The following is a 140,742-nucleotide window of genomic DNA, read 5'->3' on the forward strand; positions in this document are numbered from 1 at the left end:
ACTGAAATCAATGATTCATCCTATTGCTAAATGTTAAATGTTTAATACACTGTCCTAGAACTTGGCCTGCTAAGGAAATTATAGTAAGTGCTTCCCCACTTTGAACCTCGGAGTACTTCACCATCTTCAGTAGAAAGCCCAGCGTCCCCACTCCCCGCATCCTTGAAATCACGTGGGAGACATGTTTGAAGGCCGCAGTCTGGCCAGGCCTGGTGGCCTCCGCCCAGCTCTGGGGGGACCAAAGGCCTCTTCGGGAGCCACCGTCCTGCTGCTGTCGCTGGCAGGACAAGCCGGGAACTCCAGGACTAAGGTGACAAATTTCAACACAGCACCTTCCCTCGTGCCAACGGGCAGTGACAAAGGCTGACCATCCACGAGCTGCCCAGAAGACCCACACAGAGTTCCACACTGTGAAATAACACATTTTCGGGTCCTAATGCAGTCGTGCTAGAAAGTGAATGACAGAAGGCCCTTCTACCTGGAATCTACAGACTTTCGCTTAAACAGCTGTTGGGTCAAAGGGCAGATATGAAGCCAAGCGCACGATTCCTGCCTGCCAGAGAGGAAGAGGATGCTGCAGCTCACACTTCGACGAAAACACAGGGCCTTCAACTCAACACGGCAACTTTTTAAAAAGGAAAAATGAAAGTAAGTGAATTCGACACTGACTTAAAAGGTTAGAAAATAAAAAACAAGAATAAGTGATAGGAAAGTAGAGGGAAGGAGTTAATATAGACAAAAACAGAAATCAGCGGTGAGAACATAGCAGAAATAATCTGGCAACTCTGGAAAAAAGTAAATGACTAGCTAATTGAGTCAAGGAAATAAAGGGGAAAGCATAAATACACAAAACACAAGGTGACTGGTGAAAAATAGCCACAGAACAAGAAAAAATATTTTTAATTCAAGTAACTATTTGTTAAAATAAAATTTAGGCCGGGCATGGTGGCTCACCCCTGTAATCCCAGCACTGTGAGAAGCCGAGGCGGGAGAATTGTTTGAGGCCAGGAGGTCAAGACCAGCCTGAGCACAAGTGAGACCCTGTCTCTACTAAATGCAGAAAAATTAGCCGGGCGTGGTGGCACATGCCTGTAGTCCCAGCTACTCAGGAGGCTGAGGCAGGAGGATCACTTAAGCCCAAGAGTCTGAGGTTGCTGTGAGCTAGGCTGACACCATTGCACTCTACCCATGGTAACAGACTCTGTCTTAAAAAAAAAAAAATCTATTTATATAACCCATCATATTAATAGATTTAAGAAGAAAACGTTTATGATTCTCTCTCCAGAAAAGGCATTTACCAAATTCAACACTCATTCTTGATTTTTTAAAATGCTCAGTAACGGGGGGAGGGGGGAATGGGCAATATAAGTAACCTTAACACTTGTACCCCCATAATACGCTAAAATAAAAAAATAAAAACAGAGCAAGTATTAAAACAGAAGAAAAATGCTCAGTAAAATAGGGATTAATGGATTCTTTCTTAACAAACTGAAAAATAAAATTGTGTAACATATTAACATGTCACCAAGGTTTAATTTTCCTAATATATAGAGTTTCTAAAAATCAAGAAACACAATACCATAAAAGTATGGAAAGAAATGAACAGAGAATTCATGTGAAAAGCAAAACGTGCAAAGATGCTCCACCCTTCTTCTTGGAGTGTCTGCAACGGGTGTATTTGCACACATCAAAACAGTGTTGTTGGCCAGGCGAAGTTGCTCACACCTGTAATCCTAGCACTCTGGGAGGCCGAGGCGGGCGGATTGCTCGAGGTCAGGAGTTCAAAACCAGCCTGAGCAAGAGCAAGACCCTGTCTCTACTATAAATAGAAAGAAATTAATTGGCCAACTAAAATATATAGAAAAATTAGCCGGGCATGGTGGCGCATGCCTGTAGTCCCAGCTACTCGGGAGGCTGAGGCAGGAGGATCGCTTGAGCCCAGGAGTTTGAGGTTGCTGTGAGCTAGGCTGACGCCACGGCACTCACTCTAGCCTGGGCAACAAAGCGAGACTCTGTCTCAAAAAAAAAAAAAAAAAAAAAAAAGGAGGAAAGAAAACTCAATTTAAAAATGGACAAAGGATCTGATAGACATTTCACAAAAGAAAATACACGCCTGTCCAACAGGTATGTGAAAAAGTGCCCAACATCACTAATCACCACGAACCCTTTGCGTTACAGGGAAATTCAAATTAAAGCCACAGCGAGATACCGCCTCACACGTGTTAGGGTGGCTTTTATCACAAGGCGAGCGGTCGCGAGCGTGGGCAGGTACGTGGAGGACAGGGGCCTGCTCACCGTGGGCGCCACACTGCTCTGGCTCGCAGGATGGCGTCGCTCAGGAAACTAAAAATAGAACTGCCGCGCGGTCCGCAATCCCGCCCCTGGGCGTCTGCGTAAGGAGTTGAAATCAGCGCGCAGAAGACTCGGCAGTGCTTCCTGGGCATCGCGGCGCGATTCACAGTCGCCGGGAGAGGGAGCGACCTGCGTCCGTGGGCAGACGAGGGAATAAAGAAAATGCATGTACACGCGATGCAATGCTGTTCAGCCTCTTTTCTTTTCTTTTCTTTTCTTTTCTTTTCTTTTCTTTTCTTTTCTTTTCTTTTCTTTTCTTTTCTTTTCTTTTCTTTTCTTTTCTTTTCTTTTCTTTTCCTTTTCTTTTCCCTTCCCTTCCCTTCCCTTCCCTTCCCTTCCCTTCCCTTCCCTTCCCTTCCCTTCCCTTCCCTTCCCTTCCCTTCCCTTCCCTTCCCTTCCCTTCCCTTCCCTTCTCTTCTCTTCTCTTTTCTTCTCTGACAGAGTCTCACTTTGTTGCCCAGGCTAGAGTGAGTGCCGTGGCGTCAGCCCAGCTCACAGCAACCTCAAACTCCTGGGCTCAAGCGATCCTCCTGCCTCAGCCTCCCGAGTAGCTGGGACTACAGGCATGCGCCACCATGCCCGGCTAATTTTTTCTATATATTTTAGTTGGCCAATTAATTTCTTTCTATTTATAGTAGAGATGGGGGTCTCGCTCTTGCTCAGGCTGGTTTTGAACTCCTGACCTCGAGCAATCCGCCCGCCTCGGCCTCCCAGAGTGCTGGGATGACAGGCGTGAGCCACCTCGCCCGGCCTATTCAGGCTTTAAAAAGAAGTCCGTCCTGGCTGGGCACGGTGGCTCACGACACTGTCCGGGTTCTCCCACCGGGTCCCCTCACGGCTTGGCCCACGTGTGCCTCGGGAGAGACGGACGGGCCGACTGGGGCAGGTGTGCGCAGGCCCCACTGAAGAAAAGCCCTCGCACCGGGAAACGGAGAGGGATCCGTCCTCACGAGGGCAAAGCCGTCCCGGCCCAGCACCCTTGGTGCCAGTCCCTGGCGCTGTCCTCCAGAAAGGCGGCGGTGCCGGGAGGGGGCCGCGTAAAGCTCTGCCTCAGGCAGGGCTGGCAGGACCCCAGGGGCTGTTGGCCAACTTCCCGCTGCCCACGCCCCAGAGCCCCAGAGCCCAGCTTCTTGGAAGAGACACTGAGGCCTGACCCTGGGGCTGTGGCTGTTTTCTATTTATTTATTTATTTTGTTATCATTATTTTTTTTGAGACAGAGTTTCACTCTGTTGCCCAGGCTAGAGTGAGTGCCATGGCGTCAGCCTAGCTCACAGCAACCTCAAACTCCTGGGCTCAAGTGATCTTCCTGCCTCAGCCTCCCGAGTAGCTGGGACTACAGGCATGGGTCACCACGCCCGGGTAATTTTTTCTATATATTTTTAGTTATCCAACTAATTTCTTTGCATTTTTTTTTAGTAGAGACGGGGTCTCGCTCTTGCTCAGGCTGGTTTCGAACTCCTGACCTTAGGCGATCCCCCCCCCCCCCCCCCCGCCTCAGCCTCCCAGAGTGCTAGGGTTACAGGCGTGAGCCACAGCACCGGCTGGTGGCTGTTTTCTGAAGGAGGGGTGGCCTGTGACCTTCAGGTAGGCCCCATGCTGGGGGTGGGGGCTGGGCAGGAAGAATGACCCAGGTGACCCACGGTGGTTGCCCTGTTTTCCACAAGTGAGATGTGCCTCTCAGAAATCTCCCAGGAAGACGCCACACGGTGGTCTGTTATACACGGTGTTGGCCAGAGCACAGAGTCCCCCAAGCCAAGGACCAGGGAAAAGTCATTTTGGGGCAGGTGGCCCCAAACTCTAAGCAGGAATAGAGCTCAGGGCTGGGCGTGGTGGCTCAGGCCTGTAATCCTAGCACTCTGGGAGGCTGAGGTGGGCGGATTGCTGGAGGTCAGGAGTTCAAAACCAGCCTGAGCAAGAGCAAGACCCTGTCTCTACTAAAAATAGAAAGAAATTAATTGGCCAACTAAAAATGTATAGAGAAAAAATTAGCTGGGCACAGTGGCATGTGCCTGTAGTCCCAGCTACTCCGGAGGCTGAGGCAGGAGGATCGCTTGAGCCCAGGAGTTAGAGGTTGCTGTGAGCTAGGCTGACGCCACGGCACTCACTCTAGCCTGGGCAACAAAGTGAGACTCTGTCTCAAAAAAAAAAAAGGAATGGAGCTCAGGATAATAAAAGTGAGTTTCTGTTGTGGGGACAGAGAACAGGAATAACAGAAGGCTCGTTTCCCTCCTGCTGTGGCCCGAGGTGAGGTTCACATCCTGGTCAGCTCACAGGCTGCAGAGCTTAGGTGCAGGTCGCTGGGCACCCAACCGAGGGGCAGGAAACACCGCTTCTCCTCCGCGCAGGGTTAGCTGGGGCTGTCGGGGACCGGGCTGTGGCCCCAGCATCATTGCAGCCACGTCTACACCTGGAGCCTCTCTCCCCGCACAGAGGAACCCCGAGATGCTCGGGCTGCCTTGGAGAACTGGGCCCGCCGGGGCGGAGGAGGTGCGGACCTCACTCACCAGGAGGCAGGCTTGCCGGGCGCCTCCTACCACAGCTGGGCCCCCCAGCACCCCACATGCCTCCCCAGACCTTGCACTGGCCAGGGGCAGCGCTGCAGGTGGCCTCACCCCTGTTTTCTAGTTAGAAGCAGCAGATAAAGGGTTTGAGCTGGGGGCATGGCCGGACAATTCATACCTGCTCTGCTGTCTTCAGCCACCAGGGTCTGTGTCCTGTAGTCATGTAGCTCCTGCTGCCGTCTCTGGGTGGCAGGGCCCCTGGAGGTGGCAGCCGCCTTCCTGCGTTTTTGTTTTTGTTTCCCCAGGGTCCTGTTCTGTCACCCAGGCTGGAGTGCAGTGGCCTGGTCCTAGCTCACTGCAGCCTCCACCTCCTGGGCTCAAGCAATCCTCCCACCTCAGCCTCCTGAGTGGCTGAGACTACAGGCATGCACCACCATGCCCAGCTAATTTTTTATGTTTTGTAGAGATGGAGGTTTCTCTACTGCCTGGGCTGGTCTTGAAATCTTGGGCACAAGCGATCCTCCTGCCTCAGTCTCCCAAAGTGCTGAGATTACAGGTGTGAGCCACCTTGCCCGGCCCTTCATATTTTGTTGTTGTTGTTGTTTTCATTTATTTATCCGTTTATTTTTTTGAGACAGAGTCTCATTCTGTCACCCCGGCTAGAGTGCCATGGCGTCAGCCTAGCTCACAGCAACCTCAAACTCCTGGGCTCAAGCGATCCTCCTGCCTCAGCCTCCCTAGTGGCTGGGACTACATATATGTGCCACCATGCCTGGCTAATTTTTTTCTATATATTTTTAGGTGTCCAGCTAATTTCTTTCTATTTTTAGTAGAGACGGGGTGTCGCTCTTGCTCAGGGATTACAGGATTACAGGATTATAGGTGTGAGCCACTGCGCCCGGCCTGTTTTTTTTTTTTTTTTTTTTTTTTTTAAATAGGTTAGGGAGTATATCTGGTAGACTTGGGCTGGCCCAGCGGGTCAGGTTTCTTACAAAGTCCCTGGCCGCTGGGACCAACCATTTAATTATGGCGGACATAGTCAGAATTTTTAAAGAGAAAGTGATCCATTTTAAAACAGTTTGAGGGGACAGTATGTTCTGGAAGCCTCAGATCCTCCGAGGAGCCGAAGCCAGAGCCCAGAGCCCCGGCTCCAGGAGTGCTGCTTCAGCAGCGGCGGGCAGAGTCCCGCTGTGGCGGGCGGGGCCGGGGGCAGTGGGTGACCAGCTCGCCAGGCCCCGGGCGCTCGGCCCTGTCCAAAAGCAGCCCCGGCAGACAGCACGGACGGGCGCACGGTGGCAGGCGCCAAAGACAGCTCTGGAGGACAAATTTACTGGACCGGCAGAACACGCCGAATTCAACAAAGGGGTTTAAAAGTGACAGAGGAAGACGAGGGGCCGGGGAGAGGAGCAGCTGCTGGCGGCCTGTGAAACGGTGCCAGGCGAGGGAAAGCACATGCGCCGTCACGCTCCAGGCTGGCCCAGGCAGAGTCGAGGACAGGACGCTGGGCCTCCAGACGCCTGCAGGTGTGCAGGGGACAGTGGCCACCTGTCAGCACCTGAGCCGACAGGTGCTCAGGACAGCATGTCCTGAGCTCTTGACATGCTCTGGTCCTCCTAATAACCCATTTTACAGATGAGGAAACCGAGGGGCCCAGGACTCAGTTCCTCACCTGGGCCGTACAGATACTAAGGGGTAGGTTTGGGGTTTTAACCTAGACGCCCCCAGACCCCAGACTCCAAACCCTCTTGCTATCCCGCACCGTCCCACGGAAACACGCCTCCGCCCCCTCGCCACCTGTCCCTAGGAGGGGGAACCGTTTGGGGCACTGGCAAGTTCCCAGGACTCGGTGGGTTCCAGCGGATGCCACGCGGCTGCTCTGGAGGGAACTGAAGTGTGTGACGGGCGTTTGGACGGAATGATCTTCAAGGTATTTTCCGTCCCTGAGACGCTAAGACCACAGAGCGACTCCACCCTGGCAAGTGTCGTGAGGCCAAGACCACCTGCAGGGGAGCAGCAGAGGCCACTCTGAGCCCCCACAGCCCTGTCCTCCCGGGACTGGTGCCCGCCCCGTCCCCAGCTGCAGGGAGAGCGCCTGCACACGCGTGTCTCTGTGTGCACCGGCCCCTCTGGCCACAGGCAGGACGCCTGGCTCCAGCCCCACAGGTGCGGGCCAGGTGCAGGGCGGGAGCCCGTGTCTAGCAGCGAAGCAGAGGCCTGGCAGGGTCGCCGACTCCCTGAGGGGTCTCGGGGCCATGTGGTTTCTTCGCAGAGCCCCTTAGCCTCTGAGCAGCAGCTGCTCTTTCCGTGGACGCCACTGCCGCACGGGCTCCCTGGGCGCGCCTGGGTTCTCAGGCACCGTGTTGGGTGGAGACGTGAGCAAAGGATGATTCGAAAAGCCCCCTTCCTAACCGGGTTGCTCTCGCAGGACCACCCAAGCTTCCCCCTTACTGTCTGGGACGTGCACATGCGTGTGCACCTGTGAGCGTGCATGTGTGCCCACATGCGTACAGATGTCCGCATACACGTGCCATGTGCGTGTATGTGTACGTGTGTCCCAGAATGTCAGGTGGCCAGGGGCTGGCTCCTACATACTGAGTTTCCCTGGTAGGGTGGACGCAGAGGGGGACGTGGGCCTCAGAGCTAACCTTGGCCCGACTGGGGGGTGCCCGGGACGTCTGTGAGGGACACTCAGGGTGAGGGAGCCCGCAGGGGTCTGCCATGGCCACCCCTCAGGGCCTGTGCGCAAGGCAAGGCCTGGCCCACCTGCCGTCCCCAGATACCAAGTGGTTCCAGGGCGCCTCGCCTCTGTCTTCTGAGAGGACAGCGCAAGGTCACGCAGAACGCCGTCTGAATCCAGGAAGTATTGGGATGCTGGACTTCCCAGAATACCAGAGGGAGCCCGGCCCTCCCGCCCCCCAGGACCGGAGGTGGGGCATTTCGCTTATTTTGGGTCCCAGCTGATCGCCCCAAGCCACACGGTCTGGCTCCTTCTCAGTCCCCCTTCCAGAAATCAGCTTCCATGGGGGTGGGGGACTCGACAAGGCCACCAGCAGGACGGCCTCGAGACAACGGGGGAGGGGCCGTGCAGGCGGGTGACCCCAAGGGACAGCGGTGCCTGGTGGCCCTGGTGTCCCCCTGGAAAAACCCGTGACGACTGGACACAAAGACACAAGATGAGGCCGAGAGTCACATTCTCTTGTATTGTGGATAGTTCATCACTCTCTTTCATAGCAGCAACTGAAATGAACAAGCACGATGCCTGCAGCGTCCTGCCTGGAAGCCACCGCCACACAGAGCCACCCGCCTCGGCGGGCTCGCCTGCCCGAGTACACAGAGATCCTTGCATAGCATGGCGCACACAGCCAGTCCTTTGGGACGTGGGCCTGTAATGTCTAGGCACCCCCACCCCTGACGAGCTGCTATAGACCAAGAACACCTCTGTCCTCCGCTACGGAAAGCTTGTGAGTAGCAAAACTTGTAAAAATGAAGTGTACAAAAGGAAACATCCATATAATACAGTTGCACCCTGTATACAGTGTATCCCTTCGAAGCTGGCCGGCCGACAGTGAGCAGAGTGGGGACTCTTCCACGATAGGAAGAGAACCCCGATGTCTGTCACGTGCACTCGAGTCGGTGGTTTGTGTGGTTTTTCCAGAGAGATTTTCATTTAGTTACAGTACTTGCTGGCGATCTTTGTGATTAGGAAGCCAGTCGGATTTCCTGGCATGTAGGCAAGTTAACATTTGATTGTCACAACGTACAGTTCTGAGACAATAAATACAAGTGGATCGGATGCATTTCTTCATTGTTATCAAGTAACTCCAGTTTAATTTAATACAATTTAGTGCATTTCAGTATCCCATTCACAGTTCGACTTCCGCCCAAGTACTTTTGCAACCAAAAGAAACTGAAAAGTTAATGAGAAACTCCAGGTGAACTTGTCATTACAAAGCTTAAAATTTTAAGACAATTCAACAATCCTTGAAAAGCACATACGCTACTGGTGCCTGGGCTGACCGTTGCCAACGTTCCTGTGAACTTCCTAAAAGTGTCGCTTTGCCTCCCGAGCAGGTGGTGCGAATGCCACCGTTTTCCCTGAATTAACAAGCAGCAAATGCTTGTGATAAAACTTAATCCGTGTGTGTCCACCCCCACCCCCCATGCAGATTGCACTGTGACATCTTTCACCTAAAAACTGTCCCTGTGTTTTTTGCACCCTGGCCTTGACATGCAAGAAAGGGGAGCGTGCGTGTCCACCCCCGCCCCGGCAGCCCGCGGCAGGGTGACGGCACAGGCCAGAGCTGAGCCCCTGGTGCGGCCGGGCCCCTGCCCAGGCCCGGGTGCTCTGGAGGGGCTGCCTTCGGGTTTGGCCAGAGAAAGGGGCAGGCACCTGGGCCGGGGGTGTGCCATTCCCAGAAAGAAGGCAGGCGTGCCGGGCACGAGCATTAGCCCCGGGCCCGGTCACGCCGCCGAGGGTTGGAAGCCACGTCACGCCAGGGCGCTGGGCATTGCATGCCGGGGTGCGTGCGGCGGCTGCTGGCGGACACACGTGGAGCCGGCGACCCGGATGAAAGTCGGCGGGGCCGAGAAAAGATTCTATTTGGCTTGTCCTAAAAGTGTCTCGGGCAGGGATAGAGCATGCAGGGAAGTAATCCTTCACCCCGAATCTGACAAAGACCGGCAGCCACAACGGGCGGGGACAGCCGCCCGCAGCTCCTGAATCGCACGTCTCCCGCCCTCCTGACGCACCTCAAGGCCCAGCGGCACCTGGGCGAGCGTGGGCGGGGACAGTCTCACGCCACACACGGTGCACATAAGGGGCGGCACGGGGCAGGGCAGACGAGGGGGAAGGAGTCGAAGCCGGTCAGCGGCATTACCTGCGTTACTCGTTACCGTTTTACGAGAAAGTGCTGCTCACGCGGCCACACTCTGTGCCTCTTGAGGACAGGGGCCTGAAAGCACCTCAGGTAGGGCTGTGCACCTGGTACCGGCCACCAAGTGCTGGGCAATGTCACTTCTCTGGGCCCAAAGTCTTATCGAGTGGCCGTTTCCAGGCGCGAAGGCCTCAGTCTGGGGGAATAGCGTCTCCCAACCTGTGAGGCGTGGTCCCCCGCGGGCCGACCGTGCCCTCCCCCGGCGTCTGCCTGCCTGCGTCCAGAGGGGACTGTCACGGAAGGACCCCAGAGAGAAGCCAGAAGGCCCACGGATGCTGGCAGCTCCATAAAGGCACCGTGAAAGGCCACAGACATCGTAGAAACCTCTGGAACTCTCCAGAGGGGGCCGAGAGAACTGCGAGCCCCTCCCCAGCCCCGCCTAGTGTTAGAGGGGTCTGCTCAGGAGCCGGCTCCACAACCCAACTCCACGCCAGGACACGCGTGTGGGGAGGTGAGGAAGGGGGCCCTGGGGAGGACGGGCAGGAGCCCCCACGGCCCCTGCTGAGCTGAGACAGGCGCCAGGCAGTGACCCCGGAAGAGCCCGTGCCAGGCCTGGTTTCTGGGGGCAGCCTGGCCGGAGACGTCCCCCAACCCCTGTGGCCAGCACAGACTGGCTGGGGCCACAGGGTCACTTCGGCCCCAACATTCGGCTTGAACTTGGACATCACAGCAGCAATGAATGGAGCCCGGCAGCCGGGCATAAAGGGGAAAATGTAAAAAGTGCTATTCTGGGATTTATTGATTTAATTTAAAAAGTTAAAGCAGCTCTCCTCCTCCTAACCTTCTAAAGGAGATGAAAAGCAAAATCCACCCCCTCATTAAAAAAAAAGAAAAAAAAAAACCCAAAACATTCATGGTGTAGTTTTTATTGCTCTCAAAGGCTCGGTGTTCAGACACACAAGCTAAGCTTTCAGACCAGGAGGAAGTCGGGAGCGACCGAAACTTGTGCTTGTGGCCTCAATGCCATTTCAACCTAGGACTCGCCACAGTCCTCGCTGGCTCGGGCAGACTCACCCACCACAGACCGATGAACTCCGAGGGGAGGGAGCGAGGACTACGGATCAGACGGCAAAAAGAGCTAGATCTGCACATTTCTAGGGCGTGTATGTGCACGGTAGTACCTTTCAGTGTTTTTCCTTTAAGATCTTTTGGGTGTTAGTGAATTAGTGAAGGACAGATTTAAAACACACGTAAAGACAGAGGAGCAGCGTGTCGCAGGAGAAAACCCCGGAAACTCTCTCGCCCTGCAGGGACCGCTCGGGCAGAGGTGGGGAGGGGCGGGTTTGCAGACGGAGGGAAGCACACCCCGGACCAGCGTGGTCCCCCCGGTGTTTCCTTCTGTCCTGCTGGCGCACCCCTCCCCACCTGCCCCCGGCACGGTGTCCGCGCCCGTCTCTCGGGACCAGCCTGGTGTGGTCCCAGACAGAGCCCGGCAGTGTCTTCCTTCTGGAAGGAAGATGCGCTGTCTTGACAGACCCTCCCCTCGCAGGGCCGAGGTATAATTATTCTCTCAATTTATCTATACTTTCCTCCGTGCCTCTTTCCTTAATTTTTTGCACTCAAAAACTCAACCTACCTCTATTCAGAATGCTGGTTACAGTGTAGCAGAGAAAACATCCATTTCTTCCCCCTTGCTAATAAACTGGGGGAGTGTGACTTTAAACAAGCAAGTTGCAAGTTTGGGAAAAAGCCAGGTGCAGGTGGGCGGTGGTGTGATGGCCCCGTGGGGCTGAGGGAGGGGCCGGGCCGTGGGGAGAAGTCGGAAGAGACTCCCCTACCACGCGCTGGGCCCAGGCAGAGCTGGGCATTAATGTGCCTTGGGAAGAAACTTCTTCCACTTGGGCTGGGGGCCACAGGGACTGCCGTGTGGCTGCGAGGACACCTCCTTCTCTGTCAGGACGCTGGGAGGTGGCGCCGTGGCCGGGACACCTGTGGGGGGTGGGCCGGGCCGCGATGGTGGCACCTGCCTGGACGGAGGCCGGCCCTCCCCAGGGACACAGTGCGCGGCGGCGGGGACGGGGCACCCGCCTCTGGCTTCCAGCAGGAGGCTGAGACCCAACAAGAGAACAGCTAGCAAGAATAAAAACTCTAGAAGCCAACAAGCCCGGTATGAACAGCCTCCCACCACCCACCTTTAAAGGAAAGAGGTTTAATGGTGACGTCACGTCTTAAAAAGCACTCCAGAGAGGCCTGCAGGCCGCAGGGCTCCCGGTCTGCCAGGGTGGCCGGGCGGTCCTCTATCCCTGGCGCCCAGCGAGGGGCACTGGGGCCCGCCGCCGTGTTAGGGCGGGGGCAGAGGGGCTGTACCTGGGGAACTCTGCGCTCTGCCGAGTCCTCAGGGGCCGCTCCCGGGGAAAAAACAGACGGAAGGTGTGTGCACACAGGGCCAGACTGGACGGGCGGACGGCGCCAGAGAATGGACCGGGCTCACCCACGGCCCGCGGGGCGGAGGCCAGGGCGGGGTTGCTATGGATCCGCCTGCGACAGACATTCGGGGGGTGTGCTTATCACGGGGAGAGCGTCCCTCGGCCCCAGGGTCTAGAAGCCAAGTGCAGCCAAGCAGAGCGGCCCAGCGAGCTCTCGGGGCGACTGGGACCCAGACAGTCCGTTCCCACGAGGACGGCGGAAATTCATGAAGAGGCAGTTTTTTGGGGTGCAGGGGAAGAGGTGAGGGGCCAGGTTAAGTTCCCAAAACAACTGATAAAAACCAAAAATTCTCGATCTAGGCTCCAGGAGAGAAAGCAGCCAAAGGCTCTTCTTGGAAGCAGAGTTCTCGAGGGACTCGCGCCCGAGCGGCCGGGCCCTGGCGGGCGGCCTTCCCACCTCGCGCTCTTGGCTCAAGTTTTATTTGTTAATATTAGTCACCAGTTAATAAGAAAAATAGTTTCTAAGTGTCTTTTTGTCCTCCGCTCTGTGTGTGTTCTGTTTTTAATCGAGTTACTAGGATACCACCGTCAGGTTGTGTGTTCAATCACAGCCATTAATTATTCCTTTTTCTTAAATTCTTGGTTTCCGTAGCTGGAGCCTTTTTCTATTTCGGTCACTCCTATCAGTCTGCGAACTCCGAAGGAAGCTTTAAAGCAGGAGAGAGAGAGAAGAGGTCAGACGGCCACTTGGCCACCCGCTGTGGAAGCCTTGCAGGAGGGTCCCCTCCTCCGCCCCCGGCGCCCTGGGCTGTGGCGCCCGCTGTGGGCACAGCCGTCGGGCACGGGGTCCCGGCGGGCCTGGGGGCGGCGGTGCACATGCCGTGCTCCCCGCCCCGCTGGGTCAGAGGCGGGGGGACGTCCGGACCGAGCCCTGCCTGCCCGTCCCCACAGACTGGCCCTGCCACGCCCCGTCGGGGCTGAGAGGACGATGGCAGTCGCTTCCTCTTGGACCCTCCCTCCCAGCTCTGGCAGGGGGCGGGCAGGGGCAGGGGGGCTGGGCGCTGCAGCCGGGCACTGAATGTGGACTATCCGCGCACCGCTTCAGGGTGTTCACTGCAGAGACAGGCAGGGCGTTCGCTCTCTGCCCTGGCCAGCTCACGGGTCCCGGCAGGTGCCGGCACTGTGCTCAGAGCGGGGCACACAGGGACGTCACCAAGGACCAACAGGTAGGTGGGTGCTGGGCAGTGACAGTGTCCGGGTTAACCCTTCCGAGTGGCCAGCCCGCCTCCTGGGAGCCCACGTGCAGAGAGAGGGACTCAGGACCCCTCGGCGGCGTCCTGTGAGGCTGGGGGGCTGCAGTCTGAGACGATGACCCTGCAGCTCGGTGGCAGCAGCCCAGGCTGCGGGGACACAGGGTCGGGCTGGCTCCCAGCCCCCCGAGGTCTGTGATGACCACTATGACGAGCTGTGCTGTTCTGAGCCCCTGGCCGGCACAGGGAGACCCCCGCACCGCAGGCTGTGAGCCCTGGCGTCCATTACCTGCTCCCACAAACCCCAGGAAGGCCAGGATCAGGAGAGGAGAGCCGCTCGCAAAGACGCCCAGGACGAAGCTGAAGAGAGGGGACAGCAGGACGGTGGCCCAGCAGAGGAAGTTCAGGAGGGTCCACGGCCTCCTGGCAGGTTTAAACTGTGCCCCTGGGAACACGCCCTTCTGATTGTACATCTCCTGCAGCGCGTCCTGGAAGAGTCAACACGGAACAAGAGAGCCAAGGTTTCCCGCGTGCCATGCTTTCCACCCAGGAGAGTCACCGCGACGACACAATGGCTCAACCTAAACAAAGTGCCGCGTAAGGTAAGCGGACACATCACACAAGCTGCGCTTACTGGGTGGCTTTACCCTTTTGGAGAACCTTTGTGGCCTGTGTCAGACCCTTTGACCCAGGGAGTCTCCTAGGAAAATGGCCACGCGGGCAAAGCTGGAAATGCAAAGCTCACGCCAAGCACACGCCTGACAGGTGTGCGCCGCTCACCCATGCCGACCCTCTCAGGGCATGCAGCGGGGGCGGCCAGCGTGACCTGTGGGCGTCCTGCAGCCTGGGCACAGACCCCAGCACCACCCTCTCCCAGCAGACTGCTCTTCGCACTCTCGGTCCTCTGTTTCCCTGTCTGGTGAGGACGGCTAACGAGGGCGGGGGCAGGGGGAAGGTGGTGGAGACACGGGTGGAGCCCAGCCGTCTGCGCAACTCTGCAGCGCAAACAGGCGCACTCTCCGTGCCAGACGCCACGACGCCACGCGGAACGTGGCTCTTTGCGGCCACTGCACGGGATACTACGGTCACGGGCTGACAAGGACACACGTTCGGGACCCTCAGGATTGTTAATTTCTTAAGTTTTTTGGCAGAAGAGGTTAAAGTTCCATGAGATTCTATTTAAACAATATCTGTGACTATACGTGTGTGTGTGTGCCGAGTTTGGAAGACCCTGACAGCTGCTCTTCATCACTGCCTCTCCTTCCGTGCCACCTTCTGAACAGTCCCCTAAAATCTCTCAGCGCCCGAATTCTCTCTGTAGCTGTCTCTCAGCTGCTGTGTGATCTCTTGGGATTCTGCTATCAGTGAATAGATTTCCCAGGCCTATAAATTCAACTTGACTCTTCTTAAATTCTTCTCATTTTTTCCTCGGTCTTATGCTCTTAGTTTTCAATCCTTCTTTTGTGCTTAATCACTTAAAACATACTCATTTTAGTTTCTATCTGACTCTACCCATCCTCTCTGACAGTTCCATCAGTGCTACCTTGGAGGGCTTCGTTTTCTATTTGCCGTACCTGTTGTCCCTTCACCTATAAAGGACAGGGTTTGTTTCCTTCCCCCCAAACGTCTTGTATTTTGCTGTGAGCTCATCTTCTGCTTTGCCCTGAATGAGGTCAAACTTTATCCACTGTTTCCACGCAGGAACTGAAACTCCAGACTTGGAGACGGGGCCCAGAACACGGAGCAGGGGAAGTGAGGCAGCGTCAGCTCGCGGGCCCTCCACCCCGGTTTTCAGTCTCACCCTCCTTTTTCCGGTCCCCGGGAACCTCCTCATTTTCTTGCCAGCTGGTCGATGCATTCGGCTGCGTATCTGTTACCCTTTCCGGGTGTTCCCATTCGGTTGCATATCTGTTACCCTTCTTGGCTGTTCCCATTCGGCTGCATATCTGTTACCCTTTTCCCGTTATCTAGCCTCCCACCAGGCTGAAAACAGACATCTAGTGGCCTGTGCATTTGTGGGCATAAAGGAAACTGAAAGCAGGTGCTGGTGTGCGTACACACGCAGTCTCTTGCAGGTCTATGTCTGTTACATATCTGTAATTTCTTTTATGTAAGAATATGAAAAACTGTGACAAGATGCTATCATCCATGGTTATAAGCATCATGCTGTCCTCTGCACTTGTCTCTAGTTTGTTAATTTCTTAACAGTTAAGAGCAAGGGAAGAACAAGGGAAATGGGGATCAGCAGTGTTTGGGAGCTGCTCGGTACCCGAGCTGCAGAGGAAGCCGCCGAGGGACCCGCCCACCCTGCCCGCGCCCCGTGGTAGCCGGGCCGGACGCCAAGGTGAGCGGAGCGCACGCACCTTCTCCTGGTAGAGCTTGTGAAGCCACTGAGCGGCCTCCTTCTCGTCCAGCGGGATCTCCTCCAGAGGGAACCTCCTGTGTCACAGAAAGGTGAGAAGCAAAGTGAATCACCCACCGGACGACAACAAATTAGACAGAGGGGAAAGAGCAACAAACATCGCTGTGCACCCGGGTTACTTGCGGGCCCCACTTTCCCTATTTAAGTGTCATCCTCAATTTCTAAAAAACAAGCAAACATCAAAATACTTTCTCCGCGGCGCTCTCCCAGGGCACACACACCAGGGCAGCCCCGCGGGCGCAGGGGGCGGGGGGCCGCGTCTCAGACGTGCTGGCTGAGAGCGGAGCGCCAGGCTTGCTGGTGCGGGCGGCCGCCCCCGGGCCGCACCTGGCCAGAAACCGGGCAGAGCCGCTTCCACACGCACCGGGCGGCACGGCGTCCGCCACCGCAGGACCTCTGCGGGGCCCACGCGTGCTGACGCCCGGGAACAAAAGCCTTCAACCCGAGACCCCGCGCGCACGGCGTCTGCAGCACTTGCCAGAGACGCCGCTTCCCTTCCTGCCCACGGCGAGACGGCCACGGCCCCACTCGCCCGCCTGCTCCCCGACACACACACACAGCTCACACACACGCCACACACGCACGTCTGATTTATAGACACACACAGTTGACACACACGCCACACACACGCACGTCTGATTTATAGACACACACACAGTTGACACACACGCCACACACACGCACGTCTGATTTATAGACACACACACAGTTGACACACACGCCACACACACGCACGTCTGATTTATAGACACACACAGTTGACACACGCGCCACACACACGCACGTCTGATTTATAGACACACACACAGTTGACACACACGCCACACACACGCACGTCTGATTTATAGACACACACACCACACACAGTTTATACACACACCACACAGTTGACACACACGCCACACACACGCACGTCTGATTTATAGACACACACACAGTTGACACACACGCCACACACACACGTCTGATTTATAGACACACACGCCACACATACAGTTTATACACACACCACACACACGCACATGTGATTTATAGACACACACGCCGCACACACAGTTTATACACAAATCACACAGTTTATACACACGCCACACACACGCACATCTAATTTATAGACACACACCACACACACAATTTGTACACACACACATGCATACCTAATTTATAGACACACACACCACACGCACAATTTACATACACACCACATACACACATATGCACACCTAATTTATAGACATACATGCCACATACACACATATGCACACCTAATTTATAGACATACACGCCACATACACACATATGCACACCTAATTTATAGACATACACGCCACACACACAAACCACACACCCCACATACACACACACCATGTACACACATGTACATCTAATTTATAGACACAATTTATACACACACCACATCCACACACAAACCACATCTACCCCACACACACACGCCACACACACATGCATGTCTAATTTATAGACATGCATACACATAATTTATACACACCCCACATCACACCCACACACCCACACACACCCCAAATATATACACAAACCACACCCCACATACAACACGCTATACACACAATTGTTACACACAGCACACATACACAACACACATACCCCACATACACACACACATACAGGTTTTTAATAAGTCTGTTATATGCATTATGAAATATATAAACATAAGAACTGTAATAAAAATGACAAGATAAAAAAGCGAGTGCAAACCCAAGCTCTGGTTTTCGCCGCACCGCCGGGGCACCCTGAGCACGCGGCTCCTGCAGGCCGGACAGACCCACGGGCAGCCCCGAAAGACGCCTGAAGCTGGAGTCAGGGCCACACCCAGACTGAGTTTTCCGTTAAAGGGCGTTCTGGGTGGCTCTTCTTCTCTGCATGAGCCAGAGAGGCTGGCAGAGCCGAAGAGCGGCAACGAGACAGGCGGCCTCGACTCACACGGACTCTGAGCAACGTGTGGCCTCGCCCTTGGACAGAGAGAGGCTGCTCTCCACACGAGGTGGCTCACGCCCTTCAGAGCCAGCCTCGGGCTCCCGGCGGGAGACGTGGACGTCTGGACACGTCATTCCCAGCTTATCTCACTGGGACGGGACGGGGAACGCAGCACCAAAGCCCCGATACTCCAGACAGAGTCCAAACCCGGCTCCTGCTCTCCCTCGCCCACCTCCTTTCAGAGCCCCGGGACCCCCGTTCCGGGGCTGACACCACCCGCGCCAGCAAAAACCCACTCGCACCACACCCGCCGCGGCTTCCGGCCAGAGGCCCTGCGGAGGCCCCTGCTGCTGCCCCGCACCTGGCTGCCCCGCGGGGAGCCAGCACCGCTCGTCCCGGACCTCGCGGACCCGCTGGGATGCGAGCCCGGGCTGGGGAGGGAAGGGAGCTGTGCACAGAGCGCGCCGCACGGGCCTCCCAAGCACGCGGAGGAGAGGACGGGCCCAGCCGTCTCCCCTAAGCGACGCCCGCTTCCCCTCTCAGCGCCTGCCTGCCTGGACCCAGGGCAGGACTTCAGCCGCCCCGCCCAGCTCGAGAGCAAGGGGCAGCGCGGGCCAGGGCGGGGGCTCCCCGGCCGTGCCGGGCGGCAGGCAGGGGTCCGCGGGAGCGGCAGGGGTCCGCGGGAGCGGCAGGGACCGCGCTCCGGCCTCACCTCACGCACATGTCTGCCTCGTACTTCTTCCCGTAGAGGATGCCCAGCAGAGACGGGTTCTTGTTCCCTCTGAAGTTCAGGGTGACGTCGTAGACGGCTGCGACTGCAGGGAGGAGACGGGGCGGTGACGGCGCCTGGGAGGGGGGCGCTGCCGGTGGGGCAGCAGGACGCCCCGCCAGCCCCGCCCGGGCAGGACACGCAAGGGCTTCTTACACGCGTGTTGCTTTCTTGACATAATAAGGGTGTTTAACTCTCCAACCTGGCTGTTTCGATTTGTCCTATGCGTTCTTTGTCCCTCTCTTTCATCTCGACCCCTTTCTGACTAATTAGATACATTTGTCATTTTTTTCCTTTGTTAGGTTTTCTGTCATAAGTTTTCATTATTATTTTAATTGTTTGCTATTAACTTGCATTTTATCAAAATAGGATGCGAGGAACTTACAGCACAGAACTCCCCTTACTCGGTTCTCTCTGTGCCTGCTTTCGGTGTGCTGTGTTACACGCAACGTACTTACTGGGGGGGTTTTGTTGTTGGTTTTTTTTGAGACAGAGTCTCGCTTTGTTGCCCAGGCTAGAGTGAGTGCCGTGGCGTCAGCCTAGCTCACAGCAACCTCAAACTCCTGGCCTCAAGCGATCCTCCTGCCTCAGCCTCCCGAGTAGCTGGGACTACAGGCATGCGCCACCATGCCCGGCTGATTTTTTCTATATATATTAGTTGGCTAATTAATTTCTTTCTATTTATAGTAGAGACGGGGTCTCGCTCTTGCTCAGGCTGGTTTCGAACTCCTGACCTCGAGCAATCCACCCACCTCGGCCTCCCAGAGTGCTAGCATTACAGGTGTGAGCCACCGCGCCCGGCCCTTATTGGGTTTTTTTAACGAGTCGCTGCCTTCATCTTTCGGTTCATGCGGGAGCCCAGAGAGCACGGTGGTGCCAGCCGTGGTGGCCGAGGCGCCTACCTGTCCCCCGGAGGCACTGGACCGCGGTGGTGAAGCCCTTGGTCCGCGGCAGCAGGTGGTACTTGAGCGGGGGCAGCCCCTTGGAGGCGGCCACCTCCATGCTGACGCGGTGCTTGGTCTCCGTGAAGCGGGTTCCCTCACAGTACAGCAGAAACTAGGACACGGAGCCCGGGGGACAGAGGTGGCACAATTTGAGATGTTACTGTATTTTAGGGCTGCAGCCTGCACTTAGCCACATGCGTTCACTCACACAGAACAGAACGGATTTCCAGAAGGAAGTGAAGCGTGCAGGAGTCTCTGGGCGGCAGCCCCAATCAGACAGTGGAAAACAGGAAAAGTCTTCGACCCATTTGCCACGACACGAGTTAAAAGGGAGCAAAGACACACGCAGAGCAGGGAGGGCAGGTGGCCGGGGTTGGCTGGAGAGCACCCGCCCCGTCCCTCCCGGGCACCCTGCGGGTGGCTCTGGGTCAGGCCGGGCCGGTGGCCTATCGGGGAGCAGGCGGCCCGAGAGAAGCTGGCGCGTCGGCAGACCGGAAGGCCGGGGAGCCCTGGCCCTGCTGGGGTCCCTCGTGGGCTCTCGCGACTGCAATTTAGGCTGCAGGTGTGTCGGGAGGCTGGAGTGTCTACGGCCACCCACCCTGAACGCGCTCGATCTCGGCCGGTCTCGGGAGCTGGGTGGGGCCGGGCCTGGCTAGTGCTGGGCTGGGAGACGGCTGCCAGTGCCGTCCAACCTCAAACCCAGCTGCCTCCCTCAGCACGGCACCTCGGGGGCACCGGCACGCACCCACATGTACTCGGGGTCGCCGACACTCACCCACATGTACTCGGGGTCACCCGACACGCACCCACATGTACTCGGGGTCACCGACACTCACCCACATGTACTCGGGGTCACCCGACACGCACCCACATGTACTCGGGGTCACCCGACACTCACCCACATGTACTCAGTGTCACCGACACTCACCCACATGTACTCGGGGTCACCCGACACGCACCCACATGTACTCGGGGTCACCCGACACGCACCCACATGTACTCGGGGTCACCGGACACGCACCCACATGTACTCGGGGTCACCCTACACGCACCCACATGTACTCGGGGTCACCCGACACGCACCCACATGTACTCGGGGTCACCGACACTCACCCACATGTACTCAGTGTCACCGACACTCACCCACATGTACTCGGGGTCACCCGACACGCACCCACATGTACTCGGGGTCACCCGACACTCACCCACATGTACTCGGGGTCACCCGACACCCACGTGTACTCGGGGTCACCCGACACTCACCCACATGTACTCGGAGTCACCCGACACTCACCCACATGTACTCGGGGTCACCCTACACGCACCCACATGTACTCGGGGTCACCCGACACGCACCCACATGTACTCGGGGTCACCGACACTCACCCACATGTACTCAGTGTCACCGACACTCACCCACATGTACTCGGGGTCACCCGACACGCACCCACATGTACTCGGGGTCACCCGACACTCACCCACATGTACTCGGGGTCACCCGACACGCACCCACATGTACTCGGGGTCACCGACACTCACCCACATGTACTCAGTGTCACCGACACTCACCCACATGTACTCGGGGTCACCCGACACTCACCCACATGTACTCGGGGTCACCCGACACTCACCCACATGTAATCGGGGTCACCCGACACGCACCCACATGTACTCGGGGTCACCCGACACGCACCCACATGTACTCGGGGTCACCCGACACGCACCCACATGTACTCGGGGTCACCCGACACTCACCCACATGTACTCGGGGTCACCCGACACTCACCCACATGTACTCGGGGTCACCCGACACGCACCCACATGTACTCGGGGTCACTCGACACGCACCCACATGTACTCGGGGTCACCTGACACTCACCCACGTGTACTCGGGGTCACCCGACACGCACCCACATGTACTCGGGGTCACCCGACACGCACCCACATGTACTCGGGGTCACCCGACACGCACCCACATGTACTCGGGGTCACCCGACACTCACCCACATGTACTCGGGGTCACCCGACACTCACCCACATGTACTCGGGGTCACCCGACACGCACCCACATGTACTCGGGGTCACTCGACACGCACCCACATGTACTCGGGGTCACCTGACACTCACCCACGTGTACTCGGGGTCACCCGACACGCACCCACATGTACTCGGGGTCACCCGACACGCACCCACATGTACTCGGGGTCACCCGACACCCACGTGTACTCGGGGTCACCCGACACTCACCCACATGTACTCGGGGTCACCCGACACGCACCCACGTGTACTCGGGGTCACCCGACACTCACCCACGTGTACTCGGGGTCACCCGACACTCACCCACGTGTACTCGGGGTCACCCGACACTCACCCACGTGTACTCGGGGTCACCCAACACTCACCCACGTGTACTCGGGGTCACCCGACACGCACCCACGTGTACTCGGGGTCACCCGACACGCACCCACGTGTACTCGGGGTCACCCGACACTCACCCACATGTACTCGGGGTAGTCGGACAAGCGCTTCAGCCCTTCGATGACAGTGTCCCGGTCCTCCTCCCATTTCCGCTTGCAGAACACGATCTCCAGGAAGTACCATGTCCAGCCAATGAGGGGCACATAGAGCAGCTCCTTCTTAGCGAGCACTTTGGAGCTCTGACGAGAGGACAGGCAGCCGGCGCTCAGTGTCTGGGAGAGGCCGGGGGCTTGGCCAGATTCCCCCAGCACCTCCCGGGGGGACCCCGTGGCTCACCCCAGGACTACACGGGGACCCCGTGGCTGACCCTGGCGCCTCCACGGGGACCCCGTGGCTCACCCCGGCATCTGCCCGGGGACCCCGTGGCTGACCCCCGCACCTGCCCAGGGTCCCCATGGCTCACCCCCGCACCTGCCTGGGGTCCCTGTGGCTTACCCCTAGCACGCCAAACCGCTCACACATGGTCCACCCACACAGGAAGTCGATCTCGAAGTTGTGGTTGAGGATGATGACCACGTGCTCCTTCCCGAAGCGGTCCACCGTGGCCTGGTCCGTGAACAGAGTGCACTCCGTGCCCGACCACCACTCCAGGAGCATGACCAGCTCTGCGGACACACGGGGGTGTTGGCCTGGGCGCGGGACAGCCTCTGCTCTCGGGGTGAGCGGCCAGCGTCCCTGGGAGGCCCTGGCAGGTCCCCCCCGCGGGGGACAGTCACAGGATCTTCATCTACAGCAGAATTTTCTGCTAGAAGTGAGTTCTAATGGCTTATACTTTAAAAAGTTTACCAAAATTACAACTCCCTTCTCTAAGCAAAAGTCAGGGGAGAAGACGATCGGCAGAAGCGGGGGAGGAACGCCGTGGCTCTGTGCAGACACGGCCTGTCCAGTCATCGTGGACCTCACGTGCACTGTGTCCGGCGGGTTCCGCAGCCAGGGCGACCCGCTGAAGGGCCCGGCCCCCGTCCTGTGCTGGGAACGAGGCCCGGCCCCCGCGGTCGCGGCCCCCCACAGGCCCCCGCGCGGACACTCACGGCTCCACAGCGAGTAGGCGAGGCGGCAGTTGAGGCGGCGGTAGAGCTGCTTGCTGACGGGCCAGATGGCCAGCGTGCAGAGCTGCGCGAAGTTGATGACCAGCCCGCTCACCACGAACACGAACCCGACGAGCAGGTGCACGGCGAACTGGGTCTTCAGGAAGGCGAGCAGGCCCATGGCCGCTGCTCAGGAGCGCGTGCAGGGCCCCTCGCTGAGAACAGCCGTCCTGCGGGGCAAGCACGGCGTCGGTCGCGGCACAGCACCCGCGGGACAGGGGACGGGGGGACAGGGGGATGGGGAGACGGGGGGACAGGGGAGACGGGGGGGAGACAGAGGAGACAGGGAGACGGGGGCGCGGCCGGGAGGAAGCCCTGGGCTCAGCCAGCGCCCGCCCGCTGCCGACGGGAGGAGCCTGGTGCACCTCTCCTTCCAGAAGGAATGGAAGGCGGGACTGACAGACCCGTGGTGGTCACCTGTGCCTTCCACACACACACCACAGCACACCACACTACGCATGCCACGCCACACACCCAACACCATGCCACACACCACACTACACATGCCACGTCACACACCCAACACCATGCCACACACCACACTACACATGCCACGTCACACACCCAACACCATGCCGCACACCACACTACACATGCCACGTCACACACCCAACACCATGCCGCACACCACACTACACATGCCACGTCACACACCCAACACCATGCCGCACACCACACTACACATGCCACGTCACACACCCAACACCATGCCGCACACCACACTACACATGCCACGTCACACACCCAACACCATGCCGCACACCACACTACACATGCCACGTCACACACCCAACACCATGCCGCACACCACACTACACATGCCATGTCACACACACACCACAACACACACCACACTACACATGCCACGTCCCACACACCACACTACACATACCACATGACACACACACAACACACACCATACAACACACAGGCAGTCACATACAATACACATAACACGCTACACATGCCACATCACACACACAACACACTACACACGCCACATCACACACCACACTGCAACACACACCACACACACAGGCACTCACACACACCACACACACCACATACATCACACACACAACACACACATGCTCAGGAACACCACATCACACACACACCAAAGACATCATCCACACACCCAACACACCACACACTATACACACACCACACCACACACAACACGTCTTGCACACATGCTGTCCCATGCAAACAGGAAAGAAGCAAACAGAAGTCTAGAAGAAACACACCCAAACATCCACAGCGACTCTGTCCAGGCAAGGCGTGTGAGCGCGTCATTTCATTTAGCGTCTCATTGAGAAGCAAGGCCGAGCTGCGGGGGCATCGACACGGAGCGCCTGCTAGCTCCTCGGCGGGGCGCGAGCGCGTGTGCACACCGGGGGAGGCTCCCGAAACGCCGCGGTCCCCCTTCCCACGACACGTGCCCGCCCGCCTCACGGTGACAACCGCTCTCGGGATGGAGGAGCGGCCGGTCGCTGCGGCACCCGTCCCCGGCTGGAGCGTCTGCGCAGTCCCCGGGGAGCCGCACCCGCCCTCCCGGCCGCACCCTGCGGCCCGGTGCCGCGCACACCCAGCCCGCACGGGGCCCCAGGGCCGCAGGTCCAGCCTGGCCCTGAGTCTCCGGGGCTGACCGACCCTCAAAAGGGCAGATGGGCCGGCCGAGCGCCCGGCTCGGTGGGGCTGGCTTCGCCCTCCAGCTCGGTCCCGCCGCCCGGGCCACCCACAGCCACCCAGACGGTGTCCCGCCGCTCCCTGGCACCTTCCCGCGTGCTTCCTGCAGCTGGCCGCCGGCCTGGCCGCGGGTCTCCACCCCGGGACGCCTGAGACGTGGGGTCAAAGCCCGTGGCTCCACCGCTCAGCGGGGACGGGCATCCTGAGGAACTCGGGCTGCTCCTCACGTAAGGCCGGCCGCCGCGGGAGACGCCCGCCTGGACCCGCCGCGGCTCTGGCCCGCGCCGTCCCTGCTCACAGACCTCCCCGGCGCCCGTCCCACCTCCTCAACACCCCGTGAGGACGCGCGTGCGGCCGACGCACAGCCTGTGCAGGGTGGCGGGCAGAGGCCGCCCGCACACGGGCGAGGGTGAGGCTGGCCTGCCCCGGCCTCGCCTGCCCCGTCTACACCGCAGAGGCCTCCAGGCTGTCTCAGCAGGAAGGCGCCGTCAAGGGGCCCGGACCCAGCGGCCCCCCAAGTCGTTTGCTCGTGTCCTCTACAGCGATGCCTGGAAAACCACGCATCCCCAGTGTTAGGGCGCTGTCTGCGTCTCTAACCCAAGTTTACATGCACAGCAGCCGCAGATTCCGGCATGTTGCGCGTGTTGACTTTCTCAGGCACGGCTTTACGCTTTTAAACACAGCCGCTGGGGCCGGCGCGGGGGCTCACGCCTGTGATCCTAGCACTCTGGGAGGCCGAGGTGGGTGGATTGCTCGAGGTCAGGAGTTCAAAACCAGCCTGAGCAAGAGCGAGACCCCGTCTCTACTATAAATAGAAAGAAATTAATTGGCCAACTAATATATATACAGAAAAAATTAGCCGGGCATGGTGGCGCATGCCTGTAGTCCCAGCTACTCGGGAGGCTGAGGCAGGAGGATCGCTTGAGGCCAGGAGTTGGAGGTTGCTGTGAGCTAGGCTGACGCCACGGCACTCACTCTAGCCTGGGCAACAAAGCAAGACCCGGTCTCAAAACAAATAAAAATAAAAACAATAAATACAGCCGATGGGTTCAAAAGGCCGCTGGTTTGAGAGCCGGCAGCAGTGCTGGGAGGCAGGCTCTTCCCAACAGCTGGGGGTCAATTGTCCCATTTGCTCCCCGGATTCGAGCCAGCTCTGCGGGGTTTATCATCACGAAATGCACTGAGAGTCTCTTTTGTTTGATATTATGCTTGAAGTCTTTTATTGCTTACCCTAACCTAACATCTGCAACAAAGACCTGTATGAACACTTAAAATTAACTTGTGCACTCCTTACGCACAGGCTCTGAACTAAAACGTCCTCCGGCTGCTTCACGACGCCCCCGTGAACATTCCAGTTGCCTCCGAAGAATACGGACACTCCAGAGACCACAACACCATGGTCACCGGCGTGAAGTGTACTGTCGGCACGAGAATATTATCAGATATCCCACCCACGTTCCACGGGCACCCACCGTCCCCCAACGGCCTTCCCCACGCAGGGCCGCGTGGAGACCGCGTGCACACTGGGCTGGGGGGCTTTGTCCCCTGTACCCAGGGCCCCACCCGCCTGCCTGGCCTGCCAGTCCCGGCCACCGTGGGCCGCCGCACCCCTGCGTCTGTGTGTTCTCACAAGTGACGCAGGCTCACTCTGCTCTGGCTGCGGGCTCTGCCGCACACGGAGGCGCTGCCGGGCGTCCTGCGCTCGCCTGGGGGGCCCAGAGCCCAGGGTCCGCGGGACAGTCCCAGGGGCAGGCCCTGGGGACGGCGCCCGTCTGCGTGTCTCGGTGGAAGGGACCTGTCCTCAGCGGGGTTTCGCCGATGCCCACTCCCGCCGCCAGCGCTCACGGCTCGTGTGACGCGGCATCACGCGGCGGTCTTGGTCTCCATCATCCAAACTGCTGTGACGCCACGGCGATCCCATCATCGTGGGCTCTTGGGGCCTCAATGCCCCCGTGTCACAGACGAGAGCGTAGGGGCCAGAGGCTCAGGAGCCACACTCTCGGCCGGAAGCCGCACCCTCGTGTGTTGGACGCGTGAGCACAGGGCTCCCGCAGGCGGGCTCCCCGGGAAGAGCCTGGAGCCCGCCCTGCCCCGCCCCCACACGCTGGCCACGCCAAGCCCTGTGTGGCCCAGAAGGCCTTGGAGAACACGGGACAGAGGAGCCACACCCGCGGGACCTGCAGGCGCCCGCGTGACCCTGGGGCGTGGACACCCAGCAGTTGTGGGCAGGACGCCGGCCGCAGGCCACGGGCGTCTGTCCACTGATGCCCGGCCGCCACCTGGCGTGTTCCTAAGCCCCTGGGTGAGGCTACAGGTCACGCTGCTCCGGGAGCCTGGCGCCCACGGCGGGGCCCTGGGCAGGTGGCTTCCTGCGGCCCCCATACGAGCATGAAGACCAACACCTTCCCGGGTCGGGGGGCAAAGGTGAGGGACGGTCCTGCCTTTGCCTGGGCAGGGACACAGGATCCTGCCACTTGGAGGGGCACGGGCCCGGCGGCAGGGGGACGTCACGGGGCGAAGCGTCAACGCTCGGCGCAGCCGGGACGAGAACCCAGCCCAGGGTGTTGGCGGCCGCCCCTCTGGGGAGCTGCCGGACTTCCCGGGGGGCAGGAGGGACTGGGGGCCCAGCAAGACCCTCCGCCCACCTGCCCACCCACCGAGACGCCAGCTCTGCCGCTCTGTCCCGCCAGAGGCTCTGGCCGCTCATTCCAAGGCAGAGTCCGGCGCTCGCCACGGCAGGTCCACGGGAGCGCGGCACTGGCCACGCCACTCCGGCTCCTCTCGGTACGGGTGCGTCGAGTCCCCCTGAAAATGACCCCCGGGACCTCAGAGCACAGCCGAGTGTGGAGACAGGGCCTTCAAGTGGGGATTAAGTTCCATGACGTCAGCAGGGTGGGCCGGGACCCAGTCTGACGGGCGTCCTTATGTGAAGGGTGGACCGTGTGGAACCACGGCCAGGGACAGAGGCCTCAGGAGGGACAGCCCTGACCTTGGACTTCTGGCCCCCCAGCTATTTGTGCTGCTGACGGTGGCCCTGCGTTGCAACGGCCCGAGCAGACTCGCACGCCTGGACAGACACCCGGAATCCTCGTTTCCAGATCCCACAATTCCAGAAACGTGCGGGCCCTTCCCACGCCCTGCCATGCGTGCCATCTGCTGCCCAGCCCCCGTCCCCCGCCTGCCCCAGGGCCCATCATGGCAGGCGCCCAGGGACGCTCCCTGCTGCCACTGCCCCCGTCTCCTCTTCCCGTCCCCTGCTCCCAACCTTTGCAGCCACCCTCTCAGGCCCAGGCCTGCCCTCGCCACCCCACCCACTGCGCCCGCCAGGCTCCGTGCGGCGCTGCGGCGGCTTTCCCTGCTCGCAGCAATCGCGGCCCCGTGGAGGAGGGGCGGGGCGGTGCATGCTGCCACAGCGGCCAGCCGGGGCAGGAACGAGCAGGGGCTGGAGCCGGCAGCATGGGCGGCGGCCCCGCGGGGCAGGTCCGCAGACCCCCGGCTCTCAGTGACATCACGAGTGAGAACACAAGGTGCGATTGTTGCGGGCCTGACCCGTCAGAACGCTGAGGCGGCTCAGCGTCACGCTCGCCATGCCGTGCGACACGTCTAGAACCGGGGAAGGCAGCTTTAAGGGCTCAACTAAGATCCTAGATGAAACAAACACGGCTCTATTCTTGAGGTTTAAAGGGAAACCCTCAGTTCTCAGGTAAATCCACTCACAGAGACCACTTGATCTTTCCAACAAGCCTGAAAAGCATGAAATATTTGCCATTGTGCCCTTGCCAGCGTTTGGAATTAGCAGCAGGTCTAACAGCTGGAAAAGGGGGCGGCGAAGTCTTCACCGGGTGCAGACGACAGGTGTGCCCCCCCCCCCCAGAACCCACCGTACCCAAATGGCTCCCGCAGCAGGAAGAGACGACGGTGATGCGGAAAGTAATAAAACACAACACACAGAAACCCTCGGAAGAGACTGAGACAATGGAGGAGTTTCTTTCTCTCTCACCTAACAGTTGCGGTCGCGGGCGGCTCTGCCCGCCGTGGTCACTCGGGGCCCAGGCTCTGGAGGCTCCTCGCGGTCAGCACGAGGGAGCTCCGGGTGCTGCTTTAGGCCGGGAGGGGGGATCGCAGGTGCAGGGCCTGCGCCTCCTCCCCAGCCAGCGAGGCCACGCCTGCAGCCCACGGGAGCACTTGGAGACAGGGTCGGCGAGGACACCGAGCCCCCATGTGTCCAGGAGCCAGGGGACAGCATCCCAGAGGACCACACGGACACACAAAAACAGGAGGTAAAATGAGGGAGAAGGCCCCATGCAGGTCTGCAATAAAAAAAGAAAAATGCCCGATCCACAACTACAGAAGGAAAAAAGCCCATACGAGGAAACCATAGAAGATCCTGAAAGACACTAAAGCAGGACGGAGCAAACATAAAAACCCTGTGTGTCCAGCCCATGCCACGCCTCCCCGCACACCCCCAGGCACAGCAGGGCTCCTCCGTCAAGACACAGGGGCTGCCCCTGCCCTGAGCCTGGCTGGCTTCAGGGCTCACCCCAGGAAGGCGGTGGAAGCACCCTTCAGAGACCTTTCGGTCTCCCTTACGCTCTCCTGGGCACCAAACGAGGCGGCGTGGCCAGGCTGCAGGCCGGTGGACCCGCATGGAGCAGAAATGGACCTTCCCAGCTGACGATGCCCAGACAGCAGCTCCTGGGCAGTCACACGAGCGACGCGGGGGATGGGGGTGGGGGGAACAACAGAAGAACCAACCTGCTGAGCCCAACCAAACTGCTGATCCATAGAACTGTGAGCCCCCTAATGGTGGTGTTTTAAACCGCTACATTTTGAGGTGGTTTGTTAGATAGTAACACGTAAATGATACATAAACCATTTATAAATATAAATGAATCCTAATAAAAATACCAAAAGTTCCCCACCCCTCAAACTATACATGCTGATCCTGCAGTTCATATGGAAAAATAAACAGGAAAGAAAAACCAAGAAAACCAGGAAAGAGAACAAGTAAATAGCCCTATAACATAGTACCACATCTATGAAGCCTCCATAAATAAAATAGCACGGAAGTGGCATATCAAACAGACACATACACCAACGAGATGGCCTGCAGAGCCGACAGTCCACGTCCTAAGAGAAGCTCTCCACTATCCTTTGGCATGTAGAGCAGTCCCTGCTCGGGGCTTGGATCCTACATGCACTAAGCACTGACTACAGGCTACGCAACAGCACATCCCACACGATGCATTCCATTTGCTTTTTTCTTTACATTTTATAATAAAAAAAAAAATAGAGACAAGATCTCACTATGTTGCCCAGGCTTGTCTCAGTTCCTGGGCTCAAAGAATCCTTCTGCCTCAGCCTTTCAAATTGCTAGGATTACAGGCGTGAGCCGCTGCATATAATTTTCTATTTTAGCTGCATTTGTATAGCATTTAGATATTATTAAAATAAATAAAATACAAAACTAACTTAAAACCATTACTAGACTCATGAGAATCTTTTAGCGCTACATATTTTTCTCACAATGTTTAAAAAGCCACAATTAAATGATATACACCTAAAACCACTCCTTCTGCCACCGATAACAGGACTCTGCTTCTGCAGCACACAGGCCACTGGGTGAGCTGCCTGACGCCACCCCCACTGCTGGGGACGGAGCTCTGCGACTGAAGCCGGGTGCAGCCTTGGGCTCGTGACGGGAGCTCAGCCCAGGCCTGAGCCAGGAAGGAGGCCCTGTCCCCTCTCCGAGCACGGACACAGGGATGGGCAGGGGCCAAGCCTAGCCGGGGAGACCCTCCAGGGAGGCTTTTGCTTTCCTGAGACGAGAGACAAATACCGCTTTGCCTTCTTCCTCCCTGAGTGAGGAAGGAGTGTGTACAGGTGCAGCAGCAGCCACCTTGGGAGCATGAAGCCACAGAGCCTGAGGACAGACCAGCGCCCGGGTCCTGCCGGCCCCCCACGGCCCGGAAGCCCCTTTGGGAGGCAGGGAAAACCAGGGCTGCTGGTGCGGAAATCACTATTTCTGCGACCTGTGGCCCCAAACGCTCCTTTCACCGCCATGGCCCACCCCTGTCCGTAGTGCAGGCCTAGCACACGCCACCGAGGGCTCCGCCCGCATTCGCACGGCCCGTGGGCGCCATACGTACATTTGTGACAGACAGCAGCACGGCTCCCTGGTCCATGTGTCATTACGAGCTGCCTCAGTTAAAAGTTTCCTGAAAGAACAATGTCACAGGACAGCCGTGTGGCACTTTACCAAAACCCGTCTAATAATCAGAGTGCCGTCGGACACGTGGCAGGCCAGCCACGTGCTGGGAGTGGCTGGACCCGCGGGAAGGAAGTGACTCCGGACTCGGCGAAAAGGAAACTGCCGATGCTTCCAGATCTCACCGGAGATGCCGAGGGCATCGTCCCAGCAAATAGAGGTCACACAGGCAGCTCCGCCTGGCAGACGGCTGAGAGAGCCCAGCACAGCCGGACACCCGGGCTGGGGCCTGAGCGCACGGACCGAGGGCCCCTGGTGCCCCAGGCCACTTCCCAAGGAGGTGAGAATCCCCACCATGTGTGTCCCGGAGGGGAACGGGGGCTGCAGACCAAGGACAAGGGTCCTGCTGCCACCCCCCCCCCCAGGTCTGTCTGCCAGCAGGTTTCTCCACCTCCTAAACCGAGTCCTGGTGGAAGCAGACCTGGAGAGGGTGGCGCTGGGGCTGGGCAGAGAGGGGACAGTGGGGGTGTGGGACAGACCCTAAGGGCAGAGCGGGCCTGGTGACGCCGAGCCAGAAGGAACTCCGGGGTCCCCTCACCTACCCCGATTCTCTGAGCTCCAGGGTCTTCCGTGCTCTGCAGGGTGTTGTGGTGGTTACCCTGGCCTGGGGAGTGGCGGTGTTGGTGCCGGAGGTGGAGGGGTGGGAAAAGCTGCCGGGGCCTGATGACTGCACAATAGACCTGTGACAGGCCTGTGGCCGCAGGGTATGGCAGGCACCTCCTGCACCAGAGCTGCCGGGGCAGCAGGGCCCTCTTCGGGGCTGGCAGGTTTGTGGGGACCACTCTGCAAGGCACACGCACACACGCGCACGCACACACACACATCCATGTACACACACATACACACATACCCGTGTGCATTCATGTATACATATGTGCACACGAACACAGTGCATTCACGTCCAGGCACATGTATATGCACACATGCGCACACTGACTTGCACACATGTGTATTCATGCACACACACGTGCGTCCATGTGCACATACACATGTGCACTCACATACATGCACATACATACATAGATGTATTTACCCACACGTGTGCACACAGGTAAACATGTGTTTGCATACACATGTTTACGCACACATACATGTGTGCCTTCACATACACACATACGCAGTCACAGCTAAGTTCACTTGGACGCAATTTTCTCGCCACCAGCTGCCCAGTGTAATAACGACTCTCGCTCTAGAGAAACAGGCGGCGTCTGCGGCACTACTATTCACTGGACTGGTCGCCGGCGCTTTGCGCACGTCTCGTTACACTTCGCGATGTCAGAGACCGCGCAGGCGGAGCTCCAGCCTCCCTCAGGGTGCAGAGCCCTCCCCTCCCGCCCTCACTGCAAGAACAAGGCGGACAGACTGAGTTAGCGACTCACTTCGCCCCAGCAGAGAGGGGCCCGAGGCTCGGGACAAACTCCTGAGCCGGCGAGGCGGGCCTGCCGGGGGCCGGGTGGAGCTCCGGTTTCCCCGGGGCAGGCGTGGGCCGCCGCTGGTGAGGGGCTCACGCTCCCGAGACCCGGCCCAGGCCCGTGCGGCTGGGAGAGAGCGAAGGCCGGAGCCTGGGGACCCCCTCCTGCCGGCTCCCCCAGCCCCACGTGCCCTCCCCAGGCGGCACGGGGACTCGCGAGAACACACGGCATTTCACAGAGTGTTTTAAACAAAAACCACACAGATCTAAAGGACAACTGTGTGCTCATCATTTACAAAGATGAAAATGTTGTCACACTGGCCATTAAAGGCACCACGATCCACACGTTCATGCGAGAGAGGTGAGAGAAGGCAGCGACTGGAAATGGAGCAAACCAGGCGGGTCCACGGCAGCCCCCCGGCCCAGCACAGCACAGGGCGCTGAGGGGCGCCACCTTCGGGACCCGGCGGTGACCCCACAACCGGTGCCCCCGCAGGGCAGCTCTCGGGCGGGGAGGCTCGGAGGAGGCTGGCTCACCCGGGGTCACGGGGCTGGGCTGCGTGTCACTCGGCAGCCTGCCGTCTGCGCTTCCGTGTGGACGTAAACCCAGAGGCTCTCAGCTGTACGAGGGTTCTGAAGTAAAATGCGGTTCTTAAACGATTCACCAGTCCAATAAAAGACACGTGACGTGGGAAGCGTACTGAAGACTCTCCCTGGCCCACGCGGTGACCCGTGTTTTCTCCGGGCAACGGCTGCTGAGGAGAGCGGGGCGCACTGCGGTCCCCAGCAGGCACGCAGACCCCGGCCAGCTGCATCCCACCGTCCCCACCGCCCCACACTGCGGTCCCCAGCAGGCACGCAGACCCCAGCCGGCTGCATCCCACCGTCCCCACCGCCCCACACTGCGGTCCCCAGCAGGCACGCAGACCCCGGCCAGCTGCATCCCACCGTCCCCACCGCCCCACACTGCTGTCCCCAGCAGGCACACAGACCCCGGCCGGCTGCATCCCGCCGTCCCCACCGCCCCACACTGAGGTCCCCAGCAGGCACGCAGACCCCAGCCGGCTGCATCCCGCCGGCCCCACCGCCCCACACTGCGGTCCCCAGCAGGCACACAGACCCCAGCCGGCTGCATCCCGCCGTCCCCACCGCCCCACACTGAGGTCCCCAGCAGGCACACAGACCCCAGCCGGCTGCATCCCGCCGTCCCCACCGTCCCACATTGAGGTCCCCAGCAGGCACGCAGACCCCAACCGGCTGCATCCCATCATCCCCACCGCCCCACACTGAGGTCCCCAACAGACAGGCAGACCCCAACTAGCTGCATCCCATCATCCCCACCGCCCCACACTGAGGTCCCCAGCAGGCACGCAGACCCCAGCCAGCTGCATCCCGCCGTCCCCACCGCCCCACACTGAGGTCCCCAGCAGACAGGCAGACCCCAACCGGCTGCATCCCATCATCCCCACCGCCCCACACTGAGGTCCCCAGCAGGCATGCAGACCCCAGCCGGCTGCATCCCGCCATCCCCACCACCCCACACTGCATGAGCAAGCCGCTGGACAGGCACGCTCAGGCCCAGGCACCCGGGCCACAGTCTGGGCTCTAGGCGCCCCACTCTGCCCCGCCCCACCTTGTCCCCACTTTGCCTTCCGTGACTGGTCACACCAGCCAAAGAGAGCAAGGCAACCGACAGCCGCCTCCCGCCCTGGAGTCCCTGGAGAGGCCCAGCCGCAACCCCAGCACCTTTCGGGGCATCCTTCGGGGCACCCTACCACCGCTACCCTGCGCAGCCGGGTCCCTGAGCCCGAGGAGGCCACACAGCCCGCTCTGCCACCTCCTCCCTCCCCCAGCTCGGGGCTAAGGCGAGATTAGCGAACATGCAAATCACATGCCTGAATCCTTCCTCATTTCCCCTCCTTGAACAATGAGTTTAATCCCTTCCTGTGCTTCCTCTTTCCCTTCTCCTTTCCCTGGGCCCAAAAAGTTAAACCCAAGTGAAGTTTTGTTCTGCAGCTCAACCCTGACAACCCCCTCCTCCGCGGCCAAGGGCCACAGTGCCCTGAGGACGTCGCCATGTGTCCCCCTCGGCTGCTGTCCCGACGCGGGCACGTCACCTCGTGTCTGAGAACGAGCCCTGCTCCCTGTGCTTCCTGGGAACAGCCCTCCCTCTGTCGCCCCTCCAGCCAGCGCCGCGTGGGGGACGGCTCGGCGGAGCCAGCTGCCTGCAGGACGGCCCTGTGCCTGTTCCCAAGCCTCTCCTGGCTGGCACAAGGGACCCCACGCCCAGGGTGGCGCCCGCCCTGCCTGCTCGCCCTCCGGGAACAGCCGCAGTCGGAGGCCGGAGAGGCAGGGCCCTGTGCCACGCAGGTACCTCACCTTTCCTCTCTCTTTCCCGCTGTCCCCTGCTCTGGAGTCCCGGCCACCAGAGCCCCTGGCTGCGTGGAACGTGTGGCCTCCAGCCCGACTGCAGTGCCAGGGGACACAGCCAGCCCCTCCCGGCCGGAGCCCAAAATAGCCGTCGCCCTAGAGGGACAAGGGCCGGGCCCGTGGCCTGCGTCTCTGAGCAGTGGAGGAGCAGACCCGGTGTGACCCGGGGACATGGGTCCTGCCAAGTGGGTGACACGCCAAGGCCCCGGCACGGCGCTGCATGCTCATTTTCATGCTTGGCCACGAGTGGGCGCGGCTTGATGGAGGAGGGCTGCGCAACAGTGGAAACTGTCCAGACTCCGCAGGACCCTCGAGTCCCCCAGCAACTCAGGGGACCCTCCCAAGGTCACTCACCGCCCCAGCTGGGCGGGGAAAGCCAGGCGCGGCAAGAGAGCAAGATTCACGCCCGAAACACTCGCCCTCAAGACCTTGCCAAAGACGCCTTTCTGCCTTCACCAAACGCGGAGACGAGCGGATGCCATTGCTGCGCCCCAAACCAGCACCGCGGCCTGGCCTGCCCTTACTTCACCCGAGCTGGCTCCCTCTGCCTCCACTGGGGACCGCGAGGGGAGACGGGGCCGGAAGCGCAGCAGTCGCCGCAGCAACCCTCGGAGAGGAAGAGAGGTGCGCGCTCACATGTCTGCATAGCGGGAAGCAGAGCTGATGACGAGGACCTTGCCCGTACCTAGGACTGGTTTTCTCTGAAGGTTTGTCACGAGCCCAGGAGGGTGGGCTGGGACCACTGCACATCCGGAGCTTAACCAGTGCCTGGCATACAGCAGGCGCTCCATAAAGGCTCGTGGCGGGAGGAGGGAGGAAAGATGTCCTGCCCTACAGCAGAGAATGCCATCGCAGGGTGACCACGGCCCAGGCGGACGAGGCGCTGTGGACCCACAGATGTCCCCTCCTCCTCCACCTGCGGCGGGTGGGAAAGTCGGGCTGACGGGACAGCTTTCTCTTTGCGACCACAGCCGGCTGGAGATACAGAGCAGAGGTTCCGCCAGGCCCCAGTGCTGCCAGGAGGCCACGGGGTGGCCCCGCCACCTCCTCCCACCGAGCAAGCAGCCAAAGGGGCCGAGAGGAGCCCCAGCTGACCGCTGCACCCAGGTGGCCCCAGCAGGCCTGGCGGCGGGGCCGGCGTCCAGCTGCTCGGACAGACGTTTCTCAGCAGCCCGGCCACGGCCCTCCCTCTCCAGAGCAGTGCCCACAGGATCGAGGAGTGGCCGGCCCACTTCCTCGCTTCCCGCTGCAGACTGAGTCCTGCGGGGAGCCAGGGGCCTCCCGGCCACACTGCACGGACCGAGGCCTCAGGAGCTCACGGGCTCGGCTGCTGGGCTGTGCGGCAAGCACAACTGGGCGTCACCGGGCGCGGCAGCCCGGCCCTGAGGACAGCCCACGGCCCTCGAACACCACGGACAGCTCACTGTCTTAAGATCTGAGGATGAGAAACGAGGATTCTTGGAAAAATCTTCACGCTGCAAAGACGGCGCAGCCAGTCTCTCCCGCCCCGTGGACAGACCGCGGTCCGGAAGATCCTCCGTAAGCCCATTACGAAAGGTTATCCGCGGCCCAGGGCCAGTAAACAAGGCGCGATTTTCCCAGCAGATCATATTGATAGAGCTTCGGTCCCTTGGAGCATCTGTGAACGTGCACAGTTCGGCCACTAATCCCAAGAGACGATTCGATACAAGAGGTTCCCGTGGAGACTTGAGTCTGGGTCAGTCCCCGGGCTCTGCCCAGCCCCGAAGGTGACGCTGCAGACGCGGCCCGCGAAGGCTCTGGGAAGCCCTGCGGGGGCGAGGCTCAGTCTGGCCAGCTCCTCCCTCGCTCGCGTGTCAGGGGGGGCAGTAAGTGGCCCTAATTTGCGAGTTTCACTGACTCAGGCTCACTCTCCCTGGACAGTCTACGTTACAGAAGTTTTCGGTGTTTACACACACTCGCGCACACACGCACGCACACGTGGGCACCCACACATGTGCACACACGCGTGCTTCACCCTGAAGGGCAGGGCCGAAATCCGATTCTTGGACGTGATTAGGAATCACCAGCGCCACAAACAGCTACCGTTATCGACTCAAATACGACCCCGTGCTGATGTGCTCTCCTCGGAGCAGACCACGCTCTGGCTGAGGCGCCGCGGTGGCGGGCGGCATGGACCGCGACCGCCGCACGCGGTTCTGGACGGGCCCACGGCCAGGCCGCAGAACTCTTTCTCCTGTGAAAGAGTTCCTTCCTCCGTTCTTAGCGGGAGGATTTCTTTTTTCTCCAAAAACAGGGAAAATGGCCAAGCCAAGGTAGGGAACAGCTTTAGCAATAAGACCGTTAACCTATCAGATAGATAAGCCCCACCCGCCTGTCGCCATGACAACGGCGCACGGCCCGGACGGCCCACCCCAGGAGGCTTCCCTGGGGCCGCGGTGCCCACACCCCCCTTCCGGGGCCATCTTGGCCGCGGTCTCCCCACGCTCACACGTGTGCTGAGGCCTGTGACCAGGCGAGTGCTCACTTCCTGGCTCGGGGACTCCCGACCGACAACTGCCCCCCCAAGGCCCGAGAGCCTCTCCCAAGGGACGGAAGTCTCTGTCCCTCGCCCCGGCCACGCCGCCACGGCCACGCCGCCCCGGCCACGCCGCCCCGGCCACGCCGCCCCGGCCCCACCGTGGGCGAGTCCTGCGCTTCTGTGCACCTGCCTGCACCAGCCCCCGTGCGTCCCTCACAAACCCTAACCGAGGGCCAGCCCCCGCCCCTGCCCCCACCGCGATGGCCCCGCGGCCGCAGGACGCGAGCGCTAATCGGATCTGCGGGCGGGAAAGCGCAGTCGGAGAAGGCGGCCACGCCACGCTGAGGAAGCAAGGTGAATCTGCCCGGGCCCTCTGGGAGAGGCGGGAACGCGCCGCCGTCACGGGCTTGGGCCGGGCACATGCAGGGGCCCGGCAGGCGGCGGTGCTCCCACCTCACAGAGGGAAACCGAGGCCGGGGGCGCAGACGCCCTGCCTCATCGCGCCCGGGCCGAGTCGGGTCCCAGGTCAGCGTGGTGGGCGGCGCCCGCTCCCAGCCGCAGCGAGAGCTGGTGCGGGGACTGTCACGGGCCGCGCAGAGTCGCAGTGACCGCCACAAGCCAGCGGCCGGCGACGGGGACCAGCGACCCGCGTCCCCGTGACGGAAGCCGCCCGTCCTCTGCTCCGTCCACAGACCACCCGAGCCAGCCTCCGCGGCTCCCACCGCCACGGGGACGCGGTCGGCGCAGGGCGCGAGCGCCAGGGCAGCAGCGCGTCTGTGCGGCGGGGCCCCTTCCCGGGATGCGCCCGCACCCGTGGGCACAGCGCCTCTGGGCCGCGTGGGGACGTGACCCACTTGGGGTGGGGCACGCGCAGGCCGCTCCTGCGCGCTGGCTCCCGGGCAGCCCCACGCGGGGAGGCCGGGTCCAGAGCTGAGGGGAGCCCACGCCAGAGCCCGCCCGCCCGGCCGCACGCTCACCAGTAGAAGTAGTAGGCCAGGGCCACGGCCAGCAGGGCCACGCAGACGCCCGAGAACAGGCAGGCCGAGTAGTTGCTCAGCATGGTGGCGGTCCCGTGGGCTCCTGGAGGCCGGCGAGGAGAGACTGCGGGCAGCGGGCGTCCGCCGCGGCGAGGAAAGTGCAGACTCAGCGGGCGGGATTAGGGCCAGGCCTGAGGCCCCGTCTGGGGGGGCCGTGGCCACCCAAAGCCTCTGCCTGCAGAGGGAGGGAGGCGCCCCCCCGTGCCCCTGCCCGGCCAGCAGCCCCCCCGTGCCACAGGCCGACGCAAGGGGCAGCAGACACGCAACAGGCGCAGGGCGGGAGCCGCGGGCACCCCTCCTGCCCAGCACCGCGGGCCCTGGCCCTGCCGTCGGGGCTCCGCTAATCCAATAAGCAGCTTTGGCCGGAGCCGCCGTAAACAGGTGTAGTCACGGGGCGGCCGGGACGAAGTCAGCAGCCCCGCCCGGCACTGACCTCGGACCCGGGGACCTGAGCACACACACATCCTCCCCGCCCGTCGGGGGCTCGGGCAGGTGTGGGGAGACGCCGTGCTCGGCCTGGGGGCAGGAAGCCCCTGCCAGTGATGGGCACCCCCCCCACATTCGGGGGAGGCTCCAGCCTCAACAGAGAGGAGCCGTGCAGGCCACACCCCACCAACGCCACTCCAAACAGGACCGCCTGCTGGACGGCCGCGCTCTGGCACCGCCGCTGGGGCCCCGTGCTCAAACAACGCTGGGGTCCCGCGCTCAAACAATGCTGGGGCCCCGCGCTCAAACAACGCTGGGGTCCCGAGCTCAAACAACAAACAACGCTGGGGTCCCGTGCTCAAACAACGCTGGGGTCCCGAGCTCAAACAACGCTGGGGTCCCGAGCTCAAACAACGCTGGGGCCCCGCGCTCAAACAATGCTGGGGCCCCGCGCTCAAACAACGCTGGGGTCCCGAGCTCAAACAACAAACAACGCTGGGGTCCCGAGCTCAAACAACGCTGGGGTCCCGAGCTCAAACAACGCTGGGGTCCCGCGCTCAAACAACGCTGGGGTCCCGAGCTCAAACAACGCTGGGGTCCCGCGCTCAAACAACACTGGGGCCCCGCGCTCAAACAACGCTGGGGTCCCGAGCTCAAACAACGCTGGGGTCCCGAGCTCAAACAACGCTGGGGCCCCGCGCTCAAACAACGCTGGGGTCCCGCGCTCAAACAACGCTGGGGCCCCGCGCTCAAACAACGCTGGGGCCCCGCGCTCAAACAACGCTGGGGTCCCGCGCTCAAACAACGCTGGGGCCCCGCGCTCAAACAACGCTGGGGTCCCGAGCTCAAACAACGCTGGGGTCCCGAGCTCAAACAACGCTGGGGCCCCGCGCTCAAACAACGCTGGGGTCCCGCGCTCAAACAACGCTGGGGCCCCGCGCTCAAACAACGCTGGGGCCCCGCGCTCAAACAACGCTGGGGTCCCGCGCTCAAACAACGCTGGGGCCCCGCGCTCAAACAACACTGGGGCCCCGCGCTCAAACAACGCTGGGGTCCCGCGCTCAAACAACGCTGGGGCCCCGCGCTCAAACAACGCTGGGGTCCCGCGCTCAAACAACACTGGGGTCCCGCGCTCAAACAACGCTGGGGCCCCGCGCTCAAACAACGCTGGGGTCCCGCGCTCAAACAACGCTGGGGCCCCGCGCTCAAACAACGCTGGGGTCCCGTGCTCAAACAACACTGGGGTCCCGTGCTCAAACAACGCTGGGGTCCCGCGCTCAAACAACGCTGGGGTCCCGAGCTCAAACAACGCTGGGGTCCCGTGCTCAAACAACGCTGGGGCCCCGCGCTCAAACAACGCTGGGGTCCCGTGCTCAAACAACGCTGGGGTCCCGCGCTCAAACAACGCTGGGGTCCCGCGCTCAAACAACGCTGGGGTCCCGCGCTCAAACAATGTGGGAAGGGCCGCCGCTCACGCTCCAGGAAGCCAAGCTCGCCCCCTCGGTCCCCAGTCTGAAACTTCTGCACGTGAAACGCAGGCGTTGGGAGGAGGAGCAAAGAAAAAAACCGCCAAACCAGGGAGGTGAGACCAAACTCCCCGGGGACAACGGGGTCACCCTGCGAAGCCTCCCCTGCAGAGGCCCCAGCAGACACCGGCGGAAGGAAAGGGGGCCGTCAGTGTGGTGCCTGGCCACGGCCTCTGGCCACGTGCTCTCTCCCAGGCCACGAGGCCCCGGCCGGCAGGGATGGAGAAGTCGTCACCCGCCCCTCCCAGGGCACCGGGCGCGGGAGGCCCGTGCCAGTGGGTGCCGCCCTCGCCCCACCCCAGCCCTGGCGAGGCCCCTGTGTGTTCGTGGCAGCCGGGGAGCATGGGGGGGGCGAGGGGGGAGCCCCTGCTGGTCCCCAGAGCCTTGCCCATGGCCTGAAGACGCTCGGCCTTGTGAGCCTGGGGCAGGGGCGGCGTGTGATGGGCCCCTCGGGCTTCCCTGGGACCAGGCACCCCTCCTGCTCCCCGCGGTCTTCAGGGGACTGCAGCCCTGGCCCACGTCCTGACCCCACGGGACACCACGAGACCCAGAACCGCCCGCCAAGCCGCTCCCAGATGCCTGAGCCTCGGCGAGATGACGGACGTGATGCCTGTTGTTCCAGCTGCTGCACCTGGGCCGCTTGTTGCACGACAACAGACAACTGACGCAGCGCAGACGGGCGGGCCAGCACGGCTGTGCGCCTCACGCCAGGGTGCGGGGCTGTTTCATAGGGCTGGAGCAAAACAGAGCATGCGCAAATTCAAGAGCCCCCACTTCCCCACTTCCTTCTATCCGAGCGAGCAGCGTTAATTAGCCTGGCTCCCAGCGCAGCCCGCAGACCCGAGACACGTTCATTTAGCCCTGATAGAAGCCCTGGAAACAGAAGTGTGTGTGTGAGAGTCGGAGAGAGAGATAGACAGGCCGGGCGTGGTGGCTCACGCCTGTAATCCCAGCACTCTGGGAGGCCAAGGCAGGAGGATCACCTAAGCCCAGGAGCTTGAGACCAGCTTGGGCAACATAGCAAGACCCCGTCTCTATTAAAAATAGAAAAATTAGCCAGGCGTGGTGGCACCTGGAGTCCCAGTCACTCGGGAGGCCGAGGCAGGAGGATGGCTTGAGCCCAGGAGTTGGAGGCTGAAGTGAGCTGTGATGACAGCACTGCACTCCAGCCTGGGAGACAGAGTGAGATGCTGTCTTAAAACAGAAAAAAGAGAAGGGGAGAGAAGAAACCAGCCCACAGCGGGAGCACCGCTCACTCCCCCCGCCCCACCCCCAGCCATGGGGACCGCCATAATGTCTCCGTGCAAACGTGGCTGGCCGCCCAGGCAGCGTCCACGGCACACTTCTTTCCCGCGAACAGGACCCTGCCCGGGCACAGAGCGGCCGTGCCTGCAGGGAAGGCAGGTCCTGCTTTAAGGGGTGGAACAGGGTGTGTCTGCGTGGGCTGCCGGCGACTGCCTTGGGGTGGTTAATAAGACGCCAGGGAGCTTCGTGGGGGCTCCCAGGAAAGTTTCTGCCCCGATGAAAGGCTGCACAAGGACACCCCCTTTTCCTGCCACGGGACTCCTCCACACCGAGCCGTGACGGCTGCCGCAGAGGAGACAGGCCTGCGGGGAGAGCGAGGCAGAAGGGAGCAAGGGGGAGACGCAGGCGCAGGCCGGCCAGGCCTTGCGGAGCTGAGGAGGGGCCCGCACGGAGGAGCTGACCCCGGGGGCCTTCTGGACGCCCACGTCCAGGGAGGTCACAGGGTCAGCCCTTGGGCAAGAGCAGGCCAGGCCCCCGCGGGCTCGCTGGCGGGCACGGCCCAACACCAAAAGCATCGATGTCACTGGGGTCTGGGGAAAGAACCATTCTTCTATTTTATTTTATTTTATTTTATTTTTTATTTATTTTTGAGACAGAGTCTCACTCTGTTGCCCAGGCTAGAGTGAGTGCCGTGGCGTCAGCAACCTCAAACTCCTGGGCTCAAGCAATCCTGCTGCCTCAGCCTCCTGAGTAGCTGGGACTACAGGCATGCGCCACCATGCCCGGCTAATTTTTTCTATATGTATTAGTTGGCCAATTAATTTCTTTCTATTTATAGTAGAGACGGGGTCTCGCTCTTCTTGCTCAGGCTGGTTTCGAACTCCTGACCTCGAGCTATCCGCCAGCCTCGGCCCCCCAGAGTGCTAGGACATTCTTCTATTTTAAAGCAAACGTGGCTATGATTCAGAACAGTGTGTAAAAAGAGAATTCATTGAAAAAAATAAAACTAAGACCTTCCGTTACAGAGAGACGCTCGGGAAACCACAGCAGCATCCCAGGACCACGGCCCCCTCTGCGTTCGTTTTACTTTCTAAGGCAGAGCATAAAAGCACGTTCACGCCACCAGAGTCTAGCCAATTCTAGGGGAAGGAAGCAGCCCACGCAGCTGTGCGCAGCAGGGACGCCCCTTCCGCCGGCGCCGGAGACCTGCCGCCGGCCGACCCGGGGAGCCGCCGCGGGCCCGCGCAGACACCAAGACAGCCCAAGAGTCTGCGTCGAGAACACGAGAAACTTCTTGCTTTTGCCAATGTACCTAAAGGCCAACGTGCCTGCAAGTTTCCAGGTCACGAGAGGACACAAGGGTCCTGGCAGAGCCCACGCGCAGGCGCCTCTGTGTGCAGACATCGCTGACGGCGGCTGGGTTTCCTGGGCGCCTTCCTCTGCCGGGGAGCGGGGGCCGCGGCAGCTCCGGGTGTCCACCTACGTCCAGCTGCCACCCACAGGCCGTTCCCCAGGGGGCGGCGGGGGTCACAGCAGGCGCCAGGACAGGGGAGGCGCCACCCCATCCTGGGATCCTTCCATCCCGGGAACAGAGGGGAAAATGCCGGCCCGACCAAGCAGCCCTGCGCACGCGGCTTCCCCAGCGAGGGGAGGAAGCTCAGCGGGGCTGACGGGGCCGGGGCCAGCCCGGCGTGCCACCCGCTCTCCGGGGCCGAGGGGCTGTGCTGCTGTCCTCTCTGCTTCCGTCTCGGTCCTCGCCCCTTTCGGCTACAGAGCCGGGGTTGCAGCAGGCCGTCTAAGCTCCCTGACCCTCAGCTCCTCTTCTGTGAAGGAGAGGGTTGACCCTACCCGCTGCCCCCAGGGTGCCCAAACCCAAGGGCCTGGGCCCCGCGTGGGAGCATTCCCACGTGTCCTGGGCGGCAGGGCCTGGGTGACAGCCAGGCGGGCTGTCATGAGGCTCCCACCAGACCATCGTCCTGCCGCTGCCTGTCCACGCTGAGCACCTGGTGCGGGGAGGCCGCCCGAGCCTCACCTTGCTGGCTAAGCTCTCCATTCCTTAATCCCAGAGTGGCCGCAGGTGCTGCTGGCCCGAGGACAGGCTCCTGCATGGCTGCCTTGGCAACAAGCCCCGGATCCTGCGGGACTCAGGGAAACGCAGGGCCGAGCTCCTTGCCACGCCCAAATCTCCGTCTCTCTAACAACAGCAAAGAGCAAGGCCCTTCTCTTGGGGAGCTGCTCTGTTTTCTGTGCCTGGTAAGAAGCCACCCAGACACGGAGCAGACCCGGCCCTAGGCCCGTCGGTGTGTCCCGGCCGTGGGTTTGGAGCGCGGGTGCCCTGGGCCCCGCCACAGAGCAGAGGCCACCTGGACAGCTGCCAGCCTCAGCCGCCAAGGCCGGGTCTCCCCACGGGTGTCTGTGAGGACTCTGAGGCCGGGTCGGCCCTGCCCTCCCGCAGAGAAGCCTCCGCCCGCCAGGCCTGCTCCTGGGCCCCGCTGGGCCCACCTGGCTGCAGCTGGCCTGTCGCACGCGCGTGGCCGCACCCCCCGCCCTGCTCTGCTGGGCCCGGCGCTGGGCCTGCTCACCTGGGGTGTCCTGGGCCTGCCCTGAGCCCCTCAAGGCCCAGACCGACCCAGCGGCATGACAGCAGCCCACGCCCCGGCAGCGACGTGCAGCACACACACCTCCACGGGTTCCCCACGTCCCCCCGAGGCGGCCGCGCCCCACTCCTCGGGCTCTCGGTCAGAAGTCCCCGCCACCGCCCCTGCGTCCCTGTCGGGGAAGGCACCTGCGTGTGCTCGCCGCGTGCTGGGCTCCCCTGCCCCACCACCGAGAGCCCCCCCAAGTCCCGCCATCGTCCTCCTCCGAATCCCGCCAGCCACCCCGCCACCGCCCTCCCCGGTGCTGCGCCTCCGCCCCGTCCCCCAGAGACGCCGCGGGCTCCCAGAGGCCCGTTTCCTTTCTCCCGGGCCCGTGTGCTCTCTCCCCCACGCGGCAACAAGCCCGCACGCCCAACGGCGTCCCGGGAGAGGCCCCGCTGCCCGGCACCCCAGGCCAGCCCTGAGCGCGGACGCAGCCCAGCCAAGCGAGGACTGGAGTCCCGCACGGCCCCCGCGGCTGGGGACAGGCACGCTGGGGACAGGCACGCCGCGGTGCCCCACTGCACGCCTGCTCGCCAGGGCGCAACGCCTCTTGACCGGCCACCAGGGAGGAGCGAGGGCCGGCCGGCACACGCGCTCTGAGGCGCCTGCCTCTGTGACCGGCAGCTGGCAATGACGGAAAGGGACGCCCGCGCCAGGCCCTCCCTCCCGGCGGGCAGGCCAATCGGGCCCTCGGGCTGCCTGCGCAGGCCGCCCTGCCCTTCAGGACGCGGACGTGAAACGGGGCCGATCGCTCCTGCCCAGCGTGTCCCTCGCCCCGTGGACACGGCCGTGGTGCCTGGCCGACTGCACCTCAGGCGCCTGCGAGCGGCGCAGCCCCCTGGCGGGCCCAGCCCCGGCCCTCACTCGGCCCCCACCCTCGGGTCTCTGGCGAGCGGCACACAGAGCCCCCCCACGCTGTCCCTCCCGCACCCGCGGCTGCCAGCTGCGACCAGGCGGCACAGAGAGCTCGGTGGCACCCGCGTCACCTGGGGCGTCTGCTGTTTCGAGTCTAACCCCAGCACTCAGCCTGCTCCCAAGCTGTGCCTCAGTTTCCTCAACCATAAAGTGGGAATAACAACATACCGACGCCAGCAGGTTGTGGCGAGGTCCAAAAGGCCACACAGGGCAGAGTAATGCCAGACACGCGAGCCCCCACACACGGTCGGCGGTGACAGTGACATCGGCGCTAGCCCCAAACCCCCCCACCCCCCGTGGAGGGGACAGCCGGGCAGAGGCGCTTAGCCACACACGACACGCGCCACAGCGGACACATGGCATGACGGTGGACCAGAGTGCCTGCGCAGCACAGGGAAGCCCAGAGCACAGACACGCGGGAGAGAGCGTTTGCAGACCACACGCCTGGCGAGGGACACGCCTCCTCGACACACGAGAAACTCAGACTCAACAGCAAGAGAACGCGAAACTCGGCTTAGAAATGGGCGGAGGACCGGAGAGGACGTTCCTTAGGCGAAGACACACAGGTATGCGGAGAACGCCCATCGCCAGCCGTCAGGGAGACGGAAATTAAACCCGCCGTGAAGCACCGCTCACGCCTGTCAGAGGCTCTTGCCAGAAAGGCAGGTGCAGGCGACAAGCGTGGGCTGGGACAGGGGTGGACGGAGCCCCTCCCTGCCGGGACGCAGACTCTCGGGGGCCATCGTGGAAGCTGGCACGGAGGTTCCCCAACATATGAAAACCAGAAACACCCCCTGCCCGGCAGCCCCACCCCCGGGCATGCGTGGAAGGCTCTGGAATCGGCATGCCTCAGAGATGTCTGCTCCCCCGAGTTTGGGGCAGCGCCATTTACGGCAGGCAAGACACGGAACCAGCCAAGTGCCCCACGATGGACACGGAAAGTGCTGTGTGCAGACAACAGAGTGTTACTCAGCCATCAAACAGAAGGGAGCCTGGGGCCGGGCGCGGCGGCTCACGCCTGTGATCCCAGCACTCTGGGAGGCCGAGGCAGGCGGGTCCTTTGAGCTCAGGAGTTCGAGACCAGCCTGAACAAGAGCGAGACCCCATCTCTACCATGAATAGAAAGAAAGTAGCCAAACAACTAAAATTAGAAATAAATTAGCCGGGCATGGTGGCGCATGCCTGCAGTCCCAGCTACTCGGGAGGCTGAGGCAGGAGGATCGCTTGAGCCCAGGAGATTGAGGTTGCTGTGAGCTAGGCTGACGCCACGGCACTCACTCTAGCCCGGGCAACAGAGTGAGACTCTGTCTCAAAAAAAAAAAAGAAAGAAAGAAAGCCTGAACGTGTGACAGCGTGGATGGAACCAGGGAGAGGACACTCAGGGACATAATCCAGTGCAGAGGGACAGGCACCGTGATTTCTCTCACACACAGGATGTACAAGGCCAACCTGACACAGAACAGAGGGTGACGGGTGGTGGCAACGGGCGGTGGCCGAGGCTGGGCTGGGGGGTGGGGGGACGGGGAGAAGACGCTGATCGAAGGGTACACAGTCTCAGACTGGAGGAGTGAGCTTTAGTGACCTGTTGCCCTGCACGGCAACCACAGGTAATGATAATGCATCAGATGTTTTAAAATTGTGGAAAAAGTAGGTTTTTAAGGTTCTTACAATTAAAAAACAAATAAGGTGGTGAAATTATATATTAATTACCTCAATTTAATATTTCTACAATGTATACATAGATCAAAACACTGCATTGTAGCCCATAAATACACACAATTATTTGTCAATTAAGAATAAATAAATAAATACCTGAGATTCTGCTTCAGTTTAAAAGCACCCTGCCTCCACATCCCTCTTTTAAGCTGATTTGAGCAGACTACACAAGAAAATGCCATAGGAGTTGGGTGCAGTGGCTCACGCCTGTAACCCCAGCACTTTAGGAGGCTGAGGCAGGAGGATCACATGAGCCCAGGACTTTGAGACCAGCCTGGGCAACATAGTGAGACCCTGTCTCTACAAAAAGTTAAAAAATTAGCCCAGTGTGGTAGTACATGTGTGTAGTCCTAGCTACTCGGGAGGCTGAGGCAGGAGGATCGCTTGAGCTCAGAAGTTTGAGGCTGCAGTGAGCTGTGATGATGTCACTGCACTCCAGCCCAGGTGACAGAGCGAGACCCTGTCTCAAAAAAAAAAAAAAAAAAACCTGCCACAGGAATGTAGTCTCTCTAGATTATTTCTGTGCACCTGAAAAATTAACGATTTATACAGAAGTAATAAATGAGATGAACAGGGAGTACGCTGATAAAATTCCCTGGAAGTTTCCCCAGAGCAGCAACACAAAACAGGACGGTCCCAGGACCGCGACACTACCTTTCTTTAGGTCCGGCGAATCCCGTGAAATTCCCACACTCCCTCCCTTACGCAGCGAAGTGAGAGAAACTCAAGTGCGATGAACTTTCCCTGTCTCACTGGCGTGGGTGGCTCTGTGGCCGTGGGACACGGGCGCACGTGATGGGGACACCCTGCTGCTGTCGGCCTGCGGGACGTGATGTGGGCAAGCTTGTCGCCGGCCCTGCTGAGCAGCCTGCAGGAGCAGCTCTGCCCGGGGCCTCCTCCCACTTCTAGCAGGGAGGTGCAGGGTGAGGTCGCAAGGGGAGGGAGAGGGCGCACAGGCAGGGTGAGGGCGCACAGGCAGGGTGAGGGCGCACAGGCAGGGTGAGGGCGCACAGGCAGGGTGAGGGCGCACAGGCAGGGTGAGGGTGCACGGGCAGGGTGAGGGTGCACAGGCAGGGTGAGGGTGCACAGGGAAGGTGAGGGTGCACAGGCAGGGTGAGGGCATGCTGGGAGGGTGAGGTCGCAAGGGGAGGGAGAGGGCGCACAGGCAGGGTGAGGGCGCACAGGCAGGGTGAGGGCGCACAGGCAGGGTGAGGGTGCACGGGCAGGGTGAGGGTGCACAGGCAGGGTGAGGGTGCACAGGGAAGGTGAGGGTGCACAGGCAGGGTGAGGGCATGCTGGGAGGGTGAGGTCGCAAGGGGAGGGAGAGGGCGTACAGGCAGGGTGAGGGCGCACAGGCAGGGTGAGGGTGCACAGGGAAGGTGAGGGTGCACGGGCAGGGTGAGGGTGCACAGGTAGGGTGAGGGCATGCTGGGAGGGTGAGGTCGCAAGGGGAGGGAGAGGGTGCTGGGGAGGGAGAGGGCAGGGCTCATAGGCCCCCTCACCTGTCAGCAGGCCCTGCACCCTGGCCAGGCGCCACACGCTCCCCTGCCCCGCCCCCCAGAAACAAGCACCCAGCATTCCCGCCACACTCTTGCCCCAGGCCAGCACGCTGGGGCACCCCAACCAGGGCGCTGTGGCCCCTGAGCTGCTGGGCAGGAGGTCAGAGGGCTCGCGGGCACGGCCGAGGTCACCCTGGTGACGGGTGCCTCACACAGATGACTCACGGGTGACCCCACGGCCCTGCCCTGGGGGTGCCACTGCCGGCCCAAAGCGCCTGGCCAGGACCAGAGTAACCGCAGACGCAGGCCTGGACCCAGGTGGAGCCTCGCTGGCTCTGGGCGCCCCACCCCCGCGCAGGGCGGCTCTGCCCCAGGCCCCCACCTGTGATCTGCTCACGTCCGGCCGGGAGTGACCTGGAGCAGTGTCTGACCACGCTCTGCCTCTGCCTCTCACGACGGGGCCGCAGTTAATGGCCGTTCCCACACCGTCCTCACAGGCACCGTGCCAGCCCGTGACGCCCCGAACCCCAAGACAGCAGGTCCCCACGAGACCCCAGAACTGCAGGACGAAAGGAGCAACTCAAGCCCCTTCTCTGCACCACCGGGAAGACACCTTGGTCCCAGGCAGCCCAACCTCCCGCCATGGGAGCCGCCTCCCCAGCCTGTTTGTCCAGATTCAGGGCGGGCCAGCTAACAGGAGCCGGGGGCAGGACTCAGGTGCTCACGTGGGCCCATGCCCGGCTCTGTCCTTGGTGGGGACCCGTGTCCTCCCCCTGCTCCCTCCAGGACAGCTTTGCCCTCCCGACAGGAGACAGCGCGAGAAAGCGCGTTTCTGTTCCACTCGGCCCAAGTCGCCCCTCCGCGTCTTTAGGCGAACGAGTGAGTGCACAAACAGAAACAGAAGCCCCGCCCGTGAGGAGGCTCCTGGCTTTGACTCACACTGAGGCTCCCTCGTGATCCCGGGGACTGGCTGATCCAGCGTCCTAATGCACATTGGGACACACCGGGACACAGGTGGCCGCAGGTTACCACGCAAAACAAACAGAGAGCAAACAGCCCAGGGCTGAGCAGGCCGAGTCCCCAGTGCTCTGAAGCGCGTTCAGAGACCTTGCGCACCAGCGGCCGGTGGTGGGGCAGGCGGCTGCCCTGCGGCGCGGGTCACGGGCGGGCGGGCTGATGCGTGCGGAGCACCTGGCGACGGCAGGTGTCCGGCCGCCCGCGAAGGGCAGGCTCCGTCCTGGGACGCAGGGTCGAGGCTGCCAGGCCCCTGCGGACGTGGGACCCGGCGGCCTGGCCTTCTGGCACCTCAAGCGGGGGTGACAAGGACACGCTCGTTCTCCCAAGGTGCTGCCCTCCGGACCGGCCAACCGCTTCCTCAATCCGCCGCCCTCCGCGGACAGTCGCGGGCACGTGGCAGCCACTGCGAGGACCACGTGAGCGCAGCCTCCCGGAGCCCGAGGGAACCGCCTCGCGGCCGGCGGCAGGGCCAGTGCAGCGGGGACACTCGCACACCGTGCGGGAACGGCTCTCGGTTCCCGGGGAGACGAAGCCACACGGCAGGTGCCTGTGCGCTGCGCGGCCGGCAGACAGGGGCGCACGCCCTTCTCCGTGAGCCCCGCAGCGGTCCCCGTAACCGCACCGCCGGCTTGACACGCGTCCCAGGAAAAGCACTCCCACGGGGAAAGCAATTCTCAAACTTTCAGACATGAAATCTGTTTGGACAATCACCATGATTCTTAAAATCCGTATGAATCACCTTGCTTTGTTAAGTGTTTCAACTAAAAATCACTATTAAAATTTATATCAGGCCGGGCACGGTGGCTCACACCTGTGACCCTAGCACTCTGGGAGGCCGAGGCGGGAGGATTGCTCAAGGTCAGGAGTTTGAAACCAGCCTGAGCAAGAGCGAGACCCCGTCTCTACCAAAAACAGAAAAAATTAGCCGGGCGTGGTGGCACATGCCTGTAGTCCCAGCTACTTGGGAGGCTGAGGCAGGAGGATCGCTTGAGCCCAGGAGTCTGAGGTTGCTGTGAGCTAGGCTGACGCCACGGCACTCTAGCCCGGGCAGCAGAGTGAGACTGTCTCAAAAAAAAAAAAATTTATATCAAACCCAAGACCAGGCAATTAGCCACGGGCAACGCTGGAGCCCGCGGGGCCAGAGGAGGTGGAGGTTTCCGTTCCGGCAGGCGGGGCCCAGCTGCCCCAAAAGCTGTCTATGCGACTTCAAAATCTCTGAGGAGAGCCGCCCTCGTTCAATAAAGCGGCCAGCTGTGAAACGCTACAAGCCGTTGGCGCAGAGACCCTGCCACGGTGTTGACGGTGGTCAAAAGGCGGAACCGCAGGCACGTGCCGCGAGAGGCAGCCGCGCCCCCAGCTGCTGCAGAGTGCGAGGGCGGGGGCAGAGCTCTCCCGCGCTGACTTCCAGAACCGGGTCTGAGCAGGCCGGCCGGGAACAAACGCGGCGTCGCCCGCCCTGCGGCGTGGAGACCGGGCCCCGGTCTCAGCTCAGACAGGCCGGGCCAGGTGAGGACGCTTCCGCCGCCGGACTCTGCGGGGTGGTGTTTTGTGAAGGCTGTGTGGACTGATGAGATTCTGTGAGTGAACAGAGCCCAGTACGCTGCGCCGTAAGAACCCCAAACCGGGCAGAGGTGCACGGTCGAGGGGCCCCCAGCCTCACCCCCGTGGCGGGATCGGCCGCCAGGAGCCTGGGCGACTCCTCCGAATGTCCGTGCTGTTCAACGCGACCGCCACACACTGCGGCGCTGCGGGCTCTGCGCCCCGATCCGCTCTCGGCTCGGCGACAGGCCAGCCCGCCCGGTCCCCGCACTCCCACGGGAAGGAGCAGAGCGGAGACAAGACCACGGAGCCACCCCGGGCGCAGAGCCTCCCACCCCGGGCAGTGACACCCCGGGAGAGGTGACACCTGCCACCTGCAGGAGGGGATTACAGTCCCCACTGCACCGGGCTAGAAGGATTAGACGAGTAAACCGCGCAAAGCACTCAGACGGGGACCGGCCGGGCCGGTGCTGTTACTGAGGTCGCCGGCGTTTCTCTCATTCTTGTAAAACCAGCCGCAGATGGTTGGCTGTGCGCTGTGTTAGACTCACACAGCCAGGCTCTGCGGGGACGCCTGGCCCCCGCTCTGCTCTGCAGACGACGCTACAACGCGCTTCCTCACGCCCGTGTCCTCACGCCCGGGTCCTCACGCCTTCTGAGTGCTCCTGTGCGGCAGGGCTCCACAAAAAGCGGCTGGACGGAAGCCTCTGTTTCCAGAAGCGCCGTCCCCTGGTCCCCACGTGGTCGCACGGGCTCTCCCTCCCAGGGATGGCCGGCGTCACTCCCGCACGTCCCTTCCCGTGCACTCCGCAGCTCCGGGGGTGGCCGGCCACGGGGCAGGAACACACCGGCGCAGGCGGCCGCGGTTCCATGCTGGGAAGCGTCGTTGGGAAAGTCTAATGTATTGAATTTTGTACTATTATTATTATTTAGAGACAGGACCTCGCTCTGCCATCCAGGCTGGAGTGCAGAGGTGTGATCGTAGCTCACCGCAGCCTCGAACTGCTGGGCTCAAGCCAGGCCCCTGCCTCGGTCTCCCAAAAGTGCAAGGGCTCCTCGCCGCGTCAGCCATGGCGGGATGCGGGAGGCCGAGAGAGCCCCTGCACGGAGGGGCGGGTGGAACCCACATCACCTGCGGAATCCACCGCCCAGGGCAGGGCCCTCGCCCCGACACGGGGGGGAGGGGTGTTAAGTTTCCAGCACATGACTTTGGGGGTGCACTCAATCCACGGCACCCAGGGAGGCCCCCGCTGCCGTTCACTGTGACCCTGCACCCCTCGTGTCACAGCTGAAGGAGAAAGGTCGGCCCAGAGCTGGCTGCTGGCAGAGCTGGGGGCAAAGTCCAGACCGGAGTCCAGGCTGTCCACTCTTTCCAGAAAACGCCCCAATCCCCCAGCAGGGCCCCAGGATATCGAATGGAAAGGTGGGAGGAGACGCCATGCAAAGACTGGCTGGGATTGGGATCCCGCTGCGGACATCAGACGAGGGGATGTGGGGGGAGACTCCCCTTGCCCCGGCCAGAGAAAGGGGGGTGCCCTCGAGGACTGTTCCTGCAGAAGCAGCCAGAGCCTGCTCAAGGCGCCAGTTCCCAGCCACAGGGGACCCCACCACCCCATGCTCGGCCTCTGGCAGGGCCATGCGCCCCCCCCCGCCACTGCCCACGCCACGGCCTTGCCTGCAGCTGTCCCGGCCTGGCCCTGGGATCGCCACGGTGCAGGGGCAGCCCGGCCTTGTCCTCACACTGCGTGCTTCATTTGACCAAAAAAATGTCCCCTGCAGATCCCCAAGGCCAGCTATGACCCCAAGAGGTGGGCCACAAACACAGGGACCGCAGAGTCCCGTGCCAGTGACCTCGGCAGGCCCGGGCCTCACCCCCACGCCCGACTGCGGGGTCTCCCATGGCTGAGCGCCCACCGGGCACCAGCCTGCAGGGAGGCGCCCTCCTGGGCTTTCTGTGCAGAGAGCGCCGTGGAATCAGCTCGTCTCCACCTCCCTGGGTGCCAGGCAACCAGCCAGGAGCCTCTCGAGGGGCCCTTCGGCCACCGGCACGCGACAAGACGTCTTCACTCCCCCACGCCGGCCCAGCGCAGCCAGCCTCGGGGAGCCCACTGCTCCTCTCCTCCAGACCGGGTGGGGTCCCAGCCTCTCACGCCCACTCAGGGTCCCGTTGGCCACGGGCACCCTCGGCCCTCCCTCTGGTGTCCGCTAGCCAGAGAGCTGGGCCGTGGCACCCGTCGGGCCCACGGGCATCTTCCGACCACACGTCCGGCAGGGCAGACTCGGGTCCTTCTGTCCTGCTGGGTGCCGTGGCTCCCCCCACCTCCACGCGGCCCTTGGCAGGCAGGTGTGGGGGGCTGGTCCCCAAGCCGGCACCCTCTTTCCTGGGACCCTCCGGCCGGCAGAGTGCCCAGCTCTGACCCCCCTGCACGCTGGGGGGCCTCCCCTGCAGGGCAGGCTGCGGGCGCCCCCGAGGCCGAGCCTGGGGCTCTGAGTCGGGAAGGCCGGGCACTCAGCCGGGCACTCAGGGCGCACCCTCGGTCATGGCGGTGGCGGAGCTGGACCCCACCCGCCGGACGTGCTCACCTCCCCTCGGGCCGGGCCACACGGGGGACGGGGCCTCATCGGTTCCTCGACTCGTGGCCTCTCCTGCTTCACAGTACTGTGCTCATCCAGCAGACGCCACGCCGGCCCCAGCTCCCCGAATCCCGAACATGCTGGCCCCAGCTCCCCGCATCCTAAACACGCCGGCCCCAGCTCCCCTCATCCCAAACACGCCACATCCCAGCTCCCCGAATCCCGAACATGCCACATCCCAGCTCTCCACATCCCGAACACGCCGGCCCCAGCTCCCCACATCCCGAACACGCCACATCCCAGCTCCCCGAATCCCGAACATGCCACATCCCAGCTCCCCGAATCCCAAACACGCCACATCCCAGCTCCCCGAATCCCGAACATGCCACATCCCAGCTCTCCACATCCCGAACACGCCGGCCCCAGCTCTCCGCATCCCGAATAAACACGCCGGCCCCAGCTCCCCTCATCCCGAACACGCCGGCCCCAGCTCCCCACATCCCGAACACGCCACATCCCAGCTCCCCGAATCCCGAACATGCCACATCCCAGCTCCCCGAATCCCAAACACGCCACATCCCAGCTCCCCGAATCCCGAACATGCCACATCCCAGCTCTCCACATCCCGAACACGCCGGCCCCAGCTCTCCGCATCCCGAATAAACACGCCGGCCCCAGCTCCCCGCGTCCCGAATAAACACGCCGGCCCCAGCTCCCCTCCAGACCGCCACACAAGACGCATTTCGTGGGGAGAAGCCCCGCGTGGCTGCAGGCCTGCTCCGTGCTACTTGGGGCCGGCCCCTCCGTGGGACCCTCGGCTTGGTCAGGAGCCCCGAGGGCCCCGCCTCCCCGCGTGGCGCCGGCCACAGCGTCCTGCACACGGGCAGTCTGGGGCCGGCAGTCCAGGGGAGCCTGAGAGCGCCGGCACTCCCGCTCGGGCCAGGCAGGGCTGCTGCGGCTCGGGCAGGCCAGCAGACGGCGGCGAGGGCCACGTCCTCTGTGCACCCGCCCTCCCCTGCTGTCCCCCGCCGCGTGTCCCCACCAGTGGCCGAGCACGCAGCCCGGCAGCCCACCCTTGCCCCCACTCTGGCCCTGCTGGGGCCCAGGGCTCCCTTGAGGGGCGGGCACCTGTCCCGTCTTCCCTCCTCGCCACGGCGCCAGCCCACCCGCCACGGCCCGGAGCTTGCTGGTGGGGCAGCCACGCCCTGATGTGCCCCCCATCCAGAACACTCCTGGCCACACCGCCCGCCCGGCGCTCACCCCAGGGAGTTCTCAGGGTCCGCGGGGTCTGTGCGGCACTGCCACTCGCTCAGCGCACAGCGGCGGGCACACGCAGAGGAGCAGCAGACGTGGCTCTCGCGACCGCCAGGCCGAACCCTCTGGAGACGCGACACACGGGAGACGCTGGCGTCCGGCCACGCGAGGGAGACTCACCGCCGGGCCGCGGAGAGTCAGGCCCCAGCGGACTCTGCGGTCGGAGGCCCGGGCTCCGTGAGTTCCTGCTGCTCTTTAAAGAGACCAGAGTTGTTGGCTAGGTGCAGTGGCTCACGCCTGTAATCCCAGCACTCTGAGAGCTGAGGCGGGCGAATCGCTCAAGGTCAGGAGTTCGAAACCAGCCTGAGCGAGAGCGAGACCCTGTCTCTACTATAAATACAAAGAAATTAATTGGACAATTAATATATATAGAAAAAATTAGCCGGGCATGGTGGCGCATGCCTGTAGTCCCAGCTACTCGGGAGGCTGAGGCAGGAGGATCACTTGAGCCCAGGAGTTTGAGGTTGCTGTGAGCTAGGCTGACGCCACGGCACTCACTCTAGCCCAGGCAACAGAGTGAGACTCTGTCTCAAAAAAAAAAAGGAGCGGGAGTTGACGGCCGCACATGCCACACGACAGAGCTGGGCGCACGGCGGAGAGGGGGCGGGCAACAGGCACCCGGTGCTCCAGGCCGCTCACCTGTGCCCCGGTTGAGCCTCCCAAGGCCCTGGGACCGGGCGTGGCGTGGGAGCCCAGGGCCTTGGCTGGGCACGGGGCACGGATGACGCCGCAGCGGGCCCTGCCCCACAGACTCAGCGCACGCCCCTTGCAGACCGTCTCCCGTCTGGCATGGAGGCCTGCGCAGCCCAAGCATGAGCGGTGAGCCCATCGCCCTCGCCAGGACGCGCCCCAGGAGGGAATGCTCCGGCTGCACGGCCTGTGGAGGGCGGCCCAACCGGCCTCGCCGGACCCGGACTCTGCGTCTCAGGCCGAGGTCTAAGGGGACGCTCCGGGAAGGGCAGACAGCAAGCCACGCGCGACAGCCACCCACACTAAGGACTCGCTCGAGCGGCCACGTCACAAAGGAGTGCAGCGGCGAGACTGACGGCACCGACTCATTCCCTCTGTATTTATTTATTTCAGCAGAGACAGGCCTCCCTGCGGCCAGGCTGCTCTGGCACTCCCGGCCTCCCGCCATCCTCCCGCCGTGGCCTCCCAGAGTTCCACGGTCACAGGCGCGAGCCACCGAGTGCGGCCAAATTACCTGCAAACAATGTGTTTTATCCAACCCAATACACCCCAATATCACCTGCTTTTTCTTCCCAGTCTCTGAAACCCAAAGTGCATTTTAACTCTTGGAGCCTCACACCCGGCCTTCCACGCCGGGCCCAACTCTGTTCCCGCTGCTCGTGTGACACTCGGGAAAGACAGAGCTGTGACGGCCCACGGAGGAGATGGCACCAACCCGGGGAAGCCGCGTGGTCACGACCCCTCGGCAGATCCCGAGATAGGGCTGTCAGCTGACGGCGAGGGACCCACACGGCGCAAACCCGCCGCCCTTCCCCCTACAGCGCTCGCTCAGCAGGGACAGGCGCAGCCGTGGGGGCCCTGGCTAAGGAGCACACACACGCTCTCCCCGTGGGGACTGGGCGGGGTGGGCGGGGTCCTGGCCACAGGGCAGGCCAAGCCCAGGGCCGCTCTCCTTCCCCACACTTAGGGACAGCCCAGCCCGGGAGCGCGGAGGGCGTGGACTCCCGCTTTCTCCCCGCTGACTTCCAGCCCAGGACCACTCAGGGTGCCCCAAAGTCAACCCGGGAAGCCAGAAAGTTCTGTCTGGGGCAGTCCGCCCAGGCCAGCCCGCCCTTACCCGCCGGCTCCGCCAGACCGAAGGGCAGGGCCTGGGCGAAGCTTGTGGGGAAGCTTGTGGGGCAGCAGAGGCGGCGGGTGGGAGCAGTGGGGCCGGCTTTTATCTCGCCTCGCCCCGCCTGGGAGGGCTGGAAGGGAGGGACCCGGACTCCACCTGCCCAGGAGGGGCGGTGCTGATGGCCTGCCCCACCCACCGCGTAAAGTCCCTGCACCCCAGGAAGGAAGACTGGGGCTGGGGACCCGCTGCCCGCACCCTGTGGCCCGGGCACTGGGACGGGCACCACGGGAGAACGGAGTCGGGCTGCAGACGGTGCCGTGGCCTTCCTCCCCGTCTGGTTCTCACAGGGAGGCTGCAGACCCAAGCCAGAAGCACAGTCGCAGTGGGAGAACGGCCCAAGTTGTGCTGTGGTGAAGGGGGAGGGGAGCCCAGAGAAACAGAAAAAAGTACCTCTTTCTCCCCAGTTCGGGTAAAAGGTCAAAGACACACAGGTTTCTGAAATGCTGTCAAGCGGCAGGAAGGTGCTGACTGCCTGGTTTCGGGGCAGCAGGGCAGCGCTGGGCTGAGCCAAGGTGACAGCCCAGCCCCCAGGCAGCTGGGCGGGAATGCAGATGAAATGGCGAGGGCGTGGCAGTCACCTGGAGACCAGCAAGCCCTGGCTGGGTCTCTGGGGCACCCACCCTGACCGACTACTGACAAAGGGCAGAACCTGCTTCCAACAGGTGCAACCTCCAGAACCGTGCCTGAGAAATACGCACCTTTCCGTGTTAGCTCCCTGGCTCCTGACACAGAGCTCCCGCATCCCTTGTGATTTCCTGGGTGATAAGGAATGTGTTCTTATTTTTTTCCCTGCCAGCTTAAATGTAGTTTATTATCGTACTTTTATATTTATTTTTTTCCTTTCAGCATATTATGGGGTACAAATGTTTAGTTGCATATACTGCCTTTGCCCCACTCGAGCCAGAGCTTCAAGCGCGTCCCTCCCCCAGACGGGGCGCACCGCACCCACTAGGTGTGAACATGCCCACCCCCAACTCCCCCGGAGCATCTTTTGGTTCTCGTACAAAGTTCCTAAAACCTTACGTTTCCAGAGTAATGGGAGAATCTACTGTTACTGGTAACAGGGCCTTCCAATCACACCTGGGTCTATGCTAATGAGCGAGGGCCTCAGGGTGGGCCGGTCACCGGAAAGACCAGGGATCAGAGGTGAGAACTTCCCACCAGCCCCTGGGGAAGGCTCCGGGCACACCTACATGCGTTGTTCATCTTTACAAATTAAAAGCAACATCAAACACCAGCTGCCCAGCACTGACGTGAAACCTTTGCCATAACTGCATCGGAGCTTTGCTTTTTTTAAAAAAAGAAGCCTGGCTGGGCGCGGTGGCTCACGCCTGTAATCCTAGCACTCTGGGAGGTCAAGGCAGCCAGATTGCTCAAAGTCAGGAGTTCGAAACCAGCCTGAGCAAGAGCGAGACCCCGTCTCTACTAATATATATATATATATATTTATATATATATATATACACATATATACATATATAAAATAAAATAAAAAATCAGCCGGGCATGGTGGTGCATGCCTGTAGTCCCAGCTACTTGGGAGGCTGAGGCAGGAGGATCACTTGAGCCCAGGAGTTTGAGGTTGCCGTGAGCTAGGCTGACGCCACGGCACTCTAGCCCGGGCAACAGAGCGAGATTCTGTCTCAAAAAAAAAAAAAAAAAAAAGAGGCCCTGTATGTGTATGCATGGATGAGTTGTGTAGTTGTGTAGTGTGTGCACGGGAGTGTTCCTATAGTATAGTGCCGTATGTGTGTGTGCATGCACGTGTGTATGAGTGTGTGTATGGGTAGGCGTGTGTGGTGTGTGCACGTATTTTGTGTGTGTGGTGTTGTATGGGTAGTGTGTGCTGTGTATGCCTATGTGTGGATTGTGTGTGTATTTTGTGTGAGTGTGTATTGTGTGTGTGTATTGTGTGTGGTGTTGTATGGGTGGTGTGTGCTGTGTATGCCTGTGTGTGGACTGTGTGTGAGGGTGTATTGTGTGTGTATTGTGTGTGGTTTTGTATGGGTGGTGTGTGCTGTGCATGCCTGTGTGTGGACTGTGTGTGAGTGTGTATTGTGTGTGGTTTTGTATGGGTGGTGTGTGCTGTGTATGCCCGTGTGGATTGTGTGAGTGTGTATTGTGAGTGTGTATTGTGTGTGAGTGTGTATTGTGTGTGGTTTTGTATGGGTGGTGTGTGCTGTGCATGCCTGTGTGTGGACTGTGTGTGAGTGTGTATTGTGTGTGGTTTTGTATGGGTGGTGTGTGCTGTGTATGCCCGTGTGGATTGTGTGAGTGTGTATTGTGAGTGTGTATTGTGTGTGAGTGTGTATTGTGTGTGGTTTTGTATGGGTGGTGTGTGCTGTGCATGCCTGTGTGTGGACTGTGTGTGAGTGTGTATTGTGTGTGGTTTTGTATGGGTGGTGTGTGCTGTGTATGCCCGTGTGGATTGTGTGAGTGTGTATTGTGAGTGTGTATTGTGTGTGAGTGTGTATTGTGTGTGGTTTTGTATGGGTGGTGTGTGCTGTGCATGCCTGTGTGTGGACTGTGTGTGAGTGTGTATTGTGTGTGGTTTTGTATGGGTGGTGTGTGCTGTGTATGCCCGTGTGGATTGTGTGAGTGTGTATTGTGAGTGTGTATTGTGTGTGAGTGTGTATTGTGTGTGGTTTTGTATGGGTGGTGTGTGCTGTGCATGCCTGTGTGTGGACTGTGTGTGAGTGTGTATTGTGTGAGGTTTTGTATGGGTGGTGTGTGCTGTGTATGCCCGTGTGGATTGTGTGAGTGTGTATTGTGAGTGTGTATTGTGTGTGTGTGGACTGTGTGTGAGTGTGTATTGTGTGTGGTTTTGTATGGGTGGTGTGTGCTGTGTGTGCCCATGTGGATTGTGTGTGAGTGTGTATTGTGAGTGTGTATTGTGAGTGTGTATTGTGAGTGTGTATTGTGTGTGTATTGTGTGTGTGTGTGGATTGTGAGTGTGTATTGTGAGTGTGTATTGTGAGTGTGTATTGTGTGTGTGTGTGTGTGGACTGTGTGTGAGTGTGTATTGTGAGTGTGTATTGTGTGTGTGTGTGTGTGGACTGTGTGTGAGTGTGTATTGTGTGTGTGTATTGTGTGTGTGTGTGTGGATTGTGTGTGTATTGTGTGTGGTTTTGTATGGGTGGTGTGTGCTGTGTATGCCCGTGTGGACTGTGTGTGAGTGTGGATTGTGTGTGTTGTGAGTGTGTATTGTGAGTGTGTGTTGTGTGTGTGTGTGGACTGTGTGTGAGTGTGTATTGTGAGTGTGTATTGTGTGTGTGTGTGGACTGTGTGTGAGTGTGTATTGCGAGTGTGTGTTGTGTGTGTGTGGACTGTGTGTGAGTGTGTATTGTGAGTGTGTATTGTGAGTGTGTATTGTGAGTGTGTATTGTGAGTGTGTATTGTGTGTGTGTGTGGACTGTGTGTGAGTGTGTATTGTGAGTGTGTGTGTGTGGACTGTGTGTGAGTGTGTATTGTGTGTGTGTATTGTGTGTGTGTGTGTGGATTGTGTGTGTATTGTGTGTGGTTTTGTATGGGTGGTGTGTGCTGTGTATGCCCGTGTGGACTGTGTGTGAGTGTGGATTGTGTGTGTTGTGAGTGTGTATTGTGAGTGTGTGTTGTGTGTGTGTGTGGACTGTGTGTGAGTGTGTATTGTGAGTGTGTATTGTGTGTGTGTGTGGACTGTGTGTGAGTGTATTGCGAGTGTGTGTTGTGTGTGTGTGTGTGGACTGTGTGTGAGTGTGTATTGTGAGTGTGTATTGTGAGTGTGTATTGTGAGTGTGTATTGTGAGTGTGTATTGTGAGTGTGTATTGTGTGTGAGTGTGTATTGTGAGTGTGTATTGTGAGTGTGTGTTGTGTGTGTGTGTGGACTGTGTGTGAGTGTGTATTGTGAGTGTGTATTGTGAGTGTGTATTGTGTGTGTGTGTGTGGACTGTGTGTGAGTGTGTATTGCGAGTGTGTGTTGTGTGTGTGTGTGGACTGTGTGTGAGTGTGTATTGTGAGTGTGTATTGTGAGTGTGTATTGTGAGTGTGTATTGTGAGTGTGTATTGTGTGTGTGTGTGTGGACTGTGTGTGAGTGTGTATTGTGAGTGTGTATTGTGAGTGTGTGTTGTGTGTGTGGACTGTGTGTGAGTGTGTATTGTGAGTGTGTATTGTGAGTGTGTATTGTGAGTGTGTATTGTGAGTGTGTATTGTGAGTGTGTATTGTGAGTGTGTATTGTGTGTGTGTGTGGACTGTGTGTGAGTGTGTATTGTGAGTGTGTATTGTGTGTGTGTGTGGACTGTGTGTGAGTGTGTATTGTGAGTGTGTATTGTGAGTGTGTGTTGTGTGTGTGTGTGTGGACTGTGTGCGAGTGTGTCCAGCACCAGCGGCAGCTCTGACGTCCAGGCCACCCGCACATCTGCCCACAGAGCAGGTGGCTTCAGCCGGCCTGCAGCCCTTGGTCACACGCCACCCCAGCCAGGGCGCGTGCCAGGTGTCTCTGGCCTCTCGCCGGCAGGAACGCGTGACCGGCCACCCAGACGCCTTCTCCAGGGAACCCTCCTCCTCGGCGTGGGCGTGTGGTCAGGACGGCTCGTCTCCTCGGAGGAGCTGAGCAGGGTGGACAGCCGCCGCGGGGCTGTGGGGACTGGGCCTCCTGTCACACTTGCCACCGGAGGACGGGGCCTCCCTGTCTTGTTCGCTCGGCGTCCTCAGGGCTGAGAAGGGCCCCGGCAAATCCGTGAACAAATGGAGCTGAGGCGGGCTGCACCGTGCGTTTGAGCCTGTCTGCCGGACCCGAGAGCCAGGGTCTGTCGCACCCACAAGCAAGAGTCGACGCCGGGCTCCAAACCCAGAGCTCAGCCGGGCCTGCAGGCAGCCAGGGAAACCCCCGACCCAAGTATTAATCTGCCTTTACTTCTGAGCTACTTTAATTCTCAAAGCATTAGACTGGCATCGTTCCTCGTCAGCAACGTGGCTTTGGGCGAGAGACCAGACAGGCCCCGGCTGCAGCGCCTCCCCAGCAAGCGCGACAGCTCCGCAAGCGCTTGCTCCTCCCCCTGCGCATTTCACGACCGACAGCAAACCTTCCCTCCTCATTAGGAGGTTCAGCCCCCTGTCCCGATCATGGGATCAATGACTTTAAGCATTGACTGCCATGCTAGAAAAAATTTTTTTCCTTGGGGCCACTGTGTTTTATTAGGAAAACAAAACAATCCTTTCTAATTTAATGAAAAATTTGTTATTTTTTATTGTTTGCTGTGTGTGAGTTATATGCAACTTGAAACACAGTTCTCCTGGCCCCCAGGGTGAAGAGCTGTGTGAGTCACATAAGCCTCACGAGGTCCCGGCCTCCAAACTAGTGAGTTAAATACAACTCACATGGCAGTTAGTGCGTTAACTTCCAAAAAGGGGAATTTTTTCCATTATAAAAAATTTACCCCAAATAACGAAGCCCACATTACAACAATCTATTGAATATTTGCCAAAAACAGCATCAAGATGCAGAGAAATCAGTAGAAATGTCCCGCCACTCGTGCCGACTGTCGGCTTCCTGGTGGTCTACGTGGATCCATGGGATGTGCCCCGTGCCCGCCTGCCACGTGGCGGGGCACAGGCCACTCCCCAGACACCCAACTCGCCTCCTCTGCTGTCTCCAAAGGGGGCTGGCGGGAGGCTGATATCTCGTTAAGAAAATAATTAACTCCGAGAATCAGCAACGTGGAGCTAATTACTGATTGACAAAAGCGCAGCCATCGACTGCCTGCTTTTATCGCTGACTGAGAGCAACCTGTCACAGGCGCTGAGAAACCAGCCGGACCGCCCACTGTCGCGCACGGCGTGGCGAAGCCCCACGTCTGGGAGTGCAGGGAAAAGCCAACTTCTTCCCTTCCCCGCGCACTCCACACAGAGCGCTCCCGGTCACCAAAGCCTGCGCCGTCTCCCCCACACCTGTCCTCTCCACCGGACGGCGGCAGGTGCCAGTGGCAAAAGCCCTGCGCCGGCGTCCCGCCCACAGGCCGTGAGTCGGGGTCCCGCAGCGCCCTCCTCCGGGTCGACGCACTTACCAGGGCGGCTCACAGAAGTCCGGGAAACCCCCATGTTCACCAGGTTACCGCGAAGGCTGGTGCAAGGAACACAGCCAGGAGATGTGCAGGGCGCGGCGTGCGGGGCAGGGCAGGGCGCTGGCAGCCGCCCTCAAGGAACCCACAGCGCGGACAGGGGCAGGACCAGCAGACGCGCCCCCACCGAGGGGAGCGGGCTGACAGGAGGGGAGGGGCAGAATGGGGCGCCCTCGCCTGAGCCCGCGGGATGGGGGGTGGCCGAGGCAGCCAGGTGCCTGGGAGCAGGAGGGCGGTGGGCGGACACGTCACGGCTGCTCTCAGCAGAGAAACAGCAGACGTCCAGCAAGGGGGGACTGAGGACCTTAGGTGAAGACATCAGCACTCAGTGACCACCAAAACAAGACACCAGATTCCCAGCTGTCAAGTCCAGTCCACCAAAACCCAGCTCAGAGCAAAGCAAAAGATCCAGAAAGGCTGAGAACAGAAACCACACACGGGGCGACACACATACGTGTGTTCACGTGCGTCCGCAACTCCTCAAAATGCGCAACGTGGACACAGCCCCGATCCAGACATATCCATCGTATCGACCACATCAACCAACACAAATAGGCTCAAATCACCAGCTAAAAGGAAGACATCAGGCCGGGCGCTGTGGCTCACGCCTGTAATCCTAGCTCTTGGGAGGCCGAGGCGGGTGGATTGCTCAAGGTCAGCAGTTCAAAACCAGCCTGAGCAAGAGCGAGACCCCGTCTCTACTATAAATAGAAAGAAATTAATTGGCCAACTGATATATATATAAAAAAAATTAGCCGGGCATGGTGGCGCATGCCTGTAGTCCCAGCTACTCGGGAGGCTGAGGCAGGAAGATCGCTTGAGCCCAGGAGTTTGAGGTTGCTGTGAGCTAGGCTGACGCCACGGCACTCACTCTAGCCTGGAAAACAAAGCGAGACTCTGTCTCAAAAAAAAAAAAAATAAAAAAAAAAAAAATAAAAGGAAGACATCAGCATATTGCCTTGCAAAACAAGCCCAGCTTCCACCTGCAGATACAGGCGCAATACCTAAGGCAAAGCAATTCAATAGGGTTGAAAATAAATGAATAAATGTATACTGTGAAAATGCAAAAAAAAAAAAAAGTCTTCAAAATCTTGATATTAGACAATAAAATATCAGGCCAAGTGGAATTAAATGAGACAAATCAGGAATATTTATAATGCTGGGAACTAAAATTCTCAGAGAAGATGTAACGGTTTAATATCTGCGCACCAAATAATCCAAAGGCACTTTTCATAAAGCAGAGATTCAGGGGATGTCATACAAGTACATCAAAACATGCTCAAAAAGGCATTAAGATCTCTCTCTCAATCCAAGGAAGAACAAGGGTCAAGCAGTAGGCACGTGAGGCTCTGGGAGACACAAACGGCAAAACTAACCAAGGTCGGGCCCGGGAACGGCGGCCCCGCACCGGCTCGTGCCGACCAACCCCCTTCAGCGCCCACGGAAACGCTCACGCCGCCAGCAGCAGAGAAACGTCCGACAAGCGCCAAAGAATAACTGCAACATGAATAATATGCCCTAGAAACTAGTGACAAGGTCAGAAAACAGAAAGGGCCTTCCACATTGAAACTTAAACATTGTCTTTGCAGAGTATTTGTCTCAAAGGGAAAAAAGAAATAAAAACTGAAGAATTTTTTAAAAATTTATTAATAAAAAGTAAAGCAGTGCTTAGAGGAAAAGTTAATCCATTAAGTCCTGTACATCTTTAGGAACGGAAGCATGAAAATGGGAGAATTGGGCCTCCAAGTCAAAAAGTCAGAAAATTACAAAGTAACTCCAGGAATTAATAAAGGTTAAAGCAAAAAAGCACAATTTAGAAAAAAAAATATTGATGAATAGCTAAATTAAAAGGTAGTTTTTGAAAAAAAATCAAGAAAACAGTAGGCTACCTATAGCAGCAAAAAAAAAAACCAATCAGGAAAACAAAAATATATAAAAATTATGTAGAGAGAATGATAACAGAGAATCATCAAAAGAAAAATAAATTTGTTAAAAGCCATGCAAATAATTACACATCTCTATGCAAACCAATTTGAAAACCTAGATGAAATGGAAAACTTTCTAGGAGAAAAATCATTTTAAAATGAGACCCACAGAAAAGACAGAGTCTAAACAGAATTATTTCTGGAGATTTTTATAGACTTCTTATAGATTTTTATAGAATTGAGAGGTCTATTTTACAGAATTAAAAGAACTTGTCAGAGTGTTTTGTGATAGTTAGCTCTGGAAAGGGACACCAAGGACAGAGGACTTCACAAGAGAATTCTGCCAATAATATAAGAACAGACTATGTTAACATGATTTAAACTTCTCCAGAGCATAGACAAAGAAGAAAAACTTCCAGACGCCTTTAGTGAGACAAGTGTGACGTAGAACTCACAATGAGAGAGGGCGCCGTGGCTCACGCCTGTAATCCCAGCACTCTGGGAGGCCGAGGCGGGCGGATTGCTCAAGGTCAGGAGTTCAAAACCAGCCTGAGCAAGAGCGAGACCCCGTCTCTACTATAAACAGAAAGAAATTAATTGGCCAACTAAAATATATATATATAAAATTAGCCGGGCATGGTGGCGCATGCCTGTAGTCCCAGCTACTCGGGAGGCTGAGGCAGGAGGATCGCTTGAGCCCAGGAGATTGAGGTTGCTGTGAGCTAGGCTGACGCCACGGCACTCAGTCTAGCCTGGGCAACAGAGTGAGACTCTGTCTCAAAGGAAAAAAAAAAAAAAAAACTCACAATGAGAGAGGGTGCAGGAGGGAGAAGGGAACCTGTCTAAGCCCGTTCTCCAGCAGCCGTGGTATGAGGACGTGGCCCACGCCCGCCCAGGGTCTGAGAGCCCGTCTCACGAGAACGAGTCCGCGGCGGCCTCACTGTCTCCCCCCCCCCCCAATCACGACAGGGCGGCGCGAGCCTCAGTGCAGAAGCGTCCCGTCAGCCGCGTCCCCTAAGGCCAGTCGCCACACACTTGCAAAGACACAGAACAGCGCCACTGTCCTCAGCAACCCTGGAAGACGTAATTCTTCTTCACAAAAACTGTTACCTGCACGTGAAGGCACAGTGGGCTCGTTGCTGCTGCCCCCTTAAGAAAAGAGATCCGAAGGCATCAAGGCCACCGGGGCCCCGCACTCGGGCCCCACAGGTGTCCTCGCCTGCTGGGCGGGAGACCAGCGGCGTCCACGTCTGCTGGCAAGGCCGGGCCCATGCCGCCGGCTCACACGTGAGCGAACACGCAGGCAGACACGCACACAGCACCAATGCGGGTGGCCTCGCCCTCCTGACTTTCTGAGGCTCGGGGCAGCAGGGGCAGTGGGAACAGGCCTCCTCAGGGTTCCGCCTTGGCCGCCTGAAAGCAAAGGCACACGCGTGAACGCACCTGCCGGGCCCGGGCAGATGCGCGTGGGACCCAGCGACACGCAGCCACCTGGGCAGCAGGTGCTCGGGGAAACGACCACCACACGTCAACGTCCTTTCCCCATTCACTGAACTCGCCTCCGACCGCAGCACACGCCGGCCCAGCCCACCGCGGGCCCCGCCGACAGCTCCTGAGGGAACTGGCCTGAACCACGGGGGAGCCACTCCAGCCACCACTCGCCGCACCCCTCAACCTCGCGCCGAGTCTGCCCGCCCGCGGCGCGCCCTCCCGCACAGCCACGGCGAAGCGGCTCACGAGAACATCGGCGCCCCGCGCGGCCTCACAGCCGGCCGGCGTTCCACGGCCCGCTGCCCGCAGCTGCGCGCGGCCGGTCTGCAAACCAGCTCTAATGGAGGCTGGCGCACCCGAGGTCGCTTCTCGAGCATCCGTGACCGGGAACAGGGTGGCTCGCAGTCTTCTCTGTGCAGGGAGGCCCGGCGGCCAAGCTGCCTCCACCCGGGGCGGTGGGCGGGTCCCGCCGGCTGCAGCCGCGCCTGCTCCCCTGACCCAGAACAGTCTCTCCCCAGCCCAGCGCTCCCGCGGAGACGCGTCTGGGAAACTGGGCCAGGCCTCGCACAGTGCCCGTGCTGCAGGTGCATCTAACCGGCCCACCGCCGGAGGGCCGCGCTGGCCGCAGAGGGGCAGACGCCGACGCTATCACACCACATGTCACAGTGCACGCCGTAACAACACGCCCCTGACAGCCAGCTCCCAGTCCTGCCACCCCCCCCCCCGCGTCTGCTCCTGCAGCCCAGCCTGGACACACGCCACGGACCCTGCCCCGGCCTGCAAGGCCCCTCTCCTGTAGCCGGGCTCCGACCCAGCAGCCCTCTCCCCCCAAACACCTGCTCACCCCGCCCCGCGCAGAACGCCTCCCACCAGTGCCCCGCCCACTCCCCGCACCCCACGGCTGGGCCTGGGCCACGCAGCCACCCAACGGGAGGCCTTTTCCTCTGCAGATCAGCCGATCTAAGAGCCTGGCAATCATAAGCAGAGACAGAAATCTTGTTTGGTTTTTTTTTTTTTGAGACAGTCTCGCTGTGTTGCCCAGGCTAGAGTGCCGTGGCGTCAGCCTAGCTCACAGCAACCTCCAACTCCTGGGCTCAAGCGATCCTCCTGCCTCAGCCTCCCGAGTAGCTGGGACTACAGGCATGAGCCACCATGCCCAGCTAATTTTTTCTATATACATTGGTTGGCCAATTAATTTCTTTCTATTTATAGTAGAGACGGGTCTCACTCTTGGTCAGGCTGGTCTCAAACTCCTGACCTCGAGCAATCCTCCTGCCTCGGCCTCCCAGAGTGCTAGGATTACAGGCACAAGCCACTGGGCCCGGCCTGAAGTTTATTTTTTCAAAAGGCCACAGGCCCCGATGGGTCCCGCACTCCCACCAGCGCGGCGTCACTGAGGAGGCAGCGCCGGCCCCGAGCACCCGGGCGCCCCGGCAGCAAGGCCTGTCTCCCTGACGCTCTGGAACCGGACTCTTCGAGCCGGACGGGCACCCGGAGGCCCTTCCTCAGCCTCCGCACGTGCCTGAGGGCAGACAAGGGCAGCCCGCCCGCCCAGCAGCCGCGTCCGGGCGTCCGGTCCCTGCGACAGTCGTGCCCACACCGCACACCGCGTGTGCCCCGGCCGGCGAGCCGCCCCTCTCCGACGCTGCCCTCGGGTCTGCTGCGCGGTGACACGACTCGGCAGCAAGGAAACCAACGGCTGGCGCAGGGACGCGGCGCTGACGGGACGCCGTGGCCGGACGCCGGCTCTGTGGAGGCGGAGGGCTGGTGCCGGCTGAGGGAGGACCCGCCGTCCGGGGCGGCCCCCCGGCGCTCCAGAAATGCCCCGGGAAGCTGTGATGCAAGGCCGGGTCCTCGGCCCCGTGCCACCCCACCTGGTTCCTCAAGAACAGTCTCAGAAGGCCGGCGCGGGGGCTCACGCCTGTAATCCCAGCACTCTGGGAGGCCGAGGCGGGAGGATCGCTTAAGGTCAGGAGTTCGAGATCAGCCTGAGCAAAAGCGAGACCCCATCTCTACTAAAAAGAATAGAAAGAAATTAATTGGCCAACTAAAAATATATAGAAAAAATTAGCTGGGCACAGTGGTGCACGCCTGTAGTCCCAGCTACTCAGGAGGCTGAGGCAGGAGGATCTCTTGAGCCCAGGAGTTGGAGGTTGCTGTGAGCTAGGCTGACGCCACGGCTCTCACTCTAGCCCGGGCAACAGAGTGAGACTCTGTTTCAAAGAAAATCTAAGTCTGTTTAGAGAAAAAGAGGGAATCAAAATATATGCAAGAAAAACAACACAACAAAAGAGAAGAGACAGAATTTGAAAAAAAAAAAAAAAAAAAACCAGAGAACTTTTAGGAGAGAAAAATATAATCATTAAAATGAAAATAGTAAGAAACAGGTTAAATAGCAGATCAGAAAGAGATGAAGATAAAATTGATAAACTGGAACACAGACCAGAAGAAATAACCCAGAATGCAGTGCAGAAAGACGACAAGGTAAAAAACACGAACGAGGGTTTGCGAGGCTGGGAGCACGGGTGAGAAGGCCCAGCACAGGTGCAAGCAGCACGGCCATCCTCCTGTCCACGGGGCCACATCTGTGGATTCCACCAACTCTTGATCAAAGATATTTGGGGGGGGGGGTCCACAAAGCTACAGAAAGCAAAACTTGAATTTGCACACAGCAACTTGATTCTGAACATACATGCAAAAAGTTCTGAACAAAATAATAATAAACCAATTATAATACTGTAACAAACAAATAATATATCACAGCCTTGATATGATAATTCCCAGAAAAAGAGATCTACTCATGTGAATCACCAAATTAACAGATAAAAGGAGAAAAAAATCCTATGATCCTCTCAACACATGCAGAAAGTTCTGATAAAGCTCAACGAGAAGTAAAACATTCTTGGCCGGGCGCGGTGGCTCACGCCTGTCACCCTAGGACTCTGGGATGCCGAGGCAGGAGGATCCCTCAAGGTCAGGAGTTCAAAACCAGCCTGAGCAAGAGCGAGACCCCGTCTCTACTATAAATAGAAAGAAATTAATTGGCCAACTAAAAATATATAGAAAAAATTAGCTGGGCACGGAGGCGCATGCCTGTAGTCCCAGCTACTCGGGAGGCTGAGGCAGGAGGATTGCTTGAGCCCAGGAGTTGGAGGTTGCTGTGAGCTAGGCTGACGTCACGGCACTCACTCTAGCCTGGGCAACAGAGTGAGACTGTGTTTAAGAAAAAAAAAAAAAAAACATTCTTGGAAACGAGAACATTTTTAACCTGAGAAGAGGCATCTACAGAAAAGTAAGCCTTCTCTTTTTGGTAATTCCATGGTTTTGAACAGGGAACACAGTGCTGGTCCCTCCCTGCTCCCATCCCACGCCTGGCAGAAGGGCCGCTAGATTCCCGAGTCTCCGTGCAGCAGGTCAGGGCTGCGGCACAGGAGATCAGAAGACGTCCTTCCCCCGGCGCTGCAAGCCCTGCGTCCTGCCTGGCCGCGTTCCCTGGGAGCCGCCACGAGGCGCAGGACGCCGCCTCCCGACGAGGGTGTGTCCTGCTCTGCGCCGTGGGCACCTCCTGGGGCGTCGAGCAGTGCCCTGTGCCCAGGACCTTGGCCTCGGCCAACGCTGAACCACACGGCCCTTCAGAGGCCACCATGTCACCACGAGGTGCCCCTGCCCCCCCAGAGCCCCCGGGCAGAGCTCTCGGACTTGGGAGGTCCGACCGCCGGTTCCCAGGAGCGCCACGCTCTCTGCCCTCCCGCGCCCAGCCCTAGTCAACAGTGCTGCGAAGGTCACCGCTGCCGGGAGACCCGCCCACACGCCTGCACCAGGCGGCAGGCCCCCGCTGCGCCCGCGTGCAACATGGCTCGGCTCACCCAGGTGCGCCCTCCGGATAGCGCCCGCCCGCCCACCTTCCCCCCATGTCCGGGACCCTCGGGCGGCACTTTGCCCAACCCCCACGCCCCTCGGGCGTCCAGGCGCTGTCCCAGAGCCACGGGTACAAGCAACGTCCCGAGGTCTGGGTGGTCCCGAGGTCGGAGCCCAGGCCCTGCAAGGACAGCCCGGCTGGATGCTAGTCTGTGGCCACCCCTTCTTCCCAGGGACTCTTTCGGCTGAGGCTGGGGTCGGGGATTGCTGGGGAAGTGCAAAGGCCACCTGCCTGTCTGTCCTTCGTGCCCAGCCAGCTCGCTGTGCCCTGCTGGGCCAGGGTCCCCGGGGTCACAGGGAGGCTCCTGTCCCTCTCAGCCAGCTTTCCTGCAAGGGCGGCACAGCTTCCCGAGCCAGCAGTAGGGACAACCGCCGCGCTGCCGCCGGTGTGTGCACTTTGGCTTCTGCTTGTGCACATTTGGCTTCTGCAGTGTTTCCCCAAAAATAAGACCTGCCCGTAAAACAAGCCCTAGCAAGATTTCTAAGCGGTTGCGTAATAGAAGCCCCACCCCAAAAATAAGCCCCAGTGACGGGCGTGGCTGCGCAGCGCATCTGCACAACCCGTGCATGTCGTCGCGGAGCGGGAAAGAAGACGGGCAGCCCTTCTCACCCGCCCCGTGAGAGCTCTAGTGCTCGACAGGAGAGATCGGGGCCGATGGTTCTAAGGGAAACAGAGTCGCAAGAGATTCAGGATGGAGTTCGGGGTTTGGAGAGTAAGGACGATGTTCCAGAAGAAGACGACTTAACTCTATTTGAATAAATGTAGACGGTTGTACCGTACTTAAACAAAATAACACGTCCCCTGAAAATAAGCCCTAGGTGTCTTCTTGAGGAAAAATGAGTATATGACCCTGTCTTATTTTGGGGAGACACGGCAGGATGCCTGGGGGGACCCCCTGCCTGTCTCCCGCACCGCAGCGCTCCCCAGCCCTGTCTGGGAACCTGCCGCTGGGCGCCATGCAGGTGGAGGGGACACTCGTCCCCGCGCAGCTCAGACCTCCACACGCCACACGCCCACGGAGCCCACACCCGCATCAAGGAACGCGGCGCGGCCGGCGGCCGGTGGCCCCGAGTGCGTCCTCCGGGGCCTCCCTCCCAGCGCGCACGCCCACAGACACGCTCAGGCCGCGCGGGCGCCCCGTGTGCTCAGCGTCAGACCCTGAGAGTCGCTTTCGGCCGCCTGTAGTCGCGCCTCACTCTTCTCTCCATCCCGCGGCCGCGCCACGAGCTGCTCTGTCGTTTTCTCCGGAGACGGCGTTCAGAAACGCCCGGGGTTTCACTCTGACAAACGGTGCCGCCTCCGGGGAGCAGGCGCCTCGCGGTGAGGCCGCCGCGGTGCCCGAGGCCGCTGCCCCCGCACTGCGCCAACACCCGGCCCCGGGCGGGCGGCCGCTGCCCACTGCGCTCCAGGTCGGCCTCTCCCCGACGACTCACGGAGGTAAATCACGCTTTTATCGGCTTATTTTTGTTTCGCTCTGTCTGCATTTCCCACCCATGGCCTCCCCCTGTGGCAGCGGGAAGATTCAGGACCAGGCAGCCAGCTTGTACCAACAGCAGAGAGGGGGACATCAGGGACACGTCCCTGAAACTGAGACCAGGACAAGGACAACCCTGCCGTGCCTCCATCAACACCGTGCAGGAGGCCCCGGCCCAGGCAGCGAACCGGGAAGGAGAATGCCAATACTGAAGGTGTAAGGAAGAAACAAAGCCGTCACCACGAATGTCCATGTAGAAAATCCCCAAGACCTACAAGCACGTTATAAGACGCGGCGGGTGACTGGCCACATTAAAGCGCTGCCCAAAAGTCAACTGCATTTCTTTGTGACACCAGCCGGGAGTCAGAAATTTCACAAATAAATTTTAAAAACACCATTTACAAAAGCAACAAAAATGATGCGGGCCCCTGGGGACAAACTCAGAGAGGGAGACGGCGCGGGGACGGTCGTCGGGCTTCGCAGAAGACACTTGGGGTGCCCTGTGCAGAGCCGGCTCTGGCGGGGTGAAGGACCTAGGTGGTGAAGGCAAACTTGAAACTTCTGCAAGAAAATGCAGAACGCATCTGTGACCCAAGGCTCGGCAAGGACTTCCTAAAGCAACGCTCAAAGGGCACTACCCAGAAAAGAGAGGATAAATTATACATTAAGTTAAAAAGTATCTGTTCACAAAAGAAAATAAAGAGACCTAACTGGAAAAAGTGTCTGACGCACACATTACAACAAACGATTAATATCCTGAACATACGACAAAAGGTATAACATACATAAAACAATGTAGATGAAAAAGGCAGAATCCAACAGGAAAATGGAGGAAGGACACGAACAAGAATTTCACTGAGGACAAAACACACGGGGTCATGAGACACGGAGAGGCTCAACTCCATCAGGCGGGCAAGTGCACACCGGGCCACGGCTGGACCACACTGTGCATCCACTCTCTTTGCAAAAACTCACGACCGTACCAAGTGCCCCGGAGTACGTGGACCAGCCTTACACGCGTTGGCGGCTGTGACGTGGTGCTGTTCTGGGAAACAGGCCTCCCTGAGGTCCGTCCCCAGGATACCAGGGGGCCCCACACAGGAGTGTCCAGGCACAGGACACGGACCTCCAGTGGGCACGGATGAAGACGGGAGTGCCCCTGCTAAGTGCACGCACCCATCCCGAGAACAAGGCTATTTTCTGCAGACTTTATCTTCACATAGAGCTCATCGGGGTCTCCTACAGGCACTTAGCGACAGACAGAGCTACTCCGTTTCCCCACCGACAGCCTGTTCTCTTGGTACTACTGCCTCCTTTCCTGTCCCGCCTCAGACAGCACGGACGACTCTTTTGGTTTATGTCTGCACGTAAATTCCTGAGTTTTTGCTGTTCGTTTATTGGCTCCCCTTGCATGCATTTTGCAGATGCCTATTTTGTCCTCAATTAATCAGCTTGGTTACTTTATTTCAAGAAATAAACAAATATTGTAGACCAGGGGTTGTAAAAATAATGGCCCATGGCTGAATTCAGGCAACATTTTCAGTTTGGCATGTGCGATTTGTTAAAAACAAATAAACTGCAAATGAAAATCCGGGTTTCTGTCTTCTCTCGGAAGACCAAAGAGCTAGTGACTCTGGTCCTGCACCTCGGCCCTGCTCCGCCCCTAGAGAGCAGCCCTGGGGAAGAGGCACGGCCTCCCCTCCTGGCCTCCCCTCCCCTCCCTGGTCTCACATCTGCATTTTCACTTCCCCGCCCCTACTGGGAATCTGTGTTTACAATTTGCACGCATAGCTTTGTTCACCAATAAAAAACATTTGCTATTCGATAACTCAGGAAGAAAACTTAAAGAGAAGCAGTAAAAGGTACAAAGCAGTTGGGACTCCAGGAAATACCATGCTAGCCTGGAGCTAGAACTGAACTGCAGCCACAAACATATTTTCCAGCAAACGTTCTAGAACTTAAGTTACAGTAGTACGCTTCCTGATTTAGAAAACTGAAAATAACCTCTGTGCACTAAAATACGTGTGCTCTCCAAAATCAAAATAAAGAAAGAGAAACGTGTGCGCTCTGATCTCCGCATCCACTTGGAAATTGCCGGCTCCTCCCGCCCGTGCGCCAGCTCGCCCCCCACGGCACAGGGGCCCGGGCCGTGGCCTGGGGAGGCTTCTGTGACCACGGGCTTTTCCTAAAACTAGTCCCAAATGTCGCCCGTACCGTGAGGTGAGTAACGGTCTCGATTGCTTTTCCTGCGTGCTTCTGTTTTTGTGGATTACCGAAAGTCACTCAACTTTGTGTCTAAGGCCGGCGCGGAGCTCGGCTGCTCAGGCCTCCCTGCCAGAGACAGCGGGCTTCGGGTGGCGGGTGAGCCGGCAGGTGAGCTGACGGCCTCCACCTCCAGGAGCCTTCAGGACTCCGGGGCGGTCCACTCGGCAGGCCCCTCTGGGTGGATGCCAGCCCAGGGCTGGCACTGGGCGGGTCTGAGGCCTCTGCCCCCCCACAGGTGTCAGACCCGCCCCCAGGTCTGAGCCCCTCCTGCTCACCCTTCCTCCTCCGCATCAACCCAAGCCCATGCGGTCTGCATTTAACCATCGGACTTCTGTCTTATTTTGGCAAAAATCATCGCTATATTATACCGTATCTCGCAAGGCATACCAATTAATTTCTGGACGGACGTGAGGATGTGTCTCCCCCATAAAAGGCACATTTGTTCGTGCAATCAATCACTGCAATTAGACGAGGACAACGGCCTAAACCAGAAATCAATCCACGAGGCGCTCACCCCCACCATCAGCACATTCCGCATATTAAAAGTCGATACACAGCGCTTCGCTGTCCTCCCAACAACGCGCCATGAAAACCCGAATTTACATAAACCGAATTTGTTTTCTTCCTGGCTGCCCGTCAGATGTGGCGTGTATCTGTCTGTCCTACCGCCGCAGGGGAGTTCACAGCCCGAGTCCCGTGCGGCCGGGGAGAAGTTTTACAGTGAGCATGTGTGTGAGGCCAGCGACTTAGTTTCTGTTTAGAAATGTAGATTCTCAGCCAGGCGCGGTGGCTCACGCCTGTGATCCTAGCACTCTGGGGAGGCCGAGGCGGGCGGGTCGCTCAAGGTCAGGAGTTCAAAACCAGCCTGAGTAAGAGTGAGACCCCGTCTCTACTAAAAATAGAAAGAAATTAATTGGACAACTAAAAACATATAGAAAAAATTAGCCAGGCATGATGGCGCATGCCTGTAGTCCCAGCTACTCGGGAGGCTGAGGCAGGATTGCTTGAACCCAGGAGTCTGAAGTTGCTGTGAGCTAGGCTGACGCCACAGCACTCTCTAGCCTGGACAACAGAGTGAGTCTCTGTCTCAAAAAAAAAAAGAAAGAAAGAAAGAAAGAAAGAAATGTAGACTTTCATATACTGAGTTTCCTGAGCATCCAGGTAGCTTGACAGAAAGAATGATGCCTCTGGATTCAATCAGACCTTTGTCTGAAACCTGGATTTGCCCGGCGGGGCGCCCGGCCACGCTCCCCGGCGGCTCCCACATCCGTGTCCTCCCAGGCCTGCGTGACGGGGCAAGGCGCTCTCCTCCATGGCGGCGGGGGGAGGGGCAGCTGTCGTAGTCTTTACAGCATAATAAGTAAAGCACAAATTATAGAGCAGGGCACGAATTTAACGTCGGCGCATGCTTATAAAATGTCCCGGTCAGTAAACAGGATGTGGGGGACAGGCAAGACCCCGTGTCCGGCAAGAAGCAGGAGGGCGGACGGGCGGGGCTGGCAAAGGGATCTCCCCATGGCGCCTGCTACTGCGGCTCATTTCATGGCTCATCACTGTGGCTACTCATCACGGATCTCACTCCCCACGGCTCTCCGACAGGAATCGGGACCATCCCCATCAATGACGCATGGCCTCCCCAGTCACCTGGGGGCGGGCCCTTGGGCTGCTGGCACACTGTCCCGCCACGAGCACCCAGCTTCAGTTTTGGTCCGAAGTGACAACAGCTCCCTGGACATCATGTTGCTCTCAATTCACTACCACTAACATCTAAAATGTATCCTTTCTGCACTCCTTCTATCTATGCTTGGGGGGAAATGTGGCCAATTAAACCCCAGAATCCCCGTCCTCTGATGGCCAGGTACAAAGGCAGCCCCGCGGTGAGAACTGACACCAACCTCCACTGTCACCTCTGCCTCTCCACCTCGAAACCCAACACGGTGTGTCGTCCCCTGTGCTTTGCTTGACAGCGATAATCAGAATACGGTGAGTTATTCTAAATAACTACCGGTAAATGAAAGACTAGCAGAAGATGAACCGCTAATACATTTGCCTAAAACGCAGCCTTTTGAAATTAGTAACTTGGAATTAATCTTAAACGTTATTATGAAGCGGTTTTAGGAAGGACAGACCAAGGCATACTTCATTTCATTTTACAATTTGAAATAACTCATTTAAAAAAACCCCAAACATTCTTTGGTTAACCAAAAGTAAAATCGTACTAAATTTCTGAGCAACTCTTTTACAAAATTCAGCCCGACCTTACGGCATCATAAATTTCTCAATGAGAAGACCGAGAAGCTAAAGATCTCACATAAACGAGTCATTAGAAAGGAAACGGCGAATGTAGCCAATCGCATCCCAACCTTTGCTCTATAAATATCAGCTAGCCACAACGTGCGACCGTAAAATTGTCACATTTTTACCGAGGCCAGAGAGGGAAGAAAAGAAGGGCAGAAGCCAAAGAGTTTGCCAGGTATGGTTCCCACGGTGGGGCTGGGAGGGGGGGCAGGGCTGCCCTGCAAGGCCAAGTAGGGCTAAGAGTCAAGGGAGGGGCGAGCGACTGCACAAGTCAACCAGAGCTACCTGGTCAGGTAAGTGTGCCTGGATGAGTTACTGACACCCCTCCCCCCAAACCAGCAAACTGGCTCTTCTCCAACACAACTTCTGCTTTCCTTCTCCCTGCTGATAAGAATTCCGAGGTTTCCCACCTACCTTGGCCTTGGCCAGAGATAATGTACGGGCTCTGGCACGCTGGCCTCTGGCACGCTGGCCGGTCTGGGAAGGCTGGCGCCCCTGGGATCTCGGCGTAAATGCCCCTGTGCCGTTTGGGGCATAACCTTCAGCTGGTCACTAACCTCTGCACTCTCGGGCCGCGCTGGTTTGCGAGGGCGAAGGGCAGACCGGAGGCCGCGTGTTGGCGCGTCTAAACAGCCGATGCCTGTGTGAGCGCCCACAGCCAACCAGCATCGCGAGCAGGAGGAGACATCATGGAACTGATCCCTCCCGTGGACGATCTGCTTCCAACTTGCAAAGTAAAGCAGTAACTCTGAGTGCATTTCCCCAGCCCAGGCGCACAGACGTGGGTAGGGACAGGCACGGGGCGTCACCTCACCAGAGGCCGCCTCGCCCAAAGCGCGGGCCAGCCTGGGGCGGGGCAGCACACGCCCCGGGCCGACTCCAGAACCCATACTCCTGGCACTTCCAGCATCTTCCTTCACCATGCTACCGCCCTCGCGGTTTTAAGCCTGTCCTCGCTGGCAGCCCAACCTCCTGGCAGCTGCAGCCAGGTAGGGCCACACAGGCGGAGGGGACGGCAGGCTCCCACGGAGCACAGAAGGCACCTGCACCCTCCAAGGCCAAGAGGGGCCGGTTCACTGAAGGCTGTGGCATGCAGCGCTTTTGAAACAATGTAGCCAACGGGACTCCTCCGAGTGAGGAGGAATGGATACAGCCCGGAGTTGTAACACGCTAATCTGCAACTGTGCAGAGAAGTCATGGCTAGAAAGGGGGAGGGGGCAGTGGGGAAGGATCAAACTGGAGAAGGGCCGAATCCCAGGAGCCCCAGGGAGGATGACGGGCCTGCTCAGCTGCCACCTAAAACGCCGTGGAAAGCTCCAGGTGTCCCTTTCATGACACGGGCCCACCCCACTCCCACGCAGCACCCGGGCTTTGGCTCCTGGGATGGTGTCCCGGGTTCGAATGGGGGGGCCACGGAGTGTCCTAGTCCGCCTCTAGGCCAGCAGCCCACCTTTTCCTTCTTGTGACACCATGATATTTCCCAGGAAAAAGAACCCGACTGTTTTTTCTCTTACACAAGACTTTTAATATTGTGCTTTAAAAAAAATAAAAGGCCTGGAAAGCCATTTATGAAGGCATTTTTTTTCCCTATTTCACTAAACTTCTCTGGAAGTTAAAAAGAGCCCTACGATTTTTCACCGTAGCTTCAAGTACTAATGATCCTCCTTTCCTAAGTCCCAGGGATCGGCGGTTCTGGCACCCCGAGGCCCCGGGAGGCATTTTCCTGAGGCCCGGGGAGGCATTTTCCTGCGAACGGCCCTTTGATCGGGATGACCCGTCACCTGACCACAGTGGAAATTCACAGTCCCTCCGTCCCGGCCAGGCGGAGCGGAGCCAGCGCGCCCGCAGTCCCACCGCAGCCCCCCCACCCCGCGGCTGAGCCCGCAAAAGTGAAACTCGCCCCAGGCCTCGGTGCCCCCGGGGTCCCGGGTCCCCAGCGCCCCGAAACCAGGCGGCCCGCGTCGCAGCATGGGGTGGAGCGCAGAGGGGTCCCCGGCAAAGTCCTGGAGAGAGGAGACGGGGCGCCCCCACCGGCAGCTCAGTCGCCCCCAACCCGGCCCTGCGGCTCCTGGGCCTCCCCGGCCTCCCGCGGGCGCCACCGGGCTGCGGGCGGCGGGCGGGCTGGACGGGGCCCGGCCCCGGGCTGGACCAGGCCGCCGGGGAGGCCCTGCGCCCGGGACCGACCCTCCGGCAGCCTCGCTCCGGCCCGCGACTCCCGCAGCGCAGCCGGCCCGCGGCGGGGAGGGGGCGACCTCGGGCGGCGGGGAAGGGGCGACCGCGGGCGCCGGGGGGCTGCCGGCTCGGGCGGGGCCTGCCGCTCACCTGCAGCCGCTGCCACCTGCTCGTCGGTCGCGCGGCGTCCCCGGCGGCCGGGCGGCCCCGCTGCGCCGCTGCGCGTCCGCCTGGGCCCGGCCGGGCCTGCGTCGGGCCTCAGCGAGTGCGGCGCCCGCCGCCCCCGGCCCCCATCCCGCCGGCCCGCCGGCCCCGCCCGCCCGCCGCCCTCCGCCCTCGCCGCGCCGCCACTTCCTGTGCGCGGCGCTCCCACAGTTCCGCCGGCGCGGGGCGGCCGGGGGACACGCGGGGGACACGGCGAGGGGCCGCGCGTGGGGCCGCGGGGACGGGGACGCGCGCGGGGCCGCGGGGAGGGGCCGCGCGGGGCGGACAGGTGCGGGCGCAGTGGGGGAGGGGCGCTTGCAGCCCGGCCGGCGTGGGGGTCGCGGGTCCGCTAACGGACGGCCGGCCGCGGTGGGGGAGGGGAGCCGACCCACGGGGGGGCGCGTGGTGCGGGATGCGCGCGGCCGCGGACCGAGCGGGGTCAGCGGGGGACCAGGAGGGTCGGCAAGGGCACGGACGGGTCGGGCACATGGAAGACGGAGACGCGGGAGGGCGCAGCGCGATCGTCGTGGGGCGGGTGGGGCAGAAGCCAGCAGGGCTTTCACCGGACCCCCCACACGTCCCCAGGGGGCCCTTGGGGCACCGGGGATGTTTCCGGGGCGTGAGCTCCCCCGAGTCGGCGGGGCTGGGGCCACAGCTCAGGCTGGGCTCTGTCCTGCCAGACCTGGTTTCAGGCCCGCGAGCTGCGCCCTTTGACTTTAAATCGACATCCGGCCCTGGAGGGAGGTTCCCCGAACCGGGCGGGGGCTGTTGCCCTAGAGCCGCCCCCTCGCCGGGTCACTGACCGCTGACCCGTCGTGGCCGAGGAGTCAGAGCCCACGGACAGAGGCCACCTGCGCTTCCCGCTCCCCACCTGGTGGGTGGCTGGTCCTAGAACCTGCTGGAGGGCGGCTGGCTGGGCAGGGGGCCGCCAGGACAGGACCCCCGGGGGCGGCGCCCTTCCTCTCCTGGTACCACCTGTGACCTGACGCCTGCTCACGTCCTCAGGTGCAAGGGGGACTTCATGTGCTGCCACGGGATTAGTTTGAAAACTATGTAAAATACCAAGTGCCCGTACTGTGTGCTGTATTTCCTTTTAAGCCTCCTCAAACTATTTCAGAAAACACTTAGAATGAAACAAAATAAGTAGGTGCACCTGCCCTACTCACAGTTCCTTTATTCTTGACAAAGAAGTTGTGATTTGCAAAGCTCAGGGAAATTTCATATTTCTAAAACCTTCCACCCTGCATTGCCACTTCTAGTAATCTCTGCCCCAAATAAATCCCTCCAGGCACCTGCAGGATGCCCGGGTACAAAGACCTGCTGATTGACAACGTTACCTGTAATTGCAAAGGGCCTGAAAATAACCAAGAGACACCCGGTTAAATAAACACCAGAACAGTCACTTAATATTTTCAATGTACAACATTTTTCAAAAATTCTAATATGATAATTCTATGTACACTGATGTGGTATAATCTCCAAGACCTATTAAATTAAAAATAAAAAATAGAAGATGCAGAGCTGAGCAATGGATATACAATAATCCACTTTAGTGAAAAACAGCATATAAAGAAAAAAAAAAAACCCACACCCAATGTATGCATATATGTGTCCAGAAAGTTTCTGAAAAGATAAAACATGAGACTTACTGCCGGGGCAGGAGTAAGGAAATTTTATTGTGTGCTAGGCAGTAGGTGTTTAGATTTATGAGAAGCACACAGTTTACAATTATTCTTTAAAAACTAATTGAAATGCACATCATCATTTACACAGTTGGTGGCTCCTTAATCATTGCCCTTGTACTTTTAGATCAGCACAAAATGCTGTTATACTTGTCTCAACAGTGAAAAACTTCACCAATATCATCTGATCTTCATGGGTTAGAATCTGTGATCATTCAGACCCGAGCGGGGCAGGCTTTGCCCCGGAAAACCGCAGAGCATACAGAGTAAACATTTGCAGAGAACTTGGACGTCGGCCAACGCCCCTGACTGCTTATGGGGCTCTGTCGTGTGCAGGTGCTCAGATCGGCGAGATACGTGGTCATCCCCAACGTTTATTGAGAGCTTTTATATGGGTGGATTATCTGACTTAGCAAAACAAGGCGGTGAGGTGGAGGCTGGTGACATCCGTTCTCCATTTAAGGAGACAGGCACAGCAATACCCGCCAGCGTGCGGCAGGCAGCAGAGGTGACCGGGCTGGCTCCGGGGCCTGTCTCCGTCAACAACGCAGTAGCTTCTCACGACCCAGTAATGTTCTCTTAATAGAAGTGAAACGCGGTTCCCCAGCTTCCTAAATGAAAAGCGCTGGGGGCGGGGGCGGGGGCGGGCAGATGCTGACCTTGAGTATCATTTGTCCAGAGGGGAACCGTCTGCAAGAAGACGTGGGTGCCTGTGAGCTGGGCCCTGCAGGGGAGCTCCTTGTCGGTTGTTCGCTGCACTCCTCAGAATGAAAACCGAGCCTGAGAGGTGACCCCAAGGTCGAACGGCAGACCGCTGCCCACCCGCAAGCCCGAGGGGTCTGTCCGGTTCCGAGATGGCCTCGCTGGAGAACCTTCCCACCCGGCCTCCCCCACGCCCAGGCGCTCAGGTCTGGGCTCAAGGCGGGCCGGGGAGGGGACGGGCGGTGGCTGGCGGCGGGGAAGGCCCCCTGGAGCAGCTGGCCGGAGACATCGGGTCGTGTGACTGCCAGGGGAGCTGAGAGCCAAGGCTCCGTGCCAGCCTGTGCCCTTGGACAAGGGCATTACCCCTTTGGTCTTAGTTTCTTTGTCTGTGAAACCAGGAGTCTCGAAGCCCCAGGCTGCCCTGGTACCCGCGGGTGTGCCAAGAGAGCTGCCGGCCCTGGGGGTAATTCAGGCATTTTTAAAAGCCTAAGAATAAGCATATTTATCCCATGTGTCAAAATTTACCCAAACTAAAGATAATAGCTTTTCTGGAAATACAGGAACTCCAGTATGTGAACACTAAGCTCAGTTGGATAGATGTCAGATGTTTTTGCTTAATATGTAATAGGAAAACAACGGCAATTTTTCAAATTATTTTAAACATAAACTTCTACAGAGGCCAAAATCACAAACAGGGGTTTTCACAGCAAAGAGATCGGAAACCCCAGGTGGCTACAAGACCTCACCCACAGAAATAACTCGAGAAACGGCGTCCAGTCTGACTCAGACAAGCCTGATGTCATCCCCCCTCCCAAGGGGTCAGTGGAAAACACAAGAGAGACTCACACTCCCGGGAGCCCCGGGGGAAGCCTGGCCCGATCAGCGTGGAGGTCAAAGTCAAGGTCACAAGAGCAGATGCAGCCAGTCCCCAAGCTGGGACAGATCTCAGCAGGTGGGGAAGCCATCTGCAGAGCAGAAGCCCTGGGTTTGAGTTCAGACTCCACCTCCTCCTGCAAAGTGGGGACTCCTGTACCTGCATGGTGTGGTGGCCACGCTGCCTCAGAGATATGGCCCTTGGAAACCGGGGCCTGGGGGCTGGTGAGCCTCGCAGCTGTCAGCAGTGGCTGCCACCAGCCATCGGCCTCCTCAGGGAGCCACACGGCAGAGTGCAGGGCAGGCAGCTGGGCCAGAGACTGGTCTCAGAGGTGACAGAGGGCCTGGCCAAGGGAGGGGCAGAGATAGGGAGACCAGAGCCAGGGTGTAGGGAACAGGCTCAGAGGCTTCTCCCAGGCAGCCCCTGCCAGCCCGGCAGGTGGGCCCTGGGTACCCCAGCCCGTGGCGGGGTGCTCTCAACGGTAGCCTTCGCTGGAGCCTGGCAGGCCCCACCTGCCATCCCGTGACTTTCACAGGCATTGCAAAGGCCCCCAAGCTCCTTGCACCCTAACCCCACTCGGCGTCCATTGCTGGAGGCCCACCTGACTGGGGGCCAGCCAAGGAACCCCCCGCCCCTTGCTGAGAAAAGCTGCGCCCGGCTCTGCGGACAGCTTTGGCGTTGGAGTGCCAGCGTGTGTCTCTGTGGCCCAGCCGCGGGTGTCTTTAGGTCAGTAAGGGAGTTCGAGGCTGCCCTGGGCAGGCTCCTGTCCACAGGGAGGGGGACAGGCCCACATCAGCTCCCCAGCCACCGATCCCTCTGAGGAGATGTGCAGTGAACGCCACTCCCCAAAGGAAGGCCCGTCTGCCTCCCGGCACCCGCCCACCCGACACACACACACACACACACACACACACACACACACACACACACAAGCAGAACCTTATTTATTTACTTGTTTATTTATTTCTAGGGACTGGGTCTTGCTCTGTCACCCAGGCTCGGGTGACAGGGGCGCGATAATAGCTCACTATAGCCTCAAACTCCCGGCCTCCAGCGATCCTCCCACCTCGGCCTCCCAGAGTGCCCGGATTGCAGGCATGAGCCACCTCGCCCGGCCCCAAAATTTTAATTGCTTTTTTGCACAAATTTTTTTTTTTCAGATTGTTCTCCGGGGTTTAAAAAATGTACATACTGTTTCTAAAAATTCACCTGTTCAGACGTGGCATGTTTCACGTGCGTACGAGAACCGGAGCCCACGTCACAGACCCAATCGTACCGTCTCTAATCCGCCAGAAGCAGGGAAGGAGTTAAGGCGCTGCTGTTGGCCGCGGAAGCATCCGGAAAACAATTACGGCTATGCAAGGGAGGAGCACCTGCCTGGTTTCCATGGAAGGCTACTCTTCGGCAAGGAAGCAGGTCATGACACCATTTGACCCGGAGTGAAATATTCTAAAAACCCAAATACTCTGAATAACAGAAGAACAGTTGTTTCTGGGAAAACGAGAGCCTCAGATAAGGCGCTGGGGCCACATCCCTCTCGCCCGGGGCCACGTGCTAAGAAAAAACGAGCCGTGTTTCACTTCCGGGAAGCAGTGGAGGCGTTTTAGGGCCCTTGCCTTCAGTTTCAGTTCCCATCTGATTAATTTCCCAATGTCACTGGTCACGTCGTTACACTGAAGAAAAAAAAAAAACAAATGATCTTTCAGGGTCAGGTCGGGCCGGGGCCGGGACCTCACAGCCTGGGGTTCATCCGCCTGCGCCCCTTTCTCGCCGGCTCCTGGGGTGCCCCCCCTCCCGTGAGCACAGGGCAGCCGGCGGTGAAATGGCAGGAATTTGCCTGGACAGGGCATTGGCAGGCAGGGGCAGCCGCGCTGCAGGAAACTGAATTTGCAGTCCCTTTGGTGGCTCTGTCGGGCAGGCTCTCGCCAGATGGTCTTGTCCTGAGCCCAATTTCCTTATGGTCACAGCTGGGGGTGGGCGCTGCCCGCAAGGCTCACAGCGTCTGGGAGGACGGGCGAGTTCGCACGCGGGAGAGCCACGTGAGGGGCTTCTCTGAGCTTCTGTCCCTGAGCTGCCGTCCACAAGGACACCTGCTAGGGGGCTGCCCCACCCCCGCCTCCCTCCTGCACGGGGGAACCTCACCCATCCGCCGGGGCGCACCCTGTGGACCTCTGCACCACCCTATCAGCCCGGCCTGCTGCGGCTTTGTGTTCGTACCCTGTACCCTGCACGCCCCTGCCCCTGGGGTCTGGGCAGGAGCCGGTCCCTGGCGTGGCCCCCAGGTGCCCGCGGCCCTGCCAGCGCCTGTCTGCTCGGACAGACGCGAAACAAGTTTTCACGGTTGGCAGGCGCCCGGCCCGGTGCTTGTGGGAGGCCTCGGGGGTGGGCTCCCGGGGACACTCACTTCGCTTGTGTGCTGGATGCGTCTCCCAGGTAGGGCCGAGTGACAAGGGCACGGACGGGTGGCCTCACACAGACATGGCCGTCTCACGTCCTGCAGGCTGGAAGGCTGAGGTCAGGGTGCAGCAGGGTTCCCGGTTCCTCTGGGGCCCCCCTCGCCTGGCAGTCGGCGTCTCCTCCCTGTGTCCTCGTGGGGCGTTCCTCTGTGAGCATCTGTGTCTTCCTCTCTTCCTGCAAGGACACCAGCCATGTCGGGTCCGGGCCCGCCCCGATGGCCTCGCCTCTTTGCAAACCCCTCACGAAGACCCGTCTCTTACTGCCTCACCTTGTGAGGGCCTGGGGTCCGGGACTCGCGCGCACGGCTGTTGGGGGGCACACCCCACCCCTCGGCCCCCAGCACGAGTGGTCTCTGTTCTCCCCGCCCTGTCTGTGACAAGCACGACTGACCTGGTGATGCTGAACGGTGTCTTAAATGACACGCTGTCTTGCAGGTGCAGAGCCACTAGGGGAGGGGGCTCCGCAAATGCACCTCTAGGGAGTGGCATCCAGAGGGAACGTGGAGGCCGGGCGCAGTGGCTCACACCTGTGATCCTAGCACTCTGGGAGGCCTGTGGGGGCGCCTCGATGGCGCCTCGGCGGCGTCTCAGTGGCACAACGAGAAAGGAATTTCCAGCCGGGCGCGGTGGCTCACGCCTGTAATCCTAGCACTCTGGGAGGCTGAGGCGGGCGGATTGCTCGAGGTCAGGAGTTCGAAACCAGCCTGAGCAAGAGCGAGACCCCGTCTCTACTATAAATAGAAAGAAATTAATTGGCCAACTAATATATATATAAAATTAGCCGGGCATGGTGGCGCATGCCTGTAGTCCCAGCTACTCGGGAGGCTGAGGCAGCAGGATTGCTTGAGCCCAGGAGTTTGAGGTTGCTGTGAGCTAGGCTGACGCCACGGCACTCACTCTAGCCTGGGCAACAAGGGAGACTCTGTCTCAAAAAAAAAAAAAAAAAAAAAAAGGAATTCCCTCCCCCCTTTGTGTGAAGTAGGGTGAGGCAATTAGCGAACAGCACACATCTGTTTATACTCGTACCTCCGGTTATCTCTTGGGTTGGGAAGAAAGGCAAAAGGGAGGTGGGATGCGCAGGGATCGCGCAGGATACAAAGGAAATTAATCACTTCAAAGGTCAGCTCATGACCAGCGCGTGATTAGTTTGTGCGTTGCTAGGGCCCTTTGGGGGGGATAAAAGGCACCCCGCAATTCAGGTCGGGGTCCTTGCCTAAGGAGAGCGACCACTGCGTTGGGGCTCGAGGGCTCGGACCCTGGCTAGCCAGACAATAAAACTCCTCTTGTGATTTTACATCCTCAGTGTCTCTTTCCTTCTGTTCGGCGGGGTTGAGTGAGGCCGTTCCCTAACATTTGGGGGCTCGTCCGGGATCGCCTTTCTCACAACCTACCGGGCAGAACACGGAGTGGAGGGAGGAGTACGACTCTGCTCCCGGACTAGCCGAGAGCTGAGTCAGAGGCAAGAAACCCCGGATTGGAATATTGGCACAGGACCTAGACGGACGCGCTGGTGGGTCGCCGGTTGGGACCAGGTGGAGACGTGCCCTGGTTTCGCTGGAACTCTGGTACTGACCTTGTAGCCAAGGGCTCGGTCGGAGGAAGCCGGAGCTGACCTCGCAGCCAAGGGCTCGGTCAGAAGGAAATCGGGGAAGAGGTCCGGACCAGGTTAGGTTTATTGTTAATTTGTTTTCCGTATGTTATCTGTTGTCTGTCTTGTTTGTCGCCGGCTTTTGTGTTCTGTCTGAATGAATGGGTTTTGTGAGTGAGGTTGTTGATTCCGCAGGCCCACGCTAAGACCCGTGAGGAGACATCGGAGTGGAATTGACTAGATCAAAACCGGAGCCCGCACTTCCTTATAGTTGCTTGTCTTACGCCACCATGGGACAAGCCATGACAACGCCCCTTTCCCTTGTACTGGGCCACTTTAGAGATGTAAAGGACAGGGCCCGTACTCTGTCCTTAGAGATTAAGAAGGGTAAATTGGTCACCTTATGCGAAGCCGAATGGCCCATGTTCAATGTCAGGTGGCCTAAGGAAGGGTCCTTTGACAGGACCGTGGTTGAGAAGGTAAAAGAGAAAATCTTTGGGCATCCTGGGCACCCCGATCAGATTCCATATATCGTAGTCTGGCAGGACCTGGTCAGAGACCCCCGCCTTGGATGCGAGCGTTCGTGCCCCCCTTAGGGGACGTACAGAGATCCTCACAGTACAAGAGGCTGGGAAGAAGGGGAAGCCAGGTTCGTCACCCGCCAAGGTTCTCCCAGACTCTAACCTCTACCCTGACCTGACCGGGCTTGAATGGAATGCCCCCACATTTAATGCCCCTCCCCCTTATAATCCCAGAGCGGCGCTCGCGGCCCCAGCAGCCCCCGAGGTGCCTGCGCCCCAGCGGGATGCCACTGGAGGGGAGGGAGGACCGGCCTATGGCACTAGGCAACGCACAGGTCGGACTCCAGACCCGGAGCCCGTGAAGGCATTTCCCCTACGGGCAGCAGGGCCCCGGGAGACGATGGGACGCAGACTTATCAATATTGGCCTTTCTCCACCAGTGACCTGTACAGCTGGAAATCTCAAAACTCAAACTTTTCCGATAACCCCAGGGACCTTATTAACCTTTTAGACTCTGTTCTTTTTACACACCAGCCTACCTGGGATGACTGCCAGCAGCTGCTCCAGGTGCTTTTCACCACAGAGGAAAGGGAAAGAATTCAGGGGGAAGCAAGGAAACTGGTCCCGGGAGAAGACGGCAGGCCTACTACAAACCCGAGGACCACTGATCGAACCTTCCCCCTCGAACGACCACTGTGGGACTACAGTGAGGCTGAAGGCAGGGAGCGTCTCCGGGTCTACCGCCAGACTCTTATGGCCGGTCTCCGCATGGCGGCACGAAAGCCGACCAATTTGGCTAAGGTAGGAGACATCCGTCAGGGGCCCCAAGAGAGCCCGGCAGCATATTTAGAAAGGATTATGGAGGCTTTTCGACAGTACACCCCCATAGATCCCGCATTAGAAGAGAATAAGGCTGCAGTTATGATGGCGTTCGTCAATCAGGCGGCCCCTGACATTAGACGTAAGGTACAGAAGATTGATAGATTAGGGGAGAAGACGTTGCAGGACCTTTTAGAGGTGGCAGAGAAGGTATACAATAATAGGGAGACACCGGAAGAAAGGGTGGAGAGGATGAGAAGGGAGGATAGGAAGTTCCAGGCCGGGGAGGCGAGGAAGGCAAATAGAGAAATGGCGAAGGCCGGGCGCGGTGGCTCACGCCTGTAATCTTAGCTCTCTGGGAGGCCGAGCCGGGCGGATCGTTTGAGTTCAGGAGTTCGAAACCAACCTGAGCAAAAGCGAGACCCCGTCTCTACCATAAATAGAAAAATTAATTGGCCAACTAATATATATAGAAAAAATTAGCCGGGCATGGTGGCGCATGCCTGTAGTCCCAGCTACTCGGGAGGCTGAGGCAGGAGGATCGCTTGAGCCCAGGAGTTTGAGGTTGCTGTGAGCTAGGCTGATGCCATGGCACTCACTCTAGCCTGGGCAACAAAGCGAGACTCTGTCTCAAAAAAAAAAAAAAGAAAAAAGAAATGGCGAAAATTTTGCTAGCTGCAGCTGGCGGAGGGCGACAAGTGAGACCAGGAAACAGGGACAAACCTCGGCGAGAAAGGCTCGACAGGACCCAGTGTGCCAACTGCAAGGAGCATGGGCACTGGGCCCGGGAATGTCCCCGGAAGAAAGGGGGACGAGAGTTGGGAGGGTCTGAAAGGCTCCTGATGGCGGGCCAGGCAGATGAGTAGGGGGGACGGGGTTCGGCTCCCCTCCCCGAACCCAGGGTAACCTTGCCAGTGGAGGGGAATCCAGTTAATTTCCTCATAGACACAGGGGCAGAACATTCCGTGCTAACCCAGGACAGGGGAAAACTTTCTAATAAAACCAGCTGGGTACAGGGGGCGACTGGAACCAAACCATATCGATGGACCAGACGACGAAAGCTAGACTTGGGCTCAGGTCAGGTGAGCCATGCCTTTATGGTTACTCCTGAGTGTCCCACTCCGCTGCTAGGCAGAGATATCCTTACCAAGCTCAAGGCCCGAGTCCATTTTGAAGAAGAAGGGGTGACAATAACTGATAGTGAAGGTAACCTCCTCTCCTGCCCCCGGGTCACCCAGGTCCTGACACTAGCTCAGGCAGACGAATACAGACTATACCAGCTCACTCAACATGGAGGAGAAGCGATGGATCAATGGCTCCTCGAGTTTCCCATGGCCTGGGCCGAGACAGGGGGAACGGGGTGGGCCAAGCACAGGCCGCCTCTTTACATTGAATTAAAGCCCGGAGCCGAGCCGGCCAGAGTCAAGCAATATCCCATGTCCCAGGAGGCCAGAATGGGGATAACGCCCCACATTCGGAGACTTCTGGACAGTGGGGTTCTCCGGAAATGCCAGTCGGCGTGGAATACACCCCTATTGCCGGTAAAGAAACTGGGGGGACAGGACTATAGGCCCGTGCAGGATCTTAGGGAGGTCAATGTGAGGACCTTGGACATCCACCCTACTGTTCCAAACCCCTACACCCTGTTGAGCTCTCTCTCCCCTACTTTGTCGTGGTACACTGTCCTAGACTTGAAAGATGCCTTCTTCAGTCTGGCGATAGTGACACGCTGCCAGGAGATCTTCGCGTTTGAGTGGCAGGATGAAGAGAGAGGGATCCACGGACAGTTGGCATGGACGAGACTGCCCCAGGGATTCAAGAACTCGCCTACTCTGTTCAACGAGGCCCTCCAAGATGACCTGAGTGAGTACCGAGCCAACCATCCGAAGGTAACTCTGCTACAATACGTGGATGACTTGTTGTTAGCCGCCCCCAATCCCCAGACTTGCCTGGAAAGCACCAAGGACTTGCTTAGGGTACTAGGTGAACTGGGGTACCGGGCCAGTGCAAAGAAGGCCCAGATTTGTAAGGATGAAGTCACCTATTTGGGCTATAAGATCAAAGGGGGCCAAAGGTGGCTAACTGAGGCAATAAAGCAAACCGTGCTAAGAATACCTACCCCAACTTCTAGCCGGGAGCTAAGAGAATTCCTGGGGTCGGTAGGCTACTGCTGCCTCTGGATTCGGGATTCGCAGAGAAGGCCCGACCTTTGTATGAAGGGTGTAAGGCGGGGCTGACATGGAAATGGACTGAGCAGATGGCGCATGCTTTTCAGGCCCTGAAGGCAGCCATGCTAGAGGCCCCTGCCTTACGCTCCCAGATCCTACCAAAGAATTCCACCTTTATATAGATGAAAAATCGGGGATAGCTAAGGGGGTGCTTATGCAAACCCTAGGGCCCTGGAAAAGGCCTGTGGCATACCTATCAAAGAAACTGGATCCAGTGGCGGCAGAGTGGCCAGCATGCTTGCGAATGATCGCAGCCACAGCTCTGATAGTCAAAGACGCTGATAAGCTTACTTTAGGGCAGCGGCTGCTCATCACTACCCCGCACGCTATAGAAGGGGTTTTAAAGCAGCCTCCGGGACGATGGATTACGAATGCGAGGCTGACTCACTACCAAGGACTCCTGCTGGACGCTCCCCGCATCGAGTTCCGGGCCCCCACCGCCTTGAATCCAGCCACGCTCCTGCCCATCCCCGACTCAGCTGCACCTGAGCACGACTGCCTTGAGATCCTGGCCGAAACCCAGATGGCCCGAAAAGACTTAAAAGACCGCCCCCTTCCAAGCAGCGACCTGATCTGGTTCACGGATGGGAGCAGTTTCGTCCGGGACGGACACAGGTACGCAGGGGCGGCCATAGTCGATGACCAGGGCAAACTAGTCTGGGCGGCATGCCTCCCACAGGGGACATCTGCTCAAAAGGCAGAGTTGATAGCGCTGACAGAGGCCCTTTGCCGGGCCCAAGGGAAGAGACTGACGGTATACACTGACAGCCGTTATGCTTTGGGGACTGTGCACATACACGGAGCTCTCTACAGGGAGAGGGGGTTCATCACAGCAGAAGGGAAGGAGATCAAGCATAAGCCCGAAATCCTCCGCTTGCTAGAGGCTGTCCTGCTGCCAAAGGCAGTAGCAGTAGTCCACACCCCGGGACACCAGGGTGGAGACTCAGTGGAGGCTAGGGGCAACCGACGGGCAGACGCCGAGGCTAAGAAAGCGGCGGGGGATGCTACGCCGCCAAATATCCTACACATGGGCCTTCCGCCCCCGGGCATGGGACAGATACCTCCCCTGCCAGACTACTCCAGTGCAGACGAAGCCTGGGCTGCAAAACGACTAACTGCGGAAAAAGGTGAAGATGGCTGGCTGCGAGACGAAGAACGCCGCCTGATAGTGCCAGAGACTCTGGGACGTCACCTGTTGACGCACCTACACCAGACCACACGTTTAGGAAAGAGAAAAATGTTACAACTGTTAAACACCGCCCAGCTCAGGTTCATGTCGCAGGGACGAGTGGCAGATGACATCGTCCGGGACTGCCGAGCCTGCCAAGTCATGCAGCCAGGGAGGGTCAAAGGGACCCATGCAGGTACGAGGGAAAGAGGGAGGCAGCCAGGACTCTTCTGGGAAATAGATTTTACAGAAGTCAAACCTGGAAAGGATGGGTACCGATATCTGCTAGTTATGGTGGATACGTTCTCCGGGTGGGTAGAGGCTTTCCCCACTAAGAAAGAGACTGCTCTGACGGTAGCCAAGAAAATATTGGAGGAAATAGTCCCTAGATATGGACTGCCAGAGGGAATAGGATCAGACAATGGACCTGCTTTTGTCAGCCAAGTCAGTCAGGGACTGGCCCAGGCTCTGGGGACCAATTGGAAGCTACATTGTGCCTATAACCCCCAGAGTTCAGGGCAGGTAGAGAGAATGAACAGAACAATAAAGGAGACCCTGACTAAATTGGCCCTGGAGACTGGCGGGGACTGGGTGACCCTCCTTCCCTTCGCCCTGTTCCGAGCCCGGAACACCCCCTATCATTTAGGCTTAACCCCCTTTGAAATCATGTATGGCACTCCTCCACCCGTAGTCCCCAGGGTAAGCCCTGAGGCCCTCCCAAGACACCCCAAGGACGTGTTGCAAGCCGTTCGAGCTCTGCAGCGCGTTCACAGCCAAGTATGGCCTGCCCTTCGGGCCATACACCGCGCTGCAGAGCCCGAGGAGAAGAGTGCCGGACATTCACATCATCCTCACCAACCAGGAGACTGGGTGTGGGTGAAGAGGCATAACAGTAAAACCCTAGAGCCTAGGTGAAAGGGGCCCTTTCAAATTATTCTTATCACCCCCACTGCTCTCAAGGTAGACGGCATATCAACTTGGATACACCACTCCCACGTGAGGCCAGCCAACGAGAATGACCTAGAACAGTGCCGGAGCCAGTGGAGAGCGACGGTGGACCCAGAGAACCCACTGAAGGTCAGGCTGACTCGAGTAGCAGCAGCGCCACGAGAAGCCAGCTGAGTCCTATTCCTCTTGGACTACTAGTTATACTGTCTAGACTCGGACTCGGGGCTGTGGCACCTGGAGATTGGACCTCACTACAAAAATGTATGCAGGGTTTGTTTTATATCTCCTTGAGAGCATTTTGTTAATGGGTGGGGGTGTTGTAAGTGTGATGAACAATTTCAATCCCCACAAACCCCATAACCTGACATGGGAAATTGCCAATCAAGAAACACACGAGGTCTGGAACGTGACCTCTGGGGTGGCCCCCTTAAACAGTTGGTGGCCGGACTTATATTTTAACTTAGAAAAAGTCAACTCCCTAGAAAAGCCAGCACAGACAATAGCGATATCCTCAGGAGGCCCTGCTGCTGCCCCAATCCCCAGTTCGTGGATAACTGGACCATGGAGAGAAGACATAGAACGAACCTCCATGAGCCGGAATGGGTTTTATGCCTGTCCGGGATTCCGGCCCCCTCAGGAAAACCGTCAGTGTGGGGGTATTGGAAGTTATTATTGTGCCAAATGGTGGTGTGTGACCACCAATGATGGGGAATGGAAATGGCAGGCACAACCTCTTCTTATTAGCATGTCCTATGTCCAACCTTGTACTAAAAACAGGTATGCCAGAGACTGCAACCTAATAAGGGTAAAATTTACAGAAAAAGGAAAGAAAGATAGGCGGTGGATAACAGGACTCTCATGGGGAATATGCCTCTACCAAAGACCGCACGTTTGCTCACTAATATATATCAAACTTAAAATTACCCCGTTCTCAACAACGGTAGGACCCAACCAGGTACCACATCCATGGCCAGCTACTGTCAGGCCCAGCCCGGCAGCACTCCAGACCACCTCCAGCAAAGGGACTCTCCACAAACTAATGGCTAACACAAGTAGTCCCCGAGGCCCATCGCCCGATAGAGAGCTCACAGATCCCTTATGGAAAATGCTGACAGCAGCATATAATGCACTGAACCGTACAAGTCCCAATGCCACACAGGCCTGTTGGTTGTGCTATGACATAAGGGCCCCCTTTTATGAGGCGGTGGGGCTGGCCACTTATTTTAACCTGTCTTCAGAAGACTCCCCTAAAACGTGCCAGTGGGATCGTAAGGGCCCCGGACTCACCCTCCAGTCAGTTCTTGGTAAAGGTACCTGTTTAGGAACAGTGCCTCCCAGCCATGCACCACTCTGTGCCAAGGGTAACAGGACGCTAAGCCTATCTAAAAAAACAAAGTGGGTTATCCCCGGGCCAGGTGGGTGGTGGGTTTGCTCCAAGACCGGTCTGACTCCTTGCCTTAGTATGTCTATTTTCAATGAGTCTAAAGATTACTGTATAATGTTCCCAAAGATAATATACCACACTGAAGAGACAATGTATGAGGGTGTGATAGGGCAAAGAGCTGCTAACCTAATTTTCCGTAGAAAAAGAGAGCCCATTACTGCCATCACTCTGGCTACCCTATTTGGTCTAGGGGCAATAGGGGCGGGAACTGGCATCTCCTCCCTAGCCATGCAGCATAGGGGACTTAACTCCCTCAGGGCGGCTATCGATGAGGATATCGCCAGGATTGAAGAGTCCATCTCCCACTTAGAAAAGTCTTTAACCTCCCTCTCGGAAGTAGTTTTGCAAAACCGGAGAGGGTTAGACTTGGTGTTCCTGCAACAGGGAGGGCTATGTGCGGCCCTCCGGGAGGAATGCTGTTTCTATGCCGACCACACGGGAGTGGTAAGAGAGTCCATGGCCAAAGTAAGAGGAGGGCTTGCTCGTCGCAAACGAGAGTACGAAAAACAAACAGGTTGGTTTGAGTCCTGGTTCAATAGTTCCCCCTGGCTGACTACCCTGATTTCCGCGCTTGTAGGACCACTGGTGATCTTACTCTTAGCCCTGACATTTGGGCCTTGCATAGTAAACAAACTCATAAGATTTGTAAGAGACAGGGTCAGTGCTGTTCAGCTTCTGGTGCTGCAACAGCAATATCAAAGACTCGGGACAAATAATGCAGACCCAGAACTTATAAATTACCCAGAAGACGAGCAAGAGTGCTCGTCGGCGATGTAAAGGAAAGGGGGAAATGTGGGGGCGCCTCGATGGCGCCTCGGCGGCGTCTCAGTGGCACAACAAGAAAGGAATTTTTCCCCCCCTTCGTGTGAAGTAGGGTGAGGCAATTAGCGAACAGCACACATCTGTGTATACTCATACCTCCGGTTATCTCTTGGGTTGGGAAGAAAGGCGAAAGGGAGGTGGGATGCGCAGGGATCGCGCAGGATACTAAGGAAATTAATCACTTCAAAGGTCAGCTCATGGCCAGCGCGTGATTAGTTTGTGCCTTGCTAGGGCCCTTTGGGGGGGGGATAAAAGGCACCCCGCAATTCAGGTCGGGGTCCTTGCCCAAGGAGAGTGACCACTGCGTTGGGGCTCGAGGGCTCGGACCCTGGCTAGCCAGACAATAAAACTCCTCTTGTGATTTTACATCCTCAGTGTCTCTTTCCTTCTGTTCGGTGGGGTTGAGTGAGGCCGTTCCCTAACAGGCCGAGGCTGGAGGATCACCCAAGGTCAGGAGTTCAAAACCAGCCCGAGCAAGAGCGAGACCCCGTCTCTACTATAAATAGAAAGAAATTAATTGGCCAACTAAAAATATATAGAAAAAATCAGCCGGGCATGGTGGCGCATGTCTGTAGTCCCAGCTACTCGGGAGGCTGAGGCAGGAGGATCGCCTGAGCCCAGGAGTCTGAGGTTGCTGTGAGCGAGGCTGACGCCACGGCACTCACTCTAGCCCAGGCAACAGAGTGAGACTCTGTCTCAAAAAAATAAATAAATAAAATAAAATAAAGGGAATGTGGAGTCTGGTGGGAAAGAGGAGACGAGACACAGCCTCTGGGCCGGGCGCGGTGGCTCACGCCTGCAGTCCTAGCACTCTAGGAGGCTGAGGCAGGAGGATCGCTTGAGGCCAGGAGTTCAAGATGAGCGTGGGCAACAGTGAGACCCTGTCTCTACTAAAAATTTTTTTTAAAAAAAGGAGTGTTCCTCTGACACTGTCCCTGGAACCGACTCCAGGAGGGCGACCGCCAGCCCCTCGCTAAGCCAGTGGATCGGCGTGGGGCGAGTAATAGTGACAATAACAATGGCGACATGACAATCGCCCACCTTGGCGGCATGTGCTCCATGGGCAGCAGCACCCTGTGTGCTTTTCACCTACCCTGCCAGCCACACTGTGAGGCGAGGCTATCGTTATTCCTGCTTTCAGGTGAGGATAAGGAGCCACAGAGAGGTTAAGTAACCTGCCTGAGGTCACACAGCGGGGAAGTGTCAAAGCCTGGTCCCTTCAGCTGCAGAGCTTGTTCACGCAGCAACCCCGTGCGAATAATTCCAGTAAAACAGGAGGGCAGCCCACCCCCACCCACCCCCAGCCGAGCTGGCCAGGGACACTTGCTCACGTGGGAAGTTCGGGCACAGAGCCACTGCTCGGAAGGGACAGGAGCCTGCACGAGCTTCAAGCTCCTCTCGGCACTCGGACTCCCACGGGCTCCGGCCGGGCACGCGAGCGGGATGCCCATGCCCTTGCATCACCCGTCCTGTCCCTTTCCCTGCTTCCCTGGGGACCACACGCCTCCCGTCCCCAGTCCCAGCGCCCCAGCTTGTGGCCTCGGCATGTGTTCCTCCCCCCGTCGGGGAACCTGGAGCCGGAATTCCCGACCGTCAGCGCCGTCCTGAGGGCAGAGTGGGAGAGAACGTGAAGCACCTGCCCCGTCCCTGCCAGGGACCCCGTGAACACCAGCTTTGCCGTGGCGAGGCGGGCGCTGCAGGGCCAGGAGCCGGCTGTGTGCCCGCAGCAGAGACCCCCTCCCGGGTGCAGCAGGACTCGAGGTGTGTGCCGTTGTCACAGCGGGCACCAGCCGGCCGGGACCCTACCAGTGCCAGACAACCTGTAACTGGAGGGTCACGCGGCGGGCAGCCTGCCGAGAGCCAGCCACTCACAGCGACCCGGCAGCAGTTACCTGACAACCTGGATGACGCAGAGGCCGTGGCTTGCATGAAATGTAAGCATTTCGCCCCAATGCAGGATTGCCCCGTGGCCCGGCGGCCTCTGCACAAACAGCCCCCGGACTGGGAAGTGCAGTCTGCTCGGGGGGAGGAAACCCACCCTCCTCTTCCTCTCCGGCTCCTGCCGGGGGTCTGCAGCTGGACTTGCTCGGTCAGCGTCCCCTCCCCACCTTGCTCCGCCACCCACTCCCGCATGTGCCCTGGGTTTTTGCGTCCACTTGTCAGTAAAACGGCAGCTGTGTCCTCTGAGTGCCTATGGAGTGTCTGCTCCCCACGGGCAGCGTGCCGCCCACATGCCAGTCCAGGGCCGGTATCCTGGCACCCCCCACGCCCTTCCGTGCTGCCCCTGTTCCCGCACGCCAGACCGGAGCCCGCACCTGCAGGCAAGTCCCTGCCATCCACCTGCCACTCCCTGTCCCCATAAGATGTGGTGGGGGGCACTCTATGCCACAGTTCCTCAAGAGTGGCCCTCCAGGTAACTTGCCCACCCACCCCGTCAGATGCCAGCCCCAAAGCCCCGCCTGGCACTGCTGTCTCCATGAAGGGCCCTGACAACCCTCAGCTCCTCCCGCCATGCCAAGAGGCAGGACCTTCCTCCGCTGCCTCGGACCTGGCTGCTCTTGTGAATGTTTATTTTTTTATTTAATTTAATTTAATTTTATTTTATTTTTTGAGACAGAGTCTCACTCTGTTGCCCAGGCTAGAGTGAGTGCCGTGGCGTCAGCCTAGCTCACAGCAACCTCCAACTCCTGGGCTCAAGCAATCCTACTGCCTCAACCTCCCGAATAGCTGGGACTACAGGAGTGTGCCACCACGCCTGGCTAATTTTTGTTTGCTTTGGCCAATGGGACTACGCAAAGGTAACCATTACAAATGGTTGAAATGGTAAATATGATGTTATCTATGCTTTACCACAATTAAACATAAATGGGCCAGGCGCGGTGGCTCACGCCTATAATCCTGGCACTCTGGGAGACCGATGCAGGCAAATCACTTGAGCTCAGGAGTTTGTGACCAGCTTGAGAGAGACCCTGTCACTACTAAAAAAATAGAAATAAATTAGCTGGACAACTAAATATATACATAGAAAAATTAGCTGGGCATGGTGGCATGTGCTTGTAGTTGCGGCTACTCGGGAGGCTGAGACAGGAGGATCGCTTGAGCCCAGGAGTTTGAGGTTTCCGTGAGCGAGGCTGATGCCACGGCACTCTAGCCTGAGCAACAGAGTAAGATTCTGTCTCAAAAATTAAATAAATAAATAAATGTTTAAAAAGCAGTGGCTTTAAAAGCACTTGCATATCAGGACTAGTTCTCTTTTTTTTTTTTTGATTCTTCTGCCTCAGCCTCCCAAGTAGCTGGGACTACAGGCATCAGTCACCATGCCTGGCTAATTTTATCTATATATATGTTAGTTGGCCAATTAATTTCTTCCTATTTATAGTAGAGACGGGGTCTCGCTCTTGCTCAGGCTGGTTTCGAACTCCTGACCTTGAGCAATCCGCCCGCCTCAGCCTCCCAGAGTGCTAGGATTACAGGCGTGAGCCACCGCGCCCGGCCCAGGGCTAGTTCTTTTGCTGCTCTTGGGAACCCTGAAGTCCCACCACATGAGCAAGCCCAGCTAGCCTGCGGGATGACAAGAGACACAGCCACCTGTCACCCAGGGGACTGCCAGCCCTCTGCCAGGCATGAGACAGAGACCCTGACCAGCAGCTGACTTCAGACTCCAGCCAACGCCAGCAGCAGACCTGCCCAGCTGAGCCCAGCCTAGCGGGCAACTCGCAGAATCGTGAGCTAAATAAACGGGGTTTTTTGTTGGATTTTGTGTACTTGGTTTGAGACAGGGTCTGACTCTGTTGCCCTGGCTGAAGTGCAGTGGTGTCATCATAGCTCACTGCAGCCTCCAACTCTTGGGCTCAGGGATCCTCCCACCCTAGCCTCCCAGGTAGCTGAGATTACAGGTGTGCACCACCATGCTCAGCTAGTTTTTCTATTTTTTTTTTTTTTTTTTTTTGCAGAGGCAGGTGTTACTATCTTGTCCATACTGGTCTTGAACTCCTGGGCTCAAGTGATCCCTCCTGCCTTGGCCTCCCAAAGTGCTGGGATTACAACAATGAGCCACCTTGCCCAGCCTACATAAATGGTTACTTACAAGCCACTAAGTTTCGTGGTGGCTTGTTACATGTATAGATAAGTGATACCCCAGCGAACTGTTCTCCGTCAGCTCACAGTGAGAGAAGTCTCAGCACACTCTCCTTCCAAAACCGAGAGGGAAGGTATAACTAATACCTCATGTTCCTGTGAATAAAGAAATTGTCCCCGTTATTTTGCAGCTGAGATGGACCGATAGAATCCGAACTGCCTTAATGCTGTCTAACAAGAAACGAAACCAGAGGCGTTTGTCGAGCCTAACTCCACAGGGAGGCTGCCTGGGCCGTGGCTCTGAGAACTGTCAACTTATGGAACATAACCTAGGGAGCGTCCGACTGGATCGGAGTTTTGGAACTCGCTGAACTGCATTACCGTAACTCCTTCACAGTTCTGCATTAGAGGGGGGAAAAGTCGGGCGGGGCCACACCATAGGTGGGCTTCTATTTGCTATATGATTCCTGCAGGCCCCAGACTCCTGCCTGGCCCAGCTGCCCCCCCATCCCCCGCAGAAGCCGTAGACGGAATCCTACGTCTGAGATGAGAGGTCAACGCAGCGTGGCGCCTGCCCCTCGAGGGCCGTCCTGTCCGGGCCCACGCGCCGTTAGTTATGAGACAGCGCATGACAGGGCACAGGGTGCAGGGGAGGAGCAGGGCAAGGAGAGGAGGGGGCCTTCCTCCGGTCAAAGCCCGCACTCTGCCTCACCCCAGGCCGGGTCCTGCCACACGCTCCCAGCCGCAGCTGCTCACACATCCGTCCTGGGAGCCGTGCCCGGCGGGCGCGTCCCCTGGCCGGGTGCTCCGGTCCACGCCAGCGCTGGAGGGCAGCAGCGCCCCTCCCACTTCACACGTGAGAACCGTGGGGCTGACAGAGGCTGACTCGTGTGTCCCTGGTCACATAACCGAGGACCGGTGTGAAGCTCCATGTGGGTCCACACTGTTCCGTGCGGAGGGACGTAAACACGGAGGACACACTGTCCCTCCTCGGGGCCCGGATGGAGGAGAGCAGGTGGAGGGGCTGCGCTGGGGCTCCGGGGGACACCCAGGGACTTCGGGGCCCAGCCGGCCTTTGGATCTAGGACAGCAGTGGGTGGTCACTCCTGGCACCGCAGCCAGACCCCTGGTTGAAACTTAAACCTGCCGCCAGATGATGGTCACGCTGAGTGGTTTGTCTCCCTGCGCTTTGTCTAAAGACAAGCTCGCACGGACTGATCACCCCCCGCCTTGGAGACCCGCTGGGTGTGTCGTGTGTCCTGTGACAACCACAGCAGGCAAAGCAGACACACCTGGATGCCCCAGCACCCAGCTTGAAACCGATCCCACAACCCCGTTTCTGGGCACAAGTTACAGAGTGTCTCCCGCCACCCCTTCCCGCCGGTCCCTGTAGCCGCCGCCTGGGCCTCCCGCTGCCTGTGCATCCACCCGGCCACTGCTGCTGGGCTCATCTTTCTAGGGCGAAGGTCGAGTGAGGTCCTCAAAACCCTCCATCGCCCCTCCGCCCGGGGGCTGTCAGGCGGAACGGCCCCCACTCGGGGAGCCGAGGCCGCCCAGCTCAGCCGGCCTCCACTGGGGTTCCGAGAAGACAGACGCGGAGAATGCACGCAGGGACAACCACGTGGGGACACAGACGCCGCCTGCCAGCCAAGGACAGAGGCCTCAGAGGACCCAGCCTTGCCCGCCGGCGCCCTGGTCTTGGACTGCAGCCCCCGGACCGAGGGGGTGGGCACCTGCTGCTGAAGCCCCCCTCGGGGACACTCTGCTGCAGCCGCCCCAGGAAGTGGGGGTGGTGACCTTCTGTCCTCCCCTCCTCCAGGAACCCTCCCTCCCCCTCCCCCGTGGTGGCGTCTGCTCTGGCGGCCTCGCCTGAGCGGGCAGTGCCCGCCTGGTGAGCCCTCGTTCCCGCCATGCGCCACTAAGCTGCCCTGCGCGCTCCCACCGCCTACTCCCCGTAACCCTCCCTGTGGCTCCCGGCAGCGAGGAGCCCCCAAAGGTGCGCTCGCCAGCTAAAACTCGGCCTCTCCACCGTTCAAACTTCCAGCCAACTGCCCATAATCGGGGCTCCAGGGTTTGGGTTTTTTTTGTCATCATCTGCCCGGGTACTGGGTTAATTTCCTCTTACTCAATGCACACTCGTGTTGGGTGTCTTGTTGCAACTTAACTGTAAATTGACAGAGTTAATAAAATTGCCGAGCGAGTGTTTGAAATGCTCCAGAACTATTTCCAAGCCATCAAAGCACAATCTTCCCACAGAAATCGAAATGCTGATTATAGGTAATTATTATCCAAATCAACACGGTCACACTGGTCCGAGTTTCCGTCGGTGTCTGGAGCAAACGAGCTGCATCCTCCACACCCGGGCCAGGCAGGGGGCTGCCCTCCGTCTCCCTGCTGCTCCGCGGGGGGGCCGAGACCCAAGGGCTGGCGACTCGGCCTTTCCCCTAGCAGGCAGGCCTCCTCCCTGCCCGTCCCCTCAGCCTCCGCCCTCTGTCCTCTGCTCCAGCCCACCTCCAGGAGGGATGCAACGTGTGTCCCTTCTGAAACATGCTCCTGAGACCTGCTACAGCCTGCGGCCAGGCCCCGGGGTTTGCACCCTGGCTCTGCAGCTGACAGCTGTGTGTCCTTAGGCAGGCTCCTTAACCTCTCTGTGCCTCGGTTTTCTCATGTCAAGGGGATTTGTGCTGCCACATTTACCTGTTCAACTCCACAGAGCTTTGGCTCCAGAAGCGCGGTCCCACCTGCAAGACCCAAACTGGGATCGGAGCACCAGTCCCTGGACAGCGCCCAGGCCTGCGGGCTGCGAGGCTGCGGGCGGGGCCGGCCGCCGTGCTTAACAAGCCTCGGGGGACTCTGATGCCGGACAGGCTCGAGCTGCTGCTACAAAGGATCTGTCTTAAAAAATAAGCAGAAACAAATTTAGCAGCCTGAGTTGCAGGCTTGTGCAAGAAAAGGGAATAACAATTTCCACCTTCTCTTCCTGCACCAAAGAGGATGGTTTGATTGCAGGCTCTTATCCGTCCACTGTGATTTCCCGATATTGCCCCGGACGGCACCCTCAGTCCTGCTCTGACCCCGGGCCCCCAACCAGGACCAGTTTCCCCATGTCCTGTGGCTGCCGTGACCAAGTGCCACAGAACGAGCGGCTTAAACACCAACAATGTCTAGTCTCACATTCGGGGGGCCTGAGGTGCAAGACTGAGGTGTCGGCAGGGCTGGTTCATTCTGGAGGCTCCTAGACAGGACCCAGGCCTCTGCCCCGGCTTCGTTTCTTTTTCTTTTTCTTTGAGACAGAGTCTCACTCTGTCGCCCAGGCTAGAGTGCCGTGGCGTCAGCCTAGCTCACAGCAACCTCAGACTCCTGGGCTCAAGTGATCCTCCTGCCTCAGCCTCCCGAGTAGCTGGGACTACAGGCATGTGCCACCATGCCCGGCTAATTTTTTCTATATATATTATTTAGCCAATTAATTTCTTTCTATTTATAGTAGAGATGGGGTCTCACTCTTGCTCAGGCTGGTTTCGAACTCTTTTTTTTTTTTTTAATTTTTTTTTAATTTATTTTTTATTTTTTAATTTTTTAAATTTTTTTTTATTTTTTTTATTTTTTGAGACAGAGTCTCAGCTTTGTTGCCCAGGCTAGAGTGAGTGCCGTGGCGTCAGCCTAGCTCACAGCAACCTCAAACTCCTGGGCTCAAGCAATCCTCCTGCCTCAGCCTCCCGAGTAGCTGGGACTACAGGCATGCACCACCATGCCTGGCTAATTTTTTTCTATATATATTAGTTGGCCCATTAATTTCTTTCTATTTATAGTAGAGACGGGGTCTCGCTCTTGCTCAGGCTGGTTTCGAACTCCTGACCTCGAGCAATCCGCCCGCCTCGGCCTCCCAGAGAGCTAGGATTACAGGCGTGAGCCACCGCACCCGGTCCAATTTTGCATTTCTAGTGGTTGACATAGGACCAGGTACAGAGATTCACATTTAATATTGAATGAATGTTGAATGATCAGAATTAGGGCTATGGGGCCTGGGAGATAAAGGCCACTTATCAGTTGGTCTGTTCCAGGTCTCCTGGCCACTGTGCCTGGGGGAGGGGCTGGCCGGGGCTCAGCCACCCACATCCCTGCCCCACTGGCAACCCCAGGTGAAAACTAGCCCAGGTGAAAAGCAGCCCAGGTGAAAAGCAGCCCAGGTGAATACCAGTTGCAGGTGCAGACACAGCACAGACCTTTCCCTGCACTTCCCTGACACCGAGGCTCGGCCAGGTCCTGCCCGCCCACCCAGCTGCCCTGTAGGACCCCGGCTCCCTGGGGCCACCGCTGACTCCTCCCCAGGTCCCTGCCTTGCCCAGGGCCACGTGTCTAGGCCACAGGCACGTCCTGTTTCCTTGCCACCTCCGTGTTCGGGTGTTCTGCGTCCACAGACACGTGACCCCAGGGGCCCCGGGAGGGACGGTCCTCAGGGAGCCCAGAGAGGCCCTTGGGTTGCAGGTGGACGCGGCAGTAAGCGTGGTCTGGCTCCTGCGGTTGGTGATCTTTCTCTGAGAGTCAAGGAAACCTCCTGGAGTTAGGTCCTCAGAGAGCGAATCTCACAGGAACCACTCGGGGCAACAGACAAAACAGACGCTGGTTGCCAGGCCACACCACCGCCCCCAGAGAGCCACCTATCTCTGTGGGGGAGGGGGGTCAGGGAGGTCGTTGACCCCGGTTAAAGCTGTTGTCTTCAGTGCACAGTCGCTCCGTGTCCGACCTCTCTGACGCTACACATGGAGCCGAACGCAGAAAACCAAGTACCTAAGTGATGTGTGTTGTATTGTCCCATCCGAAACAACCCAAACACTCCGATAATGTGTGGATTCTAGCAATCCTTTTGGAAAATGCTTTGATATGAGTCAAGAGCGATAACATGCTGGCACGGTTTGTCGCAGTAAGCCCTTCCGCAACTCTGCCCACAGGCAGCGACCCGCACCCCGCCTCAAAGAGACTTCGCTCACAAAGGTGTTGGCTGCAGAGTTTAAACAGAGAGCAGCGGGGTGCCAGCGGAAGGCTCTGGTTCTCTCAGTGTGATGAAGTGTGATGCAGCCATTAATATTATTGATATTAAATTTGCTTACTGTAAAGTCTTAAGTGATAAAAGAATGCTTTTAATTGAGAGGGCTGTTGGCTTTCTTGTTACCCGTGTGTGACAGCTCCGGACAAGTGAGAAAATCGGCGGCTGCGCATGCACAGTTACAGCTGTGTGCACGGAAGGGCTTTGGTCTACAATGGCAGGGTCTACAACAATTACTCGCCTGTGACACAGGAGATGACAGGTATTGACTGTAGCGTCCGTGACGGGTCCTCCACCCCTCTTGCAGTTGTGGTGTGAACAGCAGGCGGTAGATCGGAAGGCACCTGGGAAAAAAAATCAAAGCACAATCCAGGCCGGGCGCGGTGGCTCACGCCTGTAATCCTAGCACTCTGGGAGGCCGAGGCGGGCAGATTGCTTGAGGTCAGGAGTTCGAAACCAGCCTGAGCAAGAGCGAGACCCTGTCTCTACTATAAATAGAAAGAAATTAATTGGCCAACTAATATATATAGAAAAATTAGCTGGGCACGGTGGCGCATGCCTGTAGTCCCAGCTACTTGGGAGGCTGAGGCAGCAGGATCGTTTGAGCCCAGGAGTTTGAGGTTGCTGTGAGCTAGGCTGACGCCACGGCACTCACTCTAGCCTGGGCATCAAGGCGAGACTCTGTCTCAAAAAAAAAAAAAAAAAGCACAATCCGGATGCCGGGAATCGGGGCTGGAGCAGAGCCTGGGGCCAAGTGCACTGTGGAAGCCTGAGCAAGCCCAGGAGGCCACGTCTTAGTCTCTGCCAGGACCAGTTGGATGCTCTCCTCTCAGACTCCCAAACACAGTGTGGTGACAAGGCCATGGGCCGTTCAGCCTAGTGGGGTCTGCGGCGAAACCCTCCCTGCAGGACATGCATGGAGTCCCTTTTTAAACATTGTTCATTCTTATATCCATTAGAACAAATGCAGTCTATCAAACCTGTGGTTCCATGGATATCATTCTCTGCTTGTTTGTTTGAGGCAGGGCCTAGAGTGCTGTGCGGTCATCACAGCTCACAGCAACCTCAATCTCCTGGGCTCAAGCGATCCTCCTGCCTCAGCCTCCCGAGTAGCTGGGACTACAGGCATGCGCCACCACGCCCGGCTAATTTTTTCTATATATTTTTAGTTGGCCAATTAATTTATTTCTATTTTTAGTAGAGATGGGGTCTTGCTCTTGCTCAGGCTGGTTTCAAACTCCTGACCTTGGGCAATCCACCTGCCTCGGTCTCTCAGAGTGATGGGATTAAAAGCGTGAGCCACCGCACTGGATATTATACTTTTACATAATAGAATAATATCTATTATATTATTCTGGGCTGGATATTATTCTTTGCTTATTAATTCTTTTATTAAAATAACAATCCTGGCCGGGCGCTGTGGCTCACGCCTGTAATCCTAGCTCTTGGGAGGCCGAGGCGGGCGGATTGCTCAAGGTCAGGAGTTCAAAACCAGCCTGAGCAAGAGCGAGACCCCGTCTCTACTATAAATAGAAAGAAATCAATTGGCCAACTGATATATATATATAAAAAATTAGCCGGGCATAGTGGCGCATGCCTGTAGTCCCAGCTACTCGGGAGGCTGAGGCAGAAGGATCACTCGAGCCCAGGAGTTTGAGGTTGCTGTGAGCGAGGCTGACGCCACGGCACTCACTCTAGCCTGGACAACAAAGCGAGACTCTGTCTCAAAAAAAAAAAAAAAAAAAAAAAAAATAACAATCCTTTTCTAATTATTTTTTTCTTTTTTGTTATTTATCCTTTGTTCACAAGTCTAGGGTTTGTATGGATATTATTCTTTAGAGTAAAGCTAAGATTTTAAAAAGCTAGTCAATCGGGAGGCCGAGGCGGGTGGATTGCTCAAGGTCAGGAGTTCGAAACCAGCCTGAGCAAGAGCGAGACCCCGTCTCTACTATAAATAGAAAGAAATTAATTGGCCAACTGATATATATATAAAAAATTAGCCGGGCATGGTGGCGCATGCCTGTAGTCCCAGCTACCTGGGAGGCTGAGGCAGAAGGATCACTCGAGCCCAGGAGTTTGAGGTTGCTGTGAGCGAGGCTGACGCCACGGCACTCACTCTAGCCTGGGCAACAAAGCGAGACTCTGTCTCAAAAAAAAAAAAAAAAAAAAAAAAAAAAAAAAAAAAAAAAAAGCTAGTCAATCTAAATTTCAAAATTAAATTATGATATACAGGATACTTGGGTAAAAAAAATTAATACTTAAGAAACACGGCTTAGGCCAGGCGCGGTGGCTCACGCCTGTAATCCTAGCTCTTGGGAGGCCGAGGCGGGCGGATTGCTCAAGGTCAGGAGTTCAAAACCAGCCTGAGCAAGAGCGAGACCCCGTCTCTACTATAAATAGAAAGAAATTAATTGGCCAACTGATATATATATAAAAAATTAGCCGGGCATGGTGGCGCATGCCTGTAGTCCCAGCTACCCGGGAGGCTGAGGCAGAAGGATCGCTCGAGCCCAGGAGTTTGAGGTTGCTGTGAGCTAGGCTGATGCCATGGCACTCACTCTAGCCTGGGCAACAAAGCGAGACGTTCAGGGACGTTCAAGAAGCTCATGTGGTGACTCCAGGGGTGCGCACGTCCACGTCCCGCCTGCGTGGATTGTCCATTGCTGTGTCACTAGTTGCCCCAAAACATGGGAGCTTAATGGCGCGGTCTCTGTGGGTCGGGGCTGCTGTGGGGCCGGGAGCTGCGGGAGACTCTGGCTCAGGCCTCCAGCGGGCCGTCGGCGAGGGCTGCAGCCGCCGTGTGAAGGCCGGGGAGGAGGACGCGGGTCGAGGCCCACCGTGTGCTGGCGGAGGGCCTGCCCTGCACCGCCGGTTACGCCGATGCCCTCGAGAACACCCCAGAGTGATCCCTCACTCTCCGGCTGGCCTTGGCGCGGGATTGTTCCGTGGTGGAGCGACTCTTGCTTCCAGGGCCTTCCAGGGCCGCCGTCTCAGATGGGAACCCGTTCAGCCGCCCCTGACGGCGGGGACGGTGCCGGCCAGCTCTGCGCTGTGTCTCTGCACCCAACATGACAAGTGCTGGGGGTGGCGTTTGGGTTGGCGGCCACTCGTGGCCTCTGCGTTGGGGCCAGCCGGGTGCGTTTCAATGAGACATGCGGGCACGGCGCGGCTGTGGTGCAGGAGGAAATCCACCTGCTCTCGCTGCCCCGGTCAGGGCTTCCTGTGCCACAGGGCCACCCCGGAGCACCGGCCGTCGGGGGAAGCGAAGGCGAGGTCAGACACCTTCACTGTGGCGTCCATGGGAAGGAGCGGGAGAGGCGGGGTGGGCAGGCTTGGGGTGGCAGTGGGCTTGAGTAGTTCCAGCTCCGGGCGTGGGGCCATCCCCAGTACCCTGGTACCTGCCCTGGGGTGACGGGGGCAGGCGGGAGTGGCCAGAGTGTCGGCTGGGGGCCCTGGTCAGTGGATTTGCATTGAAGGGTGGGCTCCAGGCCGCGTTGGTTGCTGTCTCCAGGAACCGGCTCACCTGGGAAGTCCTGCACCATCGGCACAAGCCCAGGTGTCCAAGGACCAGGTGCAGACCATGCAAAACCCGGCAAGTGCAGCCCACCCTGCTCAGCAAGTCTGAGCACCTTCCTGGACATTTGCTTGCGGGCGGGCCCCTCTCTTGTCCCTGTCGGGCATTTGCATGGCCATGCACGTTAGGGCTATTTCCAGACACCCCGTCTTCCCCATGGGGGTCTGTGGTGCTGCCTGCCAGCCCCCCTGGCCTGGGCGTGGATCGCACTGTACCCGGCTTCCTGTGGCTGGGGGGCCGCCTGCCTGGCATGGTGACAAGATTCAAGCAAAAACGATGTGGGTCACGTCCACACCAGGGACTCGGTGGCCAGTGCACGGCAAGAGGGGCGCCTCCTGGGGACGTGTCCCCTCCCAGGCCAGCCTCGAGCTCCAGAGAGCTTCCTTAAGGGACTCAGAGAGGGGACCCTTACAGACAGACCCGCACCCGATCCCCAGCCATCCAAGGAGCATGTGTTCCAGGAAAACAGGGAAGCCTCAGACAGAAGCCCGTGCACTTAGCTTGCCCTGTTCCCGTCCCGTCCCCGCTCCACAGTGGCCTTGACAACCCAAAGCTTCCCGGTCACGGTGGCCGCGAACCCAGTGGGCTGGCACCCCCTGGAGGGCCAGACTGGGCTGGGCGTCCCCAGGAGCCCCGCCCGTCCCCTGGTAACTGTCACCACCTGCACAGCCTCAGTTTCCCCAGAAACCACCGCAGGCTTGTCTTTATCAGACCCGACTGCGACCTCAGCTACTGGGAACAGCTTTTCCCCGGGATGACTGTTGAGAACAGTCGTGGCAACCGTCTAACCACCATCACTGCTGCCTGGGCGACGTCACCGGCGGGGAAACCGCAGAGACCAAAGCCTTGGGAGGAAGAGATGGGGACTGGGACGTTGGGGGGGACTTGGAAAGGCGCTGACTTGTTCCTGGGAATCTGGACACTGGAAACCACCAATGGAAGGAAACTTGGGGAACACACGCATGTGTGGAATTGAGCAGCCTGCTCCTAAACCACCGGTGGGTCAAAGAGGAAGCCAGGAGACAAATCGGAAAACACGCTGAGATGAACGAGGACAAGACCACAATGGCACATCACAGCATAGCGACGTGGCAAAGTAGCGCTCGGGGGGAAAAAAGTGCGGCCGTGGGTGAGCGCCCGCGTTCCGGAAGGAAAGGACATCGACGAGATAGACACCGCCACGCACCCACGGAACGGCACAGTCCCAACCTCGGCAGCGCCGAGTGCGGGCGAGGACGGGGAGCGACGGGAACGCCCGTGCAGAGAGGCGCGGCCACGCTGGAAGACAGGCCAGCCATTTCTCACAGAACCAAATGCACTCTTCCAACGCGATCCGCAGCCACGGCCCTCGGCACCTGCCCACGCGAGCAGAAAGCTCCGTCCACACAAACACCAGCGCACGGGCGTCTGTGTCGGCTTCCTGCGTGATCGCCAAGCCCGCAGCAGCCGAGAGCCCCCAGCGGATGAACGCGGTGCGTGCAGTAGGGAGAATCACGCAGCACGTAAAAGAAGTGAGCGATCGGGCGAGCAGGAAGGACGGAGAAATAAACAAATAAATAATAAATAAAAATAGGCCGGGCGCCGTGGCTCACGCCTGTCACCCTAGCACTCTGGGAGGCCGAGGCGGGAGGATCGCTCAAGGTGAAGAGTTCAAAACCAGCCTGAGCAAGATCGAGACCCCGTCTCTACTATAAATAGAAAGAAATTAGCCAAACAACTAAACATAGAAAAAAAATTAGCCGGGCATGGTGGCGCATGCCTGTAGTCCCAGCTACCTGGGAGGCTGAGGCAGGAGGATCACTTGAGCCCAGGAGTTTGAGGTTGCTGTGAGCTAGGCTGACGCCACGGCACTCACTCTAGCCTGGACAACAAAGGGAGACTCTATCTCAAAAAAGAAAAAGAGCAACAAATGACATCAACCATAAAACAGTGACTAAAAGAAAATCCATAGTGACACCAAAGAGAGAGTGAGAGAGAAGAAAGCAAATGTCATTTGTCACCAGGAGGTGACACCATGTGAGTTCCTCTCTCTGAAGATTGGCCTTTAAAGGGAAGTGACCGGCTGGGGCGCGGTGGCTCACGCCTGTAATCCTAACACTCTGGGAGGCCGGGGTGGGAGGATCGTTTGAACTCAGGAATTCAATACCAGCCTGAGCAAGAGCGAGACCCCATCTTTACTAAAAATAGAAAGAAATTACTTGGACGGTTAAAAAAATATATAGGAAAAATTAGCTAGGCATGGTGGTGCATGCCTGTAGTCCCAGCTACTCGGGAGGCTGAGGCAGGAGGATCGCTTGAGCCCAGGAGTTTGAGGTTGCTGTGAGCCAGGCTGACGCCACGGCTCTCTAGCCCGGGGAACAGAGTGAGATTCTATCCCGCCCCCCAAAAAATTAAAGAAGTAATATGTTAATGCCTCTAACACTAGGTACAGCTGTGAAATAAAAAGAAAGATTAATAATATTAAAAATATATAAAAAGAGTCTAAAATTAAAAAAATAATAATAATAAAAACAAAGAAGTAATATGCTAATTCGTGTAATAACGAGACAACGCATGTCACGTGTGGGCAACTCAGAGGTAAACTTTACTTTTCCAGGACGTCAGAGTGACGACTGTTGAGCAGATGAGTGAGGACATTCATGGTCCAGTGGCCTTTGACACGCTCTCTTCACGCCTGACCAACGCGGGGCCGGGGCCGGGGCACTGGGGGGCCAAGTGGGCGCCCGAGTCCTGGGACAGCGGCGTGGCACGGGGTGGTCTTGCCCTGAGTGACCGGCACCGCTGCCGGGAAGGCCGCCCGGTGTGCTCCGCGCTCGTCTAGGAACAACGGTAGTGTACGCGGCAGCCGGGATCTCTCCAACAACAGCGCCAAGGAGCCGTGACAACATGTGTGACTTTGCTAGAACACCTCTGGGTGCTGCTCTCCCTGCCGTGGGTCCCCGGCTAGGTGGTGCCCACAAGCAGCGCTGAGTTGGAGCCAGAGGTCAGCAGAGATGTGATCCCCCCACAGCGCCGCCCGGCAGCCACTGCTGCAGAGATAGCCCCATGCGCAGGCGACGCCGGGCACGTCCAGCCTGTGGGACCTTCCCTCTGACCCGGTGCCTTCAGAAGCCTGCCATGGGGAAGAGAAAAAGTGGGGGCCGCGGGGTGGCCGTCCCACCGCGGCAGGCGCAAAGAAGCCTGGCAGCGGAGAGGAGAGCCAGGTTGACGGGACGGCTTGGGGAAACGCCGGAGTGTGACCCGTGGGCACAGTGAGGGCGCTGCGGGCTGGACTGGACATCACATTGCCGTGCCTTCTCCTGGTGTGGGGAGACCGTGTTCCCCCAAAATAAGACCCACCCACAATAAGCCCTCGCAGGATTTCTAAGCATCTGTGCAGTACTACGCAGCGCATCTGCACAACCGTGCATTTCCTCGCAGAGCGGTAAAGGCAGCCCCCCTCATCTGCCCCATGGTGACAGCCACTGTCCCAGAGGTGACCGGAAAGGTGCGGGCAGCCCCACCAACAAGGTCGGCTCCCCCTGTCAGGTCCCGGCCACCCTGTGCGTGCTGCAAGCTGAGGGTCTGAGGGGAAAATAACACAGACCCTGTAAATAAGCCCTAGGACGTCTCCTTGAGGAAAAATAAACATAAGGCCCTGTCTTATTTTCGGGGAAACACGGTAGCACTGTGACTTTGTAAGGGAATGTCCCTATTTTAGCAGAAGTGCTGGATCCACGTGGGGGCGGAGTTGACACAGTGTGAGGTTCCCAGAGTGTGACCGTGTGACCCACTCAGGGCACAGGGACGGCCAGAACTGTTTTCAGGGTGTCAGTGGTGGAGAAGCGAGGGCCGGCGCCTGACATTCTGACCCCCGCCACGACGCGGGCGGCCCCGGGGACCTCGTGCGGAGTGAAGCCAGCCTCGCGGAAGGACGACAGGGGTGATTCTGCTTACGGGAGGCCCCGGTCCAGTTCACAGAGACAGAAGGCAGGACGGTGGGCGCCAGGGGCCGGGGAGGGGCCGGGGAGCCAGCGTTCAGCGGGGACAGAGCTTCAGTTCTGGTTCCGGAGGATGGGAAGGTGGTGGCTGCGCAACAGCGTGCATGCGCTCGATGCACTGAGCCGCCGCGCACTTAAAAATGGTTAAGACGGTAAATTCTGTGTTACGTATATTTTATCACTATTTAAAAAAAAAAAAAACACTGCTGATATCTCAGCATGAATCAAGGCTGTGGCCCCAAACTCCGCTAGCGGACGTTGGGGTCTTCCCCACCGAGCCCTCGCGGTGCTGTCAGAACCAGCGACTGTATTAAATCCAGACGCTCGAGCACAGGCGCGGGGACCCGGGCGCGGGAGGCCCAGAGAAGCCGCGAGCCGCCTGCGAAGGCGCCGCGTGTTTGCGCCGTGAGCGGAGCGGGCGCTGCTTCTGTGGGGCCTCAGTTTACCTGAAAGGACAAGTGGTTTTTCTATCCCAGGTACTGGGGAGACGTTTTCTCAGAAAGGAAAGGTGAGCCTGTCCCTTCAAGGAGGGACAATGAGTTTTTGTTGCTAATGACACAACTGAAACACGTACTGAGATAATTCACCTTTTACCGCGCTCACCAATTAGGAAAACACGGCTTCGCCTCGGTGGGTTCACAGCTGACGTTCGGTAGAGTTCGATGCAGCCGTTACCTGTCAGCCAAGGGCTGCGGCGGGCCCTGGGCTGGGGGGCTGGAGACGAGGGCCAGGCCCCCCACGCCACCTTCCAGAACCGACTCAGGGCGGCCGGTGTCCGAGTTCTATCCGGCCTTCCGGGCCGTGGTGGAAATGTACGTCCGGTAGGAGGACAGGAGAGATCTCACCGATGGTTTGCCGGCCTGTTTGTGACTTAAATGTGTAGACGTAGCTGGGGCCGCACCTGTCGGGCCGAGGGACAGTGGGACCAGCAGCTGCCCTTGGCGTGAGGGGCCGGCTCACAGGCTCTGCCGGGTCTCGGGGCTGGAGGGGCTGGAGCCCACCGGAGCCTGCACCCGGCAGACATCCAGGAGTCGCTCAGTAAGCGTCAGGAAGGAGGAAAGGAGCCTGCACACATTGAATGCCTGCTGTGTGCACACGACTCACTGTGTCTTTTATGCTTCAAAACACCCCTGAAAGGCCGGGCGCGGTGGCTCACACCTATAATCCTAGCACTCTGGGAGGCTGAGGCGGGTGGGTAGCTCAAGGTCAGGAGTTCAAAACCAGCCTGAGCAAGAGTGAGACCCTGTCTCTACTAAAAATAGAAAGAAATTAATTAACCAACTAAAAATATATAGAAAAACTTAGCCGGGCATGGTGGCACATGCCTGTAGTCCCAGCTACTCGGGAGGCTGAGGCAGGAGGATCGCTTGAGCCCAGGAGTCTGAGGTTGCTGTGAGCGAGGCTGACGCCACTGCACTCTAGCCCGGGCAACAGAGTGAGACTCTGACTCCAAAAAAAAACACCCCTGAAAGATAATCATCACTATTTTACAGCATTCTTGTCGCCACTCAATGATGAGGAATATGGAACGGATTGAAGGAAAGAGCCGGAAGGCCCCTGACTGCTTACAAGGCAAGAGACTACCCTGACCCCGGCTTCCTGCGCCCGAGACAGGGCAGTGCTGGTGGCCGCGGCCCGGCAGGCGAACGCCACTGCAGACAGCACTGGCGTGAAGTGTTGCTGTTTTCTGTCGGTGCCACGTCCCCGATGCAACCGCCTGCTCCAGACCGCGTGCGGGACGAGATCAAACTTCCGCAAACACACGGGACAGCCGCGGGACGCACCGGGACCCGCCTTTGACCCCTGTCGAGGGTCTCCTCTGCAGAGCCTCAGGGTCGTCCGGAGTTACCCACTGCCGGAACGTTCTGGTTAAGACAAGCGCCGCGTGACCCAGGTTCCGCGAACGCGGCACACGGCCGGGCCGGCTAGAAATAGACCCGGCGTGGGCGTGGGGAGGAGCCTCGGCGGGCCCTGAGTCATCTTCAGCTCTTTCCTGCCAACACTTCTAGAAACAGATATTCTGGGATCTTTAGAAAGCGGTTTCTAAAGAGGAGTTTGACTTGCGGCCCCGATCAGGCAGGAAAAACACCGAGGAAATTCAAGGTCGAGTTGGGGGAGGGGCGCTGCCTTCCCTGCGCTCCAGGTGGGGGAGGGGCCGGCCTCTGGGCGGGACCTGGGTGTGGCGGGAGGGCGGCCCCTCAGGGCGGGGGCAGCAGCTCTGGGGACCCCTGGAAGGGTAGGTCCCCAAGTCCGCGTGTGCCGCCGGGACTCTCAGGCCTGTGGCCGGAGGCTCATTCCACAGCCCACCGCAGCTGTGCTGTGTCTCACCACTGAGTCAGGAAAGATCTAGAGAGACCAGAGCTCCCCAGGGAAGGTTCCTTTTCTAAGGCTTCTGGGGGGGCTGGCACGGACACAGCTCTGCCAGGGTCCCCGCCGCTCAGCGGTCCCGGCAAAGCACAAGACAGGGCCTCAGTTTACCCAAGGGGAAGCGGGGCCACGGTCACCTGGGGACAGACACAGAGCCTAGGGCAGGGGTCTCCGGGGCAGGGGACCATGCCAGCCCGTGAACACCCACCGCAGCCTCGGGGACAGGGGCGCCTGAGGGGATCTGGACGGTCTTCACGCTCACTGGGCTACGTTCCTCGTTTGCATGTAAGGGAGCAGAAATAGGGACTCTGGGGACTGATGGCACACCCGTCCAAGCTCGGGGGAGTGTTTCGGGCAGAGGGTTTGAGGACAAGGCCCCGGGGCTTCCCTCTGGGTCCTCGCTGCCTAAACCCATCGGTTGGAACGAGGCACCTGCTCTCCGGGCTCCAGTGCTCAGAACACAAGAGCCTGGAGACAGAGAGGCGGGCGGGCAGGCTGGACGCCCCCTGGAGACGCCCTCCCCTCGGTGGAGGGGACCGCCCTGTCTGTGGGGACCGTGGCCCGCCAGCCCCCGCTGCCCGCTGCCGAGGGCCCGGGACGCCTCCCTGGCTGCCTCCATGTTGTGCCCCTCTCAGGCATGTCAGTGGAGTTCTAGAAGCTTCCACTCTGCAGGACATTCTCCCTGTGTTCCTGGCTGCTGCATCCTCACATCCTGCCCACAGCCTGCTCCGCGTGCATCAGAGTTTATCTGACTGGCCGGGCGTGGTGGCTCACGCCTGTAATCCTAGCACTCTGGGAAGCCGAGGCGGGCGGATTACTCGAGGTCAGGAGTTTGAGACCAGCCTGAGCAAGAGCAAGACCCCGTCTCTACCAAAAACAGAAAGAAATTAATTGACCAACTAAAAATGTATATAGAAAAAATTAGCCGGGCGTGGTGGCGCGTGCCTGTAATCCCAGCTACTCGGGAGGCTGAGGCAGGAGGATCGCTTGAGCCCAGGAGTTTGAGGTTGCTGTGAGCTGGGCTGATGACACGGCACTCACTCTAGCCTGAGCAAGACTCTGTCTCAAAAAAAAGAGCTTATCTGACAGCCCGAGCTCGGGGCCACCGTGACTCAGTGCCGGGCAGGGACAGGGTCCCCCCACCCGCCAGAGCCCCTGCTGGTCACCGAGAGCCTGTGCTGGGAAAACTGGGACCCTCCTGCGCCGTTTGCCCCGGGTGCCAACTCCGGCCACCTGTTTGCCGTCGGCACCGTCCTGGGCTGGCCCCGGGCACGGCGGTTCCTCCAAGCTCAGCTGCCCTGGCCCCGGCGTCACCCAAACAGCCGCTGCGTCCTTGCCCGTCCGGGCCGTGTCTGCCCAGTTGGCGCCCGCACCTTGGCCCCCGCCCTCCTGCAGCCCCTCCACCCCCGTCTGCCCCGACCCCTCTGCTCGGCCACCCCCTCCTTCGGCCAGCATGCAGGGAGCAGGGGACGGACGGATGGTTAAAGACAGGAAAAATAAAGTCTATTTTAAAAAATAGTGGCAACCCCTAGAAATGGAGAAGAGGTGGGGGTGATTTTTTTAATAAGCAGGTGTTAATTTAATAGTGAAGCCTTTCAAAATACCATGCCTCCAATTGGCATTATTTGAAATTGAAAATAATTTTTTTTTTTTTTTCTTGAGACAGAGTCTCACTTTCTTGCCCAGGCTAGAGTGAGTGCTGTGGCGTCAGCCTAGCTCACAGCAACCTCAAATTCCTGGGCTCAAGCAATCCTTCTGCCTCAGCCTCCCGAGTAGCTGGGACTACAGGCATGCGCCACCACGCCCGGCTAATTTTTATATATATATATTAGTTGGCCAATTAATTTCTTTCTATTTATAGTAGAGACGGGGTCTTGCTCTTGCTCAGGCTGGTTTCGAACTCCTGACCTCGAGCAATCCGCCCGCCTTGGCCTCCCAGAGTGCTAGGATTACACGCGTGAGCCACCGCGCCCGGTCAAATTGAAAATAAATTTTGTGACTAATGATGAATAAAAGCAGAAAACACAGGCTGTGTGCTTCCAGACTGCCCACTCGGGGACGTCCACCGCCCCCCCCAGCCTGGAGGACCCTGGCACCACCGGGGGGGCCCTACTGCTGCGGCCACGGAGCTTTGGTCTCAGGCGCAAAGGAGACCCGGGGATCAGCGCGGGCGGGCCTGCCTGCCACCAGCCGGCTGCAGAGCTCGGCCCCCTCCAGCGGACGCCACACGGGGGGCCTTCTGGGCCGGCCGGGCTGGGGTCCGGATTCAGGGTGGGGCGCAGGTCAGCCCAGCTCTGCACCCACAGACCTGGTGCAGCAAAGCCCAGGGCTCCAACTCGGGGTCAGCGACCCGGACAAAACAACCAGAGGCGAGGAGGACAGACACGGCAGGGGGCCTCCTTGGACGGGGCCCAGAGGAGACTCCAGCCCTGCCGACACCTGCTCCCCTCCTCTCTCTGGCATGGCCCAGCAGGGGTGCTGCAGCCCGGAGCGCAGCTCTGAAACCGCTTTTCAGTCTCCAGTGCAGAGAGGGTCTGCCTGCCAGGGGTGGGCTGGGACTTCCAGAAAAGTTCCTTACAGGTGCTGCCTCAGCTGAGATATGAGCCCTTATCTCCTTCGTTGCTCCTTCTTCCTTCCTGGATGTGACTATGATGGCTGGTGCTCCCATGGTCATTTTGTGATGTGAAGTGCCTGCCCTTGAATTTGGGTAGTCCAAGTTTAAACAGTAGGAAACTTCTGGAGCCAAGCATTTGACTTTTGATACTAAAACATATATATATATATATATTTTTTTTTTTTTTTGAGACAGACTCTGGCTCTGTTGCTCAGGCTAGAGTGTCGTGGCGTCAGCCTAGCTCACAGCAACCTCAAACTCCTGGACTCAAGTGATCCTCCTGCCTCAGCCTCCCGAGTAGCTGAGACTACAGGTGCACACCACCACACTTCGCTCATTGTTTTGATTTTTAGTAGAGACAGAGTCTCGTTCTTGCTCAGGCTGGTCTCAAACTTCTGAGCTCAAGCAATCCTCCTGCATCGGCCTTCCAGAGTGCTAGCATTACAGGCGTGAGCCACCGCGCCCGGCCTGAACCCTATAATCTTCACCTCTCCAACCTCTTCCCCCTCCCCCCCACACAACCGAGGTGGGAAGACAGGGAGACGTTTCATGCTAAGGAGAATAGGGGAGCCTTTCTGTGTTAGGGAGACGCCTCGGGGGACAAAAGTCTCCTGTGAGTGCCAGGAGGGTCCCTGCCCTGTGCGCTCAGCCTCAAGCAGAGGGGACGAGTAGGGTAGGTGACAGCAATTCTTGTTCTACGGATGGTTCTAAAACTGAATTCTCCATTCTTCTCTGTGACCGCAACCAGATAAAATTACAGCATGCCAGCAACTTATAAATAGAAAAGAGATAAATGGGGAGAAATGAGCATATCGAGCCGCCAGGAGAGGGCGGAGGGTGGAACTTGCTTTGCTGGTTTTCCCCACTCTGCCAACACCGAGACTCCATTCCCCGTGCTGGGCACCTGCTGTGTGTGGCCCAGTGGGCGCCTGGCTCCGTCCCATGTCTCTCTCTCGTCAGGCAAACCGGGATCTAAGTGTCGGGGTCACCCTCCGGAATCACAGCTGCACCTGTGACGTCTGTGTGGGACTGTGAGTCTGCAAAGCCAGGCACCGGGTAGGAGACCTGTGGTCACCACAGCCCCGCGGGTGAGGCCGCAGCGGGTCCCACAGAAGGCAGCCGCGGGCCAGGCCAGCAACGAGCTGGCGGCCGGCTCTCGCCCGAGACCCCCACGCCCACTCTCCTGTGCAAACGCACTCCGAGCCCAGCTGCAGGCGAGTGCAGCACTGGCGAGCTAACGGAAGACAAGATTAAAAATAAAACATCCAGTGCATCGTCTCTGGAGCCGCCAGACTTCGTGGATGTGCAAAGAGGCACAGCTGTGACTTCCTGCTGAGCACGGCGTTCCAGGGCATGGGGACCTTGACATTGGAGCTCATCAGACCGGGAGGCAGAGGGCTGCGGAGAGCCAGGGAAGGGGGGGGCTCCCTTCCCCCCTTCCCCAGGACCCCCCAGTTCTCTGGGACTGTCCTGTGTCCCCCGCTCCCCTCCCTGTGACACCTCTGTTGGGGGCGAGTCTCCAACAGGGACGTCGGGTCCCCTGGTCTGCGGCCCTGAGCAGGAAAATGCTGTTCTCGGGACGTCTCTGGCTCAGGTGCCGAGAGGGGGCTGGGCTACCCAGCACGCAGGGACACCGTCTTGGTCCCAGCTGTCTGCTGTTCTTTTTTTTTTTTTTTGAGACAGAGTCTCGCTTTGTTGTCTAGGCTATAGAGTGAGTGCCGTGGCATCAGCCTAGCTCACTGCAACCTCAATCTCCTGGGCTCAAGCGATCCTCCTGCCTCAGTCTCCCCAGTAGCTGGGACTACAGGCATGCACCACCATGCCTGGCTAATTTTTCTCTATATATTTTTAGTTGGCCAATTAATTTCTTTCTATTTTTAGTAGAGCCGGGGATCTCACTCTTGCTCAGGCTGCTCAGGTTCAGTTGTTTCGAACTCCTGACCTTGAGCGATCCGCCCGCCTGGGCCTCCCAGAGTGCTAGGATTACAGGTGGGAGCCACCGCGCCCGGCCTGTCTGCTGTCTTTTTTAAAAATCAGGCCTCTCGCTTTGAGATAACAGTAGACTCACCGGCAGGGCAAGACACAGCTTGCTGAGAATTGAATATTTTTCCTTGCAAGAAGTGGTCCAAAGCCTGGGAGAAGTGGTAGTCAGTTGGCGCAAGGTCTGGTGAACACGGTGGATGACAGAGTTTCCAAGTCCAGCCTGTAGTTGGAGCAGCACTGTTTGTGACATGTGGTCTTGGAAGAGGACTGGCCTGTCTCTGTTGACCCATCTCAGCAGCTTAATCGCAAGCATCCTCATCATTTCATCCAGCTGGTTGCAGCAGACATCCGCTGTAATCGACTGACCAGGTTTCGTGAAGCTTTAGTGGATAATACCAGCGCTGGACCGCCCAACACACACCGTCAGCTTTTGTTGATGAATATTCAGTCTTGGACTGTTTTTCCGCACTTCATCTTTACCCAACCATTGTGCTACATGCTTGTGATTGTCAAAAAGAATCCATTTTTCATCATACATAACAATACAATGTAGAAATGGTTGGCCTTTATGTCATGACGGCAAAGAAAGGCAAGCTTCGAGACGATTTCTCTTCTGATGCTCATTGAATTCATGCGGAACCCATCTGTCCAGCTTCTTTACCTGGCCCATTTGTTTCAAACGGTCCAATATTGTTGGAATAGTAACGTCAAACCTTGCTGCTAATTCACATGGAGGTTGAGATGGATTCATTCCACTATAGCCTTCAGCTCATCATTATCCACCTTGGTCTTGGGTCGCCCACGTGGCTCATTTTCAAGGTTAAAATCCCCAGAATCACCTTCTCAAACCATCCATGTACTGCGTGTTCATTAGCCACGTCCTTCCCAGACACGTGGTTGGTATTCCGAGCTGTCTGCGCTGCATGGGATTCATGATGGAACTCATATTTGAAAATAAAACGAATTTTTGACTTAGCCACGGTTTCACAAAAATTGCTCTAAAAAAAACAGTTTGAAAGATAATCACAAGCCAAACTGTGTGTTTGAAAGACTGAGCATGTACCTTCACAATAAAAATAAAACAAGAAGTGTCAAAGTGAAATGTCAGAGATATCAAGTGTCTAACTTAGCACTTAAGGAAATCTGACATTTCACACTTAATCTATTTTTATTTTTTAGACAGTCCCTCTCTCTCTTCCTCTCTCTCTCTCTGTCAGCCCAGCTAGAGTGTCATCGTAGCTCACTGCAGCCTCAAACTCCTGGGTTCAAGCGATCCTCCTGCCTCAGCCTCCCGAGTAGCTGGGACAAGCTGGGACGAGCTGGGACTACAGGCATGTGCCACCGTGCCCAGCTAATTTTTCTAGTTTTAGTAGAAACAAGGTCTTGCTCTTGCTCAGGATGGCCTTGAACTCCTTGTTGGTAAATTCTTTCAAGAAAGAGAAACGTATTAGTTTCCTAGAGCTAATGTAACAAATTACCAGAAATTTGGTGGCTTAAAACAGCAGAAATCTATTCTCTTGACGTCCCGAAGGCCAGCGGGCTGACGTCGGGGTGTGGGCAGGGCCACGTCCCCTCTGAAGGCTCCAGGGGAGGGTCCTTCCTGCCTCTCCCAGCTTCTGGTGGCTCCAGGCATTCCTTAGTTTGTGGCTGCTCGCCCCAGCCTGTGCCTCCGTGGTCACACGGCTTCTTCCCTGCCGCCTGGGCGAGTCTCTGCGCGGCTTCTCCTCTTCTCACGAGGGCCCAGTCCCTGGACGCGGCCCACCCTAAATCCAGGATGCCCTCATCTCAAGACCCTTATTGGCTGGGCGTGGTGGCTCACGCTTGTAATCCTAGCACTCTGGGAGGCCGAGGCGGATGGATTGCTCAAGGTCAGGAGTTCAAAACCAGCCTGAGCAAGACCCTGTCTCTACTATAAAAATAGAAAGAAATTAATTGGCCAACTAATATATATATATAAAATTAGCCGGGCATGGTGGCGCGTGCCTGTAGTCCCAGCTACTCGGGAGGCTGAGGCAGTAGGGTTGCTTGAGCCCAGGAGTTTGAGGTTGCTGTGAGCTAGGCTGACGCCACGGCACTCACTTTAGCCTGGGCAACAAGCGAGACTCTGTCTCAAAAAAAAAAACAAAAAAACAAAACAAACAAACAAAAAAAAAGACCCTTATTACCAGCAAGGCTGAATTGGGGGCTTATAAATTCAACACCCTGCGGACAGAGCGGGGGGCTTTTCAAAGCAAGGACCCCCATCTGAGTGGCGTTTCTAGCACGGCAACGCGTCCTGCACTCGGGAGGTTCTGTTGGACTGAAGCGAGTGTCGTTCTTCTGTCTCCGGACGGCAGAGGCGGGGCCGCGTGGGAAACACAGGCTTTGCTTAGCCCGGGATTAACACCAGCCTTGTCTGGGGACGTGGGCCCTGGCGGGTGGCCCTGCGTCACATGCGGGCTGCAAGTGCAGCCCAGAGAGTCCCCAAGGCTGCATGCGACTCCAGAGCCGGACGGGCCTTCGTGCTAGCTCGTCCTGCACGCACGGGCAGGTGAGGACCTGTCGGAGGAGGAGGAAGTGGCTCTCCGGCCGTTCCGACCCCCGGGCGCCCGCAGGCGGACTGGGCCTCGGCGGCTGCAGCTCCCGCCCAAGCACAGGCGGCCCCTGAGGGCAGCGGGAACCCGGGCAGAGGCGTCACCACTGTCACAGGCTCCCAGCTGAGACGGCCCCTGAGCGTCCCCTACACCAGCCCTGCCGTTCCTTCCCAGCAGTGTCCGTGAGCCACAGCCGGTGTCAGCCTCGAAGGCCGGCGCCCGTGGAGGGGCAGCTAACGGGGCCCGGGACGTGGCCGCGCCGGCACAAGGCACGGGCGGGACCGTGCTCTCCAGCCCTATCCAGAGAGAAACGCATGCATCCGACCGGAACGTTCCAAAAAGGAATTATTTCAAAAGGAAAAATAGTAAAACGACAAAATAGTAAAACCCACCAGGCCTGTCAGGGGCTTCCAACCATGCAAATGCTCACGGACCGGGCGGCTGCCTGTCTCGACCTGCCCGAGCAGGCACCTGTGACGATGTGCACCTGGCTGTCATACGGCCCCCGCTGGGGGGAGGAGAGGGAGGGAGTGGGGGAGGCCTGCAGCATGCAGCCACCTGCAGAAGGCCGGGGGCAGAGGGCGCATTTGCAGAGAGGAAGGCCCACCAGGCCACGACTGGTCCTCAGCTACTTCTCAGCTTCAGAGCTGAGAGCTGCTTACTTTTACACACGTCTCTGCTCCCATCAGAAGTTTTCTCTTAAGCAAAGGTGAAGGCTGGTTTCCGGCTGTGACAAGCCCTCCCGGTAGAGACTGGAGCAGATGCCCCTCACTGCCACCCGACAGAGCCTCCATCGGACCAGAGCTTGTGTGGGCAGGGCCCTGGGGGTGTACGTCCCCCTCGGACCACCACCCAGCGGGGTCAGCGCAGCCGGGGCATTGGCTGGGGACACCCGAGCCACCCCCCAGTGGGGCGCACCCCGGAGCTGACACTGAAGCACTGCCGTGACCTCGCCGAGTCTGGCACCAGGGCGTCCCCATTCCCTTCCCTGCCTAAGCCCCTGGAGTCTGGGTTCTGTGAGTTGAAGTGTCTCAGATCCAAATCCCCCCACTTTTCAAATTCAAGAATTTCCCCTGGCCTTGAAGAAGCCACCCGCCCCTGGTGGAGGGACCCCAGGGCAGGGGACTGCGGGCAGCTCCTGGAGCCGAGAGTGAGCACCAGGCAACAGCCAGCAAGACAGCGGGGACTCAGGCGACCCCCACAGAGACCTGAGTCCGGCCAACAGCCGGTGACTTTGCAAGGCCCAGGCCCAGGCGGGACGGCAGCCCCGGGCACAGCTGGTCTCAGCCCGGCGGCCTGAGCGGGCCAGCCAGGCCCTGCCAGACACCTCATGTGCAGAGCTGGGCACTGATGTGTGGCGGTCCAATACCACGTTCTCAGACTCTGTCATGCCTCACAGACGTCTAACCGGGGCCTGACTAGACACCAGGTAGGAAATGAGAAAGGAGACGCGGGGGGACGGGGTTGGAAGAGGGCCGGGTGGGCGCAGTGGTCCACGCCTGTGGTCCCAGCACTCTGGGGACCAAGGCGGGCAGATCCCTTGAGCTCAGGAGTGTGAGGCTGCAGTGAGCTACGATGCAGTGAGCTACCCAGAGGGAGACCCTGGGGGCTGCCAGGGCACAGGGAGGAGGCACAGAGGGCACGGCCATGGCAAAGAATAACCAAATATCATCACCCAGATCGTGCTGTGCAAATGTCTGAGAAACGAAGCAAAGGGGACCGAGGCCAGGATGCAGAGAGGTGGCGGCACTGCCCCAGTGGCCAGACCTGCAAGAACCCAAGCAGCAAACCCGGAGAGGAGCTGCAGCCGGGCACTGGGCACTGGGCAGGCTCCACTCAGGACCCAGGGACAGCAGCTGGAGCTGGGCGCGGCCCTGGGACAGGGCAGGGCTGTGTGCACTGACGTAGCCTTCTGGGGTGCGCCCTGGAAGTGCAGTCTTACCACCCTGCACCCTCTGCCCGGCCGTGCCCGTGTGCTGGCATGTGACAGGCTGTTATTGCAGCACGCTGGGCGAATCCTGAAAAACCAGGGACCGAGCTGACCCTGGGAAAGGGCGGAGGCTGGGGTTAACTTCCACTAGGAGTTTCCAGACACGCAGCCCTCGCCCAGGCACAGACCAGACTCAGTGCCGCTGTGCCCTGCCCCGTGGAGCCTCCAGTGAGCTCGGGGCCCACCCTTTGCACAGACGAGGAAACTGAGGCCCAGAGCAGCAAGGGGCTTGCCAAGGGGGGACCAGGACCCAGGGCTCAGCCATCCCCGCTGCCTGTCACGGGGCAGTGGGACCAGCACTGCCTCATCCTCCACGGCCTCAGCCTCTACGTGGAGGCATCCAGGTGTGGCCCCCTGAAGCCACGAGTCTCCTGCCGCCTCCCATCCTCAAGCCTTGTCCTGCAACCTGCCCGCAGTGACTGGGGGCTTTGGAAGGTGGTCGGGTCGTGAGCGGGAAGCTGATTTCTCTAGGCCTTTGCCAGTGGGGCGGCAGCTGCACCCAGGGACGCCAGCCTCAGCAGGACGGGCTTCACGCAGGGCTGATCTCCACAGGCTGCGCTGGGACTCAGTGGCCCTTTGGGGCGCTGGGACACAAGGCTGCCCTCACCCACCACAGTGGCAAGGCGTCTTCCTGGGGCCCCGTGTTCCCAGCAGCTGGAACTGAGAGCTGGGGGGCTCTGGAAGAGGAGGGGGTGGAGCAACTGGCACCGACCCCCAGCATGGACCCTGGAGGGAAGGGTCACAGGTGTCTTCTGGGCCAGGCTGGCTCCTGGGGAAGAAGCATTCCATGTGGGGGGGCAGCACAGGGGCCTCACCTACAGGGCCCCCCCCCAGCAGGAGCCCAGCAGGGGCCACCCCACAGTGGGGGTGGAGTGGGGGGGGGTAAGGGTCAGGGAGACTGAGTCCCACTGCAGAGACTGGGGCCCTGGCCACCGACCACCTGCCTAGTCACAAGGGACAGTGGTGGGAGGGCCAAGGTTGCAGGGGCCACCTGCCGGTTCCCAGGTAAGGGGGCGCCAGCCCCAGGAGGTGCTTGTGGAGGCTCTATGCTCACTCAGGTGAGAACAAAGGAGTGCTCTGCCTGCTGGGTGCCTGGGGGTGGGGGACAGCGTCCCCACCCAAGCCTAGCTGGAGAGACTGGAGCTGCTCCTGGGCCACCCAGGTTGGCAGCACCCATTCCAGGGCCAAGGGCGCCCCTGAGAGGCGGCTGGTGGGACTGCAACTGTGTGGCTCCCAAGGAGGTGAGACAGGGAGGTGACTCAGAAGGTGGGTGGGGGAGGCAGAACCAGAGAGGGCTGAGCCACGCTCCCTGGACCCACAGCTTCACCCCCACCCTGCCCCTTGCCCACGGTAGGGGGCCAGGGCTCCAGGCCAACACGGTCCCCATGGGTGGTACTGTCATGGGGGATGACAGTGAGGGAGGCACCATAGGGGATGGGTTACTTTGCAGATAGACTCACCTCGGTTCTCCAATCAACTGTTCTCTGAGGTCACAGCCCATGGACAGAGGGCAGGTAGGAAGGTGGACAGGTAGGCAGGTAGATGGACACCTTAAAGTGCGTGTGCACACTCGCACACGTGAGGCTGCAGGAGCAGAGTGGTCAGCAGCACAAGCTCAGTGTGGACGCGTCTGCCTCACCAGCTCAAAGCCAAGAAACCCGCTTGAAGGGAAGGCGCCCAGTCCACCCTCAGCCTGAGACTGTGTTTGGGAAAAGTCTCCAAACCCCTAGTCACGGTTGCCTGGGGAGGAGACGCCCCGCCCGCCGAGGCTCCTTCTAGCCGGATCGGTGCGGGAAACACAGCCGCCCAGGGATGGACGGGCCAGGCCCAGCACAAGCTCCAAGCTGCTCACCACTGGCTTTAGGGTTGCCCCTTCTCTTCTCAGTAGAAAATTCCATTTGGAGCTGACGGGGTCTTAGAGACTCCGGACAACCGTGGGGCCTGCTGCCCAGGTCCTACCTGGCTGGCTGGGGGCACACAGATCCCCATGCAGGGCACCCCTGCCAGGCCTCGGCTGGCACACGCACTGCAGTAACCAGAGCTCCTCCACCTGCCCCGCCCTGCAGCACGGGGTTCCGTCAACTGGAACCCAGGCTCAGAGGAGCAAGGCATCCCCAAGTTGTTCCCAACTCTCCACCAACAAACCCACGGCCAGGCACGGGGGCGCCTGCAGGGCCAGGGACGGGAGGCTGAGGTGGGAGGATGGCTGGAGCCCAGCAGGAAGTGCCACGGCCACGCCTGTGGACAGCTACTGCCCCCCATGCTAGGTGACGCAGAGAGACCACGGCTCTAAAAAGTCACAAGCGCAGCAATAGAAGGGAATTCAGTGATTCATGCAGTGAGCACAGCGCAGCCTTCAAGCGATCCCGAAGGCCCGGGAACCGTGCACACGTCAGGGCCTGAAAATGGCAGCTCAGATGCAGCAACAGCAAAGCCCCCCATGAACAAAATGTCAGGAAAGAACAAAAGTCACTGTGGCTTATGGTTTAAGAACTGCAACTAGGCAGAACTAGTTTCTTTTCTTCAAAAGTTTTATAATATGGTTGTTTCCAACTCTGACCAAAAATGCCAACAAAAACCACAAAGCATTATTTATTATACATCTCTCTGCCAAAGTGGCGCCAGTGATTCCCCCCCACCGCTGTGAAGGGCCAGGCAGGCGGGATCACAGCCTGGCTCTCACTACCTACTGTCCGTGATGGACTCACCTTTTTAAGTCCCTGAAGAGAGAACCATAGCGTCTGGGACAGGCGACCTGGCCACAGCCTTTCCTTCTCCGTGACCCCTAACCTGCTCCCAGCCCAGGACTGCCCAGCTAGCGGGACTAAAGGAGGTGCCCCCAAGTGCCACCGCCCTCCCGTGGGCCGCGCTCGTGAGCGGCAGGGCTCCAGAGAGCCGAGTCCCCTTCAGCAGTCGCATGGCGACAGCTGGAGGCCTGGGTCCTCCTCACCCCAAGTCTACTCCAAGCCCAGGCCTCTCGCCCACAGGCCTGAGCCCCGCATGGCCTGGCCGGCCGGGACCCACAGGACTTGAACATGAACTAAACCCACGACACCCTCGTCACCAACTCAGCCATCAGCGTGGCACTGGACGGTGGACGGGGCTCTCCTTGCTGTGCCCGGGGCACCCCGCACACCTCCGTCCCCACAGGGGGACCTGCCCTCCCTCAGGCTCTGGGGGGGTGCAGCCACCTCAGGCCCTCTGGGGCCAGTAGCAGGGCTGGAACGGACCTGTGCCAGCTGGGCCGGGAGGCCTGGGACGTCAGGCATGAGGCGGCCCCCGCTGCAGAGGACGAGGGTCCTGGCCGAGGCACCACAAGCACCAGGGGGCCTCACACAAGGACAGGTCCCCTGCGCAGCCCCAGACACAAGCGCAGAAGCGGGAAGTAGAAGAGCCCGTCCACAGCCCAGGCGACACGCTGGCGGCTCTGTGCAGATTTCTCCCGAGGTGCGTGAACAGATTTCCCCTCGCAGGGGACACGAAACGTGAACAGCGCTCAGGAGCCGGCGTCTCCCACCCAGAAGAGCCTGCAGGACGTGCCTGAAGCATCTCCGGTGAGGACCCGACGCGTTTTATTTAATGGCTGCTGCATGGCGCAGGTGACCAGGCCCTGACACAGGTGCGGTTCAGTCTTCAGAGTTTGCCCTCTCACCCAAAGTCATCGCAGTCGCAGGCAGTGGCTCTCTGGAGAAAGCATTTCCTGGGACACTGGTGCCGAGTGCGGGGTCCACCCTCCCCAGCCCTGGCCGGCACCGTCGCCTTCCCGCAGGGTCAGCTGAGGAGCCGCTGGGGCGAGTCCAGGGGTCGGGCCCGGGTCTCCCCGCCCTCACCCAACGCCGCGCCTGTCCTGGGCCAGCCACGTCACTTCTTGCTCCCCAGGATCCGCTTCTTTTTCTTCTCTGGCTCCTGGACGTCGGCCACCTCTGCTCGGGCACCGGACGGCCGCCGAGGCGTCCTCTTCCTCTTGCCAGCCCCTCCACGGCTGCGGCCCCGGGGCTGGGCACGCTGGACTCCCGAGCTCGGGTCTGCGCTCACGTCCTCCTGGTCACCTTTCCCTGACCAAAGAATAAGACGCCGTGAGCACAGGGGCTCGTTTCACTCACTTCAATCCTGTGACTGCAGACGCCAGCACCAGGGGCACGGGACCACGCAGTCGCGACAGCCTGCAAGGGGGTCCACAGCCAGTGTGGACACCAAGCCCACGGGCCACCTCTGCTGGCTCACGACACCAGGGAAGGCAGACCTAGGAACGGGGCTCAGAAAGACCAGGTGGGGCAGGGTCGGGAGACTGGGAGGAGAGGCACGAAGGCGGAGGGCCGGCCGAGGGTCACCCCTGGCCAGAGGGTCAAGCTAGCAGCGCCAGGGCCGGGAGTTTTTTTTTTTTTTTATTCCTTTATTTTTTTTTTTTTCCATTTTTTTTCAGTTGGCCAATTAACGTTTTTTTTTTTTTTTTTTAGTAGAGACGGGGTCTCGGCTCTTGCTCAGGCTGGTCTTGAACTTCTGAGCTCCAACGATCCACCCGCCTCGGCCTCCCAGAGAGCTAGGATTACAGGCGTGAGCCACAGCGCCCGGCCTAGGGCCGGGAGTTTTAACTCCACTTGCTGCACAATAGGCCGTAAAGATGGTTCTTGGCACAGGCACTCGAGCCAGGCCAGAGGCCACTGCCCAGCTGGGAAATGACCGGCCTCAGTGAGGCAGGTGGCCTGGGCTGGAGTAGGGATAAATCCAGTGGTCCCGGGGCTGGGTGAGCACAGAGGGGGTGACGTGGAGGGCTTCCCAGCTCGGGGCGGGGCTACACCTCCCTCCTCTGCACTGTGCGCACGGCCCTCCCTGCCTCGGGCCCAGGGCAGCCCTAGAGGACACCTGTGCCAACTACACTCAGTGGCCATGGAGGGCTGAGAGGGAAGAAAGCCCTGAAGTCAGGGACAAGATTGGCAGGGCTGGGGTGTGCGGAGGGAGCGGGATTCGGACCGCAGGGCAGGATGGCTGGTAAGAGGCAGCAGCCAGGACAGCGGCCTCCGGCCTGCGGGGCACGTGTGTAGCCCGCAGCAGCTGTGGGCCAGGAAAGGCACCAAGACCGCGTGTCCTGTGGCTGCAACCACGCAGGGCACGTGGACATGGGCACCCAGGACGGGGGACTTGGCACTCCCACCCTGGGGAGACAACAGGTGACGCCAGCACCTTCACGGCTAACGGGCACTTGAGTCCTACCTTTCTTGTGCTGCAACCGCGCTTTGGGCAAACGCTTCTTGTTCTTCTTCTTCCGCCTCCCCTCGAGCAGACTCCTGCAGGCCTTCTCCGGGAGCTCGTCCTCGGGGAAAACGCCTGAGGACCAGGGCAGCGTCAGGGGGCTCGGGGGCTGGATGCTTTTGGTCCGAGCTCACCCCCCCACCCCCAGCAAGCACAACTCTTTCTTGGGCAAGAGGCCCTGTCCTAACGCCCAGGACACACCACGGCTGCACCCAGCCAGCTCAAGACCACTCACACCTGGAAAGCCAACTGCTGGAGCATCTACGACCCAGGTTGAGAGTCCCTTATGCAAACTGCGGGCACCACAAGTGTTTCAGATTTTGGATTTGCCTGATTTTGGAGTATTTGCATTAGACTTACCGGTTCAGCATCCGTAACCTGAAAATCCAAAATAAAACGTGCCGTGGGGAGATACTCCCCGGAGCATCACATCGGCACACACGACAGCGTTGCATTCCAGAGCATCCGGGATTTGGGATTTCAAGCCAGGGATGCTCACCCTGCACACACAGGTCTTTGCCTAAAAGTGCCCACGTCAGGAAGGGGACGAGAGGACTTTCTGGGCACTGGGAACATTCTGCACCTTGACAGAGGTTCAGGTTACACAGCCCACGTGGTGGCCCAAAGCCCCCAGACGGACTCAGCATCACGCACTGGGCTTCGGGCAAGCCGTCCCTAACGCACCCGGACTGTAGTTCAGTGTGTGTGCCGCAGCACTCGGCCATGGGGTCTGAGCAGGGGCAGAGGGCTGGGTCAGCGGGTACTTACATGACAACACAAGGACAGTAAATGCTAATGTCGGAATCGAGGCAGCCACTATAAAATCCTCCCAACTGCCTATGTTTAAAATTTCTCATCATGAAATGCTGGGGGCAATGCTCACCTCTCCAACCATAACCCTCCCAGGTCCTAGGAACTTTCAGACAACCTACGCCAGCGCCACCAGCCACACACTACGCAGACCAGCAGCGCAGCACCGGAGCCCTGGGGCAGCACCCGTCTCCAGTTCTCCAGACTGAGAAGCACTCAGCAAAGCCACAAAGACGAGAGCTGTGGCATCCCTGGCCCTGCCTCCCTCTCGCCCAGAACCGCCACCAGGCCTCTTTGCGAGACCCCGCGCGCTGCGAGGAGACACAGGGAAGCAATCCGCTGCCACGGAGACGAACTCGCAAGGCGTGGGGGAGGCGCTCTCGAAGCCCAGCCCAATCCTCACCTCCTGCCAGGTCCTGCAACCTAAAGAAACAGACGAGACACCGTCACTCGCCACGGCTGTGATTTCTGCACAGAGAGGGAAGCTGCGACCACAGAGGGAGCTTCAGAATCCCAGCAAGGGGCGCCCTGGGGCCGCAGAGGGACCCCAGAGCACACTGCCCTCGCCGAGCCGCCTTCCCGGGGGAGCCCCGCAGAACTCCAGCCTGGCCGAGGCCACTCCAGAGAGGCCACAGCAAGTGAAGGCAGCCGGGGCTAAGGGAGCCGAGGGCGGCCCCAGGGCAGTGGGAAGGGCCCGCCTGCCACCTCCGGAGGGACACTCACTTTCGGATCACCTTGTAGAGACGCTTCCTATTGTGGGAAGGGGTGCTCTGTCGGCTGGCCATTTCGAACAGTCTGTTCGCAAGCGCTCCGTAGTCAAACTGTTGCAGAGAGAAGCCACAGAGACACATCAGTCACCCTCCTTGCGCTCCGAAACTTGGAACTCATCAGACGGAGAAGGCACTCGGTCCCACGTACGGGTCCTCTACTCGGCTCACAAGAACACCCCTCTATGTCGCAGAACATTTCTGCGGCCCACGCCAACTGTCTACGGAACAACAGCAGGTACCACACGTGCTCCAGGGCAGCACTGCCCAAAAGGAGCTGCAGAGACCATGAGCTTGATAAATTTTATCTAACCCAAAAATGTCATTAATTCCACAAATAGTCCTACTTAAAACTTACTAGGACGGTTTACATTTCCAACTTGCCAGGAGTCGCAGACCCCAGTGGCCGAGGTGACTGAGCTGGGACCAAGCAGGCCAACCACTCGCCATAGGCCACCCCATCCAACCCTGCCCCCGATGCGGGTGGCAGGAGATCTCGGGGTGCTGGCCACGTGCCAGGTGAAAGGAGCATGCGAGGCACAGCCAGGCCTGGAAAGCGTGGGTCTGCTGAGCGCCCTGCCCGTCCCCAGTGACCACTCCTCCCACCCGTGTGCAGGGCCCCCGTCCTTCCTGCAATGCTGGCCTCTACGGTACAAAGACCTCCCGTGAAGGCTGCCTTCTAGGTCAACGGCAGCCACCTCTCCTTCCCAGAGTCAGCGGGGAAGGTGGGCAAAGGCCGAGAACGCAGCCACAAGCCCAGGCACCCACCTGGAGGACGGGGCCGTCCCTGTCGTCCTCCCACTGCTCCTGGCCCACGTCAGGCTCAGCTCTGCGGATGGAGCCTAGAAGAAAAGGGACCCGTGAGCTCACAGACCTGCACCTGGCACGTGCAGGGCCCCAACAGACACCTGGGGACCGCAGGCCACTCGACTCTCGGCATGCTGAGCTGGGGCAAAGGCTGGGAGAGCCCCAAGCTCACGGCGGCCTTGTGGGCAGGGGCACATGCTGCCTGGGGCCCGGGAATGCGGGAAGACGTCCTCGGGCCGTGGCGCCTGCCCAGCCCTTAGAGAGCGATGAAAAGGGGCACCTCAGGCAGCACAGACAGTGTCCCTGGTTCCAGAAGAGAGGAAGGGTGGCCGAGTCCAACTCCAAGCTGGGCCCGGATCGAAGACGGTGCAAACAGCACCTTGGTCTGGGCTCTCGTGGCACTGCCTGCCGAGCAGCTCCGGGACAGCAGGCAGCTGGGGGCAGCATGCAGCAAGGGTGACAACTGCCGGGCCCAGGGGTCGGCTCTGGATGACTTGGCCACTGAATGAGCAGGACAAGGACAAGGCAGAGGCTCACAGGACGGCGGATCGAGTGCCAGGGTGGGGGCATCTTCTAACAAAGCCACAGGGTGCACAACAGCGGCACCAAGAGTCAGAGGGGCGTCCTGAGAATGTCGTCACACAGCCTTTACGGCAAAGGACACGACACTCAGTGCCCAGACTGCCCAGCAGTCGGACAATGACCCCAGCGTCCTGACCGGAAACAGGCCAGGCTGGACACCGCGAGCTGGAGCACCACCGCCCAGGCCACAAGGCCCTTCGGTGGGAAGTTCCCAAGCTCGAGTTCCCACCATGCATCCGCCCTGCAGCGACCAGGTGCCACTCTCGTGCGGGACCCAGACGCGATCCAGACAGAAAGAGTGCCCTGTCCTCTGTGGGGGGGGAGGCCAGGAAGAGGGGGGCAGACTGTGGGGCTGAGGGCGTAAACAAGGGGACCAGCTAGGAGGTGGCCGCACTGCTCCAGCAAGTGACCACAGGGGCCCTGCCCAGGACAGGCACCATGAAGGCGGCTCGACACCCTTGGACCCAGACGTTGTGCGATCCCCACCTGCAGGCAGCTTCTCAGACCTCTTCTGGGACGGCAGGTCTCGTGTGTCCTCACTGCCCTCCGAGGACTCGTCACCATCCGATGCCCCCTCCTCTTCCTCCTCACTCTGTGCGTCCAGTTCCCTCATCAGGTCCTCGATGGCAAAGGGGGCCTGCTCCACGATGGTCTCGAAGACGCCCCGAGTGATGCTATGCAGAACCAGGGAGCTGGGGCGGAGCGGGCGCATTAGGCCGGTTCTCAGACAGCAGCACCGAGCCTTCCTGCCACTCACCCCACCGCTCGGCCACCAGCCTCTCCTGCCCCCGGAAACGGCTGATGCAGCCTGCCACTCTTCCCTAGAAGCAGCAGCACCCCCCAAAGGCAGTGGGCACCCCGAGAACTCAGAGGAAAAGAGTCAGGCCTGCCCAGGCCGCCTGCCACTCACTCCTTGGTGCGGGCGGCGACTCTGCAGAAGGGGTCGACGAACTTGAGGTTCTGCTCTGCGGTGAGCTGCGGGGAAGCAAACGGGCTCAGCTCCTCGCCCACAATTGCCCGCGAGGAGCTCAGCCGCCCGCCGGGCCCAGCCTCACCTCCTCGGCGCCCACTTTGGTCAGCTCCTCCAGAAAGATCTCGATGAAGTGGCTCTTCACCCCGTGGGGGGCCTGGCTGCTGGGGTGCAGGATCTCGGTCGTCAGCAGCTCCAGCAGCTGCTCGATCTGTCTGAGGAAAGGAAGGCTCGTCCCGCGGGCAGCCACGACAGGTCTGCACTCTCGCCCCTCCCGCCCCCAGTCACAAGCTCTGCCGGGAACGCAAGCACAGACAGACACCACCGTCCACAAACATGCCGACTCCCACATCCCCACAGGTGAAGAGCGTCGGACAGGCCTGTGTCCATTCTGGCACAAAGCCGGCCTGCAATTACATTTCTGTGACCAGCACTAGAACACTCGCGTGAGTTTGGATCTCAGCTACAAAATGCAACACCTGCACTCATTCCAACAGGCCTTCCTCTGTCCTCCAGGCTTCCTTTGTCCCTCCAGGGGGACAAAGTCCTGGCCAAGGCAGGAGACTACCACCACCTTGCCTGGCTTTCCTCTCCACTGTCCCCACTGGGTCCCGCTTGGGAAGACACACCAGGACGGAGCACAGGCAAAAAGGAAGACAGAGGCCCAGGCAGGGGCTGAGGACTGCACGCCACTCGCTGGCTGCCCAGGCCCTGCTCCATCGAGCACTCCACCCACAGCGTGTGCCAGGGCTCTTCCTGCCATGTGGGTCTGATGGCCTAACAGGCCCTGGATCCTAAGACTGGAGAGCCCCAAAGACCACTCTAACAGTCTAGATGCATCCGAAACGCCTGGAGTGCTTGGTAATGCAGACCCTGCACCCTGACTCACACAATGTGTATCCTCCAAGAAGCTCCCTGGGGCATGGGCAATATACATAACCTTAACATTTGTACCCCTATGATATGCTGAAATTTGAAAAAAAGGAAAAAAAATTAAAAACTTAAAATAAATAAATAAATAAAGAAGCTCCCTGGACGATCTGGATGCACAGCGGGGTTGGGAACCCCCAGTTATAGAAAGGAAAGCGATAGCCTCTACAAGGCTCAGGAAAAAGGACAGAGGCAAGATCAGGTGCAAATCAGGAGGAAGACACCCAGAGGCAGGAAACCCACTCCTCAGGCTAGTCATGAACCACCCAGCACTAAAAAAACAAAAAGCTATGTTTGCAGGAGAGCTGAGAGAGGCTAGAAGAGTAGGTCAAACTCTCCGCACTGAATGTTCCAGGCCAAAGGGAGAAGTTAACCAGTCTGTTCCCAAGGATCTCTGCATGGAATTACTAGTTACAGTGAAGATGAAATTACTTTTATAATAAGCCAAAAAAGTTAACTAAAATAAAATCGTCCCTTTAACATTTAATTCAGATTAAGTCACTAGATCCCAGTGGGGTAACCCACAACACTAAGTCCTAAGATGAGCAGGAGTCCTGGCCGCCAAGTCCTCCCTCCCAGGCAACTCAAGGACGGAAGCCACGGCACACCAGAGCACGGCTGCCCTAGGTGTACGACTCTCTCAGCAATTCAAATCTAGGGAAGTTCAGGCAACTACAGCGAACTCCTGCTGACGCTTCTTCACAAGGGAAGGAGAAAAGCGGGCTGGAGCAAGAATCTGCTGGTTTTGTAATCCCGAAGGTAAGAAAGCCCTACGCTAACGTGGGCTGCGAGCCGTAGGCTGGTCTGACAGCTACTCTGACACCTGGGTACTAGTTTTCATCCTCATATACTCAAGATCAACTCCTTTTAACATACACTTTTAAATTACAAATCAATTCCAAATGTATTTTTTTCTAAGCTCCTCTCCCCCTTAAAAAAAAAAAAAAGACCACACAGCAGCAGAATCTGACAGGGGATGTTTCTGATACGTCTTCAGTGAAACAGAAGAGCAGCCCGCGAGTGTGTTCTCTATGCCACTTGCGTGAACACCCACCAAACGACGGCTGCAGCACCCGTCACATGTAACAACTATCTCTTTATACGGAGTATGCATCACTCATAATTAGAACAAAACTACGAAACAATTTTAAAATCTTTAATTAATTTTAGGAACTTTAAAACGTTAAACACTCAAAAACCCCGTTGTGTTGTGGAACTCAGACTGCCACCTGAAGGTGGAACCTGCCACCCTAACTCGGATGAAGAGCTTCAGGTGACCCAGGCCCCGGGGGCTCCAGGAGGAGCTGGGACCAGGCAGAGTGCGGAACAGGGCTCGGTGCCTCGGGAGCCCGAGGTCACACAGAACACAGCAGCAGGCAGCTGGGGCACACAGACCGCCCGCCCCACGCACTGCTGTGGAGAGCGAGAAGGCTGGACGGGTTAGTATTTTTAGACCTGGGGGCAACTACCACTGAGAACCGGGCTGGACGTTGTCACAAAGGCCCCTCAGCTGCACGTCAGAGGCCTCGGCTCTGCCGCCTGTTAAGATCGTACCATTGAGAAACAAATGGAGTCATGTCCACCAACACACCAACAAATTTGATTTTGGAAAATGCCTTCACTTTAAGCACCGTTTGACGGAAAGGCTATGTCTCTTTCTGACAATGAGAACATGGGACCCCAATGCCCCTGAACACGGCCTGCCCTCAGGGCTCACCCATGGGGAGCAGGTGTCCGCATACCAACCTGTCCTCCCATCCTCGCACTTTCACCGTCTTGAAGGACTCGTTCAGGACCATCCGCATGAGCTTTGGCACAAAAGGAGACACGCGTTAGTGGGAGCACAGCCCGAGGACCTCACCACACGTGCCACCCCACCCCCTACCAGTGTTCTAAGAGCCGCTTGCGGACAGGGCTGTGACCATGGTCACTCACCTCTGCCTGCCCCAGAGCACACAGCAGGCCCTCGAGAGCCAGTGACAGGGTCAATGCCCATGGGCACGATACCAAGCCCCAGGACCCTGGGAATGCACCAACCACCTGGGAGAGACACCCCAACTTTCCGAGAGCAGCAGGAAGTCAGGCTCAGTGGAGAAGTCTGGCTAGCAAGTCCAGTCCATGAACTGGAGCCGTTCCAGAAGTGAGAACAGGGAAGGCAGTACAGCTCCTCCCACAGGAGGCAGAGCCCTCCGCAAAACCGGGTCTGAACATGACGTGTCTTCTGCAAGCTCCCAGGGACTTCTCTCCCGGTGGGCACAGAACCCAGCCTGCTGCTCTGCTCTGTGACTCAGTGAAGGCCCTCCCGCTAAGCCTCATAACAGAAGTAAAGCTCCGACATCTGCCACCAGCCCCCCAGCCCTCTCAGATGGTCCAATGCCTTTTCTGTGGGCCTAGCGTGGTAGTGGCTGTAATCCCAGCACTCTGGGAGGCCAAGGCAGGAGGATCACTGGAGCTCAGGAGTTCAAGACCAGTCTGAGCAAGCGCAAGACCCCGTCTCTACTAAAAATAGAAAGAAATTATCAGGGCAACTAAAAATAGAAAAAAAAAATTAGCTGGACATGGTAGCGCATGCCTGTAGTCCTAGCAACTCGGGAGGCTGAGGGAGGAGGATTGCTTTGAGCCCAGGAGTCTGAGGTTGCAGTGAGCTAGCCTCACACCACAGCACTCTAGCCTGAGCAACAGAGCAAGACTCTGTCTCAAAAAAAGCCTTTCCTGTGGTTTTCCATGAGTACTAACACGCCGTGCCCGCAGAGGGCTCCAGTCACAGTAAAAAGCAAACACATAGACCCCCAAGAACCACTACCACAGAGCGCACCCTGGCAGCCGAGACGCCGTGTTAGGGACACGGGAGGCCTGTCTCTCGTTACTCCCTGCAGAGTCTCGAGCTGCTAGCCCTTGTGCAAGGCTGTTCGGCTGGACTTGATCACACAAGGGGGAACATGGGAAATGGCCTTGAAAAGTGACAGAATCCGTCATATAAAAGGGCCCAGCGATTGTGTCTCAGCAGAATAGTGAGGTGACGTGACGAAAGAGCTCCTGTGACTCACAATCTGCACTTGGCACCAGTGCAACATGGCCCGTCCAGCCCCAAGTCTGCCATGCTGTCCTCGCCAGGTGGGCCTTTTGGGATCCCTCACACACACTATGCACATAATCCTGGGCTGACCCTGAGCCTGAGTGGCAGACCAGGACCTGTCCTCAGGGAGGCCCAGACACTGCCCCATTTGGTGTCCTCATGAGTCACCAGCTCCTGGACAGTGACAACATCCCTTTATCTTGGGATTACCAGCACCTGGTAACAAGACTCAAAGTTCAAAAGGAAGGACACTGGGGAAGGAGGCCGGAGCAGCAAGACACTGTCAGACCCAGTTCTCCCCTTTATTCCTCAGGGCGAGTAAGAAAGCAACATAAAAAGGAGAAAGAAAAAGGAAGTTCTACACTATGACATAATCGCCATCCCCGCCTAGAAGAAAAGTCTTCGCCGGCTCAGCACTCCACAGCAGACCCAGCCCGGCCTCGCCGCCTCTGCCGTGCCCGAGGGCTGCTGCCTCTTAGCAAGGTGGCAACTGTAAGCCCCTCTGAACCGCAAACTGCGTAGGTGTTTTAAAGAATCAAAGTCTTTGCCCACTTGCTCGCTCTCAGAGGCCGAGACAAAGGCTGCGGAATCTGAGGCATGTCCAGTGGGCAGAGCTGCGGTTCCACCTCTAAGCCCACGGGACATACAGGGTCACACCACCTCAGGCTCGCCTCTCTGCACAAAGCACGGGGACAGACAGAGCTGAGGCCAGACGCTGCCATATGGGCCCACGGCCTGTTTCTGCCCCGCTGGGTACTGAGACCTGCACTTGCCCCGAGTCCGAGTGAACCCGAGGCTGTCTTACCATGTAGAACTTGTCCAGGCGCAGCCTGTCTATGCCCGTCCACTCTCGATTCATGGTTTGCCAGAACGTCTGGAGGAACAGGTGCTCTGGGGAGGGAAGGGCCCGACATTAAAGCCAGAAGAGAAGCACCAAGGAATGCAGAGGCCACCGTGGGAGGGGAGGTGGGAACATAAAGGGACCTGTTCAGGAAGTCACTTACACGCAACCCCTGGGATGTCTCAGCCCCAGGGTTTGCTGAGCTGAGAAGCAGTGCTATGTATTCGTCTTAAAAAACAGGGGTAAGCCGAGCAGGGTGGCTCACACCTATAATCCTAGCACTCTGGGAGGCTGAGGCGGGAGGATAGCTTGAGCTCAGGAGTTCGAGACCAGCCTGAGCAAGAACAAGACCCTGTCTCTACTATAAATAGAAATTAGCCAAACAACTAAAAATAGAAAAAATTAGCTGAGCATAGTGGCGCGTGCCTGTAGTCCCAGCTACTCGGGAGGTTGAAGCAGGAGGATCACTTGAGCCCAGGAGTTGGAGGTTGCTGTGAGCTAGGCTGATGCCACGGCACTCTAGCCCGGGCAACAGAGTGAGAGTCTGTCTCAAAAAATAAATAAATAAAAATAAAATAAAATAGAAAATCAAAAACGGCTATTATGCACTTCAGAAAGCAAAGCAAAGCACAGAACTACAGCCACATTCTGCAAAACGGAAACAAAGAGGGAGCGAAGCCGCCAGAGAAGCGGCTGCTCAGGCGTTTTCCTCCCAGCCACCTCTGCCCTGTCCTGGGCTGAGACCACCTGACACCCACGTCTGACCTCTCTGTGGCAGCCTAACTGCACGCGCACACCGGCCACACTAGACCCACTAACCTAACCAGACAATAACCCTGCAGATGTCTGGTGCTGTGAGCTGAATTGTGTCCCTCAAAACTCGAATGTTGAAATCCTAACTCCTAGTTCCTCATAATGTGACTGTGATTTGGAGACTGGGCCTTTACAGAGGTAATTCAGGTGAAATGAGGTCATTAGCGTGGGCCCTAATCCAATCTGACTGGTGTCTCCTTGTAACAGGAGGAGACTAGGCCAGGGGCAGTGGCTCATGCCCGTAATCCTAGCAGGTTGGGAGGCTCAGGGGAGGTGGGAGGATCATCTGAGGCCAGGAGTCAGAGACCACCCTGGGCAACACAGCCAGTTGGGCAAGTTGGGCGTGGTGGTGTGAGCCTGTAGTCCCAACTACTTGGGAGGCTGAGGCAGGAGGATCCCTTGGTCCCAGGAGTTCAGGCTGCAGTGAGCTAGGATAGGGCCACTGCACTCCAGCCAGGTGAGAGAGTTAAGACAATGTCTCAAAAAAAGAAAAAAGAGGAAGAGACTAGGACACAGGCGCCCACGTGCACAGAAAGAAGACCACGTGGAAGACAGATATATACAAGCCAAGGAGAGCAGCCAACACCGCCAGCACCCTGATCCTGGGACACAGAGGGCGGCTCACATCTCAAATCAGTTTCTGCAGCAGCACACGTTGGCTACATGGCTCAATAACAGCAGGCCTGTGCTCGCTAAATCATACAAGTGTTATGTATGAGTGAACCTTTGATTTACACTTGGCATTGTACTGAGCAAACTATTCTACAAGTTCTTTTGTCTTTTTGGTTTTTTTTGAGACAGAGTCTCACTTTGTTGCCCAGGCTAGAGTGAGTGCCGTGGCATCAGCCTACTTCACGGCAACCTCAAACTCCTGGGCTCAAGCAATCCTCCTGCCTCAGCCTCCCAAGTAGCTGGGACTACAGGCATGCGCCACCATGCCTGGCTAATGTTTTTTCTATATATATAGTTAGCCAATTAATTTCTTTCCATTTATAATAGAGACAGGATCTCGTTCTTGCTCAGGCTGGTTTTGAACTCCTGACTTTGAGCAATCCGCCCGCCTCAGCCTCCCAGAGTGCTAGGTTTATAGCCATGAGCCACCTCGCCCACCCTATTCTGCAAGTTCTTAGAAAGTAATTATGGAGGACAGATCTACTCAAATGCAATTAAAGAGATTCTCCCGATTTGAGAAACTAGTCACCGTAACTGACTGTGCACTGCCCGGGCGCTGACTGCTCTGCCACCTCAGCACAGCCGCAGCGAAGCCACCGAGAAAGCCAGCAGCAAGGTCCTGGCGGCTTCCCTGTACCAGCCGCCCACAAGGGGAATCTAGAATGCTGATGTCCAGGCCCCTCCCCCAGAGCTCGGTTCAGCCAGACGGGGTCTGGACATCTCACCGGCAGGTGGGGCGGGAACCACTCACGATGGTCAGGATACAAAACAGAAGAGTCCGGAAAAGTAACGGCAGGAACTTCACAACTGTCAATTGGCATTCAGTCAAATACCTTGGTAGTATCATATCAGATTTTCATTTTTATTTAAAAATGTAAAATATTAGTCCTTTAGACTCTTGAACTGAGTCTATTTTGGGTGAGTTAATACATGCTGAACACTCACGGCAGTGTTTCAGACATGATAAGCCCCAGGACACACTGGTTGGCTCTCTCTCTTGCTTAGGTATTACCTGCTCTAGACTTCAGAACATAAACCTCCTCTGTCTGGCGGCTCTGACGCTCAGATGCCGACGTGTACAAATGGGCATAACCATGGCAGAGTATACTCACGTGCCTCTGTGGTCTGAAATGCATGCACGAGCTGAGAAATAGTTCTTCCTAGTTCTTCCTGTGCAGGGACCAATAAAAATGCACTCAGTGTCTGGAGCACTGAAATCGTACAATGACAAGACAAACACACTGAACTGTCTTGTCCACTCGACCAGCTCCAGCCGGTCTCGGCCTGGTGGACTGGAGGTTTGCACGTTGGACCCCTGCTGTGAAAGGCTTGGCCAGTGGGGGCCACAAACACAGTCCCTGCCTCGTGACTAAGGCTGTGCCCTGGACAATGAGGCCAACGTCTGGGGGAGAGGACAGCAGAAGGGAGCCTCTTACTAGCAGAAGGGGCCGACCGGATCCCCATAAACCACCCAATGCCTGCCTGTATCACTGTACCAAGCAAGCATCACCCAGAGCACTTGCTAAGACAAAAGATTCCAGAGCCTCCCCTTGAGAGATGGTAGGTTAGTAAACATGGAATATGGTCCAGGAATCCACACTTAAGTAAGTACCCTCACCACCCAGGGGATTTTGAAGGAAAGAAAATAATCCACACTTTGAGAAACACTGTTCTCAAAAGGCTGGCAGGAGAAATCCTTGCTCAGAGGACTCTGTCCCTTGGTTTCCATTATTTTCTTGTTGGTGACTTGGGACAAACACAGAACCACCCAGTTTTCACCCAAGCCATTACCTGCACTGCCTACCACCACCGTGGCTATGGTGCCACAACTCAGTAAACCACCCCCACGTCCTCAGCAAGGCCTCTAACCAAAGGCCTGGGCACCACTGAGGCTACAAAACTCTGCCAGGTCTCTGGCTGTATTCAAATGGAGTCAACCGCATGCCCACCTGTCCTCCCACCGCAGCTCCTTCCACTCACCCCACCCGTCCACTCACCTGCAGGAGCGGCTTGTCCTGCATCCACATGCAATAGAAGAGCCCTTTCCACACCTTCAGCAACTCATCATGACTGAAACCACCTGCATCGAAACAGCAACATTCAGACTAAGTGAACTCAACCTCTGAGTGCCAAGAAGGAAGCAAGAGAAACATAACCGCCTAAATTAGACCTATGCCCTACTTTACATTAAAGGCAAGCGGGGAGCTGAGTCCAGCCCCCGCCTTCAAACAACCCTATAACGCAGAACCTGCTGCCCCTGCGGTAACTGCCACTGCATTCATCAATAAAACTCATGGAGAATCTACCAGGTATCAGGCATGCTACTCCTGGTTGGAGATTCAAAATTGAGAACCTCAACCACTTCCTGAGCTGAATGGTGGCCACACAGGTTAATTTGTTGTTGATAATTCATCCTGCATTAACAGAGGGTTTGTGCACTTTTCTGTGCTATACCTCGAATATTAAAAGAAAAAAATCAACTTAGTCGTTTAGGCTAGCAATGGAGACAGAGACAGAAAATCACTCGGTTGACAAATATTCACGGAGGTCCTTGTGTCTGGCACCCTGTTCCTGGAGCAGTGGTTCTCAGTGTGTCAGAATCACCTGGAGGCTGCCAGAAACACAGATGGCTGGTCCTGATTTGGCTCAGCTGGGATGGGACTCTAGAATATGCATTTCTGACTGGGCATGGTGGCTCACGCCTGTAATCCTAGTACTCTGGGAAGCCAATGGGTGAGGATCGCTTGAGGTCAGGAGTTCAAGAACAGCATCAGCAAGAGTGAGACACCCTCTCTACTAAAAATATAAAGAAATTAGCTGGGTAACTAAAAATAGAAACAATTAGCCAGGTGTAGTGGCATGTGCCAGTAGTCCCAGCTACTCAGGAAGCTGAGGCAGGAGGATCACTTGAACCTAGGAGTTTGAGGTTGCTGTGAGCTAGGCTGACGCTTGGCAATCTAGCCCGGGCAACAAAGCAAGACTCTTGTCAAACAAATCAATCAATAAGTGAGCAAGTAAATAAATAAATACTTAAAAATAGACAAAAAATAGAGTGTGCATTTCTGTTTTTAGAGATGGGGTCTGGCTCTGTCCCCCAGGCTGGCGTGCACTGGGGCAACCAGTTCACTGCAGCCTCTTGGGCTCAGGCAGTCTTCCCACCCCAGCCTGCCCAAGTGCTGAGATGTGGGCGTGACAAACTGCCCAGGTGACACTCAGCTGCCAAAGGTGGCGCGGAGGGACACTTCGAGAACCAC

At 58.5% G+C, this 140,742-nt stretch overlaps 2 protein-coding genes across 6 annotated transcripts in view; both read right to left on the reverse strand.

Annotated features, from left to right (window-relative positions):
* Positions 1-10,638: 10,638 nt before the first annotated feature.
* On the reverse strand, positions 10,639-78,613 carry AGPAT3 (1-acylglycerol-3-phosphate O-acyltransferase 3). Of its 4 annotated transcripts, XM_012779076.3 has the most exons (10): positions 31,561-31,665; positions 30,900-30,968; positions 23,005-23,231; positions 22,409-22,578; positions 21,991-22,152; positions 19,454-19,607; positions 18,495-18,597; positions 15,768-15,843; positions 13,694-13,892; positions 10,639-12,861 (listed from the first exon to the last, which is right to left on the reverse strand). In XM_012779076.3, exons 3-10 carry the CDS (start codon positions 23,180-23,182, stop codon positions 12,773-12,775), a joined length of 1,131 nt encoding a protein of 376 aa, XP_012634530.1. In that variant the 5' UTR covers positions 23,183-23,231; positions 30,900-30,968; positions 31,561-31,665; the 3' UTR covers positions 10,639-12,772. The 4 variants fall into 4 exon arrangements, with proteins under 4 accessions (XP_012634530.1, XP_012634531.1, XP_012634532.1 ...); XM_012779077.2 differs by lacking the exons at positions 30,900-30,968; positions 31,561-31,665 and adding an exon at positions 78,463-78,613; XM_012779078.3 differs by lacking the exons at positions 30,900-30,968; positions 31,561-31,665 and adding an exon at positions 76,555-76,574.
* Positions 78,614-125,458: 46,845 nt separating this feature from the next.
* The window catches only part of RRP1 (ribosomal RNA processing 1), a 15,858-nt gene continuing 574 nt past the window's right edge, over positions 125,459-140,742 (reverse strand). The window contains exons 2-13 of one of the 2 annotated variants that reach the window (XM_012779079.2): positions 139,486-139,568; positions 138,601-138,658; positions 135,968-136,053; positions 133,833-133,894; positions 131,242-131,371; positions 131,097-131,161; positions 130,673-130,878; positions 129,566-129,639; positions 128,754-128,851; positions 128,434-128,453; positions 127,182-127,295; positions 125,459-126,025 (exon numbers count right to left, since the gene is read on the reverse strand). In XM_012779079.2, coding sequence (XP_012634533.2) covers positions 125,832-126,025; positions 127,182-127,295; positions 128,434-128,453; positions 128,754-128,851; positions 129,566-129,639; positions 130,673-130,878; positions 131,097-131,161; positions 131,242-131,371; positions 133,833-133,894; positions 135,968-136,053; positions 138,601-138,658; positions 139,486-139,568 — 1,190 coding nt within the window. In that variant the 3' untranslated portion in view covers positions 125,459-125,831. Of the gene's footprint in view, positions 126,026-127,181; positions 127,296-128,433; positions 128,454-128,753; positions 128,852-129,565; positions 129,640-130,672; positions 130,879-131,096; positions 131,162-131,241; positions 131,450-133,832; positions 133,895-135,967; positions 136,054-138,600; positions 138,659-139,485; positions 139,569-140,742 lie in introns of both variants that reach the window. The other variant, XM_075999527.1, reaches the window with a different exon arrangement.

The sequence above is a fragment of the Microcebus murinus genome, chromosome 1 (assembly GCF_040939455.1).
Source record: "Microcebus murinus isolate Inina chromosome 1, M.murinus_Inina_mat1.0, whole genome shotgun sequence".
Classification (NCBI taxonomy): Eukaryota; Metazoa; Chordata; class Mammalia; order Primates; family Cheirogaleidae; genus Microcebus; species Microcebus murinus.

Bases quoted from the DNA above. Each gene is read 5' to 3' on its own strand.
- AGPAT3 (XM_012779077.2), bottom strand. From the start codon at position 23,182: ATGGGCCTGCTCGCCTTCCTGAAGACCCAGTTCGCCGTGCACCTGCTC. The intron at 22,153-22,408 runs GTAAGCCACAGG...TCCTCTCGTCAG, and splicing joins AGCGGTTTGGCGTGCTAGGG to AGCTCCAAAGTGCTCGCTAA. The intron at 15,844-18,494 runs GTGAGGCCGGAG...TCTGTGACACAG, and splicing joins GAGGCAGACATGTGCGTGAG to GAGGTTCCCTCTGGAGGAGA.